We start from the raw sequence: 140,606 nt of genomic DNA on the forward strand, positions 1-140,606 counted from the left end.
TGTGTGTGAATTCATGTACGCATAAGAATGTGCTTCTCTTTTTTAACTGTATATTTCAAAGGAAAAGTCTTACATTTAATCCATCATCAATCTAGTCCTTTGATGGAATAAGACAGGTCTTTTTGTGACTGTTTTTTATGAGTTATGTGTAAGAAAATAAAAAGCAAAGAGGAAAAAGGAAAAAGTCATACACACATGAAAGCACAGAAATAATTGCCCCAGTGTTGAACCATCCACAGAGGACATAATAGATCAGAATACAATGAATAAAAATAAACACTTAGCTGAGGCGATTATGAGAATTCTGCAAGGCTAGCACGAGTATCCGAGCTACAAATAGCTCCAATTAATGTCGTCGTTTTTTGTAATTCAGTGTGGAGGTTTCAAACACAAACTGATTTTTTATTGGCTGCAATGGTTCCTGTTCGGAAAATTTCACACAAACCTATGCTGACCCATGAAAATTGTAATTGCCTTTTGTTTTTTCTCAAATAATAGCAAAACAGGAACAAACACAAGGGGACTACTTTCCAGTATTATCTGTGCCCAGGTTTAATGAATGATCATTTGCTTTTGTAATGTGTAAAGAGTTTGCTTTCACGCATTGTTTTTAATGAATAGACAGGATCTGATGAGCTTTTCTCCATAGCAAACAAACTATGACACTAGAGGACAAAAAGGTGAAAGCAGGGACGTTTTGAGGTTTTCAAATGAGCTTGTCTGATAACATCAGTCTCACTAGTCCTGATCTTTGACAGCTTCCGGCTGATAGCAACACAACGGTAAATCGTAGCATCCTAGAATCATGCATGGCTGATGATGTGTGTGTATTTGTGACCCCTCTCTTCTGTCTCTGTGTCTCCAGGCCTCCCCAGCTGCACTGGCTAAGAGTGTTTTGGCAGAAGTCCCTAACCAGGTGGTGGATTACTACAACGCAAAAGGCATCAAACCCAAGTGTATGTCGGACTATGAGTCCACAAGAACCTTCAGTCCCTGACAATGGACTACATGCAAACATACACTCAAATACACACATATATCATGTATATATATACATATACAAATGTATGTATGTACAATACATATCCACAAGTAAAAGCACAAGCACATATACACACATAAACAAACGCATAACCATATTACATAATACATAAAGTAGTCTAGCTCAGAGAATTAGTTCGTTCTGGTGAAACAATTTGAACTACTCCGTTGATGACTGTTGCATGTTTGGCCACAATGGCGTCACCTGGGAAATTATTACTATCTACTGTATACCTAAAAGATATTTATAGAAATAAGAGCAGTCTTTTGAACCAGCATGCAGACTCAGACCATAGCCCACCCAAAGAAATGACATTCCTACCTTATTTAGATAACTAGCAAGTACACTCAAAAAAATAATTCATTGGATGAACTCAATTAAATTGTGGGCAGGTTTTCCACCGAGGAAATATAGTTAAACCTAACTTGAACTAAAAACATCCATGCACTATAATTAAATTGAGTTAGTCCGACTCAATTTTATCAAATACAACCTAAATAAAAAAATACCATTCATGAAATGAAATTGATTTGTGTTAGTCCAACTCAATATAGTACAATTCATTGGAAATGAATTAATCAGGTAAAAAACTTTTTTTTAATTTGACCCCCAATTAAGACACGAGACAAAACCTAGTTCAAGTGTTTTTTATTGAAAATGCTTAAATACATTAAATATGGTACAAATCTGAACATCCATGATTCTAGAGCCTGCATTTCATTTTTTAAATATAATTTGCTTTTTTTTACAAAAACACTGATCAGAAAAGGATAGCAAAAAAATTCCAAAAGGATCTATACAGTGCATCTTTCATCGTTTTTAAATATTAAAACAGTAGTCTTGTAACAGCTCCACAACTGGTGACAAATAAATACCAAGCTATCCCAAATCCCTTGGCGCCACAAACAAAGACGCCATGAGGGTGGAGGCTATGCACTGCTCTCCAAACAGGGACTATCATTGCACTGCAGTGTAGTCATTCACCAGAAACTATCATTTCCAAAAAGCACAAAACTTCCTGCAATCGATATGTACAACCACTATTGCAAGTGCTAAATTCCCACTACTTTGGTTTGTCAAGAGCAATACAGCTGTTTTCTTTCCTACCAGTACAGATGGTAGTACAAAAGGACTCCTTTACACTGAAGAATAGCCGATGATGTGTTATCATGTGCAGAAACAGGCAACTCGGACCACTTTTGGGCTACAACAGTAAAATCACAAAACATCCACAAACTAAAACTTATAGATTATAAATAACAAGGATACTCATAGTCAATGGAAGTTACAGCGTATTGAACCGTGTTAGGGTCCATTTCAACTCGAGTAGAGAGTCATTCAATCAGACAACGAGGAAAATGGACGTGCAAGTTGACGTTAGAGAGTAATAACACTCGAGTTAGGATGTGGAGGTGAATTGGGCAAAACTTTCTGCGGGTAAACACTTAACCAAGCTTGCAGTGACATGTAAAAGTTCCGTAATTTACAGTCTCTGGCTTGCCTCTGTGCAGCTTAGTCAATTTTTTCAAAATGTCAGAACCAGGAAAACATCCATGAGGTCATGGATTGTCGTTGACTGGGCGGAAGATGAAAGTAGAAAACATCCAAAAGATCTGATAAGATTCTTTGGCTTTGTCACTTGGTGTTCACCTCTTGTGCAAACATCTTGATTTTCAGCTCCTGTATCTTAGAATTCAGCTTGTGCCCATCCAAATTCATTATGACCTTCTGGAGAAGCTCAAAGATGTACTTGAAGTTGTCTGGAAAGCTTAGATTAAGGGCACAAATTAGCCCAAATCATGATGAACGCCATGATGACACCGTCTACGTTGTTCAGGACTTTAATGCAGTTGATCAAGTCCCACGTCCTCTGGCTCCCCATCTCTTTGGATCATGTAAATCCTTATGACAGTGAATGCGATGTCCCTCACTGCATCCTCAGCGGCGGAAGCCTGATAACAACACAAACACAGAAAACTTGTGTTAAGTTAATCCACAAACATGTATATATATGTATATATATATATATATATATATATATATATATATATATATATATATATATATATATATATATATATATATATATGTGGGTAACACTTTGACGCTACATGGGAAACATATTGCGATAAACTTACCAGATTGATAAAGAGTCTGGATCTTCATTGAGGTAGGCTTCTCAGATGCACTCCCTTTTGGTGTTGATGTCATCACACTAAAAGTTCTGGATGAAAGCAGAATAAAAGCAGGCCATTTACTATTCATCACATGTTTTTAAAAAAGCAGATATGGACAAGAAAATATTACAATAACCACCCCAATACAGTGAAACTAATATTGTATACATATGTACTAACCAAATCATTGATGGTCAGGACATCCTTGACCTTTTCTCCTTCACACCTCCTTTGCTCTTTAAGCCCTGTATCAGGGAGTCTGAGAAGAGGTCCAGCTGTGACATGAACTTTGATTGAAATAGTTTGGTGGTGATCAGCAGGAACTCTGTTATTGACCTGAATAACAAACAAAATACAGCTGTTTGTTACTTGTTTATTATAATTACTATCACATTATGTGGGATTATTAGATTCAAATTGCGATTGTGAAGCCATTAATCATCAAAATGGTAAACACATAGAAACACACATTTACTTACTTAACTTTGCTGGAACAGGGAAGGGGCCTCTGCTCCACAATCTCTGGTTGAATGTGCAGTTCAGCATGTGTGATTTAGAAGCTTACTCCATGTATTGAATGTACATGGGCAATGTATGGACATGTATAGCGATAACTGCCCCTACAATGCCCATGCAACAAGAAATACCTGCTAGCTAGTTCCAAACTGCATTCTTTACACTGCCACATGCAGAGTCCTAAAGAGAATAAAGAGAATTAGTACATATCAAACTGAACAAATAACAATGAGAGATCAGCTCGCATCGAGCATATAACCTATTACGTGCTATCATTAGGAGGTTGCCTCAAGAAGCTTGGTAATGCTGATCAAACTGCAAAAGATGAGATAAATATATTAGTGGAGGGAAAGGCTGGAATAATCCAAAGTTCACATAAAACAAAGTCAAGTCAAAAGTGCTTTGGAGCACTCGCAGATATAATGTTACCATTTAGAATAGACTAGCAATTCACCTTTTACAGCAACACTAAAGCTACATACAACAGCAATCAAATCATGCAAGCGTGTTAAATAAGATTAAGACCGTCATTTTAATAAAATATCAAACTGTTTGCCTTGAAAACTCATTCGCACTCCTGCCTGCGTTCACACAGTGTAAGGTCATAGAAATACAATGAGTAGAACGGACATCGATGTTTGTCTTGGTCGTTTTACTAGTTCAAAAGAAAATAGTGCTCAACACTGCGCATTGACCGTAGTATAACAGAAAAGTTAGCCCGCTACATCGATCAGTTCTTCACAATGACGACGGTACACGTACAAACTGCCGCTGCTCTGATACCGTTACATCGGTTTGAATGGGAATGTCCGTTCTACGCTCGTTCTATTTCTATGGCTGCTGCGATAAAACACCGCTGACTTCCGTGTGTTCATGCATCAGGTGCCCGCGCGAGTGAGAGGAATTCAGCGGTTTTATGAGCTCATGATTTATTCATATTAAACATTTTTCAGTGAAGAAAACGTGGCTAAACCCACTACAACTGAACGCCCACTCCTAGAGAGAGTGGCCTTCTGCGGCCTGCTCTGCCTGCCGACATTATGGCGCTGGAAAGGGGGAGACCGTAGTCTGCTCGTTTAACTGCTCTCCTACTGTTTTTTAGTGCATACAGACAGTTCATAAGGAAGCCTTCGGCGCTGCGTCCAAGCCGTATTAATGACAGTACCCTGATCTCTGGTCTGCTCTATAATGCAAACCACGTTGGCTACCTAGCTTGCTAGCTAGCCTGCCAGCTAGCCTGTGTGCCTTCGATCTTATTAAAAACGGAACAGTCGTGTGGCTAAGTTATCACGTCTGTTCCACACATTGTGGTCATTATTACAGAATGGAAGCCTTGATTGACAACGAGGTACATTCTAAACTACTACAACAAAATATATAAAGTTACTTACCAAAGAATGGACGGTCGGTTTGAATCTTGCTGCAGTCGGAAAGGGGGGAAAGACACTGAGAGCACGTGATCTGGTACAGGCGCAAGGGGTAGTCCCCCAACCAAACACATTTATTTTGAGTTGATACACACCATCTAACCCAAATAAATCTAATAAATGAAAGTATTCATGCATTTTATGTTAGACCCATTAAATATAAATGTGTTCATTTTTTAACTTGATATATTTCAATTAATCAAACACGATTTAAATGTGTCACCTTTAAGAAGGGCTTGAATCGTTTTTTTGAGTGTAGCGTAAGTAAACCAAAAGATCTGTGAGTAGTAATATCAAATCTGTGACTGCATAGCCTGCAATGCTTAGAATTAGCATTGCAAATGTTATTTATGGCAACGGTAGTGGCCCTGTTAGTGTACCGCATAAATGCATGAATAATTCATCTCCTGCTAATATCCAATCTCCAGTACCCGCTTGCTAGTTACGAAATGAAGTATCTCTGTCATTTGAGTGACATGCAGGGTTGTCGTGGGTGTTTGGGGGTTCTTTTCTACAGATTTGTTTGAGATTTTGCTAAATGGAAATGAACAACTTAATAATTGTAATAATTTCTTAATAACCTTCTTACATTGTAAAGAGTTTTGGGAGGTTAGCAAAGCGTGTGTGGTAGACACTCATCAGTGAGCTGAAAACTGTTTTTTTCTGTATTCTGCATGTTGATTAAAATAAAGACACTTTGTTTTTCTCATTTCGGTGTGATCCAATGTTTGTGTGTACGTGTACTTGTATTAATCATGTTGTGGGTACATAAATATGTCGATAAATTGCCTGGGATTCAATTCAATTTTAGATGTATACTTGGTTTTTGGTAAAGGATAGCGTAAGGTGTGGGGCTGGACATGTATTTATGGTCATTGTAAGGTTCTCCAAGGAATTCATGTGTAACAAATTGACTTCCTCCCAAGTGACATAACTCAAAATGCATTTTGTGTGTTCAGGGTGGCGATATAACCTAGAATTAAAAAGAAAGACAACAAAGACTTGATTTATTTTTCCCTTTGACCTTCTGTTTCTCCGTTTGCAACAGACTATTTGTTTATGCAGACCTCCACTTAGATATCACATACCTCTATCTCTGTCTCTAATGGACAGCCCTGGTTGACACTGTTATTTGTTTGTGTTGCAGTTTCAAGTATTGTGGAGTGCTGGTTCATGACACCTTCATCCACAACATTTCTCTTTCACTCTCTATATCTCCCAGACAGACATTAAAACACAAGAATAAATTATCTCACAAATCTCCATATAGTTAATTCGGGAAAACCAAAGTTGTGCCGTCCTGAGAGTACACTCCATGCGTGCCTCCGCCTCTGACAGTCTGATCAGTATTCAACAGAGGAACCTCCTGATATCTGTTTCAGAGACCACTGACATCAGAGGAATTACACTGAGAGACAGTGAGTGCATCGGATGTATAAAGGCTGGATGAAACCACTGATAAGGAGCAATACTGTACCTTCTATACTCATCTTTTCTGGTCTATGATCAAATATAATATCATTATCTTAAGCTATATGTTTTATATTTAATACAATTACCTGGGACAATGAGTCATTAATACTAACAATGAATTTTAAAAAAAGTTTCAAATGTTACCCAGTGTATCGTTAAAATTCAGGAGATTTTCAATGTGACTTGTTTTACTTGATACCCTTCAAAATACAACACATTTATCGTGCTTATTTGTTTTATTCATCATTGTTCTTTATTTATTTATGCCTTGTATAGAGCTCATGAATGGAAATGTAAACATCAACATTTTCAGGACAACTTAGCAAAATCCATCTCTCAATGAAGATCACGTTGTATGATTGAAAGCTCGAAAACTACTAAATAAGGGAAATTGTTATGTCAATTGTTGTTTCCAAGGTCAAGAATGAACTTTGAAATTCAACATTTAGTTTCGTTTCTGTTGGGTTATTTGTATCAAATCTTTAGCAACATTAAGTTTTATAAAACTGTAACAGTTGAATCGCGTTTTGGAGTATCAGAGTATCAAATTAAGAAATAGAAATAGTTGTGTGGAACCATTTTCATGACCCTCTGTGCAGGGGATCTGTTTATCTCACGGACCGGAAGTAGCCAGGGTGACATTTAGAACAGGACGAAATCGAAGGCATGGTTGTGGGTATGCTGTGAGAGCTCGTGCTCCTTTAGTTTGTGGATAGTTTTTTACATATTCATATGTAGCCAAGTGTACACGTTACAGAGCGCAATGGCGTCGTGGAGCTGTCGGTTTCTTCTTCAGCGGGGAACTCGAATATTTTCTCTCCGGACAGCAGCTGAAAGGTGGCTAATGCTAACTGGCTAGTTGTGTCAATGTAACTGAACTGAAGTCAGCTTCAGCACGTAGGTTGCTGTCGGGCATTACCTGTACAGTCTAATTCTACGCTGTTCTTGTTGTTTATGTCCTATCCTTTTATTTGCATATAAATTAGCTACCGTTATCATCCCCCCCCCCCCCCCCCCTCTGCAAAGTACCACCAAAACTAGCTTAATTGTCTCTTATAGCAAACGTAATTGTGTAAATATTTCCTACAGTTTCTCATGGTTTCTTGACTTTTATTCTTTTGGTGTATGTTTTGTTTTAGATTTGTAGTGCTCTAATGTTGCACGAAATACTAAATGATGTGGAGACTGTTTATAAAGGACAGAACTGATGAACCAGTCTACAGTAACACATGAGTCACGTGTTGGTGGGCAGACTTTATTACGACAACATGTCACCACGGTTCATTCAGTCCTGTGTAACTTTTTAAAATGAAGCTTATTGACTGACTCGTCACTAAGCAGTGATGCACAAACTGTCCCTGTGGATGTGTGAACCTGCTTGTTATTCATCCGCGAGGACATATTATTATTAATATTACTAAAGTGACAGTAGTATGAGATCTGAGGCAGCAAGGCCATATTTAGTTTAGGTTAAACAGTGAATGCACAAATTAGCCTCAAACTCTTTAAATTGCAATGGGTATATCTAACTATGTTCTGCAATTTAACATTAATTGACAAGGCAAAAGAATAATTATTTGCAGTCGTTAAGTAATAAGCACACATGCTCCCTGGACACAGTTGCTGGTCATTATCCAGCTCTGGACGTCGGTGATGGTCTTACTGGGAAATAGCTCCACCTAATTCCCTGAATTTCTTTTTTCTTGCAGTCCTGCCCACGTGGCGGCTTGTATTCGGACGGTAAAGACCACAACGTGGTTTGATGAACACCTCACAGAGGACAACCAGGAGTACATGAGAAAGAGCGCGGCGCAGGAATACAGGCAACAAACGGCTGATAAGCTCAACCCGCTCAAAGATGAGCCCTGGCAGCGACACGAGTGGACACAGGGTAGGTGTCGTGGTCGGGGAGAGCTGTGAACATCACGTTCTGTTCACTCACACGTCAACCTCTCTTCATCTGCTCCTCTGCCCAGGTAGTCGAAGAGTTGGGCTAGTAGCCGTAAAGTTGGGGATGGCTCCTATCTGGACAAAAACAGGCGAAAGACATGTCGCTACCATGTTACAGGTAGCACACACACACACACACACACAGCTGTTGTGCCTTCACTTTGCATCAAAACAACCGCAGATGTTCTTCAGTAATGATGATGTACGTTTGTGATCTGTAATGAAATGAGCAGCAGGTTAAAGTATCAGTCAAATACATTTGATTGTTCTGCAGAGTGTGGTGGTGGGGGGGGGGGGAACTGCAAACTCTAGCCGTGTGCGCAAACTCTCCTCTTTATTGATAGTGACTCACTGTATTGGGTAGCACAACAAACTCCGATTGCAATTTAAAGTAAAATGTCAAAGTTAACACGAAGACTTTGTCATCACCTCCACGTCATATCAGAATCAAGGACAAACACAAACTTCTTTCCCCTCTGCTGATTCATAGTCATTTGTTTCTTTTCAGCTGACTCGGGAACAGTCTGTGCTAGATGGAAGAGTAGAGCATTTAATTGTACTTTCTCGGGGTGAAAGTACTCCCAACACTTTGGCATTGTGGTACATGTTCTATCTGGAGCCACACTGAAAGTATGGGACAATTAACAGTACAGGATTTTGAATGTTGCTTTGTAAAATGACATTTTGTCATTCATGTGGGTTATATTTTCCTCTTCTTTCCTCGTCCTCTGATTTACTCGCAATGTATCACGTTCTGCTAAATGGTGATGTCATCCTAAACGTAGTGATAGTGAGGTTCTGTGAGTGAGCCAGTTGCCCCATATTTAAGTGTTTTACACTTTCAGCTAATTGCATATTATATGTTATAGGTCAGAGTTGCACATTGTTGACTGTTGTTAATCCAGCCTCTGTTGTTTTGTTCCAGGTGCAGGACTGCCATGTAATAAAGCATTTGTCCAAGGAAGAATATGATGGACACACTGCCGCCCTCTTGGTCGGAGGCAAAAACGTATCACCGTTCCATGTAAGAAACATCTGTTAATATCATTAAATAATGCATGTTGATCGAGGCCATAGTTACTGCAGGTTGTATGAGAAGTAACATTTTGGAAGACAAAGATATTACTTGGATTAGGTTTGTGATAAGTAATAGACATGTGAGGATAATCATAGAAAGCTGAAATGCCTCTGCTTTGTTATTCCATGAGAGGTCGTTCAGCAGCTGTCCCAGAACAGAAACGTCTCATAATTATTTTCTGCTTATTTATTTTTTACCTAGAAATTGCATCATTACTCAATAATACATAACAATACAAAGAAATGTTTTGGTTTGAATTATTCACTCAAAATTCCACCAAAAAATCTCAACATTATAGACAATTACTTTACATGTAATATTCATTAATGGCTGAAACTGATGACTTGTTGAACCGTTCAATTTGTACTAAATTGTGTGAGAATATCTTATCGTACCCGTCGCTATGCTCTTAATGCCAGCAGAGCAGCCAAATACTCACTCACATCACAATGTCCATTGTTTGCTCATTTTAGTTTTGGCTACATTTCATAATCATGAAAAATAAAATCTAATCGGTGCGACAGCTTTATGGAAGCACGACTGACTTTTTGTCATTTCCCCGTAGCATTGAGATCACATCAGGCCTCCCAGTTCTAAAAGCGTTCATGAATACAGATCCAGAGTCAGGAAATTATACTCACCCACCAACACATCAGTCTCTCATCTCTCGCAACACTGGCTGTCCTGTGAACCAACATGTCTATCTCAAAAAGAGTAGACAGTTTGTTTGTTTTTGTTCTTTTTAAATGGCCTCTTAGTATGTATGAGGAGGCATTTTTTCTTTCTAAATGTTGCATCTGTCTTTTTATGGTTAAGGGGAAAAAAAGAACACGGCTGTATAAATCAAAGTGTAATGTATTCATTGGGTCTTGATAGCTTGACAGGTTGTTTTAGAATCCCTCTCACGCGGCCGCATCGCGTTCCAGTCAGTTTGTCGGAGTGAGAAGCTCTGGCAGGCTGCTTCTCACCCGTCTGTTGAAAGGGAGCGAGAGAGTGTAGAGTGACTGGAGGGGCTGAGATGAGAGCGAGCCGAGCGAAAGCAAATGTCAGAGGCGCTCACCGCCAAGTGTGTGCGCGCGTATGCCTGTGTGCGTGTGTGCGTGCGTGCGTTCGTGCGTGTGTGTGCGTGCGCGTGCGTTTGGCTGCTGTACAGTTATAACAGGGCCCACTGTTAATTTTAATATGCCAAAGTCCAACTGCTGTTCCTTCTCACATTGCTTCCTCGCACATTTTCTCTCTCTTTCCGTCACTCTGACCGACAGAGGTCTGAAGAGCAAATGGAGATGTTCCGGAATGCGGGCGTGCCTCCCAAACATAAAGTCACCACCTTCAAAGTCTCAGACAACGCCCTCATCAAGCCAGGTAAACACACGTGATTTAGCTTTTATAAGTAAATAAATACTCATTTACTATGTTTTTCATGTCGCACAATAGAATCATTTTTTTTAGTTTTTGGCCGTTTTGGTACAAATGTAATGTGATCTTGTTTGTTGTGTGTTCAGGCACTCCTCTTTATGCCGCACATTTCCGTCCAGGCCAATATGTGGACATCACAGCCAAATCGTAAGTTATGTTTCTGCCAGCTTTTCCCTCCTCGCTGGCGCTTCCTCTTTGCTTCCTCTCCCACTTATTGCCCTCTTTCAGCTCCAAGCATCACATTTTGAAGATTGCTTTTTTTACTTTACAAGAAAGTCCAAACCTCTCTTTTTATAACCCTATCCTCTGAGGCAACAAGTCAACATACTTGAATGTAAAAGTATGAATTTTGTTGCGTGTGTGTGTAGCATTGGTAAGGGGTTTCAAGGCGTGATGAAGCGATACGGGTTCAAAGGTCAGCCAGCCACCCACGGCCAAACCAAAACTCATCGCAGACCAGGAGCTTCTGGACCTGGAGGGGTAAGACACACAGACGCTCACACACACGTACTGAGTAAAACGCTCACACACACACGCACTGAGTAAAATGCTCACACACACACACACACGTACTGTGTCAGACGCTCGTCCACGCCAGATATGAACAGTTGGCTTCCCATAATCCGGTCATGTGAGCGCATGTGTCTTTCATCATCTGCGTCTAGGATCCAGCCAAGGTTTTCAAAGGGAAAAAGATGCCCGGCATGATGGGCAACATCTTCGTCACAGCGTATGGACTGAAGGTACACACACTCACAAGGACACACGGTCATGGTGCTGAAGTTTTCTTTGTCTTTGCCTGCAATGTCAGTTCAATGCTCTTTCATCTGCATCCTCTCTCTTCCAGATATGGAGGGTCAATACCAAGTATAATGTGCTCTATGTCAACGGCTCTGTGCCCGGCCACAAGAACTGCGTATTGAAGGTAAAAATAATCATATTCGGAAACACTTGTGATGTATGAGATCGAAGGTCAATCCCAGCATGCTTCGTGTTCTGACAGAGACAAGTGACCTTGCACCTGTAAAACTACCTTCACAGCTGCAAGACAGTGCGATCCATCTACACTGTGCTGGATCAGCAGCGTGTGTGTGTGTGTGTGCATCCGTTTGTGTTTGTGTGTTCTTCTGTGAGGGAATGGAAGCGAGCACCTTAATGATGTTAATAATATCCACAGCATCCATCTCCATACTCAGCAGGTTGTGTTCGCCTTTTTTTGTGTGCGTGGACACACACTCGGCCTATTGTTTGTTTTGCAGACAAGCGGTAATGAATACAAATGTGCATTGCATTTCACCCAGCTCAGCTGTGTTACACACACACTCACGCACACACACACACACACTCCTAGATTCACTTAGATCAGCGGTTCCCAAACTTTTTACACAGTTTGCTCGCGCGACACAGTGTTGTTGGACACCGGGATCATGTCCAACTTGTTTGCTTCTTTCTCTCCAATCATACATTCCACCATCTCTCTGGCAGCTGGCAAGCACACGTCTTTGGCGATTGTGTGCGGTAGCCCCTTTCTCGCTATTCTGTAACCAGATATGAAGCCCGTAGTGCGTCATTTATAGACCAACACATGAATGAGACTCCAGTTGTTTTGGGCTGTTTTGTAACTCCTCCAATTTCGATATAAACAATGTAAGGGGCTTTTGACTTGCACTGGCATGCTTGGTGTTCAGGTGGCGACGTAAATAAGAGCTTCAGACTGTTAGCCAGAACCTCACTGCACACCACGCACTGTGGCTTTGGGGAATCTGCGTTGCCAATCCAAGTGAAGCCCAGACACAGATACTTTTCATCATATTTCCTCTTTTTTTCCCAGTCTGATGCTCACTCTCGTTTCCTCTTCTTTCACCTTGACTCCGCGATGGGCCGATGTGCTCCCGATTTGTCTGTGCAATCCCTTCCTCCTTTTCGGTCTCCTCCGTCTCATCTTCCTCTGACTCTGGCTCGATTTCTTCTCCCGGTCTCTCCCCAACCCACCTCTCCGTTCCCCTCGCCTCCGATTCCTCTCTCTCTCTCTGTCCCTCTCCTCTTTTACGACTGATAGCTTCAGATGTCCCACCTGACAGTTTTTAAATTAAAATTACATTTTTTTTTTAGATTTAATATTATTACACCATCAGACCGCCATTACACTTTTCCTCTCGCGCACCCCCTAGAGGCAGCTCGCGCACCCCACTTTGCGAATGCGCATGCACCGCATGCACTTTTGCGAATGCGCGCACCCCACTTTGGGAATCCCTGACTTAGATTATATTGCCCTAAAGGGCACACAAGCAGGTTAATGTTTGTTCATTGTTTATTTGTATTGTTCTGTGCAGCTCTAATGACCCTATGTAAATGAAGAATAGATGTTTTATTGATTCAAATTATGAATCATTTTAGTAATTGATTAAAATGTTAAGCTGTAACAAGATTATTAGTAAGAATAATGATATTGTGAAGATTTGAATCCTTGTACTCGTTCCCTTGAGAATTCCTCGGGTTTATCTGCTAACTATTGGCCCTGCCGTAACATCTATTGTCAATACCTCATTGTCTACAGGAATTGTCCCGTCCTATTTCAAACATGCCACGATCCAGCCCATATTAAAGAAACCGAACTTAGATCCAGCTTTGCCCATGAACTACAGGCCCATATCAAAACTGCCTTTCTTGTCCAACATTTTAGAGAAAGTGGTGGCCAAACAATTTACTGCTGCACTGGAGAGGCACAACATGTACGACAAGTTCCAGTCTGGGTTTCGTAAGCAACACTCTACTGAAACCGCTCTCCTGAGGGTTTCAAATGACATTCTCATGTGTGCTGATGCAGGTGACTGCTCTGTGTTAGTTCTTCTGGACCTCAGTTCTGCATTTGACACTGTAGACTAGGGCTGGGCGATAAATCGATTTAATCGATTAATTCGAATGTGTGCTTTAAGGCGATGTGTTTTATTGAAAATCGAGAAAATCGCCCCCACTCCTCCCCCCCGTTGGGTTCCCGTAGTTGAGTGCGCGCGCATTGTTTACAAACGAAAACAATGGCGGCCAGCAGTGAAGCTCTCGTTCTTAAGAGAGGGAAGAATGTGTCTTCGGTGGTCTGGAAATGGTTCGGGTTCATGTCATCTGACACCGAACAAACAGCACCACGATGTAAGGTCTGTCTAAAAGCTATTGCTACAAAATCAAGCAGCACAACAAATTTAATGCAGCACCTCAAACAGAGGCATGCCGCCGAGTGGGAGAAGCGTTGCGCCCTGAGCAGGGAGCAGGACCGCGGGAGCACAAGCGATGCCGTCTTCCTGGCAAAAAATATTTAGAAAAAACATGCACTACTGTTTAATACTGTTGGTTATGTTGTGAATGCACTTGATTTTGTTTACATGCACTTATTTACTGTGCAAAATATGTTATGTTGATGTTAGATCAGATGTTGCACTTTTGAAAATGTGAATGTTAAAGGGTCACATACATTTTATTTCATGCTGTGTTTGTATCAGTGTATTCAGTTAGAAAAGCTTAGTGTAAAAAGTTACATTTGCACAGTTGTTTACAATGGAAGGCTACTATTTAATGCCATTTAATGTTATGTTTAATTTAATTTTATATTTAAATGATTCAGGGAAACAAAAGAGTGACCAAATACTTTTTGTATACTACAGGCACCTTTCTACAATGTTCAGGTTTTGTTTGCACTTTATTTTTATCAACCTACGAGGGAAAATCATCACAAAATAAAATAAAAAAATGTTTTCAACAGCTTCTGTCATCTGCAAAAATTTGTGGGGGAAAAAATCGATTTAAATCGTGAATCGGATTTTTTGTAAAAAAATCGGAGATTTTTTTTTTAGGCCATATCGCCCAGCCCTACTGTAGACCATGACATCCTGATCAAGAGGCTACGTGATTGGGTGGGCATATCTGGCATAGCGTTAGACTGGTTTACATCTTACCTCAATGACAGAAGTTTCAATGTCTCTGTGGGTGATTTTGTGTCTGTTACCTCTCCACTGTCTTGTGGTGTACCGCAGGGCTCGGTTCTGGGGCCTCTGTTATTTTCCCTTTATCTGTTACCTTTGGGACCGATCATAAAAAGCTATAATGTGTCCTATCACTTATATGCAGACGATATCCAACTCCATCTGTCATTCAAACCCAGCGAGGCCTTCACATTAACTAGGCTCCTGGACTGTGTCAATGCCATCAGAGACTGGACGGCAGAAAACTGCTTGCAACTCAACGACTCTAAGACGGAGGTCCTAGTTATTGCTCCAGAGGAGTTTGTCCCCATGATCAGGCAGATTATTAGACCACTCTCCTCTGCTGCCCATTGCAACCTGCGCAATCTTGGGATTTTCTTTGATCGATCCATGTCGTTTGACCCTCATGTTAAGCATCTGTCCAGGTCATGTTTCTTCCATCTAAGAAATATCAGTAAACTGAGATCAACACCTGAATTAGAAATGATCATACACACATTTATCTCTTCACACATTGACTACTGCAACTCACTTTTCACATCACTCAGTGTACCTGCTCTTAACCGTCTGCAGGTCATCCAAAACGCTGCCGCCAGATTACTCACCAGGACAAATCGACGGTCTCACGTCACCCCCGTACTCCGATCTCTCCACTGGCTCCCTGTAGCATCTAGGATACACTTTAAAATTCTCACCATCACTTACAGAGCACTTCACGGTCAGGCTCCGGCTTATGTAGCTGATCTACTTCGCCCCTATTCACCCGCCCGCACTCTCAGGTCAAACGCTCTAGGTCTTCTGTCAGTCCAACGCACACGATTTAAGACCCGTGGTGACCGAGCCTTTGAGGCAGTGGCCCCGAGGCTCTGGAATGCTCTGCCTGCAACTCTGCACCTCGCAGATACTGTGAATACTTTTAAAAGCCAGCTCAAAACCCACCTGTTTAGGCTGGCGTTTGTGTAAAAGTAAACCCATGTCCTAGACCTGCTCTTAAAATATGTTTTACATTTTATTTTATTTTTTATTATTTTAAATTTTTTAATTTTTCTCTGTGTAGATAATTTGTTGACCCTTGGGTCACATTGTGTTTTTATGCTTTTAAATATCTGCTCTGTTAAGCACTTTGTGATACCACTGTCTGTGAAAAGCGCTATATAAATAAAATTCATTAATTCAGGGCAGGAATGGCAGCATCTGCCACTAGCAATAATGGCTTCTATGTAAAGAGGTCGTCACTCACTGTGATGTTATGTTGCCAACCATGAATCCAAAAACATGATTTGATTTCTTGAAGGTTTCCCTGCTTCTGAAGGGCAACTGACGGAAAACGTTTGAGAACTGCTGATTAGATTTGAAAATAGATTTTGCTGTCGAAAATAGTGGTAAATGCCTGTAACACGTTTTCCAGAACGCAAGGTAACATCACCAAAGTGCCTGTTTTCTTCTACCATCTGCCCAACTGTCCACATTTGAGCAGTTTTTGCTTGAATCACGATTTTGAAAACCGTTGGCAACTCGAAGCACATTTTTCTGTCCCTTAATTGTTTCAGTACTAATTAAGAAGTGTCTCACAGCTGTTACTGTGTGTGTGCGCGTGTGTGTGTGTGTGTGTGTGTGTGTGTTTTCTCAAGGTAAGAGATACTGTCCTGCCAACCAGGAGCTCCACCCTGCTCAGCCCGCCTTTCCCTACCTATTTCACAGAAGAGGAAGGCGACCTGGATGAAGACCTGTATGACGATAACTTGTTCATTCACACAGACCCATCATTAACCCTGACCTGACCCCCCCCCCCCCCCCCCCCCCCCCCCCACACACACACACACACACACACGTGTCATGTTTTCATCTAAACCCACAAACCATGTCTGGATGTTGTAATAAAGAGTAATTGCTTTGAACGTCTTGTGTCCTCTAGTTTATTTTAGTGTGAGATGCAACAGCACAGAGCCCGTCTGCTTGATTTTAAAATGTATTACGTGTCCCCCCCCCTCCGAAACCATGGTAACTGTCGGAGTGATGTCACTAGAGGATCCCCAAGCAGAGAGAGGATAAGAAGAAAAAAAAAGACAGTGAAACAAAACAAGAGAGGCAGATGTGGTGGAGAAATGTTCAATATCGGAGCAGGATAAAGGGGGGGGGGGGGGGGGGCTGGATACGATGAGTTGCACAAAGCAGAGAGAGGAATACAGACAGGAGGGAAGGGGTGGAGCAATGAATGTGCTCAAAGTTATGGAGGCAAATACAAAGGTGTGGGAGAGGCGGTTAGTGAAGGTGTGGAGGGTGACTAATGGAGAGGCAGGGATGGAGGCTGCATGACAAAGGTTGACATTTGTGCATAGGAGGATAATTGAGGACATTAATGTTGCAGCAGGAACTGCTGGGCGCTTAAGTCTGTGTGTTTGTGTATCGGCAGTATTAAATTAAGAACGCCTCAAGCTGGTGGGCTGACAGATTTCCTCCCGCACCGCGTGGGACCCCCCTCCTCGTCTGTTCGGGCAATAAATAATCAAATGAGAATCATTTCCTCCCAATTGATGTCTCGTGTAGTGTAAATGCATCCTCGGAGGCCTGCATGTGATTCGGCCCCTCTCTCTGTTGGTCTCTGCTTTATATCTGCCATGTAATTGACGGCAGCAAAAACAAGGCTTTCCTTTTTTCATTATAACAACTGACAAGCGGTCGTGATGCCCTGCAACATCAGCGGATACACACACTGCATTGATGCCTTTTCCCCCAATTGAAACGACACACAACCAAACGTGCAATAGTTGGTTGCCTTTTAGATAACATGTAAGGTGGTGATTTAGTTTGTGGCAAAACAACGTCCCGCTCCATATAACATGCCACAGCTTGTAGGTCCATAAGGCAGCAGCAGGTTCTTTGAAATGGTAATGATGTCGTTTGAAAGTCCTGCTATGTGGAGCCTGCACATCATCAGGCTCTTGTGGGGGTGGACGAGAGGAGAGAGTGGAGGGAGGTTGGAAGGGGGGGTATTGGGGTTGGGGTTGGGGTTCGCTGCCTGTTAGAGCAGCAGAGCAGAAAGAGAAGAAGATGAACTCCAGCCTGGTGTGCTTGGATGTGGTAGAAGACCAGTTAGTCACTTTTCAGTCTGGTACGCCACCCAATGAACCAATGACCAGATTAAAGGAATAAAACACCTCGAAATGGATTCAAGCACAGTACCTATATGGCGTATAATGATGCATTTAGAGGGAGCAATAAGTGCTTTGATATCAGTTGCTAGACTGTCACGAATAAAACACGAATGTCAAGATCATAAGGCCAAAACCTTTTTACCTGGCCTTCAGTTTTACCTGCATGAATCTCCCTAAACTGTGAACGGGAGAGATGTCGACGAGGGATTTGGAACTATTGTGAATTTTGTTCTTTTGAGACTCAACACCCTGAGACATGATTTGACTTGAGGCTGGAGAACAAACGCAATAAACCCCAGAACAATATAAAATAAATAATACAGAGTTGAGCGTTTGATCGTTTGTTGCAACAAACGTAATAGCTCTCCGCTCACTCCTCCCTTTTCAAGGCTACAATAACGTGACCAGCTGGATGCAAAACAGTGTTGACCCCATTGGCTTGGCTCAGAGGCCATACTTTCCCTAAAAACAACTGAAGGAGCAACGGAAGTCAGACTACGGTGGCCTTCAGGCAGCGTAAAGCAAAAGGCTCTCGCTAGAGCCACTGTTTGCTTTGTCCGTTCTGAGCTACTGTAGAAACATGGCAGTGCAACATGGACACGCTTCCTCAGGGTTCATTCTACGGTGATTATACACCAACGAAAACATGAACATAATGAACATTATATTCCATTTCTGCCAATAGATCCCCTGAAACACAACAAATTGTACCTTTAGCACAAACAAATATATAACTAAACAGTGTTATCACAGCTTTGAAAGAATACAAATTGCCAAATACTGTTACATTTTAATGGTCAGCATTCAGAGACATGAAAGACTTGCAATGTGCTTATGAAGACTTTTGTCTTGCCGATAGGACAAGATTCCACTCTTGCTTGCAGTCCCACCAAACACGACTTTGCAAATCTAGATCATGAAATGTAAATCTAGATATTTAAGTGCTTTCTTGTCTGTCAAACTGTCTGATGTATGATCCCTGAATGCATTTGCACTTGTTAATTAAAGAGAAGGGCAGGTGTAGGCTCAATGTAAACATTTTGGGGAAATGACTTGGAGCGTGTGAGGTAAGGTCGCCGTGCGATTGTGACCCCAGTCTGACATGATGGATCTCCTTCTCTTCTTCTCTTCTTCTGCTGGCTCAACACGTGAGAGCTCTGATTTCCATTCGTAAAGAGGACACATACACAGCCTCCCTCCCTATTGCTCTGCACACACACACACACCTGCTGTGACTCTCTCTCTCTCTCTCTCTCTCAGACACACTCACACACACACACACACACACACACACTGTTTTATTCCCTCCTTAGTAAGCAAGAATTCTGCGCCCATGACTGGTCAGCACTTATGTTGCTACTGCCGAGTTTACACAAAAAGTGTTAAAGTGACCTGCATCTCAACGCGCACACACACACACACACACACACAGATCAGCATGTGTGTGTTTGTGCAATATGAATTATTGAGTGTGTTATTTGAGGGACAGCTGGCTCTTGAACACATTAACTCCCTCAGTCAGAGAGCCACTTGTAAGTCAGTGGTGACGGTAACGAGTCACTAAACAGGAGAGAAGAGGGAAATGACAGAACGTTAATGCAATTTCACACCGACTTCAGCATCAGTAGGCTTTGGAATTATAACGTATTTATATAAGCTCTCAAGTCAATTAATATGAGGATTAATCTCCTAACCAGAAAGAGAATATGAAGTTATTTTTATTAGACTGAATACAATCACAGAGCTCTTGCACGGCATCATGTTTTGCATCATGTTTTCTTTCTATCGCGGCACAGAAGCTGCTTAATCGACTCACATCCTTAAATTCTGTACATACATTTCTTCAAGCTTCACAAGGACAGATATTTGAATGAATGTTCTTTATTATAATCTAATCCAATGAGAGGCTTTACGTGGGAATAGAGAGAAGAACCCTGCTTGTATTTTTAACATTCACAACCGTCACCGCACATCCCTCTAAGCCTCACTGCCGGTGGTCCTGCTGTGCCCCTCCCAATGTGCACACCTGCGTCTCATGAGCACGTGTGTGTGTGTGTGTGCGGTGTGTGTGTGTGTGTGTGTGTGTGTGTGTGTGTGTGTGTGTGTGTGTCATGCCTCCCACCCTCGTTAGTAAATTTGGGTTCCAGCACCACTGGGTGAAAGCAGGGTGCAGCCTTTGGGTCCCCACGTTCCTCTCCACAGGTGTTCCTATCCTGCCCTCAGATATGTTATGTGTGTATGTGTGTGTGTGTGTGTGTGTGTGTGTGCCTCTACTTATTTGACCTAACAAAAAAAGTCTTTCTCGTTGCCTTTCATTGTCTCACTCTTTACTCTTAATTAAAGCCCCTCTTGGAGCTGAGACATCTCCATGGTAACAAGGGCCAATGGAGGAAAGTAGAGTCGGCCTGAAGATGGGGAACAAGGAGAAGGCAAAGTTTGGGAACAAACACCAACATGTTCATAGTTGTTTACCAAAATCATTCAGGCTTTTGACTCACACTTCTCAGATATAAGGGGTTCATTACACCATTGCATGTTCAGAATGTCTGCAATCACCCTTTAACTTCCACAGCACCAGCATGAGCTGTAAAAGGTAGTGCACTGTGTTGTGGGGTTTAAATGAGCCGTGTGGTGACTGGGAGGTAAATGTCATCGGTTTTTCAGCCGGAAACCTTCACCGCAAGAATGTGACAACGGGATACCAAGTAAATCAATATGGAAGCCAGGGGGGGAGATTGAAGGAGGGGGGTAAAGAGAGAGAGGGAAGCTACCGCGGGTGAAAACCTAAATGACAGCAGGACAAGGAGGAGAAGCAGAAGAAAAGGAGGAGAAGAAGAAGCAGAAGAAAAGGAGGGGAAGGAGGGAGAGAAGACTTTGAGAGGAGTTAACTGCTCTTCCTGTCTGGCATTTAACCGAGATATTTAGTAAACGTCTCTCAAACAGAAATGCATTTGTTTGGAACTATTTTCAGCGGCGGATGAATAGACATTTGGTGTGTGTGTGTGTGTGTATGGGTATCTACAGAAGCAGGATGGTGCGTGTGGCATCGACTCAAAATATACTACAGCCCCCATGTTCATCGTGATGAAAGAACACATTGTGGCTCATTGTTGTTAATAGATTTTAGACGACAATGAAGTTACTTTTGGTAATTTAATGGGATTTTTGAAAAAGTTATAGAATATCACCAGACCTAAATCACACACACATAGTGGTACCAAGGTATGCAGATAAAAACAAATACAAAAATGGCATTTGAACAAATCCAGATGAATACAACCCAAACTATTTGCATGGCAAGAGGCCAGTGTAAGTGGGAAAATGTGTTGTCTGTGATCTGGATGAAGTGACTTTACAATGTAGTGTCTCAAAAAAGTACACACTTTGCCTTTGCACACACGCATGCACGCACACAAAGTGGTGACATTTCTCACTGCTGAATAGAAAGCCATTTCGCCAGACTCACAGAGAGGAGCGGACACAAAAGCAACAGCAACAACAAAAAGAGAGAGAGAGCGAGATATTGAGTGGGAGGGAGACTCTTAATATTGTGGAGCGTAAGATACATTAAAAAGCATTAAACACACAACTTGAAAACCATACATACAAATATAGTTGATGTTTCTGTTGAGGATGAACAACAGATGAATAAAGTCGATCAGATTACCCAGATTTAATGGGTTATTATCGTCCGTATTTTAGATTCGGCAGAGAGAGGAAACGTGTTTGACATTCCTGTGTCTTCTGAAAGTAAACAAACAGATGAATCAACGCTTCGATCAAAAATCGAATTGGGCTTTGTATGAAAACAAAGTAAATTCACTGCATTGTGTGGGTAGGCAAATGCACTAATTATAAAATCCTTCATCTGCTTTCTCAGGAGAAATTTATGCGTGGGTGTGTGTGTGTGTGTGTGTGTGTGTGTGTGTGTGTGTGTGTGTGTGTGTGTGTGTGTGTGTGTGTGTGTGTGTGTGTGTGTGTGTGTGTGTGTGTGTGTGTGAGGGTGGGGGTAAAACAGAAGGGAGGGCAGAGAGATAAATTACATCTGTTTTGGGTCAGCAAAAAAACTTTGTAGCCAAGAGGCAGTAATGTGGCTGCCAGCAGGCAATACACTTCATAGGCCTGTCGTTCACGCACACATTCTACATATACAGTATGCAAAGATATCATCTCATCAACCCAGCTCCGCATTAACTACAGATCACATATGATTTATCGTGCACACACACACACACATACCTGTGCACTATCCCAGCTCTCATCTCCTCCCCTGCAGAGCTTTAAACGCCCAAGATCATCAAAGATCGCCCCGATATCTACATGATAACAACATCAATTATCACAGTATCACGTTGAATCAGTTTACATTGCCTCAGTCGACAGAGAGTGAATGCAAGCGAAGATGCAGATCAGCAGTTTCAAAGTGCCAGGGGGACTTATCTGTAGGTAAAGTAGCAGTGCACGTTGGAATGCGGGGCAACACTGCCACTCAGTGGTTTATACAGGAGCTGCGTGCACACACACACACACACACACACACACACACACGCACACGCACGTACACAAAAGTGGGGCAGGTTGGAGAGAAGGTTGTGCAAGGTGACATCTCAGAGGAGTTAAGCAGCCTACATGTCTCAACCCAAGCATGAATCGTGTAATTGAGCCACACTCTTCAATTTATCCGTTCTTCACACAATATGTCCTCACTCAAACAGGAGTTTCACCATCATTTTTTATTTTAGATTATTGGTTTATTTGAACGGGACAGTGCACATTAATAAAAACATTTCTGCAAATGTGCCATTTTTCATCTGTAGTCCCAGATCACTTGAAATGTTTCACGTTATAACAGGATAAATAGTAGCATATTAAAATCTTATAACGTATAATGGTATGTCACACGGTGGAAATATCTTGTTATAACAATAAACCTTTCACGTTATCATGTGATACTGATCTGTTTTTTTTATTGTCTGGCGTGGCAGCAACACGCTGAGAAGTGATGTTTTGAGTTTTTACATATAGAAAGCTAATTTAGGGTTTAGGACTGCAAAGATCTGAAACATCTCTCTGCTAAATTGATCACAAAAATAACGGATGTGGACAAATAGGTTGTATTTTTTTGCAATCAAACTAAGTCATTCAAATATATATTTTTATGAGCATCTTTTTTCCGCATTCTCTATTATTTTGTGGCTGGTTTCACCCTTTCCTCAAACATTCTCTCAGTTTTGACTGCGAGACACACAGACCAAGCCTGAAAGGTTGTTTTGAACTTTGTTTGAGCAGGCTGATGTGCTCTTACATCTGGCTGTGATCCGTGACAACAGACCTCTTTTCAGGAGAAAGCCTGGATGGTGAAAACAGGTCTCTGATGATAGGACCAGAGTTTGCAGACAGACACTTTATTTGGGGTTTGTTCCACAAGAATCTGCTTTTTAATGTTGCTCAATAAATGCATTGGGGTTTTCTTCTATGGTGACGATACATCGATTTAAAGGATCTATAGACATTTCCTTTATTGCAGCTAATTTGAAATTTAAAATGTTGAATACAATGTTTATTATTTCATGCACCAATAGAGAAAAACGAATCCCATAAAAACCTCATATTTCCAAATAAGAAAGTACTATTTTAGTTTCAATGTCACTCCAAAAATGAAACTTCATCAAGACCACAGGGCTCTTCTATGTCCTGCACTGGGGTACTTCTCAACCCTTCAACAGCTAAAAACAAAAAGACAACTGAGGACATATTGAGGACACACCGTAAGCACCTTGCAGGTGGAGCAGGACAGGAGGGCTCTTTAGAGACCCTGAGTGTCACTGAGGGAAACGGAGAATTTAAAAACCTGTCAATTACTCTTTTCATGTCAACACAGCCTAGTACAGCCGGAAGGATAACTTCACCTTCACCTACTCCATCTGGAATGAGAATGTGCTTTTCATCCAGGAAATAGTCAGAGAATGAAAGCTGGCTGAGCCACTGCAGCCTACAGCTGTTAACCACAGTGGAAGAGGTCACGTTGTGTGTAATAGGCCCTCGATTTTTAATTGGAATTGCCTGAAGAAACAGAAGTGCCTTCTGCAAGAGGTAAGCACATTCAAGCCCTGATCGCCAAAGACGAAAGAAGTACTACCCTTCACGTTATAAACAATACAGTAACAACATGAGGGGAACGTGCAGGGGAAACTACAAAAGGATTCAAAGGGAATAAAACGAGCTGTGCGTGTTTGAACTGGATGGATCCTGATTGAATACATGCAGTGTTGTTTTGTCAGTATCAGTAGTTGAGTGTGTTTTATCACACGTGTTAAATCTTTCTGTTTCAATGTTTTCTTCTGTTACAGCATCCATATCTGCTCTGAATCAGGTATTTTCCTTTGAGACAAAATCACAACATAGAAGGTAGAATGGTATATGTGGTTTTGTGATAGCGCCCCACATGGTAATTAAACACTTACTACCATTCTGAATGTGTTTCTTAATGTTGAAATACTCGTTTAACAGTCTGCCTGTAAAAAATATCATTATTAAAATAATATCTGTTGCTTAAAGAAAAGATTTTAACTGGAGTTCCCTTGTTGCGCCTGTTTTTCCTGATAAAGGTAAACCAAATTTACAAAAACGGTTATATTTGTCAATATTTTCCTTTCAATTATTCTATATTTACAGACAAAAATTGATTGGCCTGCTATTGTTCTTGTGTTCTACAAAAATACAATAAATGCAATAATACACGAGCGACCAAAAGAAAGTTCAACGGGGAAAAGTGCACGAAAGATAGCGAGCGTTAATTAGGTAACTCACTACATTAGCTTCCAGTCGTGTGCTTCGTCTGGTTTGAACTTCATAACTTCTATATTCACTTGCGTTACTGTTACGCTCTGTTTTAGCGTGTAACGTCAGTAAATGTCACGTGTGGCCACAATGACCGTCATCCAGCGAAGGTTAACGTCAGCTGCATCTTGTTTTTAACGACATATATTCGGGCAGTGTTTCTCAAACTGCAGAAATATGGAAACACGGTCAATGACTCTCTAATGTGAGTCTTATGCACAGACACGCGTACATAATCAATACACTGCAGTTCATACTGTAGACAAACACAGACCGTTAAAATGGTGATTTACTGCTTTTATATCTGATTGCACTGATTTGGCTTTCAGCCTGAAATGTGTCTGGAGCTCCAGTGTTTGCTGTGGACACACGGGGGCAGCGGAGTCCGTCATATCTTCTTGATTTGCAGCTTGGCAACACTAATGGAAACCCCTCTGTCTCTTCTCTCAGCCTTGCTGTCTCTTTTAGTCTTTGCTTTCCTCTTTCCTCGCCCCATCTTTAGAACACAATACTGCACACGTTGTTGTTTTGTCTATTTATTGAGGATTAGAAACATGAAAAACATACCAAAAAAAAGCCTGTGAAAACACGAAAGAATCTTACACACACTGAATAGCAAAATATTTATACAAACAATTGATAATACTAAGGCTAATGACGTAAACATATGAAACCGTAATGAACAATATCCTCAGCAGTCGCTGACGTTGGCACCATGCTAGGAGAGGATATTCACACATATTGGTTCATTTTGTGCTTGTGTGAGCAGTAACCTGAGCTTTGAGAGGTTATTATTATTATTATTATTGACAAGAAGGTGTGAGTGTTTGGCTGCAGCAATTACGCGGCGTTGTATGCGTGTATTTCGGTGCATACATGTCTTGGTTTGAGAGATTGTGGTGTAGGCAGAGTTGTCCCAGTTCTAGTTTTCTGGCTCCATTGACCAACACCAGGTGACCTGCTCCTCTTCTAGGTATAACCGTGAGGAGGCAGGGTGCAAAGATGGATGATAGATGGATGGACAATCTATATATCACTAATTTAAGAAAAGTTAGAGCCATGATGGACATGTCGCCGATGAGATTAGCTTCAGACAGATGTTTGTGCGTGTGAATGTATGAGTCTGTGTGGAGAGCCAGGTCAAGAGAGTGGTGGCAGAGATCGGGTGCTGACCGGGCTGTACTTCACCCTGGATGGGGATGGAGGTTGGGTGAGGTGAGGGGAGGAGGGTGATGGACGAAGGTGTCCACTCTGGTACTCTCTCCCGGTCCCAGAGCACTCTGATCCGGGACCTTGCAACCGACCCCTGGGCCTGCGTAACGGAGGTGGGGTGGAGGAGGAGGAGGAGGTGGGCATGCACTTGGACTGAGAGGGAGGGTGATGGGAAGACGGATGGCAGGTGGGGGAAGAATAGCCAATAAGAGTAGAGTGATGACTGGGTGAGGGGTGAAGGCTAGGTGAGGAGCGCCTCCCGGACAAGGGTTCATGGTTACTGGGTGGGTGTTCCTTGGCGGACTTGGGTGTTTTGGGCGATTTAGGTGTTGGCTGAGAGGAGTTGGCACTGCGAGTGTGAGGGGCTTGGCTGGGAGAGGCGGAGTCTCCACTGTCGGCAACCTTGTACGGGAAGACGTCGTACTGAAGAGGCGAGCTGGTCTCTGAGTGGAGCTTGGCCTCTTTGGGGAGGAGCACTTGCAGGCCAATCGTGACTTCATCCTGATGTGGAAATATGGCAAGCAGAGAAGGATGGAACAATGTAGGAACAGTCACGGAGGCCAAAATTAAGAAATAAAAAAATCTCAAAAGAAACACAGGCATGGATGAATTATGAGACGATAAATCCCTGGGCACAGACACATTATCTTAAATCTGCAACAACTGATTTGTTAGCCACTTGGGGGCAGGGTAAAGACGCTGTGAAGACAACACTGACATGTTATCACCTTATAAGTTAAAGTGACAATACTTGCCAATTTACACATCCAGCAAATGGAGCAACAGCAGCATTCATTTGGAGTCGTGTTTGTGGCCATCGAATGAATGTAAGTCCAATTAGCTCTGTTTATTTGGTCTCCACTAAATGTCATGTTTTCCTTATTCTTTTCTCAGCAACAACACTGGGGTTTTAAGTAAAAAGCCAGCTTGAAATATTCATGTTCTGAGAGGGAGAATTAAAAAGAGTTATATTTCAAGCTCCTGTGGTGGCTTCCATTCATTTTGGAGAGCTGTCCATGGTGCTGAATGGGCGCACGGTAACCATTGTTTGCGTGGCGTAATCTGTGAGCAGCCTACTGTAGCACAAAAGCAGGGTCAGCGGTGCAGTCAGTTATTATTAGCAGGGGAGCAGTTTGGGCAGCAGTTGGCTTCATCATGAGCAGACATGCAGAGAGAGCGAGAAGGAAAGTAGAGCTCATAGCAACACACAGGGACAAGCTGGGTAAAATTAAAAAGATTTATTCCAACAACTGTGAACTACAATCCTCCATACCCAAAAAAGTACAAAAGAACCTCAAGTACATTAAAGTATTATAAATCACATTGAAAACCAAGACACGGTGTGTGTAATATATGTATATGGTTCAAATATCAACTCCAAGCAATTATTTTGACCTCATATAATCTAGACGCATCCACTTATTAGCAATGTCAAACATGAATATTTCGCAAATACAGATTCACTTGATTTCCACTTCTTTTGCAAATATTACATTTTCAGACACTTCGTCAATAACAACAATGCATGCGGGCAGAGGGAGAGACAGTAAGGCGGGGCAGGCAGAGGCGGGGGGGGGGGGTAAACAGAAGAGGAGACAATGAAGGAGCGAGAGTTCATTGGCCGAAGACCAAGGCAGGGCATCAGTAGAGAGGAAAGTAAGTCATTAGTTGGTCCAAGCCAGAGATTTTAGTCCAGTTTAAGAGGCGATAGAAGGAAAGAAAGGAGGCGCCACTATCTGATCAGCATCGGCATGGCAGCCATGTAAACAGGACTATTGTGCTTCTCAAGTTGTATCCTTAAATTCATGTTGTGCTTGCTTTTGACATTATGGCCTGATTGGACTGTTTAAAAATACACAGTATGCACTTTGCAACAATATATAACAATTTGCTTTAGTTTGTGTGCTCGTTTAATATTTTGGTCTGATTCTCCTGCAGCACAGTTTGACGTATGCTGGTATTAAACCAGGTTGTTTTGGAGCGAGTTTACCTCTGCATTTTCCTCGGTGTTGTTGGGCGTGTGGGCCTGGTCGGGGACGACGGAGGTTGGACGGTTGTTCTCGTGTTTGGGGGAATGAGAGTTGAGGATATTCATTGACCCCTCCTCCTTGGCTTGTGAGGACTTTGCCGGGTATTCCTGCTTCTGAGGGTCATCCTGTGAGGAGAGTTTAATACTTTGTTATACATACCTCGCACTCGCATGTACAAACGCACCTGAATACACACACACGCAGGACACACAGGACATATGGAAGTAGATGTTCTGCAAAGTGCGTCAGCTCCTTGTGTTTGCATGTTTTGGTGTGTGTGCACCTGTCGGAGTCTGTGCGACGCCTGAAATGCTTTTCTGCATGCGTCTCCTGAAGACTTAATAGCTTTCCCACCATGATTCCTTTTTGTATAATCTCTTGTGTATAAAATATGTATTACACATCTTTTAAATGGATGGGGTAACATTTCTTGACGTGTCCAATTCACTGGACTGGGAAATCATTTACCAGGAAACCACTCTAGTTGTAGTTCTAACAAAACTTGCACAAAATAGAATAATTGCATGGACTTCTGTGGTGCATTGCACCCTCAAAGGTAAGCCCCTGTTTCAAAGGGTGAAAAGAAGAGGCTGGCTACAGCATGTGTATTGAAGGAAGCACACGGGAGTCTGCACTCTGCAACCTTCCCTGATAATAGAAATATAAATGACAAGGACATCCCAGAGGCACGGGTCATGCTGGGTTCTTCTTCCTTATGCTAGAGATGATAATTCTTGAGCTGATGCGGGTCACTGTATGGGCTGATACTGCAGCTGTATGCTAAGCCTTTTATTTAAATCAACCAATCAGGCCTCAGCATTAATAAAGAAAATACCAATCGGACCTCTGACATTTCAAAAAACTGCATTGCAGGCCAAGTGTCTGCAGGGGCTTTTTAACCTCTGGACCTGACATTTAGAGCACCCAGAAGTCACAGACACACATCTATAACCACTGCACTTCAATGCCAGCGGAGCTCTGAGAGCACAGTTATTATTCAAACAAGCAAGTCACAATTCGGTCACTTCATTTAGACCAGCCAGGTATTGCGAATGGACTGCAAATGAACATACGCTTTTGAAAATCCATCTGTCTGTGCTTTGTGTTTGCATGCAATAAGCACGAGAGCTGCGTTTGTCTACGATTATAAAAACGATTGTGTACGTCTGCATGTGTCAGCTTGTAAATGACCAAGCCATGGATTGATTGGCATGTCACAGACATCTGAAGGTCACAGGAACAGCAGACGGTAAGTAGGCCGCCATCGATCGGTCGCACTGGCTACATGCTAAACGGCCGCTCACACCAGACAAGTTCACAGAGCTTAAAGCTCTGGGAGCTAAATGGTTTTGTCCTGTTCTGACAGTATATGCTGTGTGTGGTTAATCTCTGTTGATATCTGCCTCTGTTGAGACGATTTGCCAATGTTTACAGAGATTGAGAATGTAAGCATGCGTCAGTAACCCTATAAACTGTGTTGGCTTAGTAACCCAGTTGGGTTACTAAGTGACTGTTGAATACCACAGCAGGGGCACAAAACCCCACGAACACACAAACATGGATAGAAATGAGTGCATCAATGCGTATGTATTCATATTCACAGACGCACACACACACACACACACATGCCTCTATGTAACTCACGTTGTAGAAGCACTACATGCACAACCTTTGGCAGAAGAAAAGGGGAAACCTGCAACACATGGACCCTAAAATGGCTGTCTGAACTTAATCGGTGCAAGAGTGAAGCCTGCAGTTCAAACAAAATGGAGGCCCAGCTTTTTTCATTAACGCTTCCCGGGAAGCTGTGAAGGCACAGAGGCAGAACATGGGGGAACTAGCTATTTAATCACACACCATTGAAGGAAACCCTTGCGAGGAGGTGATTACTCATTTCTACCTACAGTGTACCTGGAATGCAGCTGATACAAGATCAGATGCAGAAAGAGTTTTGTGGAAGTGAGGTCTGCAGTAAATGGAGGGCCGAATCTGGTGTCTAGCAGTTGCACAGTGGGTTCAAAGCAAAGCCAGGAAGGGGAAATTGCTGTAGCGCAATGCGGACGTTTCCGCTGTGCTTACCTGGAAGTGATTATAAGAGTTTCTGGGTTTATATTCCCAGGTGTAGCTGGTTGTTGATGGCCTCTGATGGGGGATAGCATTAAACACACACATACTATGCAGTTGAAATTGTTGGTGGAAATCCCAGTTAACAGGGCACTTTACAAAGATGTGTGCACAACACGACGAGCTTAAGGTAGCTGGTGTGAGTACTGTGGGTAGAAACAGATAGATGGCCATACATAGACACAGAAAGACAGAAATCAAATCACTGTGTCAGCTGCCAGAGAGAAAACATATAGTGGACGTCCTGAACAAAGAGGAATACAGATGGAGAATACAACAGACGGACAAACAGGAAATAAGCCGTAGACGCAGATGATGGGACTGAAAAGTTAAGACGAAGATGATGAACAAAGACGTTGAATGGAAGGAGAAAAAAAGCTGAATAAACACGAGGAGAGTTGGGGCGTACCTGACAGATAATGTTGTCATAGTACGCCAGGTTGTGAGTGTGAGCTTGGGGAGCGATCGGAGGGGTGTCGCACAGTTTCCTTACGTTTGGCTGCGAGCCGTCGGCCGTTGTGGAAACGGAGAGGCCGTCTGTCTGTGGCTCGCTGCTCTGTTGGCGGTACTTACTGCAGGACGGCAAAGACAGAGATGTTTGTGTCAGAAATATTGGTTTGTTTGTTGGTTCATATTTCCCTGCGTTGCTCTGCACAGTTTTGAAACTGGGGTTAAATCCTCTGGGAGACACGTCATTCACAAAAATATATCTTCTCGTTCTCAGAACTTAAATAATTCAGTGGGTACCAAAGAGGATTAAATCCACTCTGAAGACTACATTGCAGCTGGTGACTACAAAATCTAATTTGATGGATTCGATGGATTTCTCTCAGTGCTCACTGCTTATCGACTTCATCTCCAATTTAACTCCATTCTCACCTCTCTCCCCCCTTTAATTCCTCTGCCCTCTTTATCATTTGAGTTCAACGTTCTTTCTCAGGTTGTCACACACACACACACACACACACACACACCTGCGTTTGCGAAGGCGCTTGTTCTCAGTCTTGAGGCGGTGCAGCCTCTTGGCAAAGAATACGATGATCATGAAAAGGAAGATGACCACCAGGGAGGCCACGCCCACCACCGCACACATCACCTGGAACTCTGTGACCGCCCAATCACAGCGCATGCCTTTGTTCCAGATGTAGTCCTGCACATTGCACCTGGATGTGAAGCGACACAAAGGGGGCAACATTGGCCTTTTTGATGAATGAAACGATCAGAAAAACGTCACATAACGTCAAATAACTTCCTCTCTGCTTACCTGCTGTGTAAAAAAAATGTGTGTGTGTGTGTGTGTCTTTTCCTTATTGAGTGCTTGAGCGTGTGTTTGAAGTGCGCGCGCATGAGTGAGTGTGAGTAAATGTGTGTGCGCTGTTACTCAGCAGGTATTTGAGATGAGCAACAGTCTACCGCCAAGCTTACATGGAGTCTACTGGATAGAACAGATGGTGCTATCGAGGCGTGGCGTACATGCTCGAGTGTGTGTCTGTGAATGTGTGTGTATGTGCACGAGTATGTGTGTCTGTGTGTGTGCCTCCCTGACCTTACTGTATTGTCCTTATACTTTATATGTGTGTCTACATCAGCTGTCAACACACACACTCTTTACCCCACGCCTTCAAAACTGAGCTAATCCTTTGGCGACCCTGCTGTGATCTTCTCGAACCCTAACGACACATTAAGCCAATGTGCATGTCTGTGTTTTCGGTGTCTGTACGCTTGTCTGAAGTGTCCTAAATCTTTTCTTTTGTGTTGGAAAGTGAACATATTGGAAATCAACAAGACAATTAAAAAGGGGAATGTTTTTGCGCCTAATAATCCCCCCCCCCCCAAACACCCCTGCTGCCACTCACATACTGTACAGTACATACAGTATAAATAAAACCAGCTGATGAAATTAACACATTTTTTGTGTTTTTCTCACCTGCAGAAGGCTCCCATTCCTGCCACCACGGTGCACATTCCTCCATTGAAGCAGAAATTGGGTTTGATGTCACACTCAGACACACAAACCCCAGGTCCGGAGCGCACAAAGCCCAGTCTGCAGCCGTCGGCCCCCATGGCGCCACCCAAGCCTAACCCATCATCTTTGTCCTTCCCGGGCATGCGAGTAGCTGGTGAGGAGGGCCCGCTCTCTGTGCTAGGCCTCACGTTGTCAGGAACAGCAGGAGAACCAGCCAGAAGTGGATTCTCATCCTCCATTTCAGGTGGGGGTGAAGGCGTGGGCTCAGGTTCTGGAGTCGCGTCGAGCGCCGAGAGGTCGTCATCGGGGGACAGGTAGTCGGAAAAGTCGGAAAGTGTCCATGCAGTTGGGTCTCTTGCTTTTTGCTTCTGGGATTTGGGGGCTTTGGCCCAATCCAGAGCAACATCAGAGGGCACAATATCCGGCGCAGGGCTGTGAAACTCCACGGTGATGACGTCATCGGACATGGGGTTTCCGGGCTGGTCTGGACCCGCCCCTCCAGCAGTGAGCTCCTCCCCCACAGGTGAGTCCTCCTCTTCAACGTCGAGGTGGGCGTGTTTGTGAGACCGGTGACGTTTGGTTGAGCTGAGTGGGAGTTTGGCCCCGAGCCCTGCTCCAATCAGGTGGTCCAGCTCAGCCGAGTCATCGCTGAGCACCATCCTGGTGTTCAGGGCCTCTTTGTTCAAAGATGATTGGTTGTGGTGGTGATAATGGTGCTTAACCAGTGAATGCCTCCCTGTCAGTCAGGCACACAAAAAAAGACATTAAAAAAGCAATTCCATAAAGTTGAGGGACTCACAAGAGTCAGATTAAACAAATTGTCCCAACCAAAGGCTGAAATCTCAACCATGGGTCAAGCTGCAAAAACACTTGATGCTACGCTTCCTATAATTCATCTTAATTGTGTCTTTTTTATCAGACTCGATCTACTTGGCTTACACAATCTATTTAAAGAAATGCTGTGGCATTTTGGAATATACGGTAAGTTGCTTTTTTGCCAAGAGTTAGATGAGAACATTGATACAGCGATGACAGTGGTATTAATCTTCTCATCTCACTCACAAAAAGACGGGTCATTTCCCAAAATGTCGAACCAGTTTATAACACGGGCTTTTCAGCAGTACTCCACATGACAGGTCAACTGACTTTGATGTGTAAACAATCGATTGACTCCCTTTTTAACATATTATTATTTTCAACACTGCATCAATGTTAGAGCACTGTGGGAGTTTGTCAAGTATGTTATTCTGTGTTATATAATCTTAATGTGGATGACAAAATTATAGACAACGGCTTGTGTACATACACGCATGTATTTATAAGTGTGTGTGTGTGTGTATATATATATATATAGACTGTTTGAACACACAGCAGCTCACCGATGGGCCATTCGTTACAAACTCATTCTGTGCAACCGTTGTTCAAACCCACACAACTCTTTTAAACTACCAAAAACTTACAGAGTGAATTTTGGGGTAATGTGTAAAAACTTGGTAAAACATAAAGAAATCTAAAAACATGGAATCTTGGGTTTGTGTATTCAGCTCAGCTTAAACATTTGACTCCAATCAAGTGAATAAAATGTGAAGAAACCAGCAGCAGCCAGTTAGCTCAGACTGGAAGACTGGAAACTGTGAGAAACAGCTAGCCGGACCGTGTCAAAAAGTAATAAAACCCAGCGCCTCTAAAGCTCATTTCTGAATTACACACGAGGTTCTGGAGAGTGGATTTTGTTACTTTTGGACAAAGCTGGTTCCCTGCCTTTTTAAGGGAACAAGAAAAAAAGAAGGAAAGAAGGAATGAAGTCCCTGCACTTGACAGAATTTCACAAAGCCACTTCTTCACACTTTTCCACTGGCCTGGTACATCTGCACAAACAGCCAAAGCGCAGAAAATACTTGGCTGGACGACTTCTCTCCCACTGCCACCCTGAAATCGCTGTGTCCAATGAGATCACTGCTTTCAGTGTCTGGCACTTCATTCAGAGCTCATACTAAAACCATCTGAACGTGCCTCGAGTCACGAAGACTAGTGGTGGCTGAGGAACCATGAGATTCACCTCACACAGACACACACACACACACACTGCAGTTGCCATGGTGAGATGTAAAGAGGTGGCATGTTGAAAGGAAGAGCGGAGCGAGGGAGTTGCAGTGGAAACAGAGAATCCAGTGTTCGTGCTCTCGCTCTCTCTTGTTTTTCGATCAATCAGCCAGCCAGGCAGTAAGTGTTATGCCAACTCCATCTCTGGGAAAACCGAGGTGGAATGAACTTGAATGCTTCACAGTTTGTGAACGAGATAGACATGCTCCACCAGTTAAAACTGATTACAACTGATTCAAATTTCATTTAAAGGTTCACTGCCAATTTGTTCCCTGTTGAGACTTATATGCAGCATCCTGTTAGCAGCTGGTAGTCTTTTACAAGATTACAAGAGCAAAAGGGAACATGAAGAGATTACAAGGACAAGACGAGCATATTGAATGCACACTCGCCTGCTCAGCAATTTCCGTCTTCGAAATGGTGTGAAAACAGCTCTTCACCTCTGGCATCACGCGCAGCATGTCACCAAGTCGACGTGTTATACCTGAAGCCACTGTGATTGGCTAGATTCCCATCAGCCTTTTCACAGAACCAGCAAGACGCAGTTGGAATCATGGATAAGTGTCCTACACGCTGTTGTTGGATGGAGACACAACTCTTACTTTGTGACAATGCACATCCACACACACTGTACTAAAACCACCATATTCAGTCAGCACTCGGGTTAAGGTCCCAGTTAATACATGAGGCACCACTACAACATGTAATCTAATTTACCACCAACAATGATTGGTCAACCTGCAACATCCGCCCATTACATCCATGCCTATATTATTCTTCCTCACCGTGTGTGTGTGTGTGTGTGTGTGTGTGTGTGTGTGTGTGTGTGTGTGTGTGTGTGTGTGTGTGTGTGCGTGCAAATAAAAAGGAGTCAGGGAGATGCTGATGATCTGATCTATTGTGACTTATCCTGAGCTTTCTGGGGCTGCAGGGCAGATGGACCTCACAGTATGTAGCCACTCTGGATTATATCCATATTACGTGGCTATCGAGGACAATCTGTTTCTGTATGTTGTTGTATAAAGACTTATTGGTTTTACAGAGAGCTGAAATGATTCGTTCATTTTTGATGAATTACCTGATTAAGAGCTGATTTCTCAGCTTTTTTTCATCCCCCTTGGGCTTTAACAATTTTGATGTCCATTTACCCCATTTTCTGGTATTTTATAAGCAAAACAATGAATTGAAAAATCTAAGGGTCATGGAGAAAAAAGCAAACGATTCATATTCAACTAAGATGGCCAGAAAAGTGAATACTATTTAATGAAACGCATATGTCGACAGCCACGTGGTCTCTGGGATTTAAAGCATGACAGACAGGACGACTGGCGTATTTTTACTGCTCAATATGTCACAGTATTTACGCCTGGTTACACATTGAGGGCGCGAGATGCGGCGAGAGAGGGGGGGGGGGGGCACTACAGTGGGAGCGCGTGCCCAAGTGAACCCCGGCGACCCTCCGCGTGCACGATCCACCCTGTTGCTGGGCAGCGGCGGAAGCGATATTTTCCTAGATTTGCCACTTTTCCACTATATTTTCTGCGCGTGTGCGAGACACAGCAGAGACTGGCTGTGTCCGATTTTCGTTTCCACACTGCCTGCCTCCTTGTCTCAAGGAGTCATGGATAGTAAATGAGAAGGCGGAGGGGGGAGAGGTGTAGCGGGCCCGGTTGTCTCGGGCTTCCCCTGAGTGTCTGGAGGAATTCAATCCTTTCAGCGACGTGAATAAGCCTCCTGTAGCCGGGCCGCGGTGCACCTAATCCCGCCTTTGTCTGGGCCACGCACCGCCGCTGCGAGTCGAAGCTGCAGTACAGAACTGTCAAACGTCTCTCTCTCTCTGATCAACCTCATTCCTGTCGTTCTGCTTTAAACATATTAATATATATGCTCCAGACAACAGCATCTGCTCCTTAGATATTAGCCGAACATTTACAACAAGTCAGTTACCTTTGTATCAGGCGGGTGAGGTTTTCTTTTCTCCCATGGGCATGAGCTTGAATGGATCATGGCCACAGCCTGTGGTTCAAGTGTCATTAACTATCAATACATGTACTCTCACCATGACAGGAAATATGTGGGCAGAAATATCAATCAGATATCAAATCATACAGTTGGATTTGTCAGCACATCGAGGGATTGGTTGACAGTCCTTTGAATGCAATTGTAAAGCAACAAAATGAGCCCAATGACATTATTAATAGCCAACTGCAATTGATTAGCAATGCAGTTAAAATAAACTATCCGTGTACAGCACAGAATTCAAAGCCAGCCCATCAATACCCGGCGTGCTACTCAAAGACTCAGTGATGACAATGAAAAGATGATTGAATAGCGAGCTCATTCACCAATCCACACATTTTAAGTGGCTATTGCATCCCCATGCATAATTAAATGGACAGTTGTCATTTTCCATATCATATGACAATGCAGGTGTGATTTGAATCACGCACGTGCGCGCTTGCTTACACAAACGCACGGACAGGGTGGGACTCCGTCAGTGCAGTGGACTTACCGTGAGCAGACAGGGGGATGATGACCATTGCGATGGTCAGGAGCACCTGCCAGGTGCCCAAACGACTGTCACCGCGCGCCATACTGTTGGCTTTCTCTTTTTGATTCACTGGTGCAATATGTGATCCCGTTCCTCGTTATACCGGTCAGATTGCACGGGGCTGCGCCGATAATCCTCACAGCGAAACCTCCAAAGTTCAGATCTTACCCGTTTTCGCCATTTCTCCGTTAACCTCCCCAACGGTTGGTCTCCCTCACAGCAGCTGTGTGTGTGTGTGTGTGTGTGTGTGTGTGTGTGTGCGTGTGTCTCTCTCCAAACCGTTTAACGGCTTGGGTTCGGTTCCATTGCACCGTGCTGCTGCCCTCTCCTCCACACCTTTAGCGCGCGCGCGTCACTCTGCGCTTTGGGGTCTGTCGGCAGCACAAGTAGCACCACGGGGAGCTGTAGTAGTAGTGCGCGCGACCGGCGGAGGGTCTGCAGACGAGATTTTAATGAGCCGGGTTTTCCGCTGCCTGCCTGTCTGTGCGATGCGTTAAACCTTTCCCTCTGGCTGCACAGGCGACGAGCGGCAAAGCGCGGGCGCAGAACGGCAAGGCACGTTTTGTGCGCACAGTGATTTTGCGTGTCAAAGTGCCAGCACACACACACACACACACACACACACACACACACACACACACACACACACACACACACACACACACACACACCCGAGTAAATGCAAGCCAGTGTCCAGCCTCAGCCTGCTGTTGCTGATGTGGGGCTGAATGGGGGAGTTAAGCACCGTCTGTTGTCACTGTAAGTCAATGTGCTCCATTTCCACTACAGCTAATGTGTGTGTGAACATCATGTCTCTCTGTCGCTGGGTGGTGGTTAGCTGGGTGGCTAATCCTCTTACTGTTATATTGTGATATATGCTCCAGACAACAGCATCTGCTGCTCTCAATTTCCATTATATTCGTCCTCTCCCCTTCACACATCACTTTTCACACTGCGTTTGCACCACTTGAGTTCCCACTTTCTCTAAATGCCATAATAGAATTGGTTCCAAATACATTTATGTAATCACTGCTCTGTGACACAAATCCATTTTTCTATTTCTCTGTCTCCTTTACTGTCACAAACAGCTAACAAAACAGCCTGTGGGCTGGCTAGCCAGCCTCCTCCTAAATGGGATTATGTCAAATACATGATGAAATAATTAAGAGCAAATGCTGTTGATAGTTGGGGGAAATGCAGTTTTTCTCATTCGTAAATTGATCTTAGCCCCTGCTGTCTGCAGCGTCCCGCTGTCCTCCATCAATTATCATCCCCCAAAAAAACACCCAATCTAAACTGAGCCCTATATCTCAAATCCCAACTCTCAGCGATGGAAGACTGGGAGTTTGTACGAGAAGGACCTGGCAGAGTGACAGTGGGAGAGGTAGAGAAAGGGAAGAGAGAGTGTCTGTGGTGGGACTCACAGGGTGGACAGACATGGGTGAGCGTTCAAGAGAGAGAGAGAGAGTTGGAGAGTGGTGGAGATGGAGAAGCAGAAAAATGTTCACTGATGCAATGCCAAACAGAGCAGAACGAAATTGCTTCCGGCCCCCCCCCCCTACACACACACACACAAACACACACAAATATCTGCTGCGATAGATACACAAGCACGTCGATCCTATCCTATAGCAACTGAATTAATTCTTGTGCCGGGTGAACAGATGGATCTAACTGAGAACCAGAATGGAAGAATATGCACACCTTAGTCAACGCCAAGCTCTGTACGTGCATGTGTTTGTGCATGTTGTGCTCAGGCCACGTCTGGTTTTCCATCCTGTTCCTGTGTTGAACAGTGAGGGGTGGACAGGATGTCCACATTCCCTCCGGTGCATTCCCTGCGTGTGTCAGAGAGTGTGTCCAGTGTTGCAGCGTCCACTCTGTGGGGAGAAGAAGAGGCTGCTTATTGAACTATATCCATAAAGCATACGCGGCTAACAATGAGCAGGTATAGCAGCTGAGTGTCTATTCAGAGCAGTCTGGAATCTCATCTCTTCAATATGCAGTACGTTCAGCATATTTATTTTTTGGATGTCAACAAACACCTCTAATCTTATGTTGTCACAGAACAATTGTTGTGTGTGTGTATTTCAAATGTTAGCATGCCAGAAATATGGAAAGAGTTCAGCAGTATGTGTACCTTCACTCATTGAGGTCACTGCTGTCTGCACACTTCCAGCTGTCTGAACATAAAAGAGAAATAAAAAAAAACCTTGTATGACAAAAATCACTCAAATAGTACCACAGAAGTCATCTCCATGTGGTTAAAAAAAGGCTTGCAAGGGAGGACTGTTTTAGAAACAGATGCTTAGCTCTGTGTGGGACATTACATGGGGAGGGTCATTCCCATGTGAGCCCCTTTAAAGGGCCCCTGGAGGCCGCGATGTCCTGTCCAGTGATACGATGGTTCTGACTCTGACTGGGTTCTAGCTGAGCTGGTTTGTTGGAGACCTGGACTCTCGCTCTCTCTTTTCCCTGCTTGGAGAGCCCTCCATATTTGCTTTTCCATACCCACATCTCTGTTTCAAGCCAATATTTTATCCTTCTCTTCTTTTCTTTGCTGGACGAACAATTGGACCTTAAATCCTGTCTTCATTTTAACTCCCACGACATTAAATAAACCAGAAGCTTATTCTGTGTGACTAAGCATGAGATTCACATTGTGACATGATAATATTGGGTGTCCGTCTGCTGCATGGATACAGAAAATAAACTCAAGGTGCTTTGAGAAAGGAAGCAGTGCTGCCACTAGGTGATGACAAAGCTTATGAGTGTTTTGTGCAGTTGCTGTTAACCTTGAACTTACCTTTCCTGGTCCACTGGCAAAAGTAACACACAGCTGACACACCCTGTGTCGTTTGTTGTGTAAATAGTGTGATACACATCAGAGCACTGTGGTCTGCTGAATACATGATGTGACAGTTATTCCACCATATGAGGCGTCACTGGAGCATTATCAGCACACTGTGACTGCCTGATAGGTACTAGAATATAATCAGAGGATGGTTAAATAAAACACCAAGTGGGATAGAGTATTGTTTTTTTGTTTTATTCTTTCTGAATTTTAATTCTTGTTTAAAATTGGATTTACCATTATGTGAATGTGACAATATTGTATTTAGAAATAAGGCACAATGAACAACAGAACTTTTAGTCAACATTGGCTAAAAGATGCCATTCGAGGGAGGTGATTACTTTTGTAATGAGTAAGAATGAAACTGAAAGTTTTTTCAGTGTAATGGGTTTGCCACCAAGGCACATACATTACATAATATAAGCTTAAAACAATGTACAAGAAACATAACTTTAAATATATGAAAATAAATATGTTGATTGTACAGAACAAATGTTTACTATTTGCGTTTTAAAAAACTGCAAACTTTCCGACATGCTCGTAACATTGGATAACAACATGTTGAAACACACAACACACAACACACCCCTTCTGGCAGCGGTGCAGGAAGGGTTGAAACACATACAACTGGAACCAAATGCAAAGCTTCACATTGAGACTGAACGTCACAACTGTTGTCTGTTCACTGCTGAGAAGAGAGAAATAAGACATCGAGGATGGAAGTGCTTTTGATTCAGTAAGTCATTTTACCTTCAATAGTTAATAGGGTTCTGTTTGTATATCATTAATAGGTGGGTTGCCAATAAAACAGTGTTTACTTTGGATATTTTAAAAAACAATGTAATATTCACATGAGGTTCAAGCTTTGATTTAACAATTGTTTCATCATTTTAGCATGAATGTTCTTTCATGGTAATTTATTGTTAAATTTATTATTTTTAGGACAGGAGGATATTTGGTAGCTGCAGCAACTATGTCCACAACTTGTGTACTGGTAGTAGCTGTTGTGGCAGTGGTAGTAGTGGCAGCAGTGGCAGCAGTGGTAGCAGTGGTAGCAGTTTGGATGCACAAGTGCTTCGGGTAATGATTCAACAATCTCTCCAAAAGCTTGTTTTGTCTGAGAAATGAATAAACTGCAAAAATATTGACATGTTAGAGCATGTTACACTTCCATAATATCAGCTTCAAATGCCAATAATTGTTTGTTTTTTCTTTGTAGAAAACAAGAAGAAACAAAAACGATGCAGCGCTGAAAGCAGGACAACAGGAGAAGACAGTAGCTGTGCAATGAGATAATAAGCTAATGGGGGAAAAAATGACACAATTACAAATACATGTAGTGTATTCATGAAAAATAATTAAATGATAAAATAGCTATAACTTTGTGATTCTGTCTGGGCCAGTAGAGAAGGCTTTGCTGGCCCTGACGGCACACTACTGGTATAATGTAGTTTCAGAGGGCTTATTAATCAGTGTGATGTACTTGCATACCCCCAAACTAGTCTGCTAACTTTGTAGCATAAAAAACATGCTCTACCCAACAGCTTGACAAGAGTTACGGTAAATCTGTTTCTGTGATACTACTGTTAGAGAGAGATAAGATATGGAGGATGGCTTTGGCTGTGTATCTAATTTTCCTTTCAACTACATGTGATGGTCTAAAGGACCCTGTATGCTCTTTCTGCTAAAAAATAAAGTCTTCTCTGCATAGATTTAAGTGTGAGGATATCTATTCTACCAGTTTGAGCTTTTTGATACTTCCAGCACCTTTAAGATAAAGCTGGGTGAAGCGGTGGTTACCCTGCATTTACAATATCTTTTTATGAAAGAAGCAAATGTAATAATTCCATCTCATGAAGTTGTGAGTGTGACAACAAGAATCTGGTTGCTCTTCCTTGGAATACATACTGACCAAAGAGCTGTCTTCAGAGTAAGTCTACATTACCCCTGCTTTTTTCAACAGTTATTTTCATAGCCTACGACATATTCATGAATTCTAAACTCGTCTTTAATTAAACACTTTCCTGTTTGTCATGTTTCCATGACTTTTGGGGACATTACACTAACTTAAATTCATTTTGTGGAGACTTACCCTGACCTTAACAATAACTGCTACCAGCCTAACCCTTATTTTAACCTTAAATGAAGTGTTCTCCTTAATATTAAATGTGTCATGTCCCCAAAAAGAAGGCAAGTCCCTCAATGTGACTGTCTAAACCAGGGGTCTCAAACAAAGGGCCGGTTGTAAATGTAACTACTCGTAACATATTGTTAAATAAGTCTCTGCATTTGATTGTTGTTTATTCAAGTGTAAAAATATTGTCCATGCAGTTATATAAATGTAAAAATATATTTAAGCACATTTCTGTTATAACTTAAATCCTTTTAATTTAGGGTTAAGAAACCCACATTACTCTATCAATGTTCAAACTATTAAAGAAAAATATCAAACACAAGTTATTACAATAATTTTGTTCAAAGCTTAAAATCATTTCAAGGGTGCGTTTGCACAATCCCACGTGAAGTATTTCATGTGTTGTAAAGCCACGTTTAAAGTCTTCAATGTACTCACAATACATTTACATTTCAAGTGTACAGTAACCAGCCAAAGAGCTGCTTCTATGACTGTGTTTAAGTATCTCATCATTATGACTTTCTATCTCATAATTTCGACTATAGGGATATTTTTATTATCAAGTCTAACTAAATTCTTTTTACTTTTTTTTTGCTGGCAGATTCGCGGGCCACATAAAATGACGTGGCGGGCCGGATACGGCTCGCGGGCCGGGAGTTTGAGACCCCTGGTCTAAACAGATTTACGTCTCCACAAGACAGTTAAAACACACACAGACTCAGACACACACTCAGTTTCATGTAAAACAACTTTAATGAGCCGAGTTCAATCTTCAGATTTATCAACTCGGACGTCAGAGCACAAATATTTCACAGATATAAGACAGACTGAGCCGTTAACCAAATACACATTAACTGCGTCTATGTGCTTGTGTGTCGATAAACATATGACTAGTACTGAAGCTTTAGAAAGTTCAAATTCTCAACAGTTGTTCCTGATCATATTTGCCAGTGTTACATTGTTATACGTGTGTTTTCCGTTGAAGAAGGACTGGTATGTGTGTGTGTGTGTGTGCATCTTGTTTTCTGGTCAGTTCAGCTGTGACTGGCCGCTGGAGGACCCGGCTGAGCTGGTGCTATCCCATCAGGCTGCGAGGACGGGTCTGAGACAGTGACAGAAGAAGATAACGTCATCACACCTATAGAGTCTACAACTCTTTGAAGCTTTTGCAACAGTAAGGAACACTCACACATGCCATTGGGAGCCCCAGGGTGTCGAGGGGCCATCGCCTGGGCGTTTCCCCCACCAGGCATCATCCGGTTGGGCATGGGCTGGCCTGAAGGAGGAGGCAAGGCTGAAGTGTAATGACAGAACCCCAGATGTTAAGCGTTGGAACAAACAATACTTCAACAGATAAGAAAATAACACACCGGATATGTTTTTATTGTGTCCTAAGAGGGTAAGCCTTTTTTTCCTCAGAGGGTGTTTGACGTTTGGTCCGTGTGTGCATGTGTGTGGTCAGACCTGAATGCTGCATCGTGAATCCCGGCTGCCCCTGCTGCTCCCTCTGCTGGCGAACCTTCATCTCTGCCTGCTTCAGCTGCTCAGTGTGGAACGTCTGTCTCTCGGTCAGGAGCTGCTGCCGCTGCTGCTCCAGCTGCATGATGCACAAAACATACAGAGTATTGATGATACGGGCTGCTTTGTTGCTTCTGGATACAAACGGATATGAGAAATTTGCCATTTGAGCTTTTAGACATTTAACGTTTTTGGAGTTTAAAGTTGGTCTGGGCTACAGCAGGTATTTATGTTCACTCACAGCCTCTTTCTCGCGGTCCATGATGGTCTCCAGCTCCTCGAAGTGCCTCAGTTTGATCTCCAGCTTCTTCATCTGGGTCTCCACCAGCAGAGCCACCAGGGACTTTACCTTCCTCTCTTCTACTGCTGCCAAGTGCTGCAAACACACGAGGCAAAGACGGAGAAAGTTAGAAGCAAAATGACACCGCGAATGAGTCAGGAATTAGGTGGCGAGTGCACGTGACCGTTGAAAGGTAGGAACTGAAAAAGGTAGTGTTGGTAAAGATAAAAACGGGAAAACACTGGGGAACAAGAGAATAGATAAGAGGGGAGAGGAGGGGTAGAATTAATTGGGTGTGGCAGAGCGTGGCAAGGAGGGATGGAGAAAATGAATTAAGGGACTGAATGAAGTAAAACTACCAAATGAATCATTAGCAACAAGGGGTGAGACGATTACTGATTTAACTCGAATATAGCTTTGTGTAGAAAGACTGGCCAAGACACCTCACTGGGTTACAACGAACTACAAATTTGGACTCAAACTTTTATTTGTTTGCCATTTATTTACATTTGAAACCTGCATAAATATGACCTTTTTGAGATAATCCCAGTCTCTAATCTGTCAGATTTACTGTATATCCTACATATACTGAACTGTATGTGCAAAGTGATCTGATTTGAAACCATTGACGGCCAACCAATGACAACCATTTCTTCACTGTACTCCCCTGTGATTGGTCTATTCTGAAGGGTGGGCTGTACCTTGGCCTTTGTGGCAGCTGAGGCCAGAGCAGCTGCTGCTGCCGTGGCGACTCTGGCCTCCACCAGATCCTGCTCCATCACTCTTGCCTCATCCACTTCTACCCGCCCGAGGCTCTCATCGTCATCTCCCCTTCCTGGACCAGAGAGAGAATTTCTTTAATATAGACAGACATGCACATTTACATAAATACATATACATGCACTGTACATATTTGCATACCGTCTCTCTCCTCTGCAAGTATGTTTTCGGCGTTTTCAGTTTTAACTAGGACTCCCTCTACTTTGGCCTGAATAGGTTCCACCGTGAGCCCATCGGCCATTAAAGGGACCTGAAACAGATCCAGATGTGTACACACACACACACACACACACACACACACACTCAAGGTAAGCCACACAAATCACCAGCAGAAACAGTAAAACTCTCTTTGAGCGCTTGTTGCTGTTTCACCTGATGGGAGGTGGAGTTTGTTTCAATTAGCTCTGCATCCATCGACTCTGAAAGGCAGAATAATAATGAATTGTAGACAGCATAAAGAAATATATGTATTTGTGTGATTATATATGTATATATCCACAATGTTTACCTGTTTTCTCAGGCTGGTTGGAGGTTTCAGAGACCTTATCCACTAACTCTTCCTGCACTTTGGAAAACTCCTCTGATGACAAAAAAAAGTGAAATCACTCCAGTGTACCATCTCACAGTCATAATGTAGCCTAACACTCAAATCAACACTCCTCCCTCTGTCCTCTCACCCAGTGCAGCCTTAGCTGCGGACGAAGCCACTCGTGGGTCCACCACGGATGCCAGGAAGGCCACAGTGCTCATGACGGGGTTTTCCGATTGGCTGAAAGGCACAGGCTGGTACGCCAGTGGGCCGAGGGAGGCCGACGAGTCTTCCAGATAAGGGTCTTCTATCGGCAGCCGGAGGAAGTGGAGGATACACTCGTCCTGTGTTCTGGAGCCCACATGCTCGGATACTTTGTTCCAGTCATCTCTGTAGACCTCTAAGGCCTAAAAGAGAGACAAAGAGGAAAGACAAGTGTGAGAACAAGATGCAAACCTTCAGGTAAATGATTCTCATGACTCAAAAATAGACAATTACCATTTTTAGGAAGGAAATGAGTCATGTGTAATCTAAATCTATTTTAGAAAGCCAAAAACTTAAACGATTGTCTTACCTCTAGTAGCAAAAGCGTCTCTTGCTCTGTCCATTCCCTTCCTGCACTTGTACCTTTAGTCTGAGGCAGACGTCATGAAAACAATTTTTAAATAATTCTAATAGCTTTTCAGACACTTAATTACATAAATAGTTTTAAGTGAAATAAATATGTCAACAACCAAATGTAATATGAGAATAAGTGTCTGAAACAAGATTGGGGGAAAACAAAGGTGTGAGACCTTCGGGTGTTTCTTGGTGTAGATGTCGGAGCGCAGACCAAAGTTCTGGCAGTCTGGCGGCTTCTCTTTGCTCTTTTCCAGGAAATACAACATGTGCTGCGAGGCAGACACCTGCGAGAGTGAGAGTGGGCGGCAGAGTTTATCAGACGATTCAAATGTGTGCTGCAGACGCATCGGTGTCGAGCTGTTGTCATGTGTGTGTGTGTGTGTTTTACCTGCAGTGGTTTGTGTTGTAGGGGGGCCAGCCCGGACGGTGTGTCGGCCAGTACGTTGAAATGAGGGGTGGGTGGGGGTCCCATGGGGAGGGGCCGGCTTTCTGCATCCACCTGGTAGTTAATCAAACCCCACTGCTCCAAAAATGAATGAACCCTGGACATAAAGAATATTGTTCTTCTTTCTTTCTACATTTCACTGTGTTGCAGCTGATGACAACATGTAAATACACCGACAAGCTGCAATTCAAAATAAAAGCTGCTTTTGAGACGCATTAAGTACACCACGTACCACATTTTCCTTACCAACATGAACAGATTTAATTCGGTAACACATATTTCAGCACACCCACACACCACACTTAACTTCAGACAATGCACGGTAGCAAACACCCACACACACACACACACTGAGTGTTACCTCATGACGGCACAGACGTCTCCAGTGAGGTTGCGTCTGCAGGACGTTGAACTGAGGTATTCCTGGGGGTTGAGGCGGTATGTGTCGATCATGAAGTTACGGTAAGCCAGGTAGCTGCGGTGCACAAGAAACACCACGTTGTTTTTTTGGGAGAACCATCTCACTCACCTGATAAGACTTGAATCGTAAAGTCTGAATATCTGCAGCACTCACATTTCTGGCGATTTGGACTTATTCATTCCATTGAAGAATTCCGGCAATCCACGCTTCTCTATCGCGTGAATGCTGCAATACATGGACAGAGGTTTTTAGGAGTTAGGTTATAAAGTTGGCATGTACTGAAGAAAGCTACGTTTGGAGTAACAGTCAATGTCACTACATGTGTGCGCGTCTGTGAGTGTGTTCAGTTACCTGTTGTAATTGAACCAAGATGTGTAACTTGGTATTATGATATGATGGGTTTGTTCTGTGATGTTGTCATCTCCCTCTGACAGGCGCGGTATCTCCCCTCTCCCCTCCTCATCATCCTAAACACACACAGTACATTTAATAACTTTTACATCACTGCCCTCCTGCACTTAAAAACATTTGATTGAGATAGATTGCATCATATTTACCCTTCCTGGGAAATCATCCTCCAGTTCATCTGGAAAAGTGAAAGAGAGTGAAAACTCAATGTGCATTCCCACAAACAAAAGTCCAACCGTATTTCGTTATCTTTGACGCTATAAACTGGAGGAAACATTTACGCACGCTACATTTCTCCTCAAACACTTAACCTACCCAGGTCAGCCATAGTCCCTCCTTTGACAGGAGTATTCTCACTGTCCTTCTTCAGGTTGACTGCAACAACATGAGAAATAGTTTAGAGACAAAGGGCTACTTTTCTGAACACTTATATTTGACTAGTTTCCTGGTCACAGTCTTTTACCATTCTTGGGTAGTACAACCTCCTCCATGTTAGGAACAGGGGTAGGGTCCTCCATGTCTTTGGTCAAGTCCTCTTCTGTCTCTTCCTCCTTTGGTCCACGCCTTCTCCTGCGCAAACACACAAAATTCAGTGCTGAGACCTCACCCTGAAACGTCAAACCAAACAGATACCCTCCAGTGTGTTGGAAACACTTGTTTCTTACCCCTTCTTTCCTTTCTTTCTGCCTTCAGAGGAGGGAGGAGAGGGGGAGCGTCTTCTCTTTTTGGAGGGGGTGAATTTGGAGTCCTGCAACAGAGGGCAGACATAGAGAGTGAAAAAAAACAACGAAGTAAGCCAAAGTTTAAGGGTCATTATCTGAAAATTAAAGTGTCCTTTTTGCCTCAATTTGGAAAATAATTGACAACACTTTCTGACGCCCTCTAGACGCCCTACAGCTTCGTACAAACCTGGTCGTCTCTGAGGTGAATGCGCCGGCGGAAAATGATTGGTACATTCCTCTCGTCCACACAATAGTCTTCTTCGTTCATCCACTCGTTGAAAACATCTGTGTCCAGAACCCAGCTAGCATGGACCTGGGGCACACACACACACACAATGAGGATTAATGTGGTGTATGCTAGTGTATGTCATCAAGTGTCCAAAATGAACACACACAATGTATTAACCTCAATGTAATCTGATTCTGAGCTAAAATATTGATGTCCAGCTGTATATAGTAAATGCAGCAGGGATCCATAGTGTGTAACTCAGTATACAGAGCGGTAAAGCATCATGTTTCTGTATGTGTGCTGTTGTACGAACCCGCCACGGCTTCTCTGAATGTGGTGGCTCTTCAACCTCTCCTTCAACATCACTTGAGGACAGCCAACTGTCATAACTGTGGAAAAGTGACAATTGACAGAATAGGTAAGTAGTGTGTGTGTGTATATACGTGTGTGTGTGTGTGTGTGTGTGTGTGCGCATCACCTGTCAGGGTGCATGCCCCAGTGTACCAAGACATGTTTGTCTTTCCGCATGACAGGACGCATCCACTCATCTGAACACAGACGTGGATGAGAAAAATGTATTCAGTTAAATACGTACCAAGCATTTCAAAAGATAACACACCTACACGCACAAACTGTAACTGACCTTCCTCTGGAGACGCAGGTGAGGAGTAGATGTGGTGACTGGCGAGCGTTCGGTCCTCAGTGAGAGTTCCCTGTGGAGGGACAAACCGTTAGCACTGATATTGAACTATATTGTTAGAGATAAACTGAGTTACATATTCTCGCTTCTCCTCTCAGTATACGTCAAGATATGAACATGTTCTCCTTCATCACTCCGTCCAACACACAGTCTGCTCATCTTTGATTCTCTTCTGCAGCACTTTACCTGGTGTTTGGTGATAATATCCGTAAGTCTGCTAGCCAGCTCCTGATCCAGTATAGGGTCCACATATACCACAGGCAGTGACATAGACTTGTTCTGTAGATGCACAAATAACAAGTAGTTCATCAGGGGGCTGTCCCTGGTAGGCTGATGTGTTTATGTGTGTGTGTGCGTGTGTGTGTCTGTCTATGTCACCTGGATCAGGGCTCTTTCAATAGCACCAAACATCTCAACATTTCTTTCAGTTCTTGATGGATTCTGCAAGTCAAACCTCCGCCTGTAGAAGGAAGGAAGGGAAGGGATTTAACATGAAGGACACTACTGTGAAAAAGCAGAAGCATCAGGGGCAAGCAACTCACCAGCCTTGCTCAGCCTTAAACTTGTAGGCAGTGCCAAGGATGTGGCAGAGTCCACCCCCTGGCCGCAGGTCCAGGAAGCACTGTGCCTGCAGAACAATTGTAAAATAAAGAGTTTTGTTTATTATCCATCGTGTCAGATTTTCTGTCATCTTACTCTTTCCCCTCTCTAAGCGGGGACACCATTGAAAGACGCTTTTAGATTTACAGAGGTTTTATCTCTCGTTATTCTAATTATGTCCAGACTAAAATCAATCAAATCTCGTTTATTTGTCACATACACAGTACAACGTGTCATTAAATTATTTTGTGCCTAGCTCCAGGAACTACAGATGAAAAATAGCCTTTTGGCTAACTCTGGCACATTTACAGAAATCTTTTTATTAATGTGCACTGTCCCTTATCAAATAAACCAATAAATAATGGAAGCAACTCAGAAATATAGAAAATATACATATATGATTGCATGGATGCAGAATGATTGCAGGACTGTATTTAAATCAGTATACAATCATACACGGTAGGGATCTCAACCCCTGTAAAAACAAGCCTAAATCAACAAAAATCCTGAAAAGATGGAGACTTTGGAGACTGGATATTGTAAATTGTGAATACTCCGACAGTGAGAGATGGACTCACGGGCAGTTTGGTGAGAGCAGGACTGGTGGCTTGTCTGCCAAAAGCATCCTCTTGGAACTGGAGAAGCTGCAGAGTCATTCCAGCCAGAGCCTGACATGATGGAGCGTCCACCAGCACATACTAACGGACACACAGACATGAGGAGAATGTTAATTGCTATAAGGCTACATACAACCCACTGCATTTGACGAGAGTCTAGACCAGGGGTCTCAAACTCCCGGCCCGCGGGCCGAATTCGGCCCGCCACGTCATTTTATGTGGCCCGCGCATCCGCCAGCAAAAAAAAAGTTTAAATTTTGTATTAATTTTTTTTAACAGTTAGACTAATAATAACAAAAATATCCCTATTGTCGAAATTATGAGATAGAAAGTCGAAGTTATTCGATAGAAAGTCATAACTATGATAGAAAGTCATAATTCTGAGATAGAAAGTCAAAATTATGAGATTGACAGTCAAAATTATGAGATACAGTCATAGAAGCAGCTCTTTGGCTTACTGTACATTTAACATGGAAATGTATTGTGAGCACATTGAAGACTACTTTAAACTGTGACTGCAGAGTTATCAATATGTTACGAGTAGTTACATTTACAACCGGCCCTTTGCGGGCGACCATGATGCTGATGTGGCCCGGAGTGAAAATGAGTTTGAGACCCCTGGTCTAGACAGTTTAACTGTTGTGTTTGTAACGTCACTGGTGAACCTCTAGGATCTGGCTGCTTTGCACTTCATCTTTCGTGTGTGTTATTATTTTTAAATGCAGCACTCAATACATCTTGCTGGTCAGTGTAAACGTAACATTATCCAGCACGAGACGTTTGTTTACAGTCTGAGCCACTGGACGCAATTGCTAGCAGGGGGCGGCTAGCTTGTTAGCTAGCTAGCTTCCTAACCAGATAACCACCTTTTTGTAGTGCTTCCCGATCCACTGTCGCACCACCTCCAGCTGGGCTAAAGTATCCGGACTCTCCCAGAACCGAGCGGACGGATTGCTGTCTTTTTTCCGATGTGCGGATGTTCCGGAGCTGGCTTGGCTTGTCCCGGGAGTGCCGAGGTGTGTTCCTCCGGACATTGTGGCCATAATTAAACGAGATTAATCTCAAACAGGAGAACAAAACTGGCTAGCGCGCTCGCTAGCTTTTGCATTCTCGCGTTCTCTCGCGAGACGCAGCGCGATTGTCGCAGTTCGGAATAAAGGTTTTCTCTTTTTAAATTTCGAACTGTTTTTCATTTTCAAGTGTTTTTTTATTTAATTGTGCGCGGTTTTAAATCAGTAGTATATTTTTTAATCACCACGAAGCGTCTGCATGTAGAATACACTTGTTTGTTACAAACCACGACTTTTATTTTGAAAAGCACAACAAAACAAGGAAATAACTCCGCAAGACATGTAAACAGAAGTGAAGCGACATCGGTTAGCAGCTGCTTGTTTATATTCTAATACTCTAATTCCAAGCTACCTATTGAATAATTGTTTAAAAAACATAATTAAAATAACATGTGAACATTTCTGAAACAACGTTTGTTTCAGAAATGTGTGGTTCGTCATAACTTTCCAGACATTCACAATGTCTGTCAGGAAATACAAAGATGGCTGTCAGCGAATTATGATTGTTTCCCGTCCCATTCTATAATTGGGTATCAGCAAAACTGCAGACTCCAAAGACCCAAAGGACAACCTTACTCATCGCAGCACTGAAGCGCCGGCAGTGAGTAACCTTAACGCTTCATGTTTTCTCAGGTCCTGAGATCCTATGGGTGTCCACGGTCTGACCACCTTTGTAGAGGGGAACAGCAACTTACTCCAAGATGTGAAGTTCAGGGACAGTCCCCTGGTCATTGATGGCTGCAGTCTGTATTACCGCCTCTACTTTCACCACAGTTTGGACCAGCAGCACGGAGGGGACTACGATGCCTTTGCTTGCTTGCTCACCCAGTTCCTCTCTGCGTTGGCGGCCTGTAACATCCAGCCGTATGTGGTACTGGATGGAGGTAAGAATGCTTTTGAATTGCAACGCCCTATCAGTTTGCTCACATTTGTAAAAAAAAATGGATCACGTTAATTGTCCGTTCTGTTCTTTTTCTGAAGGGATTGACCCAAGTGACAAGAAGTTTCCCACTCTGCGTCAGCGTCTACAGTCCAAGATAAAGGAGGCAGACAGTCTCTCCCATGGCCGCAATGGCTCTATTCTCCCCATCCTCACGAGGAATGTTTTCATTCAGGTCCTCATCCAGAGAGGAGTGCCACTGGTCCAGTGTCCAGCTGAGGCTGACTGGGAAATTGCATGTCTGGCTCGCCAGTGGAACTGCCCAGTTCTGACCAATGACAGTGACTTCTATATATTTGACCTGCCAGGTATGAATAGCGACAGGATTTTTGGTACTTAACAAGGATCCAAATCGGCCTTTGTAATGATGGTATCTCACTTGCGGCTCGGCTGGTGTCTTACATATTGCTTACCTGCTTTGTTTTCCTAGGTGGTTACCTGCCACTCAGTTCTTTCCAGTGGGTCAACCTTAACGGTAAAGCCTCTCACCGCTACATCTCGGCTCGTTGCTACACCACTGACGGGCTGTGTCGCTGGTTTGGCAGCATGAACAAGGAGTTGCTGCCCTTATTTGCCGTCCTGGCTGGTAATGATTATGGCGCTCCAAAAGATGCTGAAAGAATCCTCGGGATGTTAGGTGTTAGATTCGGGAGAGGCGGTGGCAAAGGTAGAGCACCTGTTTCCCGCATCGAGGGCTTCCTCCTCTGGCTGTCCTCGTTTAAAAATCCGGCCGACGCACTGAAGGAAGCGAGCATACTGATGGGGGAGGAAGCTGGAGGCGTTAGGGGCAAGAGAGGACAGACGGGTGGGCTCAGTTCACAGCTGTGGGCAGGTATGCAGGAGTACCACATCGCCACTCAAAGCTCTCTGGCTCACTGGTTCTCTGAAGGTACGGCCGCCCCTAGAGGGCGGACCTCTTGGCTGCCAGAGTGCCTGTCGCTGGCTGCAGCTCAGGGGCTTTTGGCTCCCTTTGTGGTAGATGCTCTGGTGATGCGCAGGGTCCTGCTCATCCCGCAGGTGGAGAACAGCAGGCTAGCCAGCAGCCATAGTAGTGCCAGCGCCATACGCCAGGCTATATATGGGATGTTACTGCAGAGCGGCCAGGATGTCCAGGCACGGGATATGAGGGCACAAGAAGACATCAGCCAGGGTATGAGAGGTGGGAGAGGGCGAGGGGGAAGGGGGCGGGGAGGTGGCGGTAGGGGTCAGGTTATTATTTTACCCACACAGCAGGGTGTTCAGTCAGGATTTAGCATTGAACAAGCAGCTGGTGCAGCTGCAGGATTGGCCCAGGACCATTGTGCCCCCATGTGTGTGGAGGAGTACGACCGCATGGATCTGAACTTGAGGAAAAACAATGTAGAGGCACATCCGCTCAGAAACCCCCTGCTTCTAGGTACACTGGGCCAGGTATGACAACAAAAATGATGTTTAGTTTTTAAAGGCAAGTAGTAATTTGATTTATTTACCTTTCCCGATGCTGTCCCATTATTTTATCCAGGCTCCTGTGAAAGTTCGTCTCGGGGTGCTGTTAGAAGTCTTGGGAGTGAAGGAGTCTGCCCTGGCTGCTGTTCCTCTCCGCCTGAGGCTGGCTGTAGCAGTGACAGCCTTCTGGCTGCGAGAGGCCAAACCAACACCCTCACAGCCCCAGCTCCAGCTCCAGGCCTTGGTGCTGGGCATGGTTTACGGAGAGCTGTCTTGGAGCAACCAGCCTGAAGCTACCCACTACCCAGGGGATTTAGACGGTAAACTGAAAGAAATGAAAAGTGGCAAAAAGGTTCCACATTCAACTAATATATTAATCAAATTCCTGCATTTTACTACTGTATTGTATTTCTTACACTGTTTTTTTTTGTTTTTAATGTTTTAATGCAATGAATGTTCTTAATTGTTTTTAAATCTCATTTTCTTTTACCTTATGTTTTGATGCTTTTAATGGTTTCATGTGAAGCACTTTGAATTACCTTGTTGTTGAAATGTGCTATACAAATAAACTTGCCTTGCCTTACCAACACACCGGTTAGTTGTGTTTGTGTCTTTTGTATTGCCCCACGAGGTCACACACACTATGTATCTCAATGATAACGTTGCTGATGTGTATCGTCCCTAGTCCCACAGCTGAACTGGGCTGCAGAGCACAACGTGTGGACGGGGCTGGGTCGACAACGTCTGAGACCGGGGGAGAGGCGGGGCTTGGATGTCGGAGTGGCTCACAGTCTCAGCCAATGGCAGGCCTGCCTCTGGAGTGCACTGTGTCTCAATCAGCTGTTGCTGCGGCCGCTGCCTGAACCCCACCTGTCATGGTAAGGCACAGGGCGAGATAACACACCGTTTGCTTTTGAGAACTAGAGCTGCAACTGACTTTTCTTTGTTCTCGATTCAACTTTTTAATTTATTTGATTATTAGTCTATAAGAAATTAGTAAAGAATGCCCATCACAATTTCTCACAAGCCCATGGTGACATCATCTTATTGCTTTTTGATGATTATATAAGAGACATTTTATACAGATACCATGGTTAAGTGATAACAAATGTTATTTTTGTATTATTTGCCTCCCTCTCCATCTCTCTGTGTGTGCTTCAGGTTGTACAGTGGTACCTTGGTGCACGGCCTCCTCAGGTATCTGAAAGGAGGCAGAGCTGCTGAGTCCCTCCTCGTCGGGGGTTCCATGTCCGGGCCGCTCTACTCATCCCTGCTGGACACCGTGAGGAACTGCAGCTCTAAGACCCATCCTTCCTCTTCGGCAGCAAGGAGGGGGAAGAGAGGCGGAGGCCGGGGAAGGAGAGGAAGAGGGGGAGGTGGTGGAAGAGGAGGAAGGGGAAGGGGGACTGAGGAGATAAACAATAGGTTTGCTCTCCTGATGAGCGAGGAAGAGTCTGGCGATTGATGAGGAGGCAGAGGAAAATGAACTGTTCGATATGAAGCACTCGCGAGGGGCCAAATGAGAGAGGACATTCCAGTGTTTTATCAAACACACTCAGGGAATGCCACAAATAGTCGTTTGACAAGTGAAGAACACCTCTTAATGTCGACCGCTGAGCATCTGCCTTTGTTGCACTAATTTCAGCTTCATCAATAATATTCACCTGTTTATGAAAACTTCTATTCCTGTCTTAAATCAAGTGACGTCAACATATCAAGCAACATGTCAGATCAGTTTTCCCACAGAGAACTCTGGCCATATTTTAACTCATTAGAGCAATGCCACTGTATTTCATGCATGTTTACACCGGATATTTTTATTCAGTTAAGTCAGTGGTTCTCAAACGTTTTCTGTCGCGCCCCACTTTGGAGGAAGAAAAATGTTCATGCCCCAACAAAATTGTAACAAAATGGTCCATGTTGAAATTTTATTGAAACATTTTGTGACTCCTCCATCTGTGCTTTTTCAAATAGAAAAAAGAAAATTGCAATCACTTTTGAGTAAACCAGATTACTCAATCAGACAAAACCAAATAAAATGTGCAATCACTTTGTTAGAACAATGCAAATCGTTATATCTGTGCAAAAATAGCTTTTTGCAATTGGCTGCAATTAACCTGTTTTGCACTCAACATCTTTTCAAGATAACAATGAAGTGCAACCTGTGAAAAACAAAACAAGTTTCATACTATCCGCAGCTAGTTTTCAGACATAAAGCACAGACTCTCCTCATCTCCTACCGTGTTCACTGTGAAACCCAGAGCAAGATAGGCGGCGTCATCATATGTTCTTGGCTGCTTGCTGTTCGTCTCGGATGCATCGCTTGCGGTTGCTTTTCTGTTCCCGCCAAATGTCACTAAGCCACACATGAGTCGCCAAGGATCATGGGCGTCGCCCATGCGCAAGCGTAACCTGTTAACGGCGTAACGTAAACATTTACACGAAAGTACAGGCATTTCGCCATGTATTTATTAATTACTTTTAAAAAAAGTTTTTTTTTTTTTGAAATACAAAGATTCTGCATTTCCCCCTGCGCCCCACAGTTTGAGAACCACTGAGTTTAGTCAACACAACATTTTAACAGTAAATGAAGGTGTCTTATTTTATCATCATGTATGACAGCTTATATCATCTTTAAGAGCAACTTATGAAATCTTCTTTAATCGCAGATGCCGTCTTACTCATGAATTCATTTACTCATCTTTCTACAATAAAAAATAGAAATCAAACTCAGACATGTTTCTTCATCACATTCAGCTAGTTTTTACTTGTAACCACGTGGCTGAGAAAAAAAATGTTTACTCATTCTCTATGAAGTCATTTGTCTTATTAAATATGAACACAACACAACCAATATTCAACTATTCATGAATGCAGTACATCTACACTTCGTAACAGTATTTTATTCCAAAACGATAAAAACAACATTATAAAGTTCCTTAAACGAAAGGACAAAAAAAGAAATGTGGCTACTGGACAAAGTTAAAGAGCATGACCAGTTGTCTGCCTAAATGCACACGTGAATATTCACATTAGTAGAGGAGCTGTCAGGCCACTGGAGGCCCAACGCAGTAACTGTCCCAACATACACTGAATCATCCTATGAGGAGGATGAGGAGGAAGAGGAAGCAGAGGAAGCGGCGGAGGTTGTGGAAGATGCCGAGGCGGTGGCTGCAGCGTGTGGCTGAGAGTCTATGAGGTCCATGTCGTCGTCTTCGTTGACTCCGCACGTGTCGACCACGCAGATCAGGCAGCTTGTGACGGGAAATGCTCGCACCTTGCTGCAAGCCACCCACCTGAACACAGAAGAGAACGGATTTAGAGGCGGCATCAAATTGAGAACTTTCATTAGTTGTGAGGCAATTAGATTAAGGGTTTAAACAAGCTGTTTAAATTTCACAGATTCCCAGTGTTTCCATTAGTGACAGAATTCAACATCTATTTATTCATTTGTTTTAGTAATATCTATTTCATACACTGACCTGTCCGTTTCAGTGTAGTACTCCAGGACGTGTCCGAGTCGCCCCACACCTTGAAACCCGGCCAGCACATAGATGACCTCACCGACCGCTGCACACTTCACCGTCACACCTCGCCACGGCATCGCCAAAGCAGCACGCCACTCATTACTGGCAATGTCATAGTATTCCACCGAGTCAAGTCCACCTAAAGAGAGAAAAACAATATCATACTGACACCACATTTGCTACGGCTACTATGCTGAATCGTAATATTACAGGATTTTAGTAATATCATTTTTTTTTTTTGCACCTATAGCTCCCTGCCCTCCAACAGCGTAGATCCTGCTGTTGACCACCACCAGCCCATGGTTCTTCCTGGCCTCTCTCATCCCAGACAACTCCCTCCATCTGAGGACAGGAAGGTGGAGACAAGAGGTATTGAGGAGAAGACAACAGCAGTAGCAGTGCAAGGGGACTCACTACTTCTGTGTGAATGTACATTTTGATGATTGTCAGCTCAATACAACATTGATATGATATACAGACAGTAAGTAAATAAGACATGTCTTCACATTGTCCTTGCGTTTCCTGCTGTTGTCACCAAGTACATAGCAATAAGGCAACAGTGTTCCCCATCATAGTCCTTTTCAGTATCCCATTCATAAACACTGTAAACAAACCAGGGGACCAACAGAAATCCCCACATCATCCTTTGGGTTTATAGTTCTAAACCATATGTTTGTGCGACTCACTTTTGCGTGCTGGGGTCGTAGACCTCACAGTTGTCGAGGACCCTGCCGGACACGTTGTTGCCCACCGTGCCTCCACAGACGTATATGAGCCCGTCGGCCTCCACCGAGCCGTGGCTACAGCGAGCCATCAGCATGCTGGTCTTCACCTGCCAAGACTCCGTTCTCGTGTCATAGCATTCGAAAAGGTCGAGCGCAGAACTTCCTGCAGACACACACAACACCACGATTACGCGCTTTCAGAAGGGGAATGTCTTCTTCGCCCGTGAAGGATCATCAACATCTACTATCCCCAGATCCCGAGTTCACCCCTTCCACCTCTCTGTGCTCACCCACTTCCGACCCCCCAGACGTGTAGATCTTGCCCTGGGCAGGGCAGGCAGCGAGGCTGTCGCGAGGCGTGGGAGGTCCCAGCTTGGAGTACCAGCTGTCCTTCAGGACGTTGTAGCAGTCCATACGCTTGATGGGGAAGAGCTGTGAGCCACCCAGGATGTAGACCACGTTGTCCCAGAAGACGGCTGTGGCGTCTCTGCGCTTCTCGAAGGGGCAGCGGATGTCTGTCCAGGTGGAGTCCTGCATGAACAGCCAGACTTAAACTCGACTTTACTACACAAACCAATCGATGTCATACTTGTTTCTACAATATCTGATCTCATTTTTCCAAACTAAAACCCAACGTTAGAGTTCAGAAGATTCCCACTTTAATATTAAATGAGAAGTATATGTCGATACAGAACTTGACTGACTCAAGCGCAGTACCTTGGGGTTGAAGTAGCGGCAGGACTGAGGCTGGGAGCCTCCAAACAGAGCGATGCGGTAGTCGTGCTTCTTGCGTCGCGGTCGGCTGTTCTCCCCCAGATCCTCCCGATCCTCCAGGGACAGCAGGTGGTAGCGCATCCCACCTGGTGCCAAAGCACAGGCGCGCTCATGTCAACCCAGCAGACCGTAGCAGTGTGCCTTTGCACCAGTTTAAACGTGCTCTCATGATTTGTGGTGGCGGCTCATATGTTATAAATCTGCGAGAGCCCTGCCAAAACCTTGATTTCAACCCTCAATATTAAAAATAAAGTTGTAATCTTTTAATATAGAGTACAATGCGGACACTAAGTAATGTAACATTTTACACAAAACAGAAAATGTCAACCGTTTCCTCACCAATGTTTTTCCCCTCACATGATTACAATACACTCACTACTGTGTGTGTTTACTATGTCTGTTTGTGACATGATTTGTGTGTGTGTGTGTGTGTGTGCGTGCGTGCGTGTCTCCTCCTACTCACTGATGACCATCTTGAGACACTGTGGGTTGTCCTGGATGAGCGGCTCAGCCTGCACCGTCTTGGAGAGGAAGGTTTTGGAGACCAGAGGAAAGCGAACGCACCCCAACACCTCCACCATGTACTGCTGTCTGTTACACACATCGTACTTCAGCCAGCGCACGGCTGCGTCATAAATCTGAACACAAACGCAACAACAAGACATGTTGGAGCATTCAGATTGTAGGTGGTGGTGGTTTTAGCCAGTCAGCTTTGTCCTGACGGGATGAAAAGCCATCTGTTTGGGAATCTTAAGTTGTAAAATTAAGTATTTGTCATTATTTGCACATAATAAATTGTAAGGGCTTATTATTTTGCCACGTCCCTGAACTTAGGCACCGACAGCAGTACCAACAGAAACACCTCAGACATGTATTTATTTCGCACAGTCTTAAAAATTACAGCATAAAAGAAATGAAGCACATGTGCATGTATGTGTGTGTGTGTGTGTGTGTGTGTGTGTGTGTGTGTGTACCTGGGCCTCAGCACGGACAGTGAGTTTGTCCTGGTGCAGTAGGTGTGTGAGCTGTGAAACATTTAGTTGCAGGAACTCATCCAGTTTGTAGACTTCAGTGAAGTGGAGCTCAACGAAGTCCTCTGCTGCCGCCTTCAGCTCGGGACAGTCCATACAGTCTGCCAGGGTGGAAATACCTGCAGGATTACAGGACGAGGACGAGTCAATCTAATGCGTTACATGATGTGACCCAAACCAAAAATGTGACTCAAGAAGACAACCCTAATTGTACATGCCAGGCACAAGTACCAGCTAAACTCACTCAAAGGGCTTCGCAGATTTTGGGGTAAAAAGCAAATGAGATATGATTCAACTTTGATTGTATTACCAAGGCAGTTTGTTGCATCAATTTCTCCTTTGAGGAACTCCACACACATCTTCTTCACGGGCTCAATCTGGTACTGGTTGGCTGCATCCAGCAACGACTGGACGTTACTGTTGTTCACCGAAATCCTGACACACACACACACACTATCATTAAAGAGGTGTTTCTGATGAAATCAGGTGAAAGTAAGTTGAAAGAGATTGTGTCTGTTCTACTGTTAAGCTTCGCAGCTTTTGTAAGCAATAACACCACAGTGTCATATTTCCTTTTTTTCCAGGTGCACTGTGTGCCTCAAAACGACCACTCCTATATGTCACGATTGGAGCTCTACTTTCAGCCAAGATTCTTACCGAGCTGTGTAGATAAATTCAATCAACAGCTCAATGATGTCAGGCTCGGCACTCCTGAGCTCCACCTCGTGGGACATCGACTCCATCATTCTGGCTGGAGGTGAGTAAAAAGACAGGTAGAGTTCATAGAAAATAGAGACATATCAGCAAGACATGATATTCCTCTTATGCTAGGCAACAGCTTGGGTGGCACACTGCATCATTTATACTGTGACATCCCAAAATAATAATGTCCGATCAGAAATCACACCACCCCTATAGCAGCAGAGGCAAATGTTCTCACTGCTGTGGTCCACAAAATATCAAGCGTGTTTTCGTGTCCACACTTACTGGTGAACATGAGGCTGAAGAAGTGGCTTGCAGCAGCCAATACTACTCTGTGGGCAGGAAAGTGTTTCCCCTGAACCACCAGGGTGACGTCACAGAGAGTAGCCTGAAGAAAACACACGCATGTATCAGGACAGGGAAGGACACACACTTACAGCAAATTACTCATGTCAAACCCTGTTACCGACACACACGCTCTTGTTTTCTTTTCTTTTCTCTCACACACACACACACACACCTGTTTCCTCATGTTGTTCATGACTCCCATGATGTTAGACAGCTGTCTGAACTCCTCTTTGATGGCACACTTCCTCTCGCTCTTTTTCTTGGTGATAGCCGCCTTGTCTGGAGAGACCACCCCCGTCATGTCAGCCCGATGAATGGAAATTGTTCGGTAAAAATGAAAACACTTTCAGCAGTGTGCAGCTGCTGCAGCCTCTTTGTTGTTGCTCAGCCGCTTGGCTTGGCTTGCTAGCAGCCTGCAGCTTATTGTGATGTTATGAACTAAAAGGCAGCCAGTTTTACGGCAGCTACTCCTTGAAAATAAAAATAGAAATCATAAAGATGAACTTTCTATCGCGATAAAACGGTGTAGCGCGATGTATTTGGTGAGCTGCTCGAGTGGTGGTTTTCTTCTTCTACGTTTTTTTCTTTGGTTGAAAATAGTCTCGTTCGCCCTCTACCGACAGGTGCGATAAATAACTAATTCATCTGCGGGATTGCGGAACTGTCTGTCACGTTCATACCTGCACAAGGAATCCAGAAAACATAACCAGGAAGAGAAGTTTTTCAGAAGTCTCATGACGTTGACGTCATTTGGAATGTGTGCGGATGACAGATGCATTGTCAGAAATGATTGACCTGGAAGTAAATTGAGAGAGAGAGCTGCGAGAATAAAATGCTCCGTTTTCTCTGCTGTTGCTGCTTCTCAAGTGAAAACTCCGCCACCGAGGTACGTGATTATTGACTTTCGTGTAAATGTTAATGATCATTCAAGTTCAGCACAGACACTTGATCACTGCGTTGCTTCGGTGAGATTACTGGATGAACCCATTTTCCAAGAATGGTGAGGACGACACCCGTTATAAAGAGTGAATGTGTTTATGACATGCTCTACGGTTATCACAGTAAAGTCCCTTTGACAGTGTTTTTGTTTTGTCTCACAAGACAAAGTGCAGAGGTACTCTAACATTGAACTATAACACAAGTGCTCCATATAGGAATTATGTGACACACTTGAAATACATGTTTTTGTTTATGACACTGTTATTACATGTGTCGAGGTGAACACAAGCCTTGTTAGTGTTTTCTGTCTCTTTCTGAAAAGTGCAAAGAAAACAACTCTGCTATTATTTTTCAGAGGCAGCCCCTCCTGCACCCCACACCATCTGACCCGGATGGAGCTGGATCAGCCAGGCAGAACCGGCCAGGGCACAGTGGTACATAATCTCTATGGATGTTCATGTGTCTTTCTCTCAGAACTGCATACTTCCAATGTATACAATTATGTATGAATTTGTACTCCATGTGTTCTTTTGTGTGTGTCTGGGTTGGGTTGTGTGTGATACTCTTCCCTCCCCCCAGATGCACAGACAGTGAGGCGGATCGGCAGGCTGGTGATGAGGCGAGTGTGTGTGCCAGAGATAGACCAGAGGTTTTCTGACATGGCCGAGACCTTCAACGAACAGCACGAGCGCTATGAGGCCATGGTCCGACATATCAGCAACCTGCGTCAGAGCTGCGGGTGTAACCACGATAACACTCTGGCTTTGGCCGAATGTGTGGGGAAGATCAGAGATGAGCATGGTAAGGGAGAGCTCCTTGCCAGTGTAGGCAACGCGATGGCAGGTTTCCTTACTGCAGTTTTCAGTTTCCTTGCTTTGTCTGATTCAATCTCCATCTCTCCCCACTTCCAGAGACCAGGTACAGGGTCACCCTTAAGATGAAGGGCTATGACTTCACCCTCAATGTGGTTCCTGTGCGTGAAGGGGAGGAGGAACCACTGCCTCCACAACTGCAATTGGCACAGGATGAAATGAAGGGCACTTCTGAGGGCGCCAAAGCCACCATCTCAAAGGGTACCACACTTCAAGAGTTGATTGGATGGCTGCTCCGTAGCAAGGATCACATGGCTGAGCAAGTGAGAGGGGCTGCAGTAACTCACCAGGAGCAAGGAAGACTGGAGGAGAACCTGGAGGAGAACCTGAAGGAAGTGAAGAGGGCGAAGGAGTTGTCGCTGGGATACAGACAACGGGCCAGGGAAGTCCTCACTGAGGCTGCACAGATATCAGGGGCTAATGTGTAGTTTATGCACATGTTAGATTCTCAAGTTGAATCCACCAATTACAATATAGGATTAAGATATTCACAGAGGTTATACACAATTATGCACACACAGAACGTCATATAAATGTGCCAAATATCTCTGCTTTGCCGGCCATTGCAGCCTTTTGTATCATAATACCTTCAATTCTATCTTTGTTTCAAATGTTTTATTAAACTTTAAATAAATCTAGCAGACACTCACTTTAACACTTAAACTAAATTGTCTGTGTAAAGACAGTATAGTTTCCTGGATGGGTGTAATCTTACCAGCTAACATTAGGGGGCATTGCAGACTTGACTATTCGAGCAGTTGCCTTCATATTCATATTCATCAGATTTAGTCTGTTTCTCAGAAATCACACTACATGGATTACGATTCCCTAAATTACAGAGTCGGGTATCAAAATAATGAATGTATTACTATTTTTTAAAGAATTGTATACACTTACATTTTTGCAAATCTTTGCCACAAGGAAATATTGTTCTAATTTCTTCCATAATGCAATAGAGATCAGGATGCAGTCTTCAGAAGCAGCAATGATGAATTGGACCAGAGTTTATTTTGTGACTGTGCCAGTAGTGTTTTGTTATTCTAACATTTGGAGGGAGCAGATTTGCTGATTGTTATCCACAAAAGCCCATGCATTATTGAACTGATTAAAAACCAGCAGCTTTCCAGCAGCTATTAATGTGAGAAAGCAAGCAAACACATGGTCATATGCCATCTTGATAATTCATTTTGGAAAATCCATTGTTCCAGAGGTCATGGTCAAGTGGTCATGCATTGTTTATGCAACCATTTAGAGTCCTGCTTTTGCCTTAAACTTTACAGATCAATGTGTCCTAATGTAGTGAGTAAAATCTGAGAATTCATCTCTACATGAAGAAGTTTGGGAAATAAAACAAGTAAATTGAAAAGATTTAAATATGTGTATGTTTAATAAAGGCAATCTATATTAATTATATCATTCGTGACTTTGATTCATTGTTTGTGCAAAAAAAGTCGTCCAAAATAGTTATGTTCATAATCAAAATGTGAATATGTATAATATATAATATATGAGAAACAAAGGCACTCACTGACTAATGCACATTCAACTGCAGTTTATTTGCTGCAGTATGATCAATTATTCTTACAATGTAATCATAATTTAACTGTCAATGAATTACTTATTTATGTGATTCTTTAAAAGCATCTCTTGTAAATAAGTGCTGTCAAAGATCAGCGACTGACAGCGACAACCTACCTACGTCGTGGAAATCATTAACAAACAGCCTAGAGTCTAAGCTGATTGGATGCTGCGTTTAGGGGGGGGTGCGTCAGTTAGGTCGTATACTGCTCGCTCATTGGCTCAGCCGCCTGTCACTCTGTGGGGCGTCGTCTAAGGTTGTCTGGAGTGGAGAAAGTAATGAAGATGGAAGGAGCTGATGTTGATGAATTATTGAGGAGATTTATGGAGTAGCGAAGCGATAGCCATTTACTCGTCTCGTCGGAACGATAGAGGACACCGATACCAGGAAATAGACCGATAGCATGCCCGTAAGTAACGGCAACTTCCCCCAATTTACTTGGTGTTCGCGCCTTAGACGAGCTAGCGAACTAAGCTAATCTGAGAGCAACCGTGGTGACAGCTCGAAGTCATTCAGCAAGTCGAGGCAGTGAGAGTGTGTGACGGCGGAGGATCAATGTACATTCCTCTGCCTGATACTGCCTAACAGGTTACACTGAATGGCCATGGCTAAAGTTTAGCTTTGAGCTAATGCCACCAGTGCTCTGAGAGACAGAAGTCCAAGTTGTTTAAACGCAAGATGCTACCATGTTGACATTGTGGCAAAAAAACTAGCGGGCTAGCACCGCTTGGGGACAATAGTTACGAGCTACTTAAATTGCCTAGATATTAGGTAATACAACAGCCGTCAGGATGGAAAGGTTCCCCAACAGGTTTGGCAAACGAGCTTTTCACTGCACCCATTTTGCTATTATAGTAGATTAATAAGTAACATTCGTGTTAGAGACAGACTTTGTACCTGACTTGGTCATATTTATTAACAGCTGCATGTGTGTGTGGTCTGTCAGGACCTTGTTAAAATACTTCCCGTGAGAGAGAGAGAAAGAGACTTATGTCCATGACATTATAAAAGTATTGTCATTGTGTTTACACCAGTCTAGCAGGGGCACAGAAACTACTGGTGATGACAGATGATTTTAATAATATATGTCATGTGATGCATCTTTCCTCTGTACCACCACCCAGCCAGTTCAGGGGTTTCCTGTATGATGGGGTCCAGTGTGACGATTTGCCGCAGACCTGCCGGATGAAAAGAGGTCCTTCACTAGTGTACATGCAGTCAAAAGTTTAAAAATGTTTTTGTTTTACAATCTGTGTCCTTCACAAGGGCTTTGCCTCTGGTGGTCTGCCAGATATTGTTTGAATAAGATGCTGTTTGCAGCTTAATTCATTGGTTGTGTGTGTGTTCGTCTTTGCCGTTGTCATTCGGGAGAGGCTTGTCCTTTTTTAGCAACAGACAGGTTGGTTGAGTGGCTGTTTGTTAAAGTGGCGTCATTCGGATGTGAATGTGTGTGCGTGGTAAAGTATGTGCAGGCTTGTTTTAATGTGTGGCATCCACGGCTGCTAGTGTACGAGGCCTCTTAATGCTTTTTGACAGTGAAGCCCGGCAGTTCATGAAGCAAAGGAGATCGTACGGATTCTGTTGTCATCCGGCATCACAGCTAGAGTCAGCCATGCCTGCGGTTTCATGAAACATCCTGGTCATTTGAGCAATGAAAACTGTCGCAGTAGTTTGTTTCCATCTAGTTCTGTACCAAATTCAAGTACAATATCCGTGAATTGAAAGCTGATTTTTACAGGAAAAGTATATATTTGTAGGCATAGATACCAGTAGATGTGGCCTGCTTTTAACTCTATGATAAATGTAGAAAATCAAGCTAATTATCTGAACCAAAAGTGGTACTTAAATGTGAAATTCCTGGGCTGAGCATTAATAGATTAATTGAGACTTATCCAATTGTTGCAAGAAAAGCTGAGACAAATGGAATTAAAGAGAGCATTGAAATTGAAGAATCAGCGATGTTAATCATCGGTCTCTTCAGGCTCACTTGCCACGAGGAGCTGAAGGGGCGAGATAAGGGACGAAGATGCATCACTGGCTTAGAAGCAACAGAGGGAAGAGCGTGGGCTGCTGTAAGAGGATTCCTCCTCGTCAGATGTCTGTGTATCTGTCTCCCTCAGCACCGACAAACCACAGACTGTGTTGTCATGTCGACTTAGAGCAGAGGACTGCCGGTAGCTGTGTGTGCGTGCAAAAAATGAGAAAAGAAAACGGGGTTAGAGCAAAATGAGCACTTCCATTTTTAAGCTATAAGCAACCTGCTATTGAAGAGACCAGAGGGGAGAGCAAGGTGGGAGGCGATGATGCAACAGGGTTAACAGCAAGCCAAGATGGTCCAAATACAGAACATAGCATAAATAAAGATGTGATATGAATTGAAGAGTGACATCAAAACAAAACGCTGCAGACCTAGGGGTGGGTTAAATGCGTAAGGGCTCCAAACAAGTCTGAACAGGAGTTCAGGTGGAGCTGTGTTGGAGACACCCCACAACTCCTCCGAATAGTTCACGTGCAGCTTCCATTCAAGTTTAAAGCAAATTTGGAGTCACTGGTCTAGCTTGTTTGCTGCCAGCTGACCTAGTTTGTAGATTTCGGGCGGAGTCGTGTTGCTTTAGTTCCTGGGTCTGCGTAACCAGTAGTTTTTGTTGCCCGCACCTTGTACTACAGGAAAAGGCAGCTGGGGCAGCTAAAAAAAAACCACCCACTCTGTCTTTCTCTCTGCTTCCTTTCTTCCCTCTGTTCAAGCCTTCAGTCTCATTGGTCTGCTCTCTTCCTGAAAAAAGAAGGTTCCAAAGCATAGCCCTATGTGTAATAGGAAATGAGGTAATCAACAGGGAGTGGTGTGTGTGTCCGTGTCCCCCTAACTGATTCTTACTTGGACTGGCTTCAGTTCTCCGCCAGCTTTCTCAGACAGGTATGTTCTAACTTCACTACTGAGCACCGGAAGACCCTGTGTTTTGATATTGGCATGTTGTTGGCTGTGGGTTTTCTATGAATTCACATACGCATGACTGTATATGGTGTGTTTGCCTCAGGTGTTTCGTAACTCCGTCAGGACGTGCAGGCACACTTGCAGCGAGGATTAAGAATGTAAACTCAAAGGAGACCTGCTTGTGTTGGAGGAAGTCTCTGGAAGGAGGAGTCAGAAATACGCTCATTTAGACCGCCGTGTGTGTGTGTGTGTGTCTCGGAGAATTTATTGCATGGATGTAAATTCAGAGGGAACGAGCTGTCAACTTTAGCTAGCTCACAGGTTTTTGCCAAACCAGACATTGAGTACACACATTTGCACACACACACTTGTGCAATGCGTGACACAATCTCACTCCTTTGCACATAGTTGGCTGCATTGGTGGAAAAACTCAGTAAGTCACAGCCAGGCGACTAAACACGTTGGTTAAGGTCTGTTTTTAGGTCTCTTGAGGCGTCTTCCCTTATCTGATGTGTATCTGAACCTGTGAGGATCCCTGAGGCAGCAACGATTGAAACCTAATGAACTCTCCTTTTATTGATCCCACTGCTGCACTCATTTAGAGTTATTAATCCCATGGGTTGTCATACATTGCTATTATCCCGCATCCCTCTATACATGCATCTCTACCTCCTATTCATTTAGCCATTGAGCTCTACTCTCTTCACCCCCCTTCACTGCCTCGCTCTCCATCTTCTTGTTCATCACTCGGGTGCTCTCCTTGGCTTATCTCGATTTCTGTCGTGATGTTTGAGTCCATAATGACGGAAGACAAACATCAGCCTAATAACATAATTACCGGTACGCTCTATGGTGTTCTCTCAGAGCAATTAGTTTGCTATTGTCCTCCAATGGTTGCTTACGCCTGTCTGCATTATGTCTACAGATCGTAGATATCTTAAAGTCGCAGCATGTTGTGCTGTTTTGTGCATCTTGTGATGTGAATGTTTCCGATTATTTTGTTTCCACCCCTCTGCTGCTGCTTTAGTGTCGCTGCAGTTTCTTCTTCTACTTGCTGCTGAGGTAAGAGGTAAATATATCACATAGGTAGGCGGCATGGCAGGCAGGCCTCTGCCTCAGTCTTCAGGTGTCTTTTTCTGGATACAGATGATACAGATGTCATACCCCAGATGCCAGCGTGGACAGGCTTGACTGGCTAATAGCGACTCTGTAGGAGGAACACATCCCCTTACAAGACTGACTCACCCACACTCTAATCACAGCCTTTTATTTTGTTATTCAGTGAGCCTGCCATTAAAATGCTGGCTTTAGATATCACTGCCGTCCTTGTAGTCGTCACCAGCGTGAAAGAACGGAACAACAGGCCGCTATAAAGAAGTAATTTCCCTAAATGGAGGCCATTCTGCTTTTATAATCCTTCCCCATTTCATGAGGAACTGCCCCCCCCCCCCCCCCCCCCCCCCTCTGTCATTGGTACAGTGCATAAATAGACACCTGACTGCCATGGAAGGGCCAAGGACCAGAATAATACAAAATACAGCCTGTGGATGTGTGAAAGACAGATTATAGAGGGAAATGGCCGTGTTGGAGGGAGAGCGGAGGGAGAGAAGCAGGGACGGATAATGACAGAGATGAAAATCTTTCTCTATTTCTAATTACACACACATTCATCATGACGCATGTTAGAAGGTTTTTCGATAATTACGGTCAGCTCAAATCTGAGCATGTATCTGCGTGACAAGTGGACTTCTTCAGAAGTCAGACTCTGTTACCAGACATACCAAACATGGACTTTGTTTCTGCATTCAACAGCCAGTGTAGCTTTGTGCTTCCAGAGCACAGACACGACGGAACCCGCAGTGATAAACAGATAATCCATCAGTGTCTTATAGTGACGGTCAGTTGGTTAAGGACCTTATTTTGATTATCAATCGGTCTCTCTCTCTTTTTCTAAAAGCCTTGATTCGTGTTTTGATCTTTTGAAATGTTATAGTGAAAAATGGACAAACCAAATTCCCCAGAGCCAACGACATTCAGTAAAACAAGAGAACATCAGGAAATAATTACATTTGAGAAGCTTGATCCAGTTCATATTTGGCTTTTATTTTGCCACGCAAGCAGCTGTAGAGATGGCAACATTGGTGAGTCCACCACTTTGAGCTGTACCGACGAGTCATCCAAACTATATTGCTCTGTCATCATCATCATCATCATCATCATCATCATCCCCACTTTATAGTAGATATTTAGAAATCTTGTAAGGATTCATTAGTTTAGTAAATGTTAGCTAAAGCTCTTTCTGTCTGTCTCCGTTTTTTTAAAGACCTTTTCCACTAGCATCTAAACTCTGCTTCGTCTCATCAGTGCTTCCACAATGAAGCCAGCCAGGCTTCTCTGTGTGGGTGACTATTCTATTCGAGAGCCTGAGGTGAGAATAGGTTGGGTACTCGCTACAGAGGTGTGTGTGTCTGGAGAGGAATGAGAGGGAAACAAGAGCGAGAGGGGAGGAGACACTCATGCTTCTTTGGGGTATTGCGTTGATGCCTGCAGCATGTAGAGTCACTCTTCACCACGGCATTGCTTGCTGTTCGTAATAGAATATTTTTTATCAAGCGGCCAAACAATTGAAGGCTGGCAAAGGTATGCGCGCTTGCAAATGCACTATGAATTTGCTTTGTGTCAATAATTATGCAGCGTGTGTGTTTAAATAGTGTTTCTTTTCTCCTCATGCAGGTAGAGGTGACTCTACTGCAGATGAGGGAACATGTTGGCTATGGACCAAGGAGTGGTGGAGGACTGGCTGTCAGAATATAAGGTACTGCTTTACGGAGTGTGTACGTGTGTTTGTCTACAAAAAGCAACAGCAAGCACATAACCGTGATTAGTGTGCAGCTCATTCTCTGCTGCTGCTTTATTATTGGCAACGTGTCTTCCAACACACATAAACAAATGCACTCTGAAGTGTGCTCAGAAAATTGCGTGCTCCTCCTCCAACATGAGCACCGACCGAGGACGTGACTCTGCTACCAAAGCCGAGACTCACTGAGGTGTGCTAATAAGTGAGCTGAAGGGGACTTCCTGTGTGAACGTCTGAGGACCCACCTGTCATCAAACTGACCTCTGAGTGGAACCAGATTGATAAGACGGACAGTGATGATGTCTACAGAAGCTGTCTGTCTCTGCAGGCTTTAGACGCCGTCAAAATATTGTGCAAATATCAAACATGATGTGTTACAATGTTGCTTATACGTCACTCTTATTGACACCGATTCTGTCTCCTTCACCTGTAGCCATAACAATGGGCAGGTTTTAGGTTATTCAGTACTCTCTTCTCATCTTGTCATGCTGTGTTTTTATTTTTAGAATATTGGCAAGTCACTTGGTGTATTAAACTTGAGCTGTGTGTGTGTTTCAGACCCTCCCTGACAGTGCTGTGTCCACCTATGCTGCCTCACTAAAAGACAAAGGTGTTCTGGTCCCTGCACTCTACAAGGTCATCCGAGAGAACTACAGCGATGTACGGACACACACTTTGATATTTTTATTATCTATTGTAAAATCCTGATCCACACCGAGCATTTTGTCATGTTCCAAGTGCCACCATTAACCTTTTTAACTATTGTATTTTTACACACCCTTGATTATATGTCGGGGTGAAACCATGTGCCCATGTTTTTTGGCTCGCTGTCCTCCCCTAGTTCCTGGAGCCGGTGTGTCACCAGTTGTTTGAGTTTTACCGAAGCGGTGAGCCGCAGCTGCAGCGTTTCACACTCCAGTTCCTGCCAGAGCTCCTGTGGAGCCTCCTGTCCGTCAGCGCAGCCAGAGACCCTCACACGTCCGGCTGCATCGAGGCCCTGCTGCTGGGCATTTACAACCTGGTAGGGGAGAGGATGAGGCTGGTGGTTTGTGTGGGTTAGTGTGACTTATGTCACAGCTGTTTACTTATTACCAGTAAAGACGAGCTGTTCTTGTAAATAACAGTGAAATGTTTCCAGTGTGATAAGTGCAACGTAAGGACGAAAAAGTCCTTGATAAGCAATGGGAGTAATCATGCAGTTCCAGAAGCAGGGGACACTCTGCGATTACTTTCTGCACTTCCTGCTTTGTTAGACAGCTATGCATGGAGAGTGACAGGAACTACGGGTAAGAAATAGAGGAATTGAAACACAGTGACTTTGCTAATACACAATATGGAATGAATGCCCCGTAAGCTTCCCACAGAGATGTCAGCACTAATAATTATTAAAGTGAGTTGAGTCCTATTTTTGTCATCCATTTTGGCTCTCGATGCTCCATCCATCAGCTAAGTGCAGTGTCCTCTAACTTCCTCTCTGAATAGCAGAATAGGTCAGCTGTCACTCAACTCACTGGCTGGCTCCTATTAGTCTATTTGACATTAACATGCACACAGGGGGCTGCAAAACCCCGGGGTCAGTGAGAGTGTGCTCACACTATATATATATATATATATATATATATATATATATATATACACACATACACATACACACACTAGCAGACTGATTTGGGAAAGAGAGACCCTGAGGTCCACATATAACAGACGAGTGTGCTTAAGCACACACTCTTTTGAGGTTTAGGGCACACAGAAAAAAACAGAAACATTTTCTCACTGTCTTCCTGTCTTTCTCTTTCACAGGAAATAATTGATAAAGATGGACAAAGTAAAATATTATCTTTTACCGTCCCTTCCCTCTCCAAACCGTCAGTGTACCATGAGGTGAGAGACACACACACACATGCACTCGGCTCTTTTATTTTGCTTTTGCAGAAATGTTCAGTTTTAAAACTTCCTCTTCTTCTCCAGCCCTCAGCTATCGGCTCCATTGCCCTCACGGAAGGGGCTCTAGCCAATCGCGGGCTGAGCAGGGTGGTGTACAGTGGGCCACACCTCCAGAGAGAGACCTTCACGGCACAGAACAGGTAGGAAGAGGCTCGATGGGCAAACTTGTTTTCAAGTCTGCTGGATGGGTTGTGCATGTTTTTTAAAATGGCTTACCCGGTAGCAAGCTGCGGTCTGCCTGCTTTAGAATTGGCAGCAAGTGGACAACCCAAAATAGAAACACAAAATGAAGGAGGAAGGACAATCTGACAGAGAAGCCAGCGGAATTCAGAATTCAATCATGCACTTTATTAATAGTTTAGCTTTTGAAATCATGCTAAAATCCCATTTCTACCACCATAAAACCGAGGAATTCGTGGAATAAAACGGATGAAATCCCTGCTTCTGCTAGAAGTGGAGCACTGCTTCTGTAATCCTTCAATCTCTCTGATGATGGAATGTCTCTCTACAGTATAGATGGAAGCGAAACTGTGTCGGTGATTTTCAGACCAGATATGTTTCAAATGTTGTGACGTAGACGGGCTATTTTAAGGGTATGTTTGTGTTGTTGAGATTTGACGTGCTGACCTTCCTGCTGCTGTGCTACAACGCTGCTCTCAGCTACATGACTGCCACCTCCCTCCAGTCCATCTGCCAGCTCAGCTCCAGGTAAAGACCACACACACTTTGTCATGAGGACTTGAGGACTGTATAAGTACACGCACACCAATTTCATACAGTAGAATGATGATCATTGCGTCATTTCTTGATTGTGAATGTTTTTGAGGAGGCTACTTAAATATGGCTAAACATGCGCGCACACACACTATATTCTACAAGCACTGGCTTATCAGATTCTCTTATAGACTTTGCCGTTGAGAGCCAAGATATTCGGCAAAGAGCTGCGATGTACAAACATATTGATAATTTGATAATCTGCCAACTGTAGCTAAGCATTGCTCTAATAGACACAGAGCTGAAGAGAAGTCATCAGCTTTGATTTCCCCATCAGCGTTTGCTGTGTGTCAGCTGTGTGCAGCATATAGCAGCTCCTATGGCTTCAAGTGCGCCAGTGTTAGCTCAGTTTTAGCTGCATCCTGTGTGTGTGTGTGTGTGTGTGTGTGTGTGTGTGTGTGCGTGCGCTTATTTTCAGCAGTTATTCACTTATTGTGGAGTTGATTATCGGCTCACTGCAGGAAGTAAATTGCCTTAATAGAGCTGCAGCCGAGTGGCTTAGTGGAGCAGTTCCCTCGATTTGAATCTTCCCTGTTTCACTGACACAAGCTCCTCTATTGTGTTTTCATTTTGCCGTCCTCCAGGGTGTGCATATGCGGCTACCCGCGGCAGCAGATTCGTCGCTACAAAGGCATTACCACGCGGCTGACGGTCACGTCCGAGTTCCTGGTTCAGCTCTTCACAGGGATCCACTACGCCTTGTGAGTGTACACGCGTGCCTGCGCACACTGATCAGCTTCATCTTTTCATGTCTTACATGAACAGTGTTTTTCTTAAAGTCTGCTCCATGTGACTTTATCTCTGACCCGATTTGATTTGTGCCAATAGTGTTGTAACATATGTTTTTAAAAGAGGTTGGACTGTGACAATCATTGCATCTTGTGTATGAACCAGTTTACGCCACTGTGTTGCATTTCCAAAATGTAGTCACCAAAACACATTGTGTGTATCCTTACTCATAAAATATTTGCAAAAAAGAAAAAAAAGAGTATTTTAACAAGATATGCATGCAAGTGCATCACATCTTGTTACCACCACCTGTTGATCAGTGGAATGGTGAGACACCATTGGTAGGACTGTGTCTCAGCTGCATGCGTGTCCTTGTGCACAAGATAAACAAAATGGGGACCCACGATCCATAGCGCTACTAGAGGTCTATCGCTCCACAGGGAACCTTAAATCTGTGTGTGTTGTGTGTATTGTCTTTGTGTATAGGTGTAATGGGGAGGTTGAACTGGGATCCAAAGCACTGGATGACGTTCTGTATCGGGCCCAGCTGGAGTTGTTCCCTGAAGCTTTGTTGGTGGGTACAATCAAATCTATTTTTCTACATGCACATCTCCCTTTTTGGACCGTGTGTGTGAGTGAGAGCATGTGATTTAGATGCACATGTTCACCTGTGGTTTGATTCATGCACAGCACACTATGCTGCATTGTGTTGCTCTCTCTCTCTCTCTCTTCCTGTGTGTCAGAGACTGCATTCAGAATGTAATCCCACTAGATTATTTACATGCTTTTTACTCTGCTCCGTTGAGCCATAATCGTCGAGGCCCAGGGAGTAGAGGATTGAACCTAAGCCCACAGTATTACTACACAAGTTAAGGTTTGCTTCTCTGCAACAATCAAAACACACAACCTTTGGATTTACATGAATAAGAATGCGGACGGGGTTTGAAAAGATGTTTTTTTTTTTTAAATAAAGAAACATCTTTTTGGACACACGCCCGTGTGTGTAAATGTTAAGATATCAGCGGTCTGTGTTGTGTGTTCATTGGAGTGTTTTACATGCGGCAGTGGAGCACACCTGCGATCTCTGCATAGCTGGTTGTGTTGCAGCCTCACACACAAAAGACATGATGTGTTGTGATTATGACGCCCTCCATCTCCATGTTACGTACTCGACTGTTACATGAGCATTGGTGCCATTGGAGAATATCCAGCAACAGCAGAGATCATTATAGACAGACTTGTGAAATAGTGTTATATTGAGCGAAACACGAAGCCTTATCTGTTTTTCATATATCACTAGTTCAATTTATTTTTGTATAGCTCAAAATCACAAATTACAAATTTGCCTCAGAGGGCTTTACAATATGTACACATTTGACATCCTCTTGTCCCGGGACCCTCACATCAGAACAGGAAAAACTCCCCCAAAAAACCCTTTAACGGGGAGGAAAGAGGAAGAAACCTGTGGGAGAGCAATAGAGGAGGGCTCCCTCACTCACTGGTCTGTCACTCGGTCGGTTTGTACTAAGCTTTTAAGTTTATGCCTAAATTGGATTATTGATCTTGAGAGCAAAACATGTCTTGGTGATTATAAGAAATGCTGTTATTGTGTATCAGGCCGGTGCCTTTTGCTTTTTCTAAAAACCTTTTCATTTCAATTAGCAGTTCTTTGAAGTTAAGATTGAAATACAAACTGTTTTGTTGCAGTAATTGATGCATCATGTTTAAAATCTAACCAATAAGATATTTGAAAAGTTATAATCTGTAATTACAAAAAATATTTTAAAAGGCAGATAAATGTCTTTTCACATATTTTACATTTGCACATAATATGGACATAATATAGAGTGTACATTTAATGTGGTTATATTGCATTCAGAAACAATACTAAGCACGTGCATTGAGTTTGTTTGCAGTGATTTTAGAAACAATGAGCCACATGAAAACTGTACAGCATCATTTCATTGTTTCCGCTACTTCAGCAAACGGTTGCCTCTACGTAAAGAAGACCGTCTTCTGAAAATACCAGCTATCGTATCAACACAGCTCCGTCAGCAGTACTTGTTGTGGTGTCATCCCCGTAGCACAACAGGAGACTAAGTCACAGGATTAGTAATGTTTGCTTCTCCGCGTCCTCAGGTCGGTAACGCCATCAAGTCGTCGCTGCACGGCGCCGCACTGAAGAGCAACAACAAGGAGGGTGCACGGAGTATCCAGGTGGAGATCACACCCACCTCCTCCAGGATCTCCCGAAATGCTGTCACCTCCCTCTCTATCAGGGGACACCGCTGGAAGAGACACGGTGAGACTAGAAGGCTAATTGAGTCGTAGGGAGAGAGAAGAGCTCTCACACACTTCACATTTTGTATTCACATTTTTACGGGTATCTGGAGGACAAATCCACACCAAAGGAGAGCGCACAATGTTAAGATCTCTTCATCATTCACTCGCTCTACCATTTCATGTCCTTCAGTCACTGTGTGTATCAGTGTTGTCCTGATCACACCCTTCCTCCGCTTCATAACGCAGCTAGTGCTGTCTGCCTCCTTTTGAGCATCTCCTCATTCAGAACCGTGACTTTCTGTTGGAGAAAACAGGAGACCAGAGAGCAGAAAGTGTATTTAACACTACGATACAGATCAGCTGCAGCGTGTACATGAATATGTTGCAAAGAAAAGTAATGGTATTTAGATGGACATAGAACAAATGAGCAGCGCTCTCTTAACTCTAAACCAGAGTGCAGATAAGACGGGTAAATTACAGCCTTCAGCTCGTTTAATGAGCGGGTTTCATCTGCAGCTCAACATCTCAACATCATCTGCTCTTTGGTGCTCGTATCCCATCTGCTCGTTTATGCGTAAAGCTTTTGTTATAAGCAGACGATGGAGGAAAAGTACTATTGAATATGAATTCATATGTAGAGGGGTGAGTGAGGCGCTGTATGAAATTTGATTCCATTTCATCTCCATATTGCATGTACTTTTGACCATGTGTTATGTTGTGATCACTATGATTTTTGTCTTTTAATTTTTTCTGCCATTACATTGATTACCTCTGTTTGTCTTGTGTCACTGTGGTCGTGTGTGTCTGTGCACGCGGCTGGCTTTTTGTTTTCCGTGTGTGTGTGCATGGTACGTGTCTTTCTGTCCATCTGTGTTTGTGTGTGTTGTATTGTCCTGCTACCCTCCCATGCTCTCCCCCCCCCCCCCCCCCCCCCCCCCCTCAACACCACCAGAGTCCCAGGAGGTGAGTGTAGACAGTGATGCTGCTGTTGGGGGCGTGGCCATCCCCGAGATTAGTGTGACAGGTGTGAGCGGCGAGCGAATGGCAAACGGAGACTCCCTGCGGCCGCGCCCCGACGGCCGCGCCCAGCCCGACGGCCGCGCCCAGCCCGACGGCGACCCCCTGGGCGCCGCCTCCGAGGTCGGCGTGGATCTCCGCGGTCAGGAGGTCAGGAGGCAGAAGTCTGTGAGGCGAATGGTGGAAAATGAGGGTTCTGGGTCAGCCTCCACAGGGAGGAGCCAGTACTAAGGTCCCGCCCCTCCTTCCCACTGCCCCACTCCTGGGGTAACCTAGGTAACCGTGTGTGTGGGGGCGTGGTCTCAAAAGCTGCATGATCACTTCCCCTTCTTTTACCTTTTTTTGCGCTGGGCTCCACCATCCTCTCGTTGCCTAATTGCACTATTCCTCTCATCTGTCAATCCAATGTCACTCATTCATTTACTCTCCTTTGTGGCTGAAGCTTCCTCACGAGGAATAAAATCTAATTATTATTATGGATCTAACTGAATAACATCAATAACCCAATGAAATGTGCTTGGCTGAAGATAATGTGACGTTTTTATGTTAAGCAAAATGAAGTGGAGCCTTTAGTATTTAGCAGGATCTATTGGCAGAAATGGAATATAATAAGTACGTTTTCTTTAGTGTATAACCACAAAAACTTCACTTCTAGTGAGCTGTTCATATCTACGTAGTTCTCCGACATTGTGGCACTCGGGGGGGGGGGGGGGGGGGGGTTGCAATCTGCTACCTCAGCACTAAATGCAACATAATCACACTGCACCCTTTTATATAGTTTTATGAACATTTGTCAATAGATATGACTCTCATAATATAGATATAAAACTGTAAACTCTTTGGCTTGCTGTACCTCGCTTAGTAAATGTCACTCTAAAAAGCTCGAGGTCAGGTCACTGATAACACATCGCCGTGAACAATATTGCCCAAATATGATCCGTTAGCTGTGCCCGTATCAGGAGATTGTACGTTTACAATGTTGTGAAGGCGTCTAACTCCTGGGTTTTACTGACAAAGATCAGTAAGCTGGTGTGTCTCTTATAGCACACCACGGTACGCCTCGACACATTACTCCTGGGTTGCACCTGGAACAGACTTCCTTCTGAGTGGTAGCTAGGAGCTGAGGAGATATGCAGGTCTTGAGTTATTTGAAGCCAAAGCTGCTAAAAATGTTAAAATCGTGACTTGAATCTGACTCCCGAACTGTTTAAAACCGGCTAAATCTGACTTTAACGGGACTTTCCTGTCTGTCTGATTACCAGCTGTTTAAAGATGTTCTGTGACAGTGATAGTGTCAGATCCAAAGTGTGCATTTGTGAATATACGTTTGGCCCACTCACACAGGTCTGCCTTAAAGAAAGCAGGACAGATAGTTCGTGATAACGCATGCAAACAGGGTTTACGTATTTGTGCCTTCCTCTGCACTCCCTGTGTGGACTTTCCTGGGCTTGTGCTCCTCTCTTTGGGACAAAACATGCACTCCTCAAAAAACCTCCCGCTGTGGTCTCACTAACCTGTGTTCTGGGCTCAAATACTACACTTGCATTGTCTCATGTCAGGTGGCAATATGTCCCTGTTAGCTGAGGGTACAGTGTGAATGCGCCACCTGCTGGACAGTGAAAGAGCTCGTCTGTCATGCAGCCCTACATATTTTGCCCCACATGCAAAACATCTAATACATTGCCGATTGTTTTTAAACCTTGTTGATCCTAAAAATTTGATGGGCTGGATGACAGACGAGGTGGTTATGTTTTCATCCGCATGCTCCTGTTTTTCATTTCGGTGCTTTCTTTGTTTCTTGTCTCACAGACGCAGTGGATCTGGGTTCCCCGGATGAGCTGATGGATATTTCGGAGGTGGATGAAGGGGTGTGGCCAGGCGGGAAGGGGCCGGACATGAACCCACCCACCATCACAATTAGCAACAGTGTCACAACGTTGAACCTGGGGGCCAAAGCCATGAAGAAGTGTCGGCTCGGCGGGCGCACCAACAAGGACAAGGAGGCGGGCCCTCTGACGATGGGCCGCGCCGCCAGTGAGTGCGCGGAGCTCTCCGTCAAGCGACTGACGCTCACTTCCAGCCAATCGGTGCCCAAGGCCGGTGCTCTCACCAGCCTGACGCGCACCGCCAGCGCCGTCTTCTCGCGGTCCTTCGAGCAGGTGGTCAGCAGCAACGCCCCTCCCACCAGCAACCACACCGCCTCTGAAGTCGGCCGCTACTCGTGCAGCCTGCAGGAGGACGGACTGGGGTACTTGAGTCCGGCGGCGAACCACAAGCAGCAGCGCTCTCCGAGCATCAGCGTGCACCTCGGCTCTGATCTTTGAAACCCCCGTGTGAACCTCCTGACTGCCTGAACCCTCACATCTGATCCTGTGACCCTGTACCTGTGACCTGGAACTCCAAGCCATGCCAACCGCAGCGGACCAGAAACATATGAACGAACGCATTCCTGCTGGTTCTCTCCTCGCTCCATTTTAAAGTCTGATTCTCTCGTGCTGTGAAGCCGGCCTGCTCCTCTCCCCCCAGCAGACTCTCCTCTGAGCCTGATGGAGGCCGGATGTCACTTCCAGCTTCACTGACTTCTAGTAGTGCACTGCTGCTGTGAAGTCGTGCCGGGGGGGGGGAGGAAACTGCACCCAGTTGCAGAGCAGCTTGTCTGTAAATGGGTGCACTTGAAACTTATTACTAAAAAAAAAACTGGTGGAAAAGTTTTTGGAAATTATTTTAATCGGCATTTGTGTGTGTGTGTGTGTGTGTGTGTGTGTGTGTGTGTGTGTGTGTGTGTGTGTGTGTGTGTGTGTGCGCAGATGTTTTTAAGAATTAAAAGCTGCTGATTGATACAATGAACAAGGTATAATTCTCCAAGTTGAAACAAATGGTTCAACGAACGACTACAAAGAATTTATCCCTTCCCATAGCAATACAAATCTCCTTCTCAGTGTTTCTTCATTCACACTTCTTCGTCTGTCAACAGTTAGTTTTTTTTTATTTTTTTTTTTTAAAGAGAATCTGCATTGTTCCTCAACAGAAAAATGACCATTTAATAATCAACCAGTATGTTAAGAATTACTTTTGTTTACAATCACACCGTATTATCATTGTGATGGAGAAGCAATATTTGTGTTCTTCCTTCTCGCTCCTTTAGCACCTTCTGGGAAACAATAGAACTCCAACTTCTGACAAATGACAAAGGGGATTTTGATTTTGGGGGACGATGGGTGTGAATGATTTGTTAAGTATTGAATTTTGCACTTGAAAGAGCAAAAAAAGTTGTTTCAACTTTGGTATTTTCTTATGATGAACAAGAGAGGTCTGACTCTCAACTGGTATTTTCCTGTGAGACAGATGTGATGTGTTGCTCCCTATGTATATAACCACACAGACATGAAGTCCACCCACTTCTACAGAGGTGAAAGAATCCGATACCCCTGACTAAAGATGTAAAATGTCGACCAAAACTGTACCTGAACCTATTCCTGTGTTCTGCAGTGGGAAGGTGTGTGTGTGGGGGCAACAAGGCATCTTTCCTCTTTTCTGATCCACCCACCACTCCAGCTGTTTGTAGTCCTTTGGTGATGTGTTTCCTGTGTCCCTCCTCGTTGCCCACATAATTATCATGTCACAAGACACGGTGATATCCTTTTGTACCAAGAAAAGGAATTAAACTCTACCCATCTGCTACATTTGGTTTCCTAAATCAAGCTGCCCCACCCTCATGCAAAAGTGTGTTCTGTTGTTGGTGTACTTTAGCTGTCGAGTGTCCATAGCTTGGTGGGACAATAACAATCATCGTGTTTCTGTATGTGGGTTTACAGAATGTGAATGGGTAAGCTCCTGTTGTACATCATACTGTTGTACTAAAGTTGGTTTATATTGGCCTTTCTATGTCTGAAGATAACTCATTGCTACAACTTCTCGGAATAAAGTGTTTCTATATTTCACTTGTGTGCTCCGTTATTTTTCTAACTGCTGGAAAGCATCATCAAGAATGTCTATATTTTAAATTCAGAATCCACTTCAAAGCATAAAATTCCACAACTTAACTTTTATCTTATATTAATTAGTAACATCTGCAACCAGACAGATGTTAACCACTACCTTGAGGAAGGTGGTGTTTAATAGTACACTTAAAATAGTGTTGGATTTCAAAATCGGGGCATAATATGGGGGAAAATTTGCACTGTAATTAAAGATATTGAAAAGTCCCAATCAGTAATTGTTTTGCACTTTTATAAATGTATTAATTTGCATACATTTCACGTTTTTAGATTAAAAAAAAAAACAGTAGTAGATCCTTGTTTACTTAGCTTTAGTTTAAATGTGTGATGTTTCAACATGAAACCTTGCCAACTGCGTGTCGTTTGCACTGAGCTATGACTATTTTCAGAGGCAACTTTATTTCTCGCATTATTTGAAGTAGATCCGGTTATCGGCACATATTTTGGGCCACTTTGGCTCAACTAAGTGAAACTGTTTAGTTCCATGTCTGTCCACACGATGGCGGCCTACGACAAAACGGACAGTTAACAGCCGGGCACCCCCTACGTCACTTCCGCCTTCTTGTCCTTGGTGGGTACACCACCGTTGCCGTTCAGGATAAACATGGCTAAACTGAGCAATGAAACCAAGCAGCGGCTGCAGCAGCTGTTCCAGTGCGGCCAGTTTGTCATCCGATGGGGGTTCATACCAACCGTGCTGTACCTCGGTCAGTATCCGAACTGGAGCAGGTGGAGTACGGCGAGCGAGAGGAGGCATGCCTCTCTAACGTTAGCACGTTAGCAGGCTAGCCCTCAACTGAAAGTTAAATTGCCACGCTGGAGGAGTAGTATTACTTCAATACATTATACATGTAAATGAATGCATAAAGTGAGTGTACTGGTTCATCGGTGCAGGGAATCCACACTGATATGATGAAGCTGCCCACGAGCTCCTCGTGAAAGCAAGCTGTAGCGCTTTAACATGTGATTATTAAGATATCAGACTTTCAGAAAGATTACTAGCACGTGAGAGAGATATTTATAATTGTCTTTTCTATGATGGACGAGGACTGTGCAAGTTCCCATCTAGTTTGGAGCAAGCCCATGGACTCTCAAGAGGAGCAGCTTTAAAACAAGACACGAATGAGGACATGGTGTCATATGTCAAATACCTGGTTTTGGTTTTTTTTGGAGTAGAGATAAGGAAGTTATGACGTTTGCATGTGTGACCTCACATCCGGTGGAGTTGCCCTTTGTGGGCGAATATTCTCTGATTTTAGGTTGTTGGAAATACCAAACCTGACACCATACTTTCTCTTTTTAAACCTCCCTGTTTAACATGCATCTCTCTCTTGCAACTCGTTTACTTCCTACGGACAGAATTCCCTTCAGTTGAACATGTCATTTGTTGCTCTCGTGTGTTTCCATCATCTGAAGAACGCTGCATATTCCAGGCAATCATGATCTCATAGCGTTGAAACATTTAATTGCATCACTAGTTATCGAAATTAAAAGTCTGTTAGGCTTTATTAGTTTATGCACCAACTTTGATGGTTTCATCTTCTCTGATTATAGGAGTTGGGGGTTTAAATGAACCCCTTTTGATTTGGTCAGACTCATCTGGACAATGAGAATTCTCTGGTTCTTTCCTGACGTTTTATAGACTTAACAATTAATTGATGAATCTCATATTTTTCCCAAGAATCGGTTGCGTCATTGCTCCGATCATGACCCTTGAATGAAACTAGAGTAACATTTTCCTTTCCCTGGGTGTGGGAGGCTGTGAGTCAGACGTGCGTCTTACTACTTAACAGAAATGTAATCATAAGGGCCCTTTCTCCCTGTTCCACAATATTGAGACATTCAAGACCTCGTGGTTGTCAGAGCTCTCTGATGCAATAACGCCGTTAATCACTGGGCTCTCCTGCAGACATGAATTGAAATTTGCGGACAAACTGTAATGACTCGGTGAAACACTTAACTGGGGATATGCCTAACTGTTGGGAGAGATTTCTGATGTAGCACTTTTAATAAGTGGAACTACATTCTGTTTTTGCTGTGTCACACATTTCAGGGCACTTCTTCTGAAAATGTAAACGCGTATGCTTTAATTCTTCTTCATGGTTTTAATTTAAAGGTTTCAAACGGGGAGCAGATCCAGGAATGCCTGAGCCCACAGTCTTGAGGTAAGTTTTGTCAGGTTTTGCAGAGTGTCTCTTTAATGCTTACATCTTTGAATATCCCTCCATATTGAAGGAAAATTGTGCTAAATAAGGTGAATGTAATGCGGTGAACTGTTGAATTTCGAGAGTCTAGTTGAACCTTTTCTTCTTCTTTTCTGTAGTTTGCTATGGGGCTAAAGAACGTCTCCACACAGCCGGCCCCCTCTCGTCATCGAGACCATGTGACCCACCTGTCATTGGAACTCCAGGACATTATTTTTTCACTTCCGTCTCCATAAACCATGCTGTCCAATATCAGAGAAGTGATGAATACACGCCATGTGTGGCCGTACTGTTTACGGCCACACATGCAGATGTATTGAGCGTCTGCTGCATGGACAGAAGATATTTGGATCAACAAGCTGCAATCGAGACTTCAATCTTGAAGATATGAGCTGTTGACTGGATTGTCTGTCGGTGTTGTGTTGGGAATGTGTGACCGCGATGTTTGGAAATAACATTCATTCCATGTTTTCCTCTTTTTATTTGTAATTTAAGATTTCTGAGAATAAAGCCACAAAGAAATGAGTCATGTCGATGCATAACCGTTCAGCCAAAACATTTTCTTGATTGTGAAAATTGGTAGAAAAAAAACCCAGAATATGATTAGTTGTTGTATGTTTTATAATCAAAATGATTTCTCATAGATCACTGCAGATTATAGGTTTTAGTTTTTTACAGTTTCACAGCGTATTTCCCAGCCTCGTACAAACGCACTTGTCCTTTGTGCAAAAACAAAGTGTTGTGTTGGAATGAAGAAACGCGTCTTAATGGATATTCTTTTTATTTCTGAATGAGTACAAAATATTCCTTCCAGTCATTATTGGTCATGTGCTCATCACACCGTAATTAATTTAACAGAAAATTCAGTTTAACAATCTAGATAAATAATTGACAGTACTCCAAGTATAAAATGATTGTTGCAGTAAGTATTGCTTCTCAAAAGATGTTATTCGAAACAGTAATGCAGTCCTAACAATGCTGCTCAAAGTAACATCTTTGCAGCGTAGAAATTAATCGACACAAAAATATGAATCTATTGCAAATTGCATTTTTAGTGCAAGAACCCCACCATCATGGATTTCCCTATGATTAATAAATAACACTTTTCACCAAATATAAATAGGTTAAATAAGTTGCGCAATTCAAGCCCTGAGGCCTTTGAGATTTACACAATCATAGATTGACAATAAACGTACAGTTAGTGCACTGTTATCATTCCACCCTGCTTAGAAAAAAAATACTTCAGTGTGAGAACAGCAGCAGTTTTAACACTTAACATCTTCATAACCGTCCTTTAACGGTGTCATCTTTAAACTTTTGGTTATAGAAAGTGATGGGTGCCAGAAGCCTGTCGGCCACACCTCCCCTGGTCTTCTCCTTTTTCGTAATAGCTCTTTTGCTATCGACGAGGAAGTGGTGGAGTTGGCGCAGGATGCTGTGTGCGGTCATCTTCCTGTGGAAAGTGTCGGGGTTGTCGAGCCCCCTCAGCAGCTGCGCCTGCTGGCTGCTGTTCAGTGCTGTGACCTCTTCAGAGTTCCTCATCTGTGGGGCAGAAGTGACCGTTGGGTAACATGAACAAGCAGCGTTGATGTAATCCAATTCATTACTAGGTCATTAACATCAAGACGTGATTAAAGCTGTAAATAGACATTTACGCAAACAAAATCAAAAGGGGAACAAACACCGTTTTTAATAAATGAGCTGAAACCAGCAATGGAACGTAACTTAGTACATTTACTCAATTACTGAACTTAAGTTTTGAGGTAATCCACACTTCTATTTTGTGTTATTTCCACTCAACTTCATTCATTTGCCAGCTGTAGTTACTTAGCAGAATACACACAACTCTATGCAATACAAAGCAATGCAAATGTCTAAACAAAGTAGGTCAAACATACTGTGGCTCCACCACGGCCTGCGTGTATCACTGACAGGAGGCATTCTGCTCAACAATGACTACTTTTTGCTGATGCGCTTTTATTTGAGTACAGTTTTACTTTTACTTGAAATGGAGTGTTGCTGTACTTTTACTTGAGCAAAGGATCGAAATGATTCTTCCACCACTGGCTGTCACAAAGATGAGCAAGTGAGCCAAATAAAAAGTCCATGACATTAATCAAGACAACGGCAGGGCTGACACAAAGGCCACCACGGTGCATTAACGCCGCTACAAACTAAAATGAACATGCGTTTAAGACGAGTATGCATCTCAGACCCACCTTCTCTTTGCACAGGTTGACCAGGAGGCCGCTGTAGTATTTGGCCACTGAGCAGATCGAGCTGCTGGGGTACTCCTTCTCCACGTGCTTGAGAATAACTGTGTAAATAAGCAGACCTTGGGCCAATCTGTGGAGACAAGCCTCCTGGAGAGAGGAAGAAAATCACAATCAGCGCTCAGCTTAACCCGATTCACCCAAGTTTCTTGTATCAGTGTAACAGCAGGACAAGGGAGGAGACACACTACCTTGCTGAAGTTGGAGTGAGGGCAGCCTGCTGGAAGTGAGGAGACTCTGAAGTTCTCCAGAAAATGATATTTCAACTCATTTTGGAATTCATCTTCAAACTGTGGGGAAGGGGGATGATGACGAATAAATGATGGAGGTCAGTTGTGCAGTTGTTTACTTTATATGTGCTCAGAAAGTGAGACAACAGTCAGCCCACTCTTTACTTTAAAAATGACTCAGTACAACTTGATAAGGACGTCCTCGTGTAAGAAACTGCAAACAAATAAAAAAATACCACAGTTCAGTGAAACCCCCGGAAGATAAACCGCTTACCTCCTTCTTGTGTCGCCTGGTCGCTCCGAGGAGCGCGTGCCAGACCGGTGAGACGCTGAGTAGGTCCGAGGGCCACACCACCTCCTCCTCACCTGACGGCTCACCTGCCGGGGCGTCGGTGGGCGTGTCTTCAACCGGAGCTCCGGAAGCGTGCAGCAGCAGAGCGGCCAGCATCACCGCGGAGAGCAGCAGGTCTGTGCGGAGAGAGAGAGAAAAAAGCGAACGAATGAACGAATGAATGAAAAGAGGAAGAAACGCAGGAAACGTGCGTACCACAGCCTGCGAATCGCTTACTGAGTTGAGAGGGCATGTCGAGCTGCAGGGAGGCACTTGTTGAGTTTCCACTGATGATGCTGAGGGCCAGAAGAGGTTGCGTTGTCTTTGCCAAGCCAAGGGCTGTCATTTTATATTCGTTGGACAGGAGGGATTTCCCAATACCTCCCCATGCAACACGCACGGAATCAATGGTTTGCGTCAAGCATCCGGTCCGGCATCCGTCTGTGGTCGATTGTGGTTTTATGTAAGCAGGAATTCAGTGTACAAGCTGCTTTAACTCTTTTTTTGCTCGTTATAATTCTATATTATTATTATAAGGATAAACTGCTCCAGGCAAGTCATTAATTCAACAATAAAGCACGTTTCAAACACACACACAGTCGATATAATTCCGGGGGGGAACACTCCAATGATATTTTCAGCCAAATAATTTGCTGGGAAAATCCACCTAAAACCATATTTGCATAGCAGGATAGATGAAATAAAAACCCGGTGATTGGAAGTCAAATTTTTGGTGGATTTTGATTTTCATGTCCAGTGAACTTTCTTCCCCAAAATGTAGCAACAATGTAAGATATTCGTCCTGTGGGATGACCAGCTGAAATGATCAATATCTCCCATATAGCCATCAAATAGTTATTATTATGATTCTGGTAATGTATGGAATCTGTCCACAATTATACATTTACACAAGTTTAATAGGTATGTTTCTTCTTATGAAATCAATGATTTTCTTGTTGTTTCTTCACAGTGATGCTCAGTTGCTCACGTTCCTTTTCCAATATTAGTCAAGACACGATAGACTTTCCATTAGTACGTTTGATGAGGTAGAGCTTTAAAAAGACATCCTGATCACATAGCCTGTAGCCTATACGATCATATGGATTTGAATATGACAACAATGATTAAATGATCAGAAATATGATAAATGATGGAAATGTACCCAAGTTACTGCTCACTTAATAACAATGACTGAACTTGCCAGTAAAGAAATGTTTAAAATGCTGAGAAAAACCCAAAATCTACGATAAATACAAATCAATTCATTCAAATTTTTCCTTGAGTTCTTCTGACTTAAAATATATTATCACACTTATACCTTTCCCATGGAGACACCCAAGTGTACCGTCACACATCTGTGTTTCACAATACATTTGATAATACCAGCTCATATTTTTACTTTTAACCATCCACTTCAGTGCCTTGAATTATAAAATGACTTATTTTCCCCTTCAAGTTGGTGGTGGGTACTCATGTTATTATTATAATACAGCAAACACTTTCTAATTATTCAGTTTCAATCCATCTGAGCTGATTGTAAAATGATATTTCTTTCAGAATTGGCATTCTAGAATTGGTGCTTTGTGCTTTTTTTTTGTCAGACAGATCATGTCACATCTTTCACAAAGTAAATGTTGGGACAGCACAGGGTACAACACTATTAGTAAGCCCATTGACGTCCTCCTCATGATGTTTTGACAGATTCCTCTCTAAAGTCCCTCTATCAAACAAGAACTTTCCAAAACTGGATTTTTTTAAAGCCACACCAACAGTAATTGGTTAAATTGTCCAACACTTTGGTTATGACAATACCGACAAAACTGATGAAATTCCCCTCATCCTCAGCTGTATGTCATGTTTACCTCTAATTATAGATACATAAAAATAAATACTGGCTTGCTAAAACCCTAAACTAAGATGGTGAACATGGTAGACATATCTACTAAACATTGTCATGTTAGCATTGTCATTGTCGGCATGTTAGCAGGCTGATTAGCATTTAGCTCACAGAGCCGCTAATGTGGTTGTAGACTATACTCTTGTTTTCATCTTCTCTCTCTCTCTCTCTCGCTCTCTCTCTCTCTCTCTCTCTCTCTCTATATATATATATATATATATATATATATATATATATATATATATATATATATATATATATATATATATATATATATAACCAAAGTGCTTGAGTATATTTTTTGCTGCTGTAGCGAACAAATTTCCCCTTGCAGGATAAATAAAGTATTTATCTATCTCTATCTCACATTGTTTGACCCAGTGCAGGATGGAAATGTCAGTCCAACATGCAGAAACTGTTTGGTTGCTGCCTGAAAAATCTTGACCACAATAAGAGAAGTCTGTATACAGTACATACAGTAGCAGCTGTCTGGCCCTCCTAACACACACACACACACACACACACACACACACAAACAGTTCATGCCAGATATTATTTTGAGGTGGTTTTGATAAGATTTAATGTGTAACGTGGGCTATCACTGTACCATCTTCCACCAGGCACTGACTACTTCCTGTGTTTTCTCGACTTCCTCCCTTTCCTGGAATGCTCTCCTGCTTGGAAAATCAACGTAAATTCAAAAAAAAGAAAGAATTCCTGTTAAAAATCCCTTTTACTTTCACTATCATGGGGTCAATTGTTGTCATGACTCAGATAGCTCACAATGGTTTGGGTTCCTGTTCATGCATTTGATACTGTCTTTCTTATGAAGTTGTTCTATGATAATACACCTGGAAATGAGTTTAGTGCTTTACGTGTATGGTTTGCCAATTACTCACACACATTGTTTTCTTGTAATCACTTGAAAGAGAATGAAAAGGAAGAGGCGCGTACTAAAGACGTCATCTCACCAACCAGCTCCATGTGTCTCATTTGCTTTTTCCTTAAACAATCACAGAAAAGTTACCTTCTTCCACTGACTTCAAAGTTATGTTTTTACAACTTTGTTTCTTTCGTCACATTCTCCTTTCAAATATAATTACTTGCTAACTACCTTGCTTCCGTCCATACATGTAGCCTAATCATTACTGCTTTACTTCACAGGCTCTGTGCAATGCTTTGTAATTAGAATATCGAATTTGCTATAATTCTCCCTGCTACTATTTTTGATTTGTAACTTCCCCTCTGTCTGTTAAGATTACTGAAACTGGAGAACTCCCAAATTTGGTTCAAAAGCAGTAACCTGCATGCTTGTTGATGCTGTATCTCCTCTGTGAGGGATGATGTAAGAGTGGGTTTGTGTCCACTTTTGATCAAGGAGTGTTCTGGTACTTTCAGTGGACAATTTGAGGCTTTAGAATAGCTTGGTGGTTGCAACGTCTGAGGTTATTGGGAAGTGCCAATCCTGACGATCTCCGTCCTGTGCTCAGTCGTTGTTTGGGAAGAAAGTGTGGTGAGCATGGAAGCAACAGCTCAAGACTCTCATTTCTGCTTTTTTGTTTGTGAAGTTTATTTATTGTCTATCACAAAAGTCCACAGCATGCAAACTCTATCAACCACAGCCAAACCTGTCTCTTCTATTAAAAATGAACTTAATACAGCCTTAAAATACAGCATTTAGTCTTTCGAAAAATGGAATAAACACTGATAAAGCAACTTTGTACTCTGTTGTAAATTCTCAGTGCATGGCAAAGGGATTTGTCTCAGATGTGCACATGTGTGTGTGTATCAAGTTCTCACCGTTCTTCTTACTTTGCATTTTAAAAGGGGCTTAGCGCTAAGCAGCTTGGAGTAAACGCACATTTAGATTTACTGCATGTTGTCTCTCTACGAATGGTGCTCTCACAAAACACATGAAGAAATGCGTTCCAAACTTTCCCCCAAACTGAAAATATCTGCTATTTTGAAGACGATTCAAGCAAAGAGTGTCACAAATCATTTTTAAAAATACATACATTGTGCTGAGCTGAAATAATAAACAGCATTCTGATGTAAGTGTTGCTATTTTCAAGATGTGTGAGTGGAAAACAGTGGCATCCTTCAAAACATCATTCATTTGAACCGGTCCATCGTCATCTGTATTGTGCAGTTTTTGTTTTAGTTCCTCTTATGCTTCTACTGAAATCCATATGACTAAGAAAGGGAGGGATCAAAGTAGTTACACTCGATACTTTTTACAGTTTTAACTCTCCAACAGGGTATACTGTAATCACGTATCTTCCCTTGTGAACTTTATTTGCTTGGATCAGTTATATTAGAGATAATATTGCCTGTATTCATCTGTTGCATATTTATATATAACATAAAGACAACCCCTTAATTACATCCTAAAACAGGAAAGATCGAAGTCAGATCCTCTTTTTGTTCTTTCATTAGCAATGAAACTCAAATTCAGGGGAATTCTGCTCACTTTGGCAGTTGTGTTTGCTGTAATATGAACATCGTACGTAAATGATCTAACCAGTGTCATCAAGTTCCTCTTTCATTAATGTTCCAGTGTTTTGCATCCATATCCAGTTTGGTACTGCCATATCCCCTTTGTATATGCAGTGTCACATATATCTATTGCATTATAGTAGTATAGTGTGTCATTGTATTTACCAAAAACACATGCGCTGAGCTAACACACAGTATTTCATAAAATCTCTGAAAAACACAAAGTACAGACATTCATATAGAAAAAGTTTGGTAGTATGAATGCAGGGAAGAACCCATTCATAATAATAACCAGATGGGAGTGTCTGTTTGCAGAGACTCAGACAAAACCTGAGAAATCAGGGTATTTCACCAAACTGATGCAAACATCCTGAAATTCCAATATTACCATAAAGCACTTTTGCTCATTGATTTGCAACATTGCCTCCAATTAACAAATACAAATGTTCCCTCAAAGTTCCCATTAAGGCCAATGCAACCCGATCTCCTATATATGCTCTTATTTAATTTTTGTTTGTGCAAACATAAAAGTACCAAAACAATTATTATGCAATCAACCTTTGGTTGACTTTTGGTTCCCCTCTTGGCTCGATACCTTTTCAGATAAAAGTCTCTTGAGTGCATTATGTGAGCACTGGCTTCTCTTCAAGCTCTCTACTCCCACTTTCCCCCAGGTGTGCTCTTATGCACTTTAGTGTCTGATCTTAAAAACCCTGACTTGTCCAATGTCGGCGCCGCCAAGTCACATTCCTCTGAAATCACTTGAGTAGGCTATTGAAGGTTTGCACTTAACAACGTGATGGCTGAAGAGGTTGAAATGGAGTCTGACGTTGAACTTTTGTTCACTCTGCAGTTCACCATGAACACTGCTAGATGGCAATCACGCAGCGTCTATAACGAGAGGAACGCCGAGTCCTTTGAAAAGGGATGGAGGGGACCGTTCTGTGCTTTTCCCACGCACACGCAATAATATATGACCCTCACTTTGAACAGAAATTGCTTGAGGGCCTCTACGGGCAAGGAAGTATGTGTTTGGACTTGAGTTTGCCTGTATGTAATACATCCATCCATCCATCCATTTTCCTCCGCTTATCCGGGGTCGGGTCGCGGTGGCAGCAGGCCAAGCAGGCTGAGACTTCCCTCTCACCGGCAACATGTTCCAGCTCATTCTGGGGGATCCCGAGGCCCAGGCCAGCTGGGAGATGTGATCTCTCCAGCGTGTTCTATGTAATACATAAGTATGCATTACTGTGGCGTATGGAAAGTATTTATCATCTAATGGCTTTTTAATTGTCTCAGCATGAATGGATCAGTATCACCCTGAAGTCCATTAAAACTTTCTCATATTTTTGGAAGCAAAAGTTTTGGATTCTCATCTCATATGTTGCCTCCCAGTGCAGATTCATATCATGTTTGGCTTCATGCACTAAAATGCACGCCATAACTGACCCTATACCTAAACAGGACTTTGGTGCTCCTTGGTGCTCAATTCTGATTTATTGTGCTGAACTCAACTGCATTCGCAAAAGTCAATAACATAGATCATCGTAGGAAAGTAAACATGAAGGCCACTGAAGTCAGCGTTTATGGTTTCATATGTCCAGCGAATTCCTGAGCAGATGATAAGGAGGATGAAGATCAATAAAAATCAGATGTGGGCCTGCAGTGTGAACGTCCTCTATAGAGCCTGCAGCCATGCTATTGGCTCCGTGAGCCTGCATCGGCACAGTGGTGCTTTGAGCTAAACGTTGACGTTAGCGTGCTAACATGCTCACAATGACGATACGAACATGCTAATGTTTAGAGGGTCTAATGCTGGACACGTTCACCATCTTAGTTTCGTGTGTTAGCATGATAACATTTGCAAATCAGCACTAAACTCAAAGTACAGCTGAGGCTGAGGGGAATGTCATTAGTTTTGCAGGTATGCTGTCATAAACCAAAGTATTGAACAAATTGTAATTGTGTACTGATGATGACGCCAGATGAAAAGTTAGAGAATCACCAAAGCCGGTATAGGAGTCGTCAGATGAGGTCCATTAATGGGTGCACAAAATGACATCGATCCATCCAATAGTTGTTGACCTATTTCACTCTGAACCAAAGTGGTGGACTGACCAGCTAGCTAGCGTGGCTTTAAAAAAGCATTTTTTGGAACGCCTGTTATGCAATAAAGGGCAGTTACAGAGAAAGTGCACAGAGCAGTACAGCTCTGTCAAGGCCGGAGTCTTGCTTGGGTTCTTTTATACCTGACCTTATCCGTCATGTTGTGTTATAGTTTCTTGTTCATTTTAGTGTGGCAGTCCTCTCCTCACTTTGCTTTCCCTCCAGATTCTGCTCTCAGTTTCTCGTACTGCTGGCCAGCTGCTTTCTCCCATTTGTCCCTTTCTCTCAGGCCACTGTGTTCTTCTCTCTTCCTCTCTCTCTCCCCTCCTTTGGTTCTTCTTCTTCTTCTTCTTCTTCCAATGGACAGAGAGCTCCAGAAGAGAGGAGAGGAATTGTATCTCTGCTCAGCTTGCCACGGGCACTCTTCAATATTTAATCAAGAGTGCATTTGTTTGAAGAGAGCTCTGAATATGTGTGTGAGTGAGTGATAAAGAGAGATGTCTGACCATGTGTGTGTGGATACTGTATTTGTATGCAGGAGAGATGCAGCAGAAAGTGTGTATGTTTGCATGTGCTGTGACATTTTTAGGATGAAAGGCTTTCTCCAGCCCTTTGGTAATTGGTTTACTATCTCTCTCTCTCTCTCTCTCTCTCTCTCTCTCTCTCTCTCTCTCTCTCTCTCTCTCTCTCTCTCTCTCTCTCTCTCGCTCTCTCTCTCGGCTTCGGCCCTCTTGTTCCTCTCGCACTTTCTTTCCCCGTCTCCCCCTTTACTCCACTTCCCCTCCCCCTATAATCCATTATTTTCCCTGGGCATCATCATGTAACCTCCATGTACTGTATAGTATAGTATGTGAGCACAGCTATGTAGGGCTCATTCATTCAAATGCTGTCCTTTCAGGTTTATTTGATTTTGCTGTGTGTGCACATGTGGCTGTACATGCATGTGTGTGTGTGTTGAATCGGCAACGGGTCTCCGTGGTCCCCAGAGACCGCAGAGCAGCATATTTCATCATTCTCCAGATTCGGCCCAAAGTCCCCTCCTCTTCTTTTGCTTCTTCAGCAATCCAGAAAAAACAGTATGAGTATTTTCCTTCTTTTCGTCTTTCACTTTCAGGCATCTGCTGGTGCTGTAAGTCCAAACAGAAATACTGCTGCTTTCTTCAGATTTACTGGAGTTTTATTGAAGTTACTTGTCATATGCTTTAAACTAACTCCCAGCTGAAGTGCATTGAAAATGAGCCTCTGGACTTCTCTGGAGAAAGAATGCCGATTATCTTTACTTCTTCTCAGTCGAGACAAATTTGACACATGTGAACTGTGCGACGACAATTGCACAAATTATATTCAAGGATGTGCAATGGCTTGGTTTATTTTAGTGCATGCAAAATCTTCAGTGGCATCTTTGGCAGCACTTGCCGCAACACTAATATGTCCCCAGTCACAGCTGACCGTAGCTTCACGGCTTCTTCTTCAGCGCTGTCCGGCAAAGCTGTCTGAACGATGATCTGAAACGAACCGATGGGCTTTCTGTTCTCAGTAATTGGGTTTAGTTTGTCTTTTATAACTTTGGTAAATTATGGCATACGTGAGGCCTGGCCAGATATTAGGGATCATGAACAGGGGGACAACATTGGGACCCTCATCCACACCCATTCCAGGTTGTCTTGTTGTTTATGACACCAGTATTTTCCCTCTAGAATTTAAACTGAGCCCATTACAGCGAGTTTTATTTGTCGGCCTTGCTCCTCACCTTTCCCACGTTCATTTTCGCCCATCATACGTCTTCATTGCCTCTCTGCTCCTGTCCTTTCCTTTCCTTGTTCCTGGAGCCAATCCCATAATACAGCAGCTATATATTTTGGGAAAGACTGCATGGCAACAGAAAATGTATCTGATTGAAGGTCTGAAGCGCAATAATCTATTATTAGTCTTGGTGAAAGGGTAAGCATTGTGTCACACATGCAGCGATCTGAATCAGAAAAATATATATCAGTGACAACAGCTTTGTTGTATTGAACACCAGACTGCAACAAAGTGGCCACAGGCAGAGTTGAAGAGTCAGTGGAGAGTGAAACTTGGTGCATCTGTACTTGCATGCATACTATATGGACTTTCAGATTTTGTCAGTGTGTAATGTCAGCATCATCGTGAGGAATGTGACACTGACAACCAAAGACAGTGAGAAAAAGTCATCATTGCGTATCTCCGTTATTATGCACAAAACAGTTTCTTTCATTTATTTGTGTCTGGATTTAGCAAAGAAACTTCCGACAGCTATGTTGTTGGTATAATCGGAATCCCTGAAAGGGGCCAATTATCCCAGATTACAAATCCTATCAGGAAAGCAGACTCGACGTCTCAGTGATACAAGCGAACCCACTGCACTCAAACTGAACTCTGCTCACATTTGTGTCATCTGGAGCCTCTTGGATCTACAGAATTCAAATGAATTATCTTTCAGACCATCTTCATTTCTAACCTGTAATCAGATTGAATGCACTTTCTTCAACTTCCCAAGAGAGCGGAGTTATTTTTCAAGCCATATGAACTCGTTATTGTCCCATGACTCCTTCGCTGCTGCAAAACGCATGGTTTTGATTTGCGTGTTGCATGAAAAATAGCTTGTGCACCCTTTTTAATAATGTTGGATACAGATTGTTTTTTTTAATTGATGATGTGGTACATTTAAAAACAAATGGTTACATTATTGGCTACAGGCGTTAACTTTTCCGGTCAGGTTAAAACATATCGGAGGCACACACTGGGGCTTGTTTAAACCTCCACTATGACCAGCATGTTATGCAAACACACACTGCCTCTGACAAAGGAAGCGGAAAGAGGACTATTAGCATTATGAAAATGTATAGGGTGGGGAACCACATGGTTGACAAGGTGTCTCATCTTCAACACCTCACAGGGTGGTGGGTGGAGACCCTCTCATGTTTCAGCTCACTTCCTTTCTGCCTCAGGTTAAACTCCGATGAACAAAGCTCCAGGCTCCACCTAATTCTCACACAGTCGGTGTAAAATACAGCTCCAAACCTGGGACACAGGCTTTGCCATTTAGCACATACATCCCCCCCCACACACAGATAATACACACTGTGGCTGCTCTGTTTACTTTTGGACATTTGAGCCAGGTAATGTGGTGATGTAGCCCTCCCAAGTGCCTTCATTTTCTCCCTCCCCCACTATATTTAGAAGTGTTTTGAGTTCACAACGTGTGACACAGATAAACATTAAAATAATACGAAATGTCGACTGCACCAGTAGGCTACATCAGTTTACATGTGATGGTTTGAAACGCATCCCGCGCTTTTCTTTCATCGGACTGGTCAGAATTAAAAAGTGATGCAATTTTTCTACCTGTGACCCACACACACACACACACACACACGCACATCAACCTGGTAGTAGTCGCCTACTGAGGACTACGACGCGTGAGCCTTTGGGTGGAGCAGCAACGCCGCGTGCTGCGGAATACATTCAGTGGGTCGTTAGAGCTGCGCGCGGTTTGGTTGCAGATGCAGGTCGCTGCGTGCGAGCGCGAGGCGTAATATGGCGAACGAGCGCGTGCGGCGGTGCGCCTCGTGAGGATACTGTAGACACCCGGTTGCGGTGGCAGGCGGCGGCTCGAGAACGGACCGGAGACGGAAGGGAGCCATGGAGGACTCGGAGCCCGCAGAGGACGGCTTGCTCGCGGGCTTGCGATGGAACCGGAGCACACGGGACCAGGCGCAGCTGAAACACAAGATACGGGATCTGCCAGGGCTGCTCAAGCACGGGCTGCACCTGCGGAAGAAGAGCGTGAGTATTTCTCAGCGACCGCTGACCGACTGTCCGTCCTTCCGTGTGTGTTGTGTTTGATGGACATTAGCAGCGGCTGACGGGTTTTTACCTTTGCAACCGCGAGTTTCCCCCACACCGCTCCGTGCCGCGAGGCTGTTTCGTGACCCCGTCACGACTCAGGTGGTTTCATTTTGTTACGAGCATTACTGTCGCAGAGGCTGTGTGTTAGTGTGTGTGTGTGCGCGCGCGTGTGTGCTCGCGTGCTACATCCATAATAACTAGATTTGCTGTTGGACACCATACCTTCACACTCCGGTAGTCAAGGCAACACACACACACACACACACGCAACACACACACACACACACACACACACACACACACACACACACACACACACACACACACACACACACACACACACACACACACACACACGCAACACACGCACTAAACAATGCACAATCTCTGAATCAGTTTTTAAAATTGAAATTAGGCTCTATTGTGTTTAGAAATATGTGAAAATGGTGAAATACCTTCAAATGTCTTAGTCATACAAATTGTTTCAGCTCTATTCTGTAATAAACTATTTTATTGAATCAACAAAAGAAATCCTCTCATGGGTTCTCTGGTTGTGTTTTGTGATGACTGGTCTAGTAAGCAGTACATGTGTGTGACTCGGTGTGCCCTGATGTGGAACGAACACACCTGACAAGCCTAATATCTGCTCGCAGTGTCGTCTCTCATCTTCGTCATCGTCTGTGGCAGCCAGGAGAAAAATGTGTCCCTGATTGCCTCTGTGGGAATCAGGGACAGAGTGCCAACACTTCCCGTCCCACTGGTGCCAGAAATGTGCTAAATATATGCAACATTTGTGATGAAAAGCCACTTTGGGCGGAGGAGATGAGCAGTTTGTGTCGTGCAATTTGTTATTTTAAGTGATGAGGAGTTACATTTTGAGGCTGCTCAGTGTTCCTGTTACCTGATTAATACGATTAACACGTTAACAACAGGTAATCCTATAATCAACTGCAGAACGGAAGATGCAAATATGAAAGTCTAAATGAGACCAGACAGACAACATTACAATGAAACCACAAGGAACAGTTTACGATTGACTATTGCAAAAATATGAAGTTACACCAACCACGTACAGAGCTGGATCCTACTCGAAATAGCCGGAAGAAGGGAACACTGAGTAGAACGTGGAGTTTTCCTTCTTGTGTCTTCATCTAACTTGGTGTGTGTGTGTGTGTGTGCGATGAGGCAAGGCAAGGCAAGGCAAGTTTATTTTTATAGCACATTTCAACAACAAGGTAATTCAAAGTGCTTCACATAAAACCATTAAAAGCATCAAAACATAAGGCAAAAGAAAAGGAGATTTAAAAACAATTAAGAACATTCATTAAAACATTAAAAAACAGTGCAAGAAATAAAATGCAGAAATGCAGGAAATTGATTAATATATGAATTGAATGTGGTTCAATTAAAGGCAGCAGCAAACAGAAAAGTCTTCAATCTTGATTTAAATGAGCTGAGGCATGGGTAAGTAGTGTAAAGGTATGGCTGTTCTGTGCAGACTGGTTCTCTCCAGTTGGCTATGGTTTACCACACGCACTCAGACAGAAACACGCTTGTTTTTGTATGCACGTATAAGTTCTCCAAAGAGATGTGAGAGAGGAACTGCCACGGACTGTTTTTGCACTGCACTGAGCATTGGAAACGGTAAACAGTATCTCAAATCACAGCATCTCTTCCAGAGGTGGACACCTGCACACCTGTTTACCTGGTTTGTTGTTCCCTGCAGAATATTGGGCTTTTGTTTGTTTTTATTCTAATACTCGGGGAGCTCGGTAAAAGTGCAAAACATCCGACACAAGCAAGTTTTCACATTACCTTGTGCGCTTCTTTGATCTTCGCCGACAGCCTATATGACGTGAAACTGTTGTGTTGCACAGAGCCATCTGCCGCCATGGTTCCAGTCTGCAGCACAGAATCCTGTCTCACAGTCCTCTCTGTTGTGACTTGCTCTGGGCTTCATCATTTATTAGATTGAGAAATTTGCATAAAAAAAGACTTTTGACTTTCAGTACACTTCCCAGGGTGCTCTGTACAGTAGCCGCGCTGTAGAAGTTGACACCATGGGAGAACGGGGCTAGTTTTCTTCCTTTTAGCTCCACAGTTCAGCTTTGAGAGCCACCTAATAGTCAAGCCAAAAGTCACTTACGGATACCTATGTGCTGTGGACTTCAGGTCAGAGTACCGGTACATCATACTAGTAGAAGCTGGCCAGCAGAACGGCTGGCTGGGCCGGAGAGACGGATGCTGACGGGCCAATCTCAAGCTCCAGACCAGTTTCACTGCAGACTCTTAGTCCTGCTTGGATTTTTGGTGCTGACACCATAACAGAAGAAAAACCAGTGTGTACGCCAGCGTGGGACACGAAACTTTCCTCACATATAACGTTGCCATCAGAAAACAGCTGACCAGTAAGGCTTTCTCCACCCTGACACTGTGTGTGTGTGCGTGCGTGTGTGTGTTGTGTAGCTGTTGCAATTTAATGTCTTTGCATTTAAATTGCACGCAAAGAAATGAGTCGTGTTGGTGGAGAAGATGGAATTACGCAACGGCATGTTTTTCACAAATACCCTTAAAAAACAGTTGAATCTTGGTGCATCCTCAGTGTAATCAGGCCATTGTGTTTGAGAATGCAGCTTATTTGTCTTTCTTGCTTTTGTTTTTGGATTCATGGCGGACTACAAACTGGAAATTGGATTGCTGCCTCCAGATGATATCAGATTTTTCAGAATCAGAATCAGAATCAGAAACCGTTTATTGCCGTTGTATGTTGAACATTACAAGGAATTTGACATGTATGTGTTTTGTAAAATGACACTTAATGTGACCATTATTTGTGAATTTACGGCTTGTTGTGGATTAAAACGCAGACTAATGTTACCGTACTTTGACACACAAGCGCTGTACAGTTTGCTGCTCAAAACATATCATTTAGGCTGTAAAATGAGATTATTACAGTCATAATGTAAGCTGGAAGACTTTATGAACGCTGTCTTGGAGGGTAGTTGAAGATATTCCTCTGAAGATTATCTCATTTCTGCATTATACATTTGGAAAAACAGTGGCTTGTGATGCATTTTTTTTTAATGTCTGCCAGCAATATTTCACATCCGTAACTGCATTATACATCGAGATAAGAAAGGGCAAGTGAGGGGTGGAGTGAGAGAGAGATGTTCAACACACATAGAAGCACTGTATCTGACTGAAAGGATTAACACAGAGACAAGTATGCTCATACTGCTTCCAAACTTTATTAACAACTTAAAAGAAGTTAAGAACAGACTTTAATTGGATGAAAGATGCACAATGAAGCAATTAAGTTTACTTGGGATGAGCAAATGCTGATAATACATGAAAGAAGACAAAAGAACAAAGACATATGTTTTTGGTTTGCAGTTTACAGTATCATTATAATCATTATAATAGCTAATAACAGTCCAAAACCCCCAAATATCCAGTTTCCTAACCAGCAGATATTCACAGTTGAGATGCTGACACTGTACACATTTATTTTCCGTTGATTGACAACTCCTGAAATGAGTCCGTTATCAACGATACACAGATCACTGACGTGTTGGTAAGCCAAAGGTCATATGTGCTGGCAGATAGGCGTGGTCTGGCAAGTGGGTTTCTTAATGTGTGTGTGTGTGGCTATTTATAGTGTGTGTGTCCATTGAGCCGTGGCTGCTTTGATGTCTCCATTTTGATTTCCTTGTATGACGAATCTGTCGAGGAGTCGACAGGAGATTGGTGTGAATGAATACAAAGTGTGTGGGTGTGTGTGTGTGTGTGTGTGAGAACTCTTGCAAGCATACCGTGCTACAGCTCTTCACTGCTCAGCAATCTAATCTGAGAGTAATCCATTTCGTGCAGATAATGACCTCACTCTCTGCTGCTCTCTCTCTCTCTCTCGCTCTCTCTCTCTCTCTCTCTCTCTCTCTGCTGCTCTCTCTCGCTCGGCACACTTTGAAGTCATCACACAGATAAGCATGTCAGCGTGTGTGCGCTCTCTTTCATAGCTCTCGTGCCTCCTTCATTCATCTCCTCTTCTCTTTCAGGCCTCCGGTGCACTGACAGCAGTATGCCCGGTGATGGAGGAGAGCATGCTTGTGAGAAAACTTAAGGCCCCAGACAAAGAGACTCACTGGAACATGGCCAGCAGACATGTCTCTCGTCGTGTGATACAGTATGAATGAGAACTCCTCTGGAGACGGTGTGTGTGTGTGTGTGTGTGCCTCGACGCACGTTTTTTTTGTGAGGAGAGAGACGATGGTGGAGAAAACAAAGACCTCTCGAGAGATCTGTGTTCAACAGACCGGGAGACAATGAGATGGAGAGATAAGACAGAGCGACCGAGACAAAAGAGAGAAAAGAAGGAGGCGGGACGGAGATCGCGAGAGTCAGAAACAATTTATTTAGTCTGCGTGCTCGGCTGGCTGGTGTGCTCTACTTAACCTCCAGTCCAAACAGCGCGTGACGTCACACGTGCACACAAACGCGGGGGAAAAAAAAGCTCACATCTTTACTGATATCTCGGAGGACGTCCACCCCGAGCTGGCGTTTTTTTTCACAGCCCGAAAACTCTGCTCTTCTGAAAATGTTCTCCGGCGTAGATTCATCTCAAACTCCAGCCGTGCGTTTTATTGCAAATTGGGAAAACAATGTGCTTTTGGACTTTCTGTCACCCCCAGCTTTCTGTGATCTCTCATTTGAAGTGATAATATTAGTGCTGCAGCTGATGATTACTTCCTAGAGACGTGCCGATTCGGATATGGCTCTGTTACTGACTTAAATAGCTGCATCGGGTTATTTGATACCATTATTGTTAATGAATAACAATTCAGTACATTTGCATCGATGTATTTAAATGTTTACATTTTGTTTTACAATATTAAGAAAGCAGTGTTTGAGTCACAAGCTAATGTTGCCTTACACATAAAAGTATAAACCCAATCGCTTCCACACAATGCTAAATAATACAGCGTATTAATGAAACAATTCATTAAGTATTGGATTGGTACTTTGTGTTGGCCGATACCAAAAGCACAGGTGTCGCTATCGGGACTGAAAAAGTTGGATCGGTGCATCCCTAATATTTTTGTTGTTTGTTCAGTCACAGATTATTTTAAAAGATAATTATTTGTTCTATAAAATATAAGAACGTCGTAAAAAATTCCCATATTAATCTCCTTAAACCCAAGATGGCATTTTCACATTGCTCGTTTCATCCGACCGACAATCCCAATAATTGTTGGTAGGTGGATGTTGTTACCTTTGGACGGAGCCACGCTTACTTGGTTTCTATGCTAAGCTAAGCTAACTGGCTGCTTACTGTAGTGTTGTATATTTTAATGCACACATATGAGAGTGATATCGATTTTCTGCTCCAACTTTCTGCAAAAATGTGTATTCCTGTAATGAACAGTGTTGTAGGTGAGCTGTGATGCAGCTATACTTGCTTCGAATGCAGTTTGTGTCCATGTGTGTGTCCTCGCTTGCCATTATGTGTGTGTGTGAGTCCCAGATAGTGTCATCGCTCTAATGAGGATCACACACACCGCTCTGCATCGCTCTCATCATCCATCTCATTTTCCTGCTACTCAAAGACATGCGTTCCTCTCCGTCTCCATCTTTGTCTCACTCACTTTTTTTCTCTTTTTCACGATTACAATTAAAATGATTTCACTGGCTCATCGCTCTCCCGCTCCATCGTCATGCTCATATCCCTCGTCATGTATATTCATACACTGTCGTGATTGGTTCCGCCTCCCTCTCTTCTCTCTCTCTCCTCTTGCGCGTTAACTTATTTATATTTCCTCATCTACATCCATCCTCTGCAGTTGCTTAGGTTGCTTAGGTGCTTGGTTCCATCATGTGATCTCTCTGTATCTCACCATTCGTCATCGGGTGAAGGACGGCAGAGATTTCTAGCTTCTAGGTTCACTGACTGAGCTCACAGACCTGTTGCACTCCTATTGCAGGAGGTTCTTGCTTGGCAAATGAATAGCTCTGCATTGCAATAAGAAACAGAAAATAGCTTGCGTCCAAGCTGTTCCTTAATGTTTATTTAAAAGAGGGTTCCCTCTAGCTTTGGTGCAGCTTTTGTCGGGGTTACCTGAATGAAGTGTATCCTGTTGAGTTGAGTTTTGCTCCGATTACCGGTAAATTAATTAATCACTCTTATTCGATTTTTTTCTTGCGGTGCTTTTGTTGCAATAAGTAGTAAAGATTAATTTTGGTCTCACCAGACCGTGGAAACGTCTTCCGCTATGTTTTACCATTATTTGCTCGATCTCGGGTGTGTCTGTGTAAAGGTGTTAAATATTCATGTGACTGTCATTCTTTGCTTTGTGTTGATTTCATTTAGATTGTTCACTTTGACTTCAAAGAGTCATTTTCCGTTGATCAGTGTCATAAACGCTCTTTAAGCCACAGTGATTCATTGTTGTAAAACAATAAAACAGTTCAGGCAGGTCAATGTCTTTTAGACACTGTAAAGTTTTCCCTGCGTCATATTTAGGGGTTCCTTTCATCTAAAAGCTTTTAAGCTTTGAGGTATCTTTAAGTATTGTGGTTAAATGTTATTAAAATATTACATTTTGGCTGCATATCAACAGTAAAAAAACACAATACAGATGTATTTTTTAAGCTGGTGCAACATCATTACTTTATGATAATGGAACGTGTGATTCAGCACCAAATAGTCTGTCTCAGTACAGCACACTTCACTCACGGTAACCTGAACACTGTTCATTGAGAATTGTGAAAACCGTAATAATCAATTCAGTCATTTCACATTCATCTTGTATTTGAGTCAAACAGTTACGATCAATTTGAATCTTTTTTACGACAGTAAGTGTGTCGCCATGGTGTCATCACGGTCATCTAGCTCCTCTGGCAGTGGCACCGTGATAATCCAGAGCGATTACGACTTCATTTCCTGTTGGGGGAAGTAGAGGTGGAGCGATGACACCCGGGGCAAAGACTGCAGCATGACAGTAGAAGAGATGTATATTATGCTGACTGTTATATTGTGACAGTCAAAGTGACAATCGCACAGGAATTTAATTTATATCTGTTGACTTGATGAGTGTTTGAGTGAAGGTCAGATTATCATCAAACACTTTAAATTTGGCAAAGTGTAATGCAGTGAAGTGTGAGTGTTTCAGCAATGGTTGTTGCTGCTGGTGGTTCAAACAAAAGCTGACTAATGGTAAAACTGGTTTTTCTCATCTCACAGTCTTGTTGGTTCAGTGTATTTACTGTGTGTGTGTGTGTGTGTATGTGTGTGTGTGTGTCATTGTGTGTTGGCTCTGACAGCTTGTGTGTATTGTATTTCAACAGCAATCACCTGACACTATTCCTGGACCGAGCACTGGACCTACAGTACATAAGGTAAGGAAACACACACACACACACACACACACACACACACACACACACACACACACACACACACACACACACACACACACACACACACACACACACACAGGTGATGTCATCATTTTAGTTTTGCAATGAAGCAAAGGTGTTTGTTTAACCCCAATACAGGTGACATCAGTGGTGATATTACCGTGGGGTTTTTTCCTAGCTTGTTTCACCAACTACACATGCACACACATGCACACACACACACACACACACACACACACACACACACCTTCTCAGGGAGAGTCTTAATTTGACATGCATCATTAGAATGCGGTGAAGAAAACATCTGGTACTGCAACTCTGAAAAGGCCTTGGGGCTTAAATATCTCACTGGAGTACATTTCTCTTTGAACATGGAAAACATTAGATTTTGTAATAAAAAGTAAAAAACAACAACATGTGAAGCTTGGATGCTGCTTATTCATGTGCATGTTCTCCAAAACAATCTTCATGTCTGCTTGGTAGTTTGTTCCTCAGCACTGTTGTATTCTTATCGGTTGTATTTCACTCGATTTTATATCTTGCCTCAATGAAAATGTTTACATCGTGATATTACACAGAGCAGTGTGACGCTGGTAAAACGCCTTGCCCATGAGCACCTGTCCAGCAAGCTTATTGCACAGTTAACAATTCAATTAATTAAATTGTGTCTGTCCAATACTCCAGTGCGCATAGACTGCAATACTCTGAATATGACGATGACTAATCAGCACCTGAACATAACTTAATTGTTCCCTGTTGAGTTTTTCTTGAAGACAAACCCAGTTGTTATGTTTACAGTCAATATTTTAACACAGTGTCTCTTGGCACATTATGTAACAAACTGTCAGGAAAAGTGCAAAACCATCTGCAAAAATGTGTATTGTGTCAACCATGTGCTTTAGGGGTTGCAGGTGCTTCTTTTTGCATGTGCAAAACAAAAATAGAGAACTACCCTACGATATTACCAGGGGACCCCATGTCATTTAGAAATTACCCCCCACGTCTATGTTTTTGCATAGGGACAAGCAATTTATGTATTGTACTCAAATTTACTGACATTGTCATGCGTGCAAATGTTGATCTCCATGCTGTGGAGCAAGATCAGCCCCCTGAGTTTGCACCCAAAATGCTGTTTTTAAACTTTTATATATAATTGCCAAAGCAGCCTCCATAATTCTCGACAGGGAAAGTGGCAAAAAGGCGCAGAGTAAACAAAAAACGAGCACAAGATGCTGATTTTGCATTTATCACATGACCTCTGTCTTTGGCGAAATACGGTGCGATAATTTGAGGGGGAATTTTTATTGACAAATTCTGGACATCGGCAGATTGGCATGAGACTACGATCACTGACGACCTCCACAATCATTGCAAACCACTAAAGGTCCCCATGGAATACTAGTCCCGTTGCAATACATGTGACCATTTATGACATGCCCTACCATCCTAATATAAAAGTTATATAAGAATATGACTTTCAGTGCAGTCATCTGCTTCCACGAGGGAGTCTCTGAACAAAACGTGCACGGAGCCTCGTCTGTCACATGGAACCGTGAATATGAATGTAACAGAACAAGCGGCTCATGTTTAAATCCTCGGGGGGAAAGAGATGGAGCTGTCCTTGCGAGCGCGTCAATGCCAGCATGTAGCCACACGAGCTCTCTGCAGTCTCATGTCCATGTGCAAAATCATGGTGGGATGCATTTGTACATTTTTTGGTGTTCAGATTTGAATACAAATGCTTCTGTGTGTTAGTCATGTTCCCAGAGTTTCCCATGTGCTGGTCGGGCTGTGAGGAATGCCTTCCTCTCTCATGGACCATACCCGGCTAAGGACAAGATACACCTGGCCAGAATCATACGGTACACTTGTCTCTGTGTGTCGGTCTGTGTGCAGAGATCAATCGATGTGTCTGGCTAAGCATGTACACACTGACTCACCAGTCACTGTAGAGCCCTGTTCCGATTGGCCAGTCCAGTTGTTTATGCAGTAAGACGAGCAAAGCGTGACGTAGACGTTTTATAGCAGAGCACATGATGCTCCGTGGAATACATGCACTCTCATGCAATATAGTGCACATACAATGAATACAGATGCATGCAAAGACCATGTGAACATCTGGACACAAATATAAATAGGTACTCTCAACAGTCATCGAAAGTACACCCACACAAACACACACACACACGTACATAAGGAGTTTATCCTTGGGGGAAGCAGACGGAAAGTATTCAATGTATTCGGAGGAAAAGGCTTAGAGAGAACTAATGAATAATCAATGGATATTGATTAAATAAGAAAAGACAAGCTTTGTGCTGAGGGAAGAAGCGTGTGTGCGCGTGTATGTTTATCATAACACTGTGCTTGTGTGCTGAAAATGTGTGCGTGTGTATTTTAACAGGCGCAGCTACGTGGGCGTGGAGCTGGTGCAGTGGCTGTGTGAGCAGTGTGTGTACGTGCGCTGCCGGACCACTGCTGTGCGCGTCTGGCAGGTGCTGCTGGAGCTGGGAGTCCTGCTGTCTGGTAACGACACAACTACACGCACACACACACACACATTCGCAAACACGCTAAGACGACTAGAGGTTGCAGTGCGCTTCAAAAATGTATCGTCACCTTCCAGTGACATCGGCCACAATCTACACACGCTGTAAAAAGACAATCGATGAACCAGTTGACTGGGTAATTTCAGGCACGATAAAGAGATTGACTGCTTCATTCACTTGCTTAACTTTCCATAAGGTACTTTAAATGTATCCAAGCGCCCCAATAATACCCCTAAATATCCTTTTTCATGATTCACCAAACACCATGTTAACAGCTCGTATTTACACACTAAAGCTTGTAATATAGTGAATCTATTATCACTATGGATATGATCCGTATGTCGGTATTCAATAGAGCTGATAGAGAAGAAAATTAATTGTTTATTTTATTCATTTTACGTTTACCCTGTGTTGTGTTGAAGGTACACTCAGTATGCTATGGATGACACATTATATTTCTTTAAAGAATGAAGACTACAACTTGAAGACTTGAAGTTATTTGATTTGAATGTGAATGATATATACTTACTTCTTGATAAACTGTACAAATATACACAAATGTACACAAACAATACCACTCGTGCATCGTTCTTCACTTATTGTGATGAAGAGTGAAGAAATGTCACTGTAATGATCTTTTTATGTACCTTCACCAGGTATTATTATAGGATGAACACCACGTTTGTTAAAGTATTCACACATCATCACTGTGAAAACGATAATAGGAATGTAGGAAGCTGCTACTTCTCACTTTGTTTTTCTGTCTCTATTCTTTCTCCAGTGGACCAGCGGGTGATGTTTTCAGATTCCAACTCTTATTACCAGTTCAGCTTTGAGGAGTGTGACTCCGCCTCCTGTGACTTTCGCTCCAATGAGGGGGAGTGGTCAGAGGCGGTTAGACTCCTCCTTCAACTCGCCCCGTACATCCAGTTTCGCTCTGGAGGCGGGGCCAACAGCCCGTAAGTGTCCAATAAAATCTCATTGCAAGTTATGGATGGTAGGGCGCTGAATTTTGTAAAAAAAAAATCAAGTTTGAAGCATCACTTAGTTTTGATTAAATAATCCTCAACTACTAGCGTACACTAATATGAATATTTATAAGTATTAGAGAATGAAAATATATTATAGATATATTTCCATCATTTTGTTTTAACAAAGAGAACAGCAGCGCTGTTTAACAACACATGTTGAATATTCAATATTTTCCCAAGTTTGATTGTTTGTTGAATTTTCAATAAATAGTGACGGCTCTAATGGATGACCATACCGATGGATATCATTAGTTATATTCATCTGTTGTAATGCCAAGTTAGTAGTTTCCACTGTTGTTACTGGGCCCCTGTTATTAGAGACAACATGTTGAACTGTTGCAGAATGTCGAGCATAGTTGCTGGTGAACGTGACTCAGTTGTAACATGGTGGACGATCTCCATTGGAAGCTAGTTGCTCTGATAACATATCAAAGTGGAAGTGACAGTGTTCCCATTTCCTTTATATGATTGAGGTCATTTGTCTGTCTGATGTTTCAACATGAGAAGTGACAAGTCGCAGGGTTTGATTTGGTGGAAGTGTGGGCGAGCACGCTCGCAAGTGCATTTCTGTTCATAATGTACGCTCACACATACACACTCGCTCCAAAGATCATCCCCAAATCCCAGCTCGAAACTTAATCTCTATTCAGTGTTTTAAATCCTAAATCTAATGCACAAAATCTGACTCATGATGTGATACACACACACACACACACACACACACACACACACACACGCACACACGCACACACACACACACACACACACACACACGCAGAGTGGTGTCAGCTAGGGTTCCCAGCTTTTCTGCTCCTGTGTGTGGGATTCCTGCTGAGGCTGCCACTGAACTCAATCTATCACTCAGAGAAAGAGAGGGAGACGGGTAACAAAAAATATTGCGTATATCTATATATATTAGGGGTGTAACGGTTCACAAAATTCACGGTTGGGTTCGGTACGATACAGTGGAGCCACGGTTCGGTACGTTTCGGTACAGTAGAAAACTATAAATGCCAGAGAAATGTACTTTATTTTAAAATATATTTATTCATTACAACTAACATCATAAAGTTATTCTTTGACTTTGAACAATGATGGAACTATACCTGAGTGACCCATCTTCTGGGGTGTCTTCTGAGCAACACATAAGCATAAAAAACAAAAACTGCTCCTTAATGTTATGTAGTATTGTTACTTACATCTTGCTTACATATTGTATTGTTACTTACATCTTGCAAAAGAGAATTTTAATCTCAATGGGACTACCTGGTTAAATAAAGGTTTAAAAAAATTCTTTTTTTTATTCAAACGTATTGTTCGGTTCGTCATGCGTACCGAACCGTGAGCCTCGTACCGAACGGTTCAATACGAATACGCGTATTGTTACACCCCTAATATATATATATATATGGAGAGCATGTGTGTCAACTTCAAAAAGTGTATTTGTAGACACCAGGGAGAGAGCACGACAGCTTGCTAATATGAATCTCATGCAACATTCTGTACGTACCTCTACGTTACTTTCTATATCGTGCAAGCCATGCATAGTTAGTGACTCTCCAACCAAGTGTTTCCACAGCGTGCAGAGGAATGGGTGGAAGACATGGTGGCTATTTGCATTTTCTCCCCTCCCCCCCTGGCTTTTACCTGTAGTTCTCTGGTGTGACAGCAGAAAGCTGAACAACAGACCATAATTTAATTTACAAACCTGAGGACTCTGCATAAATGCATCATGTTGTGTTTTTCATGTGTACTTAGTCATATGAAGGGATGTACAAATATTTTGTAGGTTTTTACTCAAAGCGACATCCGAAAAAAGTGCTGTTTTTTCATTTTCTTAGATTAGACACAGATGAAATTATGCATTCAACACTCTCACTCGTCTGTCACTTTGACCCCGCTGCTGTCTGTGTCTCTTTGACTGAGGCACCATTTCTCTCTCGTCTCACCCCCCCTCCCAGCTCTTTGTGTCTCGCTCTCTTGTTGGCATAAAGGAGAATATGGTAGTTGTGTGGGGGGGAAACACCTGATTTATTCCACTGGCTGCTTCCAAGAGACTTTACGATGCATTGGTTCACACAATAATCCGTTGGTTAACGCTGAGTCTTGATTCCTGTTGTTGAAATTGTAAAACAAAAGGACCAGAGGGCTCATAAAATGTAATTTAAATAAAATCCTGGCAGTGTGTGTAAGAAATGTGAGCATAGAACTGTCTTTAGTAGCTATAATAAAAGTGTTCAATGATTCATATTTAATAATTCATAATTAGTCATAATCATAAGGGTTTTGGAAATGCATAATTAAGATAAGCATAAAGTGTTTTAGGATTCGTAGCTAGAAGTAGAATTTGAGACATGAAGCTTTTGCCAAAGTTGCAGAAGTTTAACATTTATACTGAATGTTTATCATAGAGGGATTAAACAATAACTGACAGTCATTGAATGTGTTAGTAAACTCAGGGACAGAAAGGCAGACAGGCGAATACACTCCTGGAAGTTAGCCAATAGGAATTGGGATAAACGGAAGAGGAGGTGTTTCGAACGGATGTGGGTGGTTTAATTAAAGTCTTTTTCTCTCTCGCGTGATGGCTTTCAGAGGACGGACGGGTTTTATACCTGAGGAGCTGAGTTGAGTTTTTTGCAAACAGGGTTTTATTGATTTAATATTTCATGAAATAGTGTACTTCACTGTAAATACTGTACTGCACTGCAATACTGTAGTGGATTAAATTCCTTTTAATTGTAAACCAGTTTTGGTAGGTTTCTTGTTGCAGCGTGTCGACTGTAAAAAGCAGCCGGACACGTGCTCTGGCCTCCTCGCTGTGGAACAGACTCAAACTTCCACATGTGCACCGTCTAAACCTGCCCAGGCGAACAACTGTTTGTTCAACCACCTGAAAGCAAAGCTTAAGGCTAAGCTAATAATGAAATGAAACATTTTAACCAATGCTGTTAGAAATGCCTCAGATATGGTGTGTGTTTTCTCGTCAGAGTTCTCAACCTGTGTCGTTAACACATTTAAAATCAGGAGAAATACACTATTTTTGAAGTCGCTGCGTCACGATTTCAAATGCAGCCGTGTGTAACTGATGCTCATGCTGCTCATGAATTTTGGCTCCCTGTCTCTTGCTGTAGTTTAATCTAATGAGGCAAGCATTAAATTGATACTGATGACTTGATAGGGCAACATAGCTGACTGTTAGGCCTCCTGCCGGTGATTCCTACATTAGTGAAGCCTAACAACAACGCGCTACTAATTAAATGGGTTATCTCCTCTGCATCGTGTGTAGAAGATGTTCCTGTGTGAGTGTCATTATTCAGTTTGTGTCAACACTGCCAGCGTGTCTCAACGGACTGCTGTGTCTGAAGAATAGAATTGTGCTACCAGCAGGCACAAGGTGGTCATTAAAGTTGATTAGTTTGTTGTTCATTGTTCCCTGCTAGAGTCTCATGGTCTTCTAAATCTTGAAAGTTATCTGTTATTTTAACTGAGAGTCTCATATATAGTATAAAAAACTGTCTGTCTCTGTCTGTCTGTCTGTCTGTCTGTCTCTCTCCCTGTCTCCATCTGAATGCAATTCTGTTTCAATCTACTGAGCTTTATTGGCAAGAAAGTCTCTCTCTGTCTACTTGTCTCTCTTCCTCTGTGTCTCACATTACAGTAAGGGCAAAACGTGCATATATAGTGCTTTTTAGAAGAGCTGTGTAAGGAGAGGGCATTACAGTTATGAAAAGATGTCCCGCACACTGGCCCCTGCAGCAAACGTCCCCACATTTGTTCATTTAAAGTTAAATCCATGTCAAGTTTAGATTGTCAGAGCGTGAACTGATTACTATCTAGCACACTAAACTTAAGGCACTGATTTCAATCCTTTTCTGTACAGTATATCAGTTGCACACAACTTCTGTATTCACACAAAACACAAGGGCGGGACACAGTACAATGTAATCCAATACAAGTGCCCTGTAACAAAAACGTTGAAAGCAATATGTTCAGAGTATATTGGGAATATCTAATATCTGCCACCCTGTATAAAAACAATTATTTAAGCTAAATATTAGGTGCTTCTTCTTCGTGATGTTATGCAATGCACTACAACAACAACTCGAACTACAGTGTCGGCTTTGCAAATACACATTTTCTGGCAGCGCTGTTGCTGAATATTTGATGCCCAAACCTTTGTACTTTGTCCCCCACACTAACGCCACCCGACTGCATATGATATAGCATTTAGGTTGCCAGTTTTCCTGCATTTGAAATACTAGTATAAGCTTTCAATTTGGATCACGACCACATGTGCAGTTGCAGTAGATAGAGAGTGTGTACTTAAGGAATCTAGTTAAACAACAGGTTGGTTTAAATGGGATCTGTTCTGGTAAATCACAGAACACGACTCCAACCAGCAGCCTTCTGTCGGCACTGATCACAATAGTTCTCTTCCAATACTGTTCTGCGCTGCTTAATGATTGGTGACACACCTCCCACTGTGCCTCTCCTCCAGCTCTGGTACATTCAGGCTCACGGTGAGTCGCCAAATTACTAGACGAACGGCGGCCAAAGAAACCTAATGACCCAGATGAGAATAACTGCAGCATGATGAGAAATAGACTTTGTCCATCTCACAACCCACTAATGGACAACAAAAGATTAAAAAAATCCCCCAGCTTTAAATTGCATTGACAACTTGATAATTTACCCTCTGTGAGATGTTTGAGCATCAGTCCTGAGATTGGAGTCGTTTTCATCCTGAAAGGAAAGCACAAGCAGCGAACCGCTTTTATTGTGACAGTAAAAATCTGTTATTTTCACACTCCTTTAAGGCATCTATTGATGTACCTGCCTCCGTCTCTCTCTGTCCGTGTCAGAGCCGATAGCTGAAGTGTGAAGGCTGTGGGCTACATGTTATCACCATCTCCCCCGCTTCTGCATCTATCATTCTCTTATCACATTACAGTGAAAACACACGCGCACACACACGCACACACACACGCAGTCCGCACTGCTTCATCTTCTTTCCTTCACAACTATTACTAGTGCCACTGGGATCTGTTGATAAAAATCCAAATTGTATGCAAATTGATGTGTGTGTGTGTGCATGCTTGAGCAATAATTTGTGTGTGTGTTGTGTGGGGGTGAGGCAGTGTGTGGGAGACTAATCCAAACAGTGGTTTTGTAAGAGAACATATTAGATGAGGGGCCCTCCGGGTGCAGTCTGCCGCTGTTGAAGACAAACTCTAGAACCTTGTATTATTGCTGTGGGAATAACGCAGAGTTTACCCCAAAACAACCACCTGTTTATACAACGCACACACACACACACACACACACAGATGAAGTCATACACAAATGTATTCACAGATACTCAGGCTTGGAAAAACAAAAATCCTCCACACAAGTTACATATCGACATGCATTCTGAACACATGCACAGCTGGCGTTGACACACACACCCACACACACACACACACACACACACACACACACACACACACACACGCAACCTCACTAACATCAATAGAAGGGTGTATCCGGGAGCTATTTTAAATGAAGCCACATGAAAGAGAGAAAGGGGTTGCAGAGAAAGATGCGCCATACAAAGACATGTGAGCAGTGAAGAACTAGAAAGACATGGGAAAATAAAGCAGGCAGACACCACTCTGACGAATAGCTACACCAATAGATCTGTTCATTATGCTTTCAATTAATTACATCAAATGTTAGAAAATCGCATTTCCCGAAAACCAAAGTTACGTTTTTTTGTCAGACTAACGGTTCGAAACACAAAAATATCCAGTTTCATAACGATGTAAATTGGAGAAAAACAGCAAATCTTCACATTTTGATAAGTTGGAACCATGTAGACGTATTAAATGACGTAAACAGGTCATTTAAGTTTGAATATTTTACTAAATGTTTCAGGTCTATTTATGTTGCATTACGTTAAAGATGCTGAGGACAAGATTGAACAACAATTTATCGACATATATCTGCCTAATCTTCTTTTAATTAACTTTGCGACCAGATTTACGAGAAACCAGTAAGCAACCACTGGGAAGCCACTGTAAGATCTCTCTTGTTTTGATGTAAAGTGTTTTTCCACAGAGGGTGGAAATAGAAACGTGGCTTCTCTCCATTTAAATCAATTTGACGGCAGACTCAGGTAACGACATCCAGCTGATAAATAGATGTTTGTAGGCTGTAGTTCTGTTCTAGGTATACCAGGGGGCAGTGTAGAGGACCAAAGCCCTGCAGGAAACCTATTTCTCTGGAGAGTGTTTGATCAGAATAATGCACATGTCAGTGAAGCTGTATGTGTGTGTGTGTGTGTGTGTGTGTGTGTGTGTGTGTGTGTGTGTGTGTGTGTGTGTGTGTGTGTGTGTGTGTGTGTCTATCCAAGGTCAGAGGAGGACTCTGAAGGCAACAGGGACATCTGCAGTGAGATTCTCCAGATGAAAGCTCTTGAGAGGCTCACTTCTACGGTCAGTGTGTTCATGTGTGTCTGAAGATTGGTCGATAATTGGTTTAATTGATCATTTATAGTTTTTACATTTCTGCATATTGTCATTTGACACATTTTTTTTCTCCCCAACAGGTACAAAGTGAGTTGGCTGCTGCTCTCGCCCGAAAGACTCGCAAAGCTTGTAAGTATACATTTAGGCTGAGTGTGTGTGCTTTCATCAGAAGTTGCTGTTTGTGTGTTTTTCATCAGGAGAACATGGAGTGACAATGTAGCATAATAAGTGTGAAGATCTGTCATAAATAACTTGATTCTGCTTGTGGTTGGTTGCAGTGTCAGAGCAGGACTCTGAGACGACGGAGATGAGCCAACAGGAACCTCGGACACCCAACGAGGAGAGCAGCCCGGTAATACACGCACACGCACACACACACACACACACACATAGAAACACACTCCAACTTACCACATACTAAATAACGTCTTCATAATTTAATTACATTTTGCCCACAACCCTGATCCTTCAGTTCATTTTCAATCCAATCCCATATTTAGATTTTCCTGGGTAATCTGGACAGTGCATAATCTCTTTAGGCCTACAATAGAGTTCGTGAAGCTAATCCAATTTAGCACAGAGATATTAAATAAAGCTTATAGTTTGGTACAATAACAGTGGAGATAGTAATGTTTGGGATTGTTAAAGGGATAGTTCGGGTCTTTTGAGGTGGGGTTTTATGAGGTACTTATCCATATTACTACAGCAGACGCCGGCAGTCGGCACCCCTCCAGTTTGGAGAAGCAGAACGAGTACCGGCACAGCAGCAGAGCAATGAACTGTTGTGGGAAGAGACGTCAGCAAAATGTATTTTAGCCACCTAAAACAAAGGCCAACCTAAAAATAATCCATACCAGGTTAGTGTTATAGTGTGCACTCTATTTAGAAGAGCCGGTTTATCTTTCCTTGAAACAGCTATACAGTCTATGTTTCCCACGGGGAACTGAAACTTTCATCTATGCTTTCACCAAAGCCACCAGACTCCACTGGATAAAAAAACCCATAACTTTACAAATTACTTTTTTTTTTCAAGTGTGTCTGGTGGCTTTGGCGAGAGCATTAATGAACGGCTTCAGTTCCACATCGTAAACGGCATTCTCATGGCAGAGTGAAGTAAAATATTCAAATTATAGCAACCATTTAAATTGAAATTGATTGTTTTAGGTGGGCCTTTCTTTCAGGTGGCTGAAACACGTTTTTCTTCTGTTCCCAGTGGACAGCTGCACATTGCTTTGCTCATGTAACTCCTGTCTGCTTCTCCAAGTTGAGGGCGTGCCGACCGTCATCTATAATGCACTGACTATGGATAAGTCCCTCCTACAACCGCACTTCAAGCCTGAACTATCCCTTTAATGCAGAAAGATTTGGACAACCTCTCCTCAGACGCAGCATAACACAGTGTGCTTGCTTGTTGCAGTACTGTGCGTTTGGAAGAGGTTGTTTTAATGGGGCACAGTGAAGCCTTTTGACAGCCAACGTAGTAACCAGATTGCTGTAGACAAAGGACTGGAAAAGGATCAGACTCAATGTGACCGACACATCTCATCTCCAACACAGATTGGCTTGGGACATCCTTAAAAACGGATCATAATTGGCTTGTTCTGATTACCGTGCTCTCTGGTAAAGGTCACTGAGTGTGTGTGCCTCCATGAGGTGGCTGAATGTAGAAAATGGGGTCAGAACGGAGTGCAGAGGAAGGCCTGTTTGCTCTCTGGTCCCATCTCTTTACAGCGGAAACCTCTTTTTCTCCATCAATAATTCATTCTCTGATCACACCAGAGAGGAGGAGAACAGGAAAAAGAGAGTCTGTTAAAACACAATTACATATACAGAACAACTTCGGAGCGCAGCTGAAGAGTGATTTTCTGCGATCAAATTATAGTTTTTTTTTAACGATTATAGCGCCTGAATTGTTGCAACTTTCTTTCTTTAGGCGAGAAAAAAATAAGCGTAAATATTTTCTTGGATTTGCTGGATTATATCTTGGTTGCTCTGGGAATAGTCACAGTGCTGCTGTTCAGCCATATTTATGACACAGTTAAGAGTCATTTTGCTGACATTTCTGTCATGTTTTACGAGTATATTGAAATGCGTTTGCAGCTTATATAGATGTGGGAACAGTTGCTTTGTGGCTGTGCATGAGCACGACAGCAATGATCATTCCTTTTAAATGTCAATACAGCCGATATCACAGCACAGCTGCTGTCATGAACCTGTATTTTTATAGACGGAGACAGACGCACAATAAAAACACTTGGACACAGACAGGTTTATCTTGGACAGGAAGTTGAACACCGGTTAACAGGAAGCAGCAAGGGACAGGGGGCTGTGGCTCTGATATAGTGTGTGTGTGTGTGTGTGTGTGCGGCTATTCTAGCAGATAAGAGTTTTCCTCGTCAACAAAATGCGTGGGAGTATGCTTTCATGTTGAGTGTGTGTGTGTGTGTTACCCTCTGTTAGAGCATGGCACCGTGGGATAGTTGAGCTCACAGGAAGGGTTAACTCTGAGCCAAATGAAATACAACTCATTCTCCCTTCTCCAAGGAAAATAAACCGATCAGGCTGGCCGCCACTGGTGATAACCATCCTACTAGCAGCACCTTAGGGAGCACACGCACACAGACATGTTTTCTGTCACTTCGAGGACAAAGCCATTCGTTTATCCGTTGTCCTGCAGCTCTTTTGATGGAATCTGTTCTCTTTCTATTTCATTTTTTCTGTCTTTCTTTCTCTTCGTGTCTTCAGGTTTTAGTGTCTGCTGCTCTGTGTTTCTCTCTAAACATCACCGTTAGATAATCACATTTACACACGTCCTATCGACATCGGTCGGATGGTTAAAACGAGTCCCAACTACAGAGGGGAGGAGACAGATAGGCACCACACACACACACCCCCAGCACACACTCTTCCCATACACACACACACTCCCGCCCACTTATGCTACTAATCACACGCACTCTCTCTTTCTCTGCCAGATCCTCTGACACGGAGCAGTCAGACTGAGACAACGAGAGAAGTGCAACAGACTGTAATAGATAAAAGGAACAAGAGATCAGGAAGAATTAGAGAGAGAACAAGACAGACAGGATTACCATTTCATCTCATTCTCCTCACATGGGCGTAAAGGGGCAAAGGAAAAACTTGTTGCAAGTTTTTGGATTATGCCCAAACTGCTTTTGGTCTCCCTTGGAACAAAAACACTAAACTTTCTTGACCTCCATCCCACAAACACTTTGTGAGCGTCTCCACCATGTCTTGGGACTGCGGGTTGAGATATGTGTTCATGCCACCTGTGTTGCAGCTGAGCGGGGTGTGTGCGCTGCGGGATGGCGGCGGCAGCGGCGGCGGCGGCGGAGGAATGGAGACCGTGTGCGGCCGCGAGGAGCTGACCAGCCGGCTGGGGCTGGAGGCCGTTCAGCGGCTGGCCAAGGACGGCTGTCGGCTGCTGCAGAACCACAACTACCGGCTGCCTGACAGGAACCAGGCGGTGAGTTGGGAGTCATTAATATCAGACAGTTTTCCTCCAAAGGACTGATGTTGTTCTGCGAAGTCGTTGGTCAAGATGTGGCTATATGGGTAGCGTGAGCAGAGAGCAATGCGCGTCATCATGTGGTATATGCCGTCATTACTGTCGTCACTTTTTAAGCACACAGACACCCTTCAGGTCTGAGTCACTCACGTGTTCAGGGTCAGGGATCATGTGAGTAAATCTTGGATCAGTACCATCCTGATTTGTGTTGCTCTAAAGGACAAGTACACACATGTATATCATGTCTGCTTCCTTCTGTACTGTACTGCACCGACATGCACTCACACACACGCAAACTGAAGATATCGTTGCATTCATATCACTTTAGATTAAATAACCACCGGCTCTCTAGCTCGTCTGATGTGGGTGTTAATAATGGCTTCGTGCAATGTGATCCCATACCCTTTCTACAGTCTGTAAAGTGCGTCTGTGTTCACGTGTGTGTGTGTGTGTGTGCGTGTGTGTGTGTTCATGCACTGCTGCCGCTGTGGCAGGCTGAGTCAGTGGGTGTACTTAATGAGTGGGGTGTGTGACAGCCCCCGGGGTGGCAAGGGGTTTTCACGACAACACGGACCAATAAACACAACCAGTCGGTAGATAAATGGTGCAAGTGAGGTTTTTACTGAATATAGAGAGTGGATAGAGGTAGGATAGACACTCAACAATACACTGTCCGCTTTCCAGAGGGATGGTCGGTGTTCACTTCCACGGTTCGGTGCACAACGGGTATTCCTCATACGGTCCAGGGCGCGGGCAGGAGCAGGGTAGTCGTACAGGCAGGGGTCGGGAGCCGGGCGGGTAGTCAGACGTTCCAGGGTGATCAAGGGGTAAGGCAGTTGTCTCCAATGGGTTTGCTTTTTCTCCGTCTCCTTCCACTCCTACTCTCTCCTAGTTTCCTGTGTCCGGGGCCCTTTTATAGTCCCCTCCTCCTCCTCTGATAGGGTGTGGTCGCTCCCTCGTCTCTCCTCCTCAGGTGTTGCTTGTTGGGCTGATGGTGGTTTGGCGCTCTTTTCCACTCCCTGACATGGGGGCTCCGCCTCCATGTCAGGCAATATCGTCCCTCTACCACTTCTCCTCTGAGGTTGCCCCTCCGGCTGCCACATACCCCCCCCCTTAAATCCGACCTGGGGGGAGGACTGCTCCAGGAACCTAGGGCGTCCCGTCTTGACAGGGCGTCCGCGTTTCCATGAGCGGCCCCGGATCTGTGGACAACAGAGAAAGCATACGGTTGAAGGGATAAAAACCAGCGGGTGACCCGGGCGTTATTGTCTTTTGAACGGGACATCCATACCAGGGGGGCGTGGTCCGTGACCAGGGTAAAGTGTCGTCCCAGCAGATAATATCTCAACTCCCCCAGAGCCCATTTGATGGCCAAACATTCCTTCTCGACCGTGGCGTATCTCGTTTCTCTCGGTAATAATTTTCTGCTTACGTATGTGATCGGGTGCTCCTCTCCATCCCTCAGCTGGGACAGGACGGCACCCACCCCGGTCTCGGAGGCATCCGTCTGTACCACCAACGGTTGCGTAAAGTCCGGGGTCACCAGCACTGGTTCAGAACAGAGTACTTCCTTCAGCTTCTCGAAGGCGTCCTCGGTCTCTGCCGTCCATACGATCCGATCTGGCAGCCGGTTTTTTGTTAGGTCCGTCAGGGGTGCTGCAAGAGCAGAGAACTGGGGAACAAACCGTCGATAGTAGCTAGCTAGCCCAATGAATGCTCGTACCTGTTTCTTTGTGCGGGGGCGGGGCCATTCCCGGATCGCCTCGACTTTCCCTACCTGGGGCTTGACGCAGCCGCGGCCGATGGTGTACCCCAGGTAGTCAGCTTCCCGGAGGCCGAGGCGACATTTCTTGGGGTTGGCTGTCAGCCCCGCCCCTCGCAGAGCTTTCAGGACGGCTTCCAGTCTTTGGAGGTGAGCCCCCCATTCCTCCCCGTGCACGACGATGTCGTCCAGATAGGCTGCCGCGTATTCTCGATGGGGACGTAGTACCTGGTCCATCAGTCTCTGGTACGTGGGGGGGGCTCCGTGGAGACCGAACGGCAGCCTCTTATAGTGGTACAGTCCCATGGGAGTAGTGAAGGCCGTTTTTTCCCTGTCTTCGGGGGCTACTGCCACTTGCCAGTAGCCTTTAGTCAAGTCGAGGGTGGTTATGTATCTGGCCCTCCCGATGCGCTCTATCATCTCGTCCACCCGGGGCATCGGGTAGGCATCGAATTTTGAGATGGCGTTGAGCTGCCTAAAGTCATTGCAGAACCTGACTGAGCCATCGGGTTTCGGAACCAACACTATAGGGCTGCACCACTCGCTCGTCGAGGGTTCGATGATGTCGGCCTCCAGCATACTCTGTACCTCCCTCTCTATCGCCCCCCGGCGGGCTTCGGGGATGCGGTACGGCCTTAGCTTCACCTTCTTCCCGGGCTCGGTGATTATCCGGTGTTGCACCAGTGTGGTGTATCCGGGGTCCGGGGAGAACACGTCCCGGAACCGATCCACCATTTCCCGGACGTCCTGCTTCTGCCGGGGGGTCAACTCTTCTCCCACGGGTACCTCGACTGGCTCCGTTTTTCCTGGGAGGGTAGAGAGAGAGAAACAGAGCATGGCATCCCTACGCACCCATTTCTTGAGCAGGTTCACATGATAAACCTTCGTCGGGTGCCTCCGACCTGGTTGCCGGACTCGGTAGTTTACCGGCCCCAATTTCTCCATCACTTCATACGGCCCCCTCCATCGGGCTAGAAACTTACATTCCGCCGTGGGTACCAGGACCAACACCCGATCCCCTGGGTTAAACACTCGGGGTTGGGTTCCCCGGTTGTACACGCGGGCTTGGGCCGCCTGTGCCTCGGCCATGTGTTCTCGGACGATGGGCCAGAGGGATGCCATCCTCACCCTCATCTCCTCGACGTGGTCCACCATGGTGCGGTAGGGGGAGGGTTGGTGTTCCCAGGCTTCTTTGGCCAGGTCGAGTAGCCCCCGGGGTCGTCGACCGTACAGGAGCTCGAAGGGCGAGAATCCGGTAGATGCCTGGGGCACCTCTCTGATGGAGAACATCAGGAAGGGTAGCAGTTGGTCCCAATTCTTCCCGTCCTGGTCCATGGTTTTTTTCAACATTTTTTTCAGTGTCTGGTTGAATCGTTCTACTAGTCCGTCCGTTTGGGGGTGATACACCGACGTCCTCAGTTGGGTCACCTTCAGCATGCCACACAGATCCTTCATGATCCTAGACATGAACGGGGTTCCTTGGTCGGTGAGAATCTCCTCCGGTATTCCGACCCTGGAAAACAACATCACCAGCTCCCTTGCAATGCCCTTGGTGGCCATAGAGCGTAGGGGAATGGCTTCGGGATACCGGGTGGCGTAATCCACTATCACCAGGATGTACCTGTGTCCCCGGTTGGTCTTGGGTAGTGGCCCCACTAGGTCCATCCCGATCCTGCTGAAGGGGACGGTGATGATCGGCAGGGGCACCAGCGGGTTTCTGTGATGGGGTTGTGGGGCCACTTGTTGACATTCGGGGCAGCTCCGGCAGTAATCCTCCACGGCCTTTTTTATTCCGGGCCAGTGGAACCTGGCCCTCACCCTTTCCAGGGTTTTCTCCACTCCTAGATGGGCACCTAGGATATGGGAGTGGGCTAACTGGAGGACAGAGGGTATGAAAGGACGTGGTACCAGTAACAACCTGAGGGGGGCCCCGTCCCTTATTACTACCTGGTAGAGGAGCCCGTTATAAATGGAGAAATGTGTGGGAGGGAGGTCTCTTACCCCGTCCAGTGGTCGTCCGTCTACGGCGGCCACCTGCCGAAGGGCGTGGGCTAGGTTGGGGTCCTCCAACTGGGCCGTCCCAAACCTCCCTGTGAGGGGCCCGGGTAAGATGGGCTCCTCCGGGTCCTGGGGAAACAGCCCGGCCAGCTCCTCTTCTTCGAGGGAGGGGGTATCTGCCTCCTCGGGGATGGGCGGCGCCTCTCCTTCGGGCTCACTGGGGCTGGAGGGTCCGTCGTTCTCGACGGCTGTGGCATATACGTCCTCGGGGTTGGGTTGGGTGGCCTCCACCAACGCCCGGGCCACGGCACTGGCGACTCCTTCCGATAGGGGATCGGTGGAGATCTCCTCCCCCAGCCCACAGATGGCTTTCTTCTTGTACTTTCGGTGAGGGGTCGTACCTGGTTTCACCACCAGGCTGCGCCACAGCTCCTGGAACACGGGCAGGTCTCGGCCGACCAGCACCTCTACGGGGAGTCCTTCCACTACTCCTGCAGTGCCGACGTATCTACCCCTCGTCGTGTATATCTCGAGGGCGGTGGTGGGGTATTCGCGGGTCTCCCCATGGATGCACGTGACCGCTCGGGTGCCGGTTAGGAGCGGGTACTGAGCAAACGTAGGTCTCACCAAGGTAATAGCGCTCCCGGAGTCCACCATCGCGGAGGCGTCGCGGCCGTTTACTTTGACCGGGGTGAGGGGCATGTGGTCCTCGTGAGTGGCCCAGCATCCGGTAATCAGTCCGCATGGGCGACTCCCCTCACTGGCCGTGGGCATGGGTGCGTCCTGGCGGTGAGGACATTCCCAGGCGATGTGCCCGATCTCGCCGCAGTGGTAGCACCTCCTCTCTTCCGGTCCAAACGCCGGCCGACGTCGGGGAAAGCCTGGGGGAAAGGAGGGAGACACATAGGTAGTTTCCTCCGTTCTCATCTTTTCTTTGCGGGTGGACCCCTCCACTTTCGGGTTTCTTCCCCCACGCACTAACGCTTGTGCTGCGTGGTAACCCTCCATGATCTCTACCAGTTCCTCGAGGTTGCGGGGGTTTCTCTGGCCGGCCAATTTTTTTGCCTCATACGGGAGGGATCTAAGGAATTTGTCCATGACGACACGATCGGTGGGCGACACCTCGGTTGGCTCTGCGTGCAGCCAGGCCGTCGTAATCCTCTTGATCTCATGCATCTGGGCTCGCGGAGAAAGGGAGGTGTCATATGTCCATTCATGAAATCGTTGTGCCTTTATTAACAGCGTGACCCCGCATCGCTGTAACGCTTCCGCTTTCAACACCCGGAAGTCAACTTTTCCAGCGCGCTCTAAGTCCTGATACGTTACTTGCGTTTCGTTGATCAAAAAGGGGGCTATCAACTCAGCCCAGTGCTCTTCTGGCCATTTTTCCCGGAGTGCCGTTGTCTGGAATATCTGAAAAAACACTTCAACATCGTCAGCTGCCGTCTGCTTGAGAAGGAAGCGCGCTGGGTTGGCTTTCTCCACGGTACGTTGCTCCTGTTGTGTCTGTAACATGCCCTTGATTTCGCTTTGCATCGCCTCCGCGCGTTCGGTTTGTACCTCCATATACTTCTCCATGTGTACTTGCTGTTGGTATTGTTGTTGCTGCTGTGCTTGGAGGATTTGCATTTGTACTTGCATGGCTTGTTCGTGGCGTTTTTGGGTTTCCTGGTTGCTAGCGATTAGCCCCGCTAGCAGCTCTTGAAATGGCACCGGGGTGGCCATGCTTACTGGGTCGGTCGGTCTATCGGTCAGTGTTGCCAGAACCGGACTGTGCCCACGTTCTCCACCAAATTGTGACAGCCCCCGGGGTGGCAAGGGGTTTTCACGACAACACGGACCAATAAACACAACCAGTCGGTAGATAAATGGTGCAAGTGAGGTTTTTACTGAATATAGAGAGTGGATAGAGGTAGGATAGACACTCAACAATACACTGTCCGCTTTCCAGAGGGATGGTCGGTGTTCACTTCCACGGTTCGGTGCACAACGGGTATTCCTCATACGGTCCAGGGCGCGGGCAGGAGCAGGGTAGTCGTACAGGCAGGGGTCGGGAGCCGGGCGGGTAGTCAGACGTTCCAGGGTGATCAAGGGGTAAGGCAGTTGTCTCCAATGGGTTTGCTTTTTCTCCGTCTCCTTCCACTCCTACTCTCTCCTAGTTTCCTGTGTCCGGGGCCCTTTTATAGTCCCCTCCTCCTCCTCTGATAGGGTGTGGTCGCTCCCTCGTCTCTCCTCCTCAGGTGTTGCTTGTTGGGCTGATGGTGGTTTGGCGCTCTTTTCCACTCCCTGACATGGGGGCTCCGCCTCCATGTCAGGCAATATCGTCCCTCTACCACTTCTCCTCTGAGGTTGCCCCTCCGGCTGCCACAGGTGTTAGAGAAGCGTTGTACTGTATAATCCTGCTCTACAGTGCACCTGAGGGCAGGAAATGAAGCGAATGCAGTCAGATTTCCCCCTACATCCCGATGAAATCTACCACATATATATATATATATATATATATATATATATATATATATATATATATATATATATAGTATCTCATCAGCGTGGCGAGTTCGACTGAAACCCAGCCGTGGGGATTTACCAGAGTGCATATGATTCCACTTTTGTTGCTTGTACAATTAAAAAGTAGAAACATTTAAAATGTTATCAGCATTGCTTCTGTTTGAAACTACAGATAAATATTGATCGTGTTGTTAAAGCAGTAATGGGTTCAACTAGACTTCTCATCAAACACCACACACTGAGCCTTTTCATTTGTAAAACAATTTGCCTACTTTAAGAATATATGTAGTGTCATTTCAAGGCCTCTCAAAATGATGGAAGTTACACAAGGATAGAAGTTATGGGGATAAGACTTTTCCTTTGTCAGAATATTAATATTATAATATTATAATATTATATTATAATATTATAGTATTTCAAAGAATACTGGAACAAGCTGATTCAAATGATTCAAAGGTGACATTGTTGTGGAGTGAGGAGTTTTCTTCAACTTCATTTAAAGAGAGATTCTCAGGTCAGATTAAATCGATGCTTCTTATATATTGTTCTTATAGAAACAGCATCAGCATAGCTTGCAGAAGTCGTCAGGTTGTCATCAAATTATCATTTCTGTTTCCAAAAATTATCTTAAAAAGAAAATGTCTCTGCGATAAGATGATTACATGTGCACCTCCGCACACCAATACTAATTTGGCATTATATAATCAGAAGTAGGGGAAGGCAAATGAAAGGTATAGTATTACAGTATATTTGCAAATATTTACAACATTAGAAAGTATGGAATAACATCAGCAGGTGCTGAGTGGTCATGACTGTGATGGCTCTACTGTGCGTCACTGCTTTGTAAACAAGGAAATCCTTACATGACCTATAATAGATACAGAAGATGCACTTCAAAAAAATATCTTATCCATCTATCGTTTTTTAAATTTTTTATTCGTATCGCAAAAGTGAATTGTACACATGTACACCATGAATCAAATGGTTCTAGCAGGCGGATGGGCTCAAGAAGAGGCTCTTCTCTGAACCATAGTAATATCTACGGGGTGCATAGGAATGATGTTGTTCAGCAGAGGATGTGTGGTTATCATTTTAACATGCTCATTGTCCAGCTCGGGCAGCAACATGTGGCAGAAACCAAAACCAATCAACGAGCTCGATTCACCACAAAGACTAATCTCCTTTTACTGGGTTGTCATGGTTTCTTTCTTTTTTTTTCCATGACAGACATGCTCTGACAAACTGGTGTGGGCTGTTTCCATAGAGATATAAGTCCTGTGTCGGTACAGTGCACCGGGTGCATCTCTGCCTTCTAGTCACTTCGGACTTTTGCATTTGTACTCATTTGATTCAGCCATCAGAGTTTACAGGAGGTCAACCCGCGCATGGGATTACACAAAGTCACAGCATGCATCACACACACACACACACACACACACACACACACACGCACACACACACACACACACACACACACACACACACACACACACACACACACACACACACACGCACACACACACAGGGAGGCTTGTCTGGTTGCTTGTGTTACTTTCTAATCGTTGTGGAGATTACTGCTGCTGACCGAAAAGCATTGTGTTTTCATATTCTTATCAATTATTTTCAGGAATCAGACCCCGAGCTATCACAACACAGATACGCCACGGTCACTATCAACACACACACACACAGGAACACAAAGGGAACAGAGAGTGCTTCCTTTAGGCTTTCCGTGAGGCCCACTTTTCCTCTGTACAATAGTGTGTGTGTGTGTGTGTGTGTGTGTGTGTGTGTGTGTGTGTGTGTGTGTGTGTGTGTGTGTGTGTGTGTGTGTGTGTGTGTGTGTGTGTGTGTGTGTGTGTGTGTGTGTGTGAGTGAGTGAGATGTGTATGCAGTTCATGACCCGTAAGGGGCACAGCAAGTGCATGTCCTGTCCTCATGGTCTCTATTTCCTCTCCCCAAATCTCAAACCTCTAGAGCATAAAGTCGGACCATTCAGAGAGAGAGAGAGAGAGATGGAGAGAGAAAGAGAGATAGTGAGGAGGGAAGGGTGTAGACGAGGTGGAAGTAGAGATGGTTGAATTAAAGGAAGGGATGGGAAGAACTGGAAGGAAAGGGACAGACACACCTGTTAGCTGAGAACAAGTGACGTTCTCAAGAACTGACAGTTATGGAGGTTTGTACATTAGCAGCACGACAGTTTTGTCGTACAGCAGTTTGGAAGTGGGTTTGGACATCCTGAAGTTCTGTCTCTAGAGGTTAAGTCCACTCAACATGTGCCCCATAGTTTTAAACCATTATAGGCTGTACCACATAATGGACAGTTTCATTTACTTGTTTTGTCTTTAAGCCAAAGCCTGAGCCTGATTGTTGGCTGAGGCTAAAGAAACAAATCAATCAGTTCTTAAAGATAATTAATTGACTTCCCAGCTGATGGATATCGGCCCTTTTGGCTGAAACCCATTGGATTCAAACAACATCTCTCTCACACTGCTTTTGTATTTCTCACTTTTCCCAACACTCCGCCGTGTCTCTCACTTTCTGTCTCGGTCTCTTGCCTTTCATCGTGCTTTCTTTTCTTCTTCTCTCTCTTTCTGTGTTGCATAACTTGCTGACCCCTCCTCTCAAGTGCCTTCTTTGTATATTTTTACTTTTCATGGCTTGCATTCTTTCTCAGGCTAAGTTAATGTTGACCCTGTGAGCTGCTGTTTGCCCTCAACCCTACAGATTATTTGTGTGTGTGTGTGTGTGTGTATGTGATAATGCACATACAGTTTGCAGAGTGAGAATGTGTGTGTTTTACGTTAGTTTTGGTGCATTCTCTGGACGGCCTTTGATCTCCAGTGTGTGTATGTGTGTGTGTATGTGTGTTGCCTTCCTCCGTTCTTGGCTCAAAGTTGTTTTTCTTGGCCTCGGAGTAAAAGGTGTTGAGTGTCAACAATTAGCTACTGAATGATTTTCTGCACTGTATCGTATTTTAGGGGATAGTTGATGGTGTAGAGAGGCAGGAAAGGTCAGATGACATAAAGGAGAAGACTCGTGATAAAGGATCCGGGCTCATATTAAACCCTGGCTGGTGTGGTCTAATGGCATGTCCCCTTTAGACCACTCTTATAATCTTGATGTCACATCTGGGCCACTAGGGGCGCGGTCTGGGTGCCAGCCCAAATTGTAATATAATTGCTTGCCGTGTCAGATCTCTTCACATGAGCTGCCACTGCCTCATTTATCAGCTGTATGCATCTCTGTTTTTCTAATTCTTGAGGACATTTAATTTCAGCATGTTGCAGTACACATTGTCCTCGGGTGGGTTCATTGTGAAGCCCTGCTAGTCTTTTGTATTCTGTACATTATGACGTGTATAATGCAGTGAAAATCAGAAAAGTGGTTTGTCTTAAGTTAATGAAAGACATTTTAAAATGAAGCTTGTTGAGAAAATATTCCTTTTAAGGTGTAATAGGTTACACCTTCTACTGTTTGCAATTAGTAGGGATAGAATAGCTTTAATTAGCGACTAGTTTATATGCAGCTTAATTAAACACTAGCTTATTTGCAGTTCTAATAACCAGTAGCTTATAGCAGCTTAAATAGTCTTAGCTTTAATAGTGACTCAGGCAGTACTCATATGAGACAGTAGGGCGAGAGAGCAGCAGTGGAAGATTACTGGCAGATCACTGGCTTAACTGCGTCACAAGAGCAGGGCCGGCAGCTTAGAGTAGGCCCAGCAGCCTCGGGCTGTATTAAACCAGTCACCCCCCCGCAGTCGACAACATTTCACACACACTGACGGACGAAGATGCCGTCAGTGTGTAATACTCCAAGCGTAATACACGTACAAACGTGCTACGTTTGCATCTTTGACTTTGGCCAATGTGTATCAGGGGGCGGACCCCATATATTAAGGGTCACGCTGATGTGTTCAAGCGTGTCTTATGGTGGACCTCTGCGAGGAAAATCATTAGAGCCCATGCATGTTTAATTGTGTTGGCTGAATAACTTTGTTGATAATGAATCTATTGCTTTGATATAATAAATCTGGATATTGATATAACTAAACGTCTCTGAGAGCTTTCGTCGTATTCTTAAATCTGCCCTGGGTGTGGAAGATAGCTTTATTTTTCACAACAAGCTCCTGTTTTCTTACCAAAGTTTAAGATGCTCTTAACAAGACGTTGTGCTGCGTTCAACACCTCCAGTTGTTTTTTTCCCTGAGGGAGAGGATTCAGGGATCTTAGTGCATTAAACATCTGTATTATAGCACACACACACACACACACACAGAGAGAGCACTTTGGGCACATTGTTTTGTCTGACCCAAGTAAGACCTCACCTGCTGTCTCTCAAGATCAGACAACTCCTTTCATCAGACGATCACAGATATACAGATCGTGCATGTGTGTGTTTGCGTGTCGCTTGTTTGTGTCGGCACAAGCTATATAATGTAATTGTGGAATTGAAATGTTGATGCATGACGAGTCTTACGTTATGTATCTGTAGTGTGTTTATTAAAGGCAGACCCAGTGCGACAGACAGACAGCCCTGCATAGAAAGCTCTCTGTGTCAGCTGTGATTGCTGCTCGATCCTCTCTGGCTGCGACAGAGACTGCAGCGAGCAGCTGGAGGAGAGACATCGCTTCTTTATCTCTCCTCCTGCTCCTCATGTCCTCCTCCTTTGATCTCCTTCTCTCCTCTCCTCGGGCGGTTTCTCATTGTGCTCCTTTGTCCATCTGGAGCTCTGTTCTACTGTGTGTGTGTGTGTGTGTGTGTGTGTGTGTGTGTGTGTGTGTGTGTGTGTGTGTGTGTGCGCAGTCACAGATCAAGTTGCTGTTCACTTTTGGAGCAGGACATAATTTTGAGTGTCAGCCTCCATTGCTCGGTGGCCCCATTGTTATTTGTTGCACAATAGCATTGCTTCTGAAGGCAGGAAATGCAATACTCGCCTGTGATGTTGGCAACAGAATCGGTGCCTACATGTGTGGACTGGTGAGCGATTGGGTGTGTGATGCATGTGTGTGCGTGTAGGAGAAACTTTTCAATCTTAAGTGAAAGGCTCTGGACACCAGAGCCTGTTGGATATTTGAGGCCCAGACGATATCAAAAATGTTCGATACAATGTATTTACTGATTTCTTTTCTTTTTTCACAAACGCATAAACCAACATTTATTTTTCCTATTATGATCTCTTAAACTTCAAGAATAATATTAATAATAATAGAATTGTGACCAAGATAGTATGCCATGTATTGAACAGCAAAGGTACTTTTAGGTGCTTGCCCCAGTGGGGCACGCTCACATGCACGAACATGCGCTAACATGCGCTAACATGCACTAAAAGCAAGCGTGGCCGGCCCGGCTATGTCAACTATGCGTGAAACGCTTGTGTAACAGCACACGCAGAGGGAGAGCGACTTCATTCTCTGCTCAGATAGACTCCACTGTGTCTTTACATGGACAACAGTTCTTTGCTGCTATATTCATTTTCAGAATCCTCTATATTGTACCTTCAAACTTGTCAACGCTGTTTGGGGTACAACAAATTAAAGTTTCTAACATCTACTGTTGGAAAAAACATCCAATGTCTTCACTCCCTTTTAAATCACCTTCCAACAGTTTTGTCCTTGTCTCTCTCTCTCTCTCTCTCTCTCTCTCTCTCTCTCTCTCTCTCTCTCTCTCTCTCTCTCTCTCTCGTTCTCCCTCAGGAGGCGGTGGGGAGGGTTTGTCTGAAGGAGAGAGGACGGGATGTGTTGGTGTTGCGGAGAGTGACATCATCAGTGACGTCGCCGTCAGACCGTCCCTCACCCACGTCGTCGGGGGGCGGATCCAGAGAGGAGGACTGCGACAAGAGGTCAGTACCTCCTCCGACATAATAAGAGCCCTCCAAACCAACAGTAGCAACAAAAACATAATCATAGTACTCCTCCCTCTTGTTTTCAGTTTTCAGACTTTGTGATGTCAAGTTGCAACTACACACTCTCGCGCGTACATGCAAAATATCAGCAGTGCTGTCAACACTGTGTATGTCGACAGATAATGTATGCTTCAGCTACTGGCACAGAGCACGAGGAAGAGAATGGCTTTTTTGTTTTCAGCTGAACGGGAAACAAAGATGACACCCAGACTGGTTTACTTCCTTCCACAAATCAGTGTGTGCATTTAGGACCATTTGTGTGTGTTTGTGCGAAGTATTTTCCTCAAAGTACGTTTCTTTGTACAGTGTCTGTGTTTGTGTGTTTTTTGGGGCCAGCCTGTGCCAAGACCTAAGGCACAATGCAGGGAGTGTCAGTGACAGGCAGGTTAAGTGGGTGTATGGGTATGTCTGCGTGTATACAGTGTTCAGCATCTTCAGTAGCAATCAGTCCCCTCCGAAGGCTACAAGCTGAGGGAGGGTTTTAATCTCCGGAGCTCTTAGCTGACTGGAAGGCAGTTTACCCCACAGGAGAGCACCCTCCTGGGTATGCAGGGTTTAGATGAGGGCGGATCATCTGGAAGTGTTTAGATATGAAGATGTCTACCGAGCTAGCTACGCTTGCAGAGGCAGAGGAGGACATCCATGATGAAGACGAGGAGGATGACGATGATGATGATGATGATATCTGTACATTTGACGTTCCCCATTTTCCCTACATCGATGATGACGATGCGGAGGAAGGGAGGGAGGGAGGATGGAGGAGTGGAAGTGGTCGTTCTTGGTGCTCTAGTGAGGAAGATTGTTGCAACTCTTCCTCCTACAGGTATGTGGTGGTGTCGGGGACACCGCTCAAGATCTTGGAGCATCTGCTGAGTGACCTGCGGTTGGACGACCAAAGAGGGACGCAAGAGAGCAGGGAGAGCGGTGAGTTTGTCAACACATGTGAACGCACGCGTACACATGTCTGAGAGGGCGACTGTACGGACAATGTGTGTGTATCTCCATAAAAAGATAGGAACACATAGAAAATATAATAGTAAAACAATAGTTCGTGGAAAGTTTGGTCATATAAATAAAGAAGCCGTGGTATTTGTCCCGGTTGTTGGTCTCAAGGTCTGTTTAAAACAAACGAACTCCCCGCCCTCTCATTCCATGGGATTTCATTTTCATTGCCACACAACAAGTTTCAACACAGCCCAGCCTGGACTTTTCTCCATCTCTTTCATTTTCCACACAGTGGGTTCAAACCTGGGAGGTATGCACTTCCCCTTGATCGTGCTGTCTGTGTGTGTGTGCGTGTGTGTGTGTGTATTCATTCAGCCAAGTCATTGCCTATACATCTGTAAATATGAGGAACATTCAAGAGGTTAAATGCTCGAATGAGTCTGTGAAACGATTCCCTCGAGGGGCTGTAGGCATTTCTGCTGCAAACAATTCCAGTGGGCTGTTACCTGTCATATGTCATTTTCACAATCAGTCCACCTTATAGCTACTGGGTGCTTTGACAGTGCAGCAGTTGTCTCGAAACGTTTTGTCATTTGTTTTTTAGCAGCGAGTTAGCACAAGGACTACATTAAAGTAGGACTGCAACTAATTATTTTCAGTTTTATAAACTCTGCCTGCAACTCTACGCCTCGCAGATTCTGTGAATACTTTAAAAAAACAGCTCAAAACCCACCTTTTTAGGCTGGCGTTTGAGTAAAAACCCATGTCCTAGACCTGCTCTTAAAATATGTTTTTTTTTTTTTTTTTTTATCAATTTTTTATTTTTCTCTGTGTATGTAATTTATTGACGCTAGGGTCACATTGTGTTTTTTATGCTTTTAAATGTCTGCTCTGTTAAGCACTTTGTGATGTTATGTCTGTGAAAAGTGCTCTATAAATACATTTCATTCATTCATTCATTCATAAATGTTTATTATTTTCACAAAACACATTCATGGCCATAGTGACAATTTCCCACAAATGTCTATTAGGATTAAATAATGAAGTGATGACATTTTTGGACAGACAAGGATGTACACTGCAACTTGACAGGCTGGTGGAGGCATACAACCGTACAACTGATTGTTAATCAGCTCATTGTTTTGGGATTGTTTGATTGTAATAGTGATGTGAGTTGGTTTAGGTTTTTGTCCTTTTCATGCTGTTAAAGTAAAATCATTCCTGCTCAGGTAAAAAGAAAAAAATACAACTGATTTCTTGCATTAGTCAATGAATCTTGACATCTTTGTCCCCTGGATCATCAAAATGAACCATCACCATGCAGCCCATGGCCAGTAAAGTAATACCTTCATCACACAGAGACATCTGGGTCCCAACCTGTATTTTATACAAACCTGCTCTCACCGTTTTAAGACAAGGCGTCTTTATGTATCAACTCCTCAGCACCACCAGTTCCCAGCAGTCCACAGGGAGCCATCTCACTGAATTGCAGGAAGCAAAGGAAGGAGGGAGGGAGAGAGAGCGGGAGAGAGGGAACTGAAATGGTCTTTGTGTTGGAGAACCGCCTGATATTTATTCACTGCACTTTTCATTTTTTTTCTAAGGATTTTTTTTCTAAGCAGGGATGTAGATCAAGAGTGTATGTGCATGTTTGGCTGTCTTTGTCTCTGTATCTGTGTGTCAATCGTTTGGTATATGTGCACTGAATAAGCATGAGGGTGTGCGCGCGCTAGTGTGTGTGTGTGTGTGTGTGTGTGTGTGTGTGTGTGTGTGTGTGTGTGTGTGTGTGTGTGTGTGTGTGTGTGTGTGTGTGTAGGCCCTCTGGGGTGGTACTGAGCATCAGTGTGCCGTTTTAGTGGGCTTAGCGCAGCATGTTGAACAGGCTCGAACATGCTTCCACACACAGAGAGAGAGAGAGAGAGTGATTACCCCAACCACTCCTCCCCATGCACGTAAAAAACACACACAACAAAAAACACAGCAGCAGATAACCACGATGAGCTCAGCACACACACATTTTCTCTCTTTTTCCTTTCTCTCTCACAAGAGATAAAGACCCCAAGGTCAGAACTGAATGAGTTATTCATCAGGGTGCTCTGTGTGTGTGTGTGTGTGTTTGACTTTGTGCGTGCCAGCGGGCATACGCAGAGGGCATATGTTGAAGATAAAAATGGATATTTATCATCACAGAGAGCTGAGAGTAGTAGCGAGAGAGAGAGAGACGGTCAACAAGGAGCTCTACAGAAAGTGAGTCAAAAGGCTTGACTCAGTCAAGCCTGCCTGAAAAATGTTCTTGAAAAAAGTTGATTTTTAAATTTTATTTCTAAAGAAAAGACAGTTGATCAAATATTAATGCCGCAGCCTTCGTTCAGTCTTCTATAATTGATTTCTTTGCTATCTGCCCGGCGGAGCCATATTTGGGTCACACATTTGCCCAGAGAAAAGAGTTTGACACCACACACACACACACACATGCACACACATCACAGCTACCTCACACCAACAATGGCTCATTACCCATCTGCCACGAGGGCTGTTTATATTCGGTTCTTACCCATTGAACACCTGCTGAGTTTCTCTCGCACACACACACACACACACACACACACACACACACACACACACTTGCCATCTTGCCCATTTGCTCGCTCTACACTGATGAATTTGTGTAGTTTTTGAAGTTGTTGTGAAATTGAGAAATAATTGCTTTGCTTCTTTCTAAAGTATTTTTCTGTTATATATTTTTGACAAAGTAGTCAACAATCAAAGCTAATATTTTTTAGGGAAAGCATCTTATAGGTCTAATAGTAATTTATTAAAACTTAAATATAAAAAAACTCTGATAATCTTCTTCTTCATGACTGTGTGGGTGTAGATGGAAAACATTGTTTGGCACAATAACTAAATAACATTTAACCTCAATTCCAAACTCATGCTGTGCAACTGAATTTTGGTGAAACCCACTGAACCTTATTTTGACTTCAGTGGAGATCCCAAAGTCTGCAAAGATGCTAAATATGTCAGACGTTTTACTTGATGGAGTGGTGTCGCCATAAAATACACATCATCTTTTTAGGTTGATATGGCGAATGTGTTTGCAAAGATTTGCATATTTCCACATCCAACAGACACAGAGCAGCATTGACATTCATTATGTGTGATGAAAGTAAGTCCAATTTTCTTTTAGCCCCGATCTTTGTTTCTACCAACTCCTGAGGGAAATATCTGGCTCTTTAGCTGCTAAATGCTCCGCTGTCCATCAGCAGCCCCGTTCAAATTAAACATAGCTATTTGATCCATTGTTGATCCATTATTTATTGTCACTGCTTCAAATGTGTAATGTGGCAGACACATAGAGGACACATTGATTAGTCTGCATTCATCCACGTAGACTGAAGGAATCAGAGGTGAAGAGAGGGACAAAGGGAGAAACTAAAACATACTTTTGTGTGTGTTTTCACATTTTGATTCTGCAAGGCCTTGGAAGTGACTGATGGTGTGTTTCCTTTGTTTCAGAAACACTGCTGGATGACTTCCTGTTGACCTACCTGGTGTTCATGTCCACCAATGACCTCTGTCAGGCTCTGCTAGGACAATATCCTTACTGGCAAACATACTCACACACACATGCTTTCAGACTGCTCCACACTGTTCTTCGTTGTGTCCTTGACCGCTCTCACCTATAGCAGCGCCCGCTGCAGGGGCCAGGAGGAGGGCAAAGACGCCCTCTTCAGGAAGCGTAAAGTACTGCAGCTGGTCTCCCACTGGAGCCGGCTCGACAAGGACTTCCTGAAGGAAGAGGAGCACGTCAGGAGCTTCATGAAGGTACGGCACTGCTCGCCTTCATCACCACATCCGTTTGCTTTCTTTTCACTATAATGAGTTTGATCCTGTGGTGGCCTTTCACACTCAACATAAAAAGCCTCATTCATCTTCATTCGTCTCTGTGTCTCCTGTTCTTCTATGGGGTTATCTTTCTGATGACAGGACATCAAGCATTCTGTGGAGAGAGACAGAGAGCTGAAGAGTGTGTGTGTGTTTTTGTCTGATCCTTTTGTTTTGCTGCATCTCCTGTGAAATGTGTTTCAGCTCTTTCTCCCACAGGAGAACAGACTTGATGTTTTTTTATTTCATCCTTCTGACAAAACAAACTAATAAGACAGTAACAGAATACAGGCACCTTCACAGTGTGTCATATGAGGAAAAAGGGCTATCATCATAATATATGGCTGTTGGTTTTTCTTTCAGAGTGTAATACAAGATAACCAGTAGAATGACTCACATATCTAACAACAAGTAACTAATTAGCAAAAAGTTAATTATTCTACCATTAATTGTATGTATGAAATACATAATCTATCTACACAGAACGTCATGGGCATGAAAACACACATGCACAGATTATTCGTCTAATTTTACTATCACCTTTCTCCCGACAGAGAGAGAGAGAGAGTGAGAGAGAGTAGTAGAGGGAAGACATGTAGCCGCACAGAAGGAGAAACTGAAAAGTGGGAACGTAGAAATACAAATGCATCTTGTATCAACTGTGTTCCTGCTGTATTCTCACATGTTTGGCTGAATTGGATTTTTGAATACCTGTGACAACCGTGACACTGAAAGAGAAACACACACACAACACCATCACACGTGTACTCACCCACAGCAAGCGCACACACTCACCAATCACTTGTCCCTCCGTAACCTGGCGGCTACGTCGCTCGGTGCTGGGTTGCCACGGAAACCAAAGTGCAAGGGTTGGCATGGTTATAATAATCTCATATGGAGTGTGTAACCCAGGTGGTAGTTGCCTAGTAACAGAGGAATGAGAGGGGAATTGGGATGGGAGGCTACGGTCGGTCAATGACGGCGATAAGCAGGTGTTTGGAGACGTGTGTGTGTGTGTGTGTGTGTGTGTGTGTGTGTGTGTGTGGATGCTCGCAAGTTTTCACTGTCACTGCCTCCTGGGCTTTCATGCTGCTTACTTATTCTCTGTCCTGCACACACAGACACACAGCGTGCCTAGTCACCCATTAAGTACAAGGTAGAGCTTTTGTCTGATGACACTAACCTACGCAGCAGCATTTACTCTTGATGGCATTCAGTAAATGAGCTGCACAGACTCGGGTGTTGACGCCATGCCATTATCTTTGCCTCCTTGTCCTTGATTCAGTAACAGCCGTGTTAGTGTGGGCACTCTATGAAATTCATTAGGACTGGTAGGGTTAGAAGGTTGCTCCACCTAAATTACAAACACATTTTCCTTATTCTTTTCCTTTTTTTAGCCATTAATAATTCTAATATGATACAAATGTTTGAGACTGAACCTTTGGAGAACAACCAAAGACAAAAGTGTTTCAATGCTATTTCCTTCTGCCAGTTAGGAGCCTTCCTGATGGATCAAACAAACATATTTCACCATCAAACCCCCAAAAGAGTGTCAACATGATTGTTTTCCTCTCCCTCTCTCTGTTAGACCTTGTACAGGTGTGTTTTAGAAGACCTGTATGAGTTCCCCACACTGGAGAAAGACCTGAAGGAGTTCCAGAAACTTCTGCGTCGCAGACAGTAAGTGTGTTTGTCTCTGCACAAGTACTTTGTTCTCTGTATTGAATATGACTGCCTGTCACTGTGTGTGTGTGTGCGTTTTTGTTTTTCCATGCCTACCCGCATCCCTCCTCACCGTTGTGCTTATTTCTGTCTTGTAGCACCGTCGATGACTGTCCTCCAAGCCAAAAGGTAAGCCAGAGAGAGAGGGGGTGGATTAGAGGGAATATTTACTCCAGCCATGCTGCTTGACTCTGCCCTGTACTGTAATGATTCAATCTGAGCTGTGTAGGTGTTGATACAGATGTTATCAGCGCATCGCTATACTTGGTGAAGTGTAATTGCAGTATTATACATCTCCGTGTTTTTTCTGCTCTCTGTCAGAGTAAACAAATGTATCAGCAGTCGAGTTTGAAGGAAAACTCTTTGCAACTCAGAAGTCCAGCGACTGACACTAGAGAGGGTGAGTAATAGACACACACTCGTACACAAAACACAATGCCCGTGACTGTTCACAATTATGCATAATGTCAGACTGTGAGTTTTAATTTCACTGTGCACATGAAAATTGCTTGAATACAGCGTGTTTTCTTGTTGTTTTTTTTTGCTTTAGTACTTGACAAAAATTAACTTTGCAGTATTTCAGTGTCTCTGTTTTAGCCTTTTACAGTGTTTACAGCATATGAACAGTACACTCACTGACCTCCGACCATTTTCTACATGTCTTTCAGTCATTTGTTGCGTGCATGTGAGCGCTGACTCCTACCTGAGTGTCCACGCACACCCCTCACTGGAGGCCCACGAGCTGCTAAGAATTGTGGCTCTGAAGGTGGACAGAGCAGAAGAAGACATGGTGCTTGCTGTGGCGACGCACACTGGAGGTACGCACACAAACACGCAAAGAAATGCATGAAATAGTTTTGGTCGGTTTGGTCAAGTTTGCATACGTACCTTGGGGTGGCAGAAACTGTATCTTTTTACCCCTGTCTATTAAAACTATTTCTACATGACCTTTAGTTATTTCAACCATTACAATTAGCTATTTCTATTAACCATTTATCCAATACGTTTAACTATTTCAACCGTTATTAAGTTACTTTTAATTAGAATTAACTATTTGTTCATTACTTTTAGCTATCTAGTTTAATCATGTATCCACTACTTAGCTTTCTTTTATTAGTTGAGCTACAATCCTTCCACGTACTCCTTGGCAACTGCAAAAGTACAAAAAGTACTGGGGTGCAAGTACCACCGTGTTGGGAATCACTGTCCTACACCCTCGGCTTTAAATTGTTATCATCATCTCTCCTCTGCAGAGCGGAGGGTGTTACAGCCCAGTGACTGTGCGTATTCAGAGTCTATGACCCCACAGGGAAAGCTTGTGGCCTGTCGCAGGGATCTCACTGAGATTCTGGTATGTAAATACTCTGTTGTTTGTGCTTTTGTCTTTCTGCAACACCTCCATGTTTCATAAGCATTCATAGAGGCTAAAGATGCAGATTGCAGGTTTAAAGCAAACCACGACCTCTCAAATATGTGATTATTTGGACATTAGCTGCTCCTCTGATATTGTCTTCTTCTGGCTAAGTCAGGCATGAACATGAATATTCTAAATCCCCAACTGACATGTTTTCACAGTGTTACGATGAGTCATGCATTATAAGCAAGCCGGAAAGACTGAGGCCAGGTGATTGTTTTTAACTCTGATTCAATAGGAGAGAAAAGGTGTGAGCCGCAATTATTTAGTTGTTGCCCAACCGTGACAGCAGGATTGGACAGTGCTGTATCACGGCGAAGTGTTATTTTGTAAAGGCATGTTTTTCACAGTGGAGCTTCGGCTGTTTATTCTTAAATAGTTTTTGCAGTATTGGGCATTTTAGGAACTGCAGTTCAAGGGATTTAGCTTTTTTTGGGATAGGTATATTTAGTAGCCTGTCGTTAACAAACCAGTAGATGCTCTACATTTGAACTATTTACTGTCCCGCTGGTCGGCAATACATAGTTTGCTTATTGTTTGCTGAGTTAATGGTCTATAATAGACCATTAGCCTGACAATAGACTATTGGCAGGCTCACAAATGCTGAATTTTAGTTACTGTGACCTGTAACCAGAGCTGTAAAGAAGAATTGTGCTGGAGGAATCACCGCTCCCCTCTCAGCTTTCAGTGCTGCTTGTATACAGGCAGGACGCACTTGCTCTAATGGCTCTGTGCTATATTGTTTCTTTCCCTACAGGCTCATTGTCCTGTAGGTTATTATGAAGGGGACATATTGTTGCTGTGTGTGTGTGCACTGTATGTACTGTATTTGTGTGTCTTTCTATGTGCTAGCTTAACTTTCCATTGTGTGTGCAGCCTCCTTTAACGGATAGTGCTGAGCTAAGCAGGAGGCCGGTGCGACTCCTCGGTATTAACACCTGGGATGTGGCAGCTGCTCTCACACACCTGGACTGGAGCCTCTTCAAATCCATCCACGAGGTGTATATATATACACACACACACGCACACACACACACTCAAATATATGCATGTGGTGTGTGCACATCATTTATAGTTAATTCATATTCATGGCAGAGATTGCTGGAACATAAGCATTAAAGATGCAAATGCTTTGCAAGACTTGCTGGCTCACGAGTACAGAAAGTCTGAATATTTTTTGTGAAAATGCTGAAGCAGAGCACAGATGAAGAGACGCAGGCTGCATCTTACACTGTTATGTGGATGTTACAGTATATTTAGGAAGTCTAGGCAATGTTTTTACATTCTCAAATGCTTATTTTCTTTGTTTCTTATGATTGTAAATTGATTTTTCTGGGGGAGTTTTTGACTATTGGTCAGACAAGATGTCACCTTGGGCTCTGGAAATGGGATCAGCAGTTTTTTGGGGCATTTCTCTAAAATGCTTGATGTCGTTCACTCACACTCTCCCTCCCTCCCTCCACATGCAGCAAGAGCTGGCTTACTACACCCTCAGCCGTGTTCCTGGTACCGGCCACACGGCGGCGCTCTCAGTGCTGCTCCAGCGCTGTAACGAGGTCCAGCAGTGGGTCATGTCCGAGGTGCTCATGTGTGTGTCGCTCAACAAGAGAGTACAGCTGCTCAAGAAGTTCATCAAGATCGCAGCTCAGTAAGGCCACACAGATGCACCTTCTCAGAAATATGCACAGATAAAAGTGCATGTGTCAAACACATTAAGATTTCTATGCACTGTGATGTATTTGTTTTAATTCTTTAATTCTTTGTGTGTGTCTGTAGTTGTAAAGCCCAAAGAAATTTGAATTCTGCATTTGCCATCATCATGGGCTTGAACACAGCATCTGTCAGCCGACTCAACCAAACCTGGGAGGTAAGAGTTTGTGCTGCTGCGTTTAGTGTATTTATTTGTATATGTATAAGTGTTTAAAACTGGATTCTGACCAAACGCCTTCCTTTCAGAAATGTCCGGGGAAGTTCAAGAAGCTTTTCTCAGAGTTGGAGCTCATCACGGTGAGACTTTCATCGACAGAGATGGAAATAGATGCAAAGCTAGAAACACATTCCTCTTTTTGTTTGTTTGTTGATAATCTCTTCTCCTTCTCCAATGCTTTCCTTTCATTCTGTTTTCTCTCCTCGGTCGTCTTCCCCTCATCTTTCTTCAGGATCCATCTCTGAACCACAAAGCCTATAGGGAAGCCTTCAAGAAGATGAAGCCTCCCAAGATCCCTTTCATGCCTCTTCTCCTGAAAGGTATTATCTCTAAGCCCTCCACACACACACACACACACACACACACACACACACACACACACACACACACACACACACACACACACACACACACACACACACACACACACACACTTAATTGCTTTTGTTGAAAGAACCAATGATAAAACACTTGTCCTCTGCTCTTAGATATCACATTCATCCACGAGGGAAATAAGACCTTCCACAACAACCTGGTCAACTTTGAGAAGCTGGTAAGTTGAGTCAGTGTTTGAGTGTCACACAGACAAGGCCACATATTAAAATGATTAAAAAAGATTATTGAAATTAGATGAGTGAAGCGATTGTCAAAATTGTGATCGAACTATCTTTAATAAAGACATCGCCTTTGATTTTGGGAAACTGGGATGGACGTCATCATGTTTAGACATTTTATAGACCGAGCGATTAATTGAGAAAATAATCAGCAGATGAATCAGTGATGAAAATAATCCTTATAGCCTTTATAGTAAGTGCTATGGTGCAGTAAATATTAGATTGTGACTGTTTGGTATTGCACTGATGCAACATGTCTTCTCCTAATCCGACAGCATATGATCGCAGACACAGTGAGAATGATTCGCCACTGCCAAAGCGACCAGCCGGGTGAGTCTTCTCCCTTCTGAGTGAATTCTGTTGCAAATTATAAGAAAGGCTGACCTACACGATGCTGTACAGGCTCCTCCCTCTTGTGAAGTATTGATGCTCGGATCCATTCATTGTGAGGAATCTGGCGGCGCCTGACGCTGAGCTAGTGCACTGCACCTGTACCACTCAGTTCCCTCTTACAGTTTCTAAGCAACCATTTCCAGACTTTTCTTTTACTCTCTTTAAATGGCCACAACACAGGCTGTGTTTGTACCCGAATGTGTGTGTTCTCCAGCATTGAAAACTCTTTTGTGTGACTAATGTGCGTGTTTTGTGTCGGTCTCTCAGGCAACGAGGTAATCGGGGTCGACAGTGCGGAGGTGAGGGCGAGCGTTCATTACCTGCACATTATCGACAATCAACAGACGCTATTCGAGCTGTCACACAAGCTCGAGCCACGTGCTTAAAGACAGACACACACATACCCTCGTAGACGCACAAAACACACTGGACACAGTGGAAAATACTTGCACCGAGGACGTGTGACATGGAGAAGTCCACACACTGACGACACACACACACTCCAACAAAGTCACACCACCAGCCGGCGTGCCAAGTGGACAATAAGGTGCCATCACCATGAAGACAGAGCTGCACTCTGCCTGTTCTCTAAAGGCTTCACAACACTTATCCTGTGTTTATAAAAGATATATGGTCAAATGATTTAAGTCCGTACACGCTTCGTGAAGAGATGCAGCAGCGAGGCGGAGAGTGCCAAACTGGGACGGCGAGAAAAGGAGGCTGTAATTAGTTTG

The 140,606-nt window shown here is 43.7% G+C and overlaps 11 protein-coding genes and 2 long non-coding RNA genes across 22 annotated transcripts in view; 8 read left to right on the forward strand and 5 right to left on the reverse strand.

Moving 5' to 3' along the window:
- cpne4b (copine IVb) overlaps window positions 1–997 on the forward strand; it is a gene marked incomplete at both ends in the record, with an annotated part of 12,803 nt that extends 11,806 nt beyond the window's left edge. Inside the window, one exon of the mRNA XM_079287421.1 lies at window positions 866–997. Within this exon, the coding sequence (XP_079143547.1) occupies window positions 866–997 (132 nt within the window). The remainder of the gene's footprint in view (window positions 1–865) is intronic.
- Window positions 998–1,674: 677 nt separating this feature from the next.
- Window positions 1,675–5,163, reverse strand: LOC306791091. Of its 2 annotated transcripts, XR_013772736.1 has the most exons (5): window positions 5,127–5,163; window positions 3,699–3,915; window positions 3,400–3,555; window positions 3,181–3,266; window positions 1,675–2,994 (listed from the first exon to the last, which is right to left on the reverse strand). It is a non-coding gene; the product is annotated as an uncharacterized lncRNA (long non-coding RNA). The 2 variants fall into 2 exon arrangements; XR_013772737.1 differs by having other exon boundaries at window positions 3,699–5,152.
- A 2,100-nt stretch (window positions 5,164–7,263) lies between these two features.
- Window positions 7,264–16,951, forward strand: mrpl3 (mitochondrial ribosomal protein L3). Its single transcript, XM_079288506.1, has 10 exons — window positions 7,264–7,472; window positions 8,345–8,526; window positions 8,612–8,703; window positions 9,511–9,609; window positions 10,926–11,025; window positions 11,166–11,226; window positions 11,448–11,559; window positions 11,745–11,822; window positions 11,927–12,004; window positions 16,685–16,951. Exons 1-10 carry the CDS (start codon window positions 7,399–7,401, stop codon window positions 16,832–16,834), a joined length of 1,026 nt encoding a protein of 341 aa, XP_079144632.1. The 5' UTR covers window positions 7,264–7,398; the 3' UTR covers window positions 16,835–16,951.
- Window positions 16,952–27,614: 10,663 nt separating this feature from the next.
- Window positions 27,615–37,356, reverse strand: cspg5b (chondroitin sulfate proteoglycan 5b). Its single transcript, XM_079288599.1, has 5 exons — window positions 36,996–37,356; window positions 32,342–33,116; window positions 31,389–31,577; window positions 30,824–30,986; window positions 27,615–28,415 (listed from the first exon to the last, which is right to left on the reverse strand). The coding sequence occupies exons 1-5, from the start codon at window positions 37,075–37,077 to the stop codon at window positions 28,221–28,223; spliced, it is 1,404 nt and encodes a 467-aa protein (XP_079144725.1). The 5' UTR covers window positions 37,078–37,356; the 3' UTR covers window positions 27,615–28,220.
- Window positions 37,357–40,547: 3,191 nt separating this feature from the next.
- LOC306791771 lies at window positions 40,548–41,438 on the forward strand. Its single transcript, XR_013772769.1, has 3 exons — window positions 40,548–40,624; window positions 40,831–40,968; window positions 41,108–41,438. It is a non-coding gene; the product is annotated as an uncharacterized lncRNA (long non-coding RNA).
- A 1,330-nt stretch (window positions 41,439–42,768) lies between these two features.
- On the reverse strand, window positions 42,769–50,986 carry smarcc1b (SWI/SNF related BAF chromatin remodeling complex subunit C1b). Its single transcript, XM_079288526.1, has 28 exons — window positions 50,759–50,986; window positions 49,854–49,973; window positions 49,218–49,303; window positions 49,054–49,135; window positions 48,862–48,954; window positions 48,619–48,688; window positions 48,454–48,523; window positions 48,289–48,364; window positions 47,934–48,059; window positions 47,690–47,772; window positions 47,488–47,594; window positions 47,340–47,399; window positions 47,174–47,202; window positions 46,968–47,083; window positions 46,770–46,841; window positions 46,557–46,670; window positions 46,139–46,292; window positions 45,924–46,034; window positions 45,704–45,763; window positions 45,278–45,536; window positions 45,109–45,180; window positions 44,973–45,019; window positions 44,742–44,850; window positions 44,522–44,655; window positions 43,782–43,916; window positions 43,487–43,619; window positions 43,212–43,316; window positions 42,769–43,124 (listed from the first exon to the last, which is right to left on the reverse strand). Exons 1-28 carry the CDS (start codon window positions 50,933–50,935, stop codon window positions 43,057–43,059), a joined length of 2,868 nt encoding a protein of 955 aa, XP_079144652.1. The 5' UTR covers window positions 50,936–50,986; the 3' UTR covers window positions 42,769–43,056.
- A 227-nt stretch (window positions 50,987–51,213) lies between these two features.
- On the forward strand, window positions 51,214–55,998 carry aste1b (asteroid homolog 1b). The gene is made up of 7 exons (XM_079288504.1): window positions 51,214–51,268; window positions 51,596–51,846; window positions 51,944–52,210; window positions 52,333–53,312; window positions 53,404–53,647; window positions 54,013–54,205; window positions 54,489–55,998. Exons 2-7 carry the CDS (start codon window positions 51,609–51,611, stop codon window positions 54,790–54,792), a joined length of 2,226 nt encoding a protein of 741 aa, XP_079144630.1. The 5' UTR covers window positions 51,214–51,268; window positions 51,596–51,608; the 3' UTR covers window positions 54,793–55,998.
- A 113-nt stretch (window positions 55,999–56,111) lies between these two features.
- Window positions 56,112–60,932, reverse strand: klhl7 (kelch-like family member 7). 2 transcript variants are annotated; one of them, XM_079288356.1, is made up of 12 exons: window positions 60,607–60,932; window positions 60,372–60,474; window positions 60,042–60,135; window positions 59,695–59,819; window positions 59,328–59,503; window positions 58,817–58,991; window positions 58,297–58,439; window positions 57,870–58,110; window positions 57,541–57,742; window positions 57,099–57,196; window positions 56,810–56,993; window positions 56,112–56,623 (listed from the first exon to the last, which is right to left on the reverse strand). In XM_079288356.1, exons 1-12 carry the CDS (start codon window positions 60,733–60,735, stop codon window positions 56,428–56,430), a joined length of 1,866 nt encoding a protein of 621 aa, XP_079144482.1. In that variant the 5' UTR covers window positions 60,736–60,932; the 3' UTR covers window positions 56,112–56,427. The 2 variants fall into 2 exon arrangements, with proteins under 2 accessions (XP_079144482.1, XP_079144483.1); XM_079288357.1 differs by lacking the exon at window positions 60,372–60,474 and having other exon boundaries at window positions 60,607–60,655.
- Window positions 60,933–61,208: 276 nt separating this feature from the next.
- Window positions 61,209–63,583, forward strand: LOC306791300 (uncharacterized protein). The gene is made up of 4 exons (XM_079287950.1): window positions 61,209–61,320; window positions 61,729–61,807; window positions 61,953–62,174; window positions 62,285–63,583. The coding sequence occupies exons 1-4, from the start codon at window positions 61,267–61,269 to the stop codon at window positions 62,671–62,673; spliced, it is 744 nt and encodes a 247-aa protein (XP_079144076.1). The 5' UTR covers window positions 61,209–61,266; the 3' UTR covers window positions 62,674–63,583.
- A 509-nt stretch (window positions 63,584–64,092) lies between these two features.
- hycc1 (hyccin PI4KA lipid kinase complex subunit 1) lies at window positions 64,093–80,301 on the forward strand. 8 transcript variants are annotated; one of them, XM_079287676.1, is made up of 12 exons: window positions 64,093–64,233; window positions 66,570–66,647; window positions 69,490–69,571; window positions 70,172–70,273; window positions 70,455–70,634; window positions 71,414–71,494; window positions 71,582–71,697; window positions 72,170–72,265; window positions 72,916–73,032; window positions 73,547–73,634; window positions 75,200–75,362; window positions 78,170–80,301. In XM_079287676.1, the coding sequence occupies exons 3-12, from the start codon at window positions 69,521–69,523 to the stop codon at window positions 78,682–78,684; spliced, it is 1,509 nt and encodes a 502-aa protein (XP_079143802.1). In that variant the 5' UTR covers window positions 64,093–64,233; window positions 66,570–66,647; window positions 69,490–69,520; the 3' UTR covers window positions 78,685–80,301. The 8 variants fall into 8 exon arrangements, 7 of the variants coding, with proteins under 7 accessions (XP_079143802.1, XP_079143804.1, XP_079143807.1 ...); XR_013772734.1 differs by lacking the exon at window positions 66,570–66,647 and having other exon boundaries at window positions 64,099–64,233; window positions 78,170–79,137; window positions 79,168–80,301; XM_079287678.1 differs by lacking the exon at window positions 66,570–66,647 and adding an exon at window positions 69,080–69,184 and having other exon boundaries at window positions 64,099–64,233.
- A 623-nt stretch (window positions 80,302–80,924) lies between these two features.
- Window positions 80,925–83,087, forward strand: tomm7 (translocase of outer mitochondrial membrane 7 homolog (yeast)). The gene is made up of 3 exons (XM_079287548.1): window positions 80,925–81,065; window positions 82,475–82,523; window positions 82,682–83,087. The coding sequence occupies exons 1-3, from the start codon at window positions 80,963–80,965 to the stop codon at window positions 82,695–82,697; spliced, it is 168 nt and encodes a 55-aa protein (XP_079143674.1). The 5' UTR covers window positions 80,925–80,962; the 3' UTR covers window positions 82,698–83,087.
- A 756-nt stretch (window positions 83,088–83,843) lies between these two features.
- Window positions 83,844–85,513, reverse strand: LOC306791150 (interleukin-6-like; the record flags this gene model as incomplete). The annotated part of the gene is made up of 4 exons (XM_079287777.1): window positions 83,844–84,104; window positions 84,782–84,925; window positions 85,027–85,125; window positions 85,340–85,513. The coding sequence occupies 4 exons, from the start codon at window positions 85,511–85,513 to the stop codon at window positions 83,844–83,846; spliced, it is 678 nt and encodes a 225-aa protein (XP_079143903.1).
- A 10,007-nt stretch (window positions 85,514–95,520) lies between these two features.
- Window positions 95,521–140,606, forward strand: part of rapgef5a (Rap guanine nucleotide exchange factor (GEF) 5a) — a 48,062-nt gene continuing 2,976 nt past the window's right edge. Inside the window, exons 1-26 of the mRNA XM_079288750.1 lie at window positions 95,521–95,702; window positions 103,107–103,157; window positions 104,934–105,040; window positions 105,580–105,701; window positions 106,506–106,683; window positions 113,153–113,234; window positions 113,348–113,396; window positions 113,546–113,619; window positions 116,569–116,754; window positions 128,764–128,909; window positions 129,796–129,896; window positions 133,434–133,524; window positions 133,604–133,742; window positions 135,391–135,482; window positions 135,623–135,653; window positions 135,846–135,924; window positions 136,193–136,342; window positions 136,778–136,875; window positions 137,815–137,937; window positions 138,408–138,586; window positions 138,715–138,805; window positions 138,895–138,945; window positions 139,098–139,185; window positions 139,354–139,418; window positions 139,755–139,809; window positions 140,140–140,606. The exon at window positions 140,140–140,606 is cut by the window's right edge and continues 2,976 nt beyond it. Coding sequence (XP_079144876.1) covers window positions 95,559–95,702; window positions 103,107–103,157; window positions 104,934–105,040; window positions 105,580–105,701; window positions 106,506–106,683; window positions 113,153–113,234; window positions 113,348–113,396; window positions 113,546–113,619; window positions 116,569–116,754; window positions 128,764–128,909; window positions 129,796–129,896; window positions 133,434–133,524; window positions 133,604–133,742; window positions 135,391–135,482; window positions 135,623–135,653; window positions 135,846–135,924; window positions 136,193–136,342; window positions 136,778–136,875; window positions 137,815–137,937; window positions 138,408–138,586; window positions 138,715–138,805; window positions 138,895–138,945; window positions 139,098–139,185; window positions 139,354–139,418; window positions 139,755–139,809; window positions 140,140–140,258 — 2,691 coding nt within the window. The 5' untranslated portion in view covers window positions 95,521–95,558 and the 3' untranslated portion in view covers window positions 140,259–140,606. The remainder of the gene's footprint in view (window positions 95,703–103,106; window positions 103,158–104,933; window positions 105,041–105,579; window positions 105,702–106,505; window positions 106,684–113,152; window positions 113,235–113,347; window positions 113,397–113,545; window positions 113,620–116,568; window positions 116,755–128,763; window positions 128,910–129,795; window positions 129,897–133,433; window positions 133,525–133,603; window positions 133,743–135,390; window positions 135,483–135,622; window positions 135,654–135,845; window positions 135,925–136,192; window positions 136,343–136,777; window positions 136,876–137,814; window positions 137,938–138,407; window positions 138,587–138,714; window positions 138,806–138,894; window positions 138,946–139,097; window positions 139,186–139,353; window positions 139,419–139,754; window positions 139,810–140,139) is intronic.

Source organism: Melanostigma gelatinosum (genome assembly GCF_949748355.1).
Source record: "Melanostigma gelatinosum genome assembly, chromosome: 17".
Taxonomy (NCBI): Eukaryota; Metazoa; Chordata; class Actinopteri; order Perciformes; family Zoarcidae; genus Melanostigma; species Melanostigma gelatinosum.

Excerpts from the sequence above, each read along its gene's own strand:
- mrpl3 (XM_079288506.1), top strand. The coding sequence starts at position 7,399 with ATGGCGTCGTGGAGCTGTCGGTTTCTTCTTCAGCGGGGAACTCGAATA. Across the intron at positions 11,227-11,447 it reads GTGGACATCACAGCCAAATC|CATTGGTAAGGGGTTTCAAG; the intron begins GTAAGTTATGTT and ends GTGTGTGTGTAG. Across the intron at positions 11,823-11,926 it reads TCACAGCGTATGGACTGAAG|ATATGGAGGGTCAATACCAA; the intron begins GTACACACACTC and ends TCTCTCTTCCAG.
- cspg5b (XM_079288599.1), bottom strand. The coding sequence starts at position 37,077 with ATGGCGCGCGGTGACAGTCGTTTGGGCACCTGGCAGGTGCTCCTGACC. Across the intron at positions 30,987-31,388 it reads AAGCGCCTTCGCAAACGCAG|TAAGTACCGCCAACAGAGCA; the intron begins GTGTGTGTGTGT and ends GCCGTCCTGCAG. Across the intron at positions 28,416-30,823 it reads ATGACAACATTATCTGTCAG|GATGACCCTCAGAAGCAGGA; the intron begins GTACGCCCCAAC and ends CTCTCCTCACAG.
- smarcc1b (XM_079288526.1), bottom strand. The coding sequence starts at position 50,935 with ATGGCCACAATGTCCGGAGGAACACACCTCGGCACTCCCGGGACAAGC. Across the intron at positions 47,773-47,933 it reads TTCACCTCAGAGACGACCAG|GACTCCAAATTCACCCCCTC; the intron begins GTTTGTACGAAG and ends CCTCTGTTGCAG. Across the intron at positions 47,203-47,339 it reads AGGGACTATGGCTGACCTGG|ATGAACTGGAGGATGATTTC; the intron begins GTAGGTTAAGTG and ends TCACTTTTCCAG.
- aste1b (XM_079288504.1), top strand. The coding sequence starts at position 51,609 with ATGGGTGTCCACGGTCTGACCACCTTTGTAGAGGGGAACAGCAACTTA. Across the intron at positions 51,847-51,943 it reads GTATGTGGTACTGGATGGAG|GGATTGACCCAAGTGACAAG; the intron begins GTAAGAATGCTT and ends CTTTTTCTGAAG. Across the intron at positions 54,206-54,488 it reads CCTGAACCCCACCTGTCATG|GTTGTACAGTGGTACCTTGG; the intron begins GTAAGGCACAGG and ends TGTGTGCTTCAG.
- klhl7 (XM_079288356.1), bottom strand. The coding sequence starts at position 60,735 with ATGACGGGGGTGGTCTCTCCAGACAAGGCGGCTATCACCAAGAAAAAG. Across the intron at positions 58,440-58,816 it reads GTGTCTCAAGATGGTCATCA|GTGGGATGCGCTACCACCTG; the intron begins GTGAGTAGGAGG and ends CTTTGGCACCAG. Across the intron at positions 57,197-57,540 it reads TACGACCCCAGCACGCAAAA|ATGGAGGGAGTTGTCTGGGA; the intron begins GTGAGTCGCACA and ends TCCTGTCCTCAG.
- LOC306791300 (XM_079287950.1), top strand. The coding sequence starts at position 61,267 with ATGCTCCGTTTTCTCTGCTGTTGCTGCTTCTCAAGTGAAAACTCCGCC. Across the intron at positions 61,321-61,728 it reads GTGAAAACTCCGCCACCGAG|AGGCAGCCCCTCCTGCACCC; the intron begins GTACGTGATTAT and ends ATTATTTTTCAG. Across the intron at positions 61,808-61,952 it reads GAACCGGCCAGGGCACAGTG|ATGCACAGACAGTGAGGCGG; the intron begins GTACATAATCTC and ends CCCTCCCCCCAG.
- hycc1 (XM_079287676.1), top strand. The coding sequence starts at position 69,521 with ATGTTGGCTATGGACCAAGGAGTGGTGGAGGACTGGCTGTCAGAATAT. Across the intron at positions 73,033-73,546 it reads ACAGGGATCCACTACGCCTT|GTGTAATGGGGAGGTTGAAC; the intron begins GTGAGTGTACAC and ends CTTTGTGTATAG. Across the intron at positions 75,363-78,169 it reads ACACCGCTGGAAGAGACACG|ACGCAGTGGATCTGGGTTCC; the intron begins GTGAGACTAGAA and ends CTTGTCTCACAG.
- tomm7 (XM_079287548.1), top strand. The coding sequence starts at position 80,963 with ATGGCTAAACTGAGCAATGAAACCAAGCAGCGGCTGCAGCAGCTGTTC. Across the intron at positions 81,066-82,474 it reads ACCAACCGTGCTGTACCTCG|GTTTCAAACGGGGAGCAGAT; the intron begins GTCAGTATCCGA and ends TTTAATTTAAAG.